Source organism: Delphinapterus leucas, chromosome X, assembly GCF_059928025.1.
Source record: "Delphinapterus leucas isolate spDelLeu-1000000601 "Yukka" chromosome X, BTC_Dleu_Yukka2, whole genome shotgun sequence".
NCBI classification, from domain to species: Eukaryota; Metazoa; Chordata; class Mammalia; order Artiodactyla; family Monodontidae; genus Delphinapterus; species Delphinapterus leucas.
Genome location: NC_143150.1, coordinates 77,579,163 through 77,723,341, shown reverse-complemented (window position 1 = coordinate 77,723,341; position 144,179 = coordinate 77,579,163). Strand labels below are relative to the sequence as shown.

At 43.6% G+C, this 144,179-nt stretch overlaps 1 protein-coding gene across 1 annotated transcript; it reads left to right on the top strand.

Moving 5' to 3' along the window:
• The first annotated feature begins 35,436 nt into the window (after window positions 1-35,436).
• On the top strand, window positions 35,437-103,201 carry MSN (moesin). The gene is made up of 13 exons (XM_022564069.2): window positions 35,437-35,646; window positions 78,017-78,100; window positions 87,115-87,210; window positions 88,342-88,616; window positions 89,961-90,044; window positions 90,724-90,870; window positions 92,169-92,265; window positions 94,007-94,170; window positions 96,597-96,727; window positions 96,988-97,148; window positions 98,382-98,474; window positions 99,982-100,206; window positions 101,027-103,201. Exons 1-13 carry the CDS (start codon window positions 35,635-35,637, stop codon window positions 101,189-101,191), a joined length of 1,734 nt encoding a protein of 577 aa, XP_022419777.1. The 5' UTR covers window positions 35,437-35,634; the 3' UTR covers window positions 101,192-103,201.
• Window positions 103,202-144,179: the final 40,978 nt, after the last annotated feature.

Genomic DNA, 144,179 nt, shown 5'->3' with positions numbered 1-144,179 from the left:
GTTGCTGCATGCAGTCTTTCTCTAGTTGCGGTGAGCAGGGGCTACTCTTCATTGCGTTATGTGGTGGCTTCTCTTGTTGTGGAGCACGGGCTCTAGGCATGCAGGCTTCAGTAGCTGTGGCACACAGGCTCAGTAGTTGTGGCTCTCGGGCTCTAGAGTGCAGGCTCAGTAGTTGCGGTGCACGGGCTTAGTTGCTCCATGGCCTGTGGGATCTTCCCAGACCAGGGCTTGAACCTGTGTTCCCTGCATTGGCAGGTGGATTCTTAACCAGTGTGCCACAAGGGAAGCTCAGGGCCTAATATTTGCATGGCCTGTGCAAACATATGTGTATGTGTGTAAAGTGCCAGGGGAAGAGGACTAGTACCAGTGTCTTTGTAAAGTCTGTCTGTATGGATGTGCATGTCAGTTTCCGTGTGGTATTCAAGAAACACTGGATACAGACAGTATGTCTAAGAGACATGTTACATGAGAGGTATACAAGAGAAACATGGGTGAAGTGAGCAGTGTGTGGTGTGGATTGTAGGGGTACATTGAAAAGTGAGGTCTTGGCAGGGTGCATGGTGCACTGGCTGTGTGGAGTATACATGAGCTGTGGAACGGTCTAGGTGCATCAGGCCCCTCAGTGGTCCTAGCCATGTCTTTTTTTTTTTTTTTTTTTTTGCGGTACGCGGGCCTCTCACTGTTGTGGCCTCTCCCGTTGCGGAGCACAGGCTCTGGACCCGCAGGCTCAGCAGCCATGGCTCACGGGCCCAGCCACTCCATGGCATGTGGGATCTTCCCGGACTAGGGCACAATCCCGTGTCCCCTGCATTGGCAGGTGGACTCTCAACCACTGCACCACCAGGGAAGCCCTAGTCATGTCTTTTTGAACCTCAGCTTCTCTGCTGAAAAATGGGGATAATCCCCACCCCTACACAGGGTTGTATGAAAAGTCAGTGAGTTAATCCATGAGACGTATCCAGCACATAATAGGTGCTCAAGAAATGGTTATTACCATTATTCTGGCTGCAAAGTGAAGTTGCTAACGTCTGGATCAGAGCAGGGACTCTTTAAGTATTTGCCAAATTGAGGAATGAATGACTTTGGTTTGGTTTTGCCTGTTTGACACGAAATAGTCAATAACTAAATTAGGCCTTGAATTGGCCCATTATTTTGTCTATGTTGAGAGCCCTGGAGCTGGAGCCCTGGACTTTCAAAGTCCGTGGTGGGTGAGATGGGGAAGGGAGGAGATGGCTGAAGTCAGTCAGCCAGGCCTGCACAAAAACCAGGAGACGGACAGTGCCAGGAGCTGTCCAGGCACTCAAGGAACTGATTCCAGGAGAGGTGAAGGCAGTGAGGTGCCAGCACCCAAGGGAATATTTTGAAGGGTGAGAAACATCTAAATTCTCCATGCCTGGCCTGGATTCTGTTATTCCAAGGCAGCTCTTGAGTTTGAGGCTCAAGCCTATCCAGGACAAGGGAAAATTGGCCACCTAGAGAGCAGAGGGAAGGGAGGGGCAAAAACTGCTTGCAGAGTAACTACTCATTGCCATGAACTTGACCATATGTAAAGCATAGTTCTACAACCTATGTCTCTAGGGTCTGGCCCAAGGCAGGGGCTCATGAAGTGGTCATGGAGAACAGAAGCTACATAGTGCCAGGGTTACAACAGTGCTGGGCTATAAATTTGGTTTCCTGATTCCTTACTTGTTTGTATATCATCTGTCTTTTCTCACAGTTCTTCATGACTGTTTCCCCAGTACCTAAAATAGTACCTGGCATGGGGGAGGTACTTTACAAAGGGTTAGACTAGATCACAGCAGTAAGAGTAGTACTTGTAGCTGTTATTTTCACTTTTCCCCTCTTTTTTGGATATTTTTTATTGTGATAAAATGTGTATAACACTTGCCAATTTAACCATTTTTAAGTGTACACAGTGGCACCATTACATTCAGTGTTGTGCAACCATTGCCACTTATCTATTTCTGAAATTCTTCCATTAACCCAAACAGAAATTCTGTAACGTTTAAGCAATAACTTACTTCTCCCCCTCCCCCCAGCCCCCAGTAACCCGTAATTTACTTTCTGTCTATGAATTTTCCTATTCTGGATATTTCATGTAAGTGGAAGCATACAATATTTGTCCTTTAGTTTCGGACTTATTTCACTTAGCATAATGTTTTCAAGGTTCATTCATGTATCAGTGGCCTATATCAGATTTCTTTCCTTTTAGTGGCTGAATAAGATTCCATTGTATGTATATACCCACTTTATTTATCAATTCATTTGTTCATGGACACTTGGAGTGTTTCTGCATTTCGCTATTGTGGATAATACTACAACGAACATTAGCATACAAATATATATTTTGAGTCCCTGTTTTCAATTCTTTGGGGTATATACATCAGAGTGGAATTGCTGGATAATATGTAATTCAATGTTTAGCTTTTAGAGGAACTGCCAAATTGTTTTCTGCAGTGACTGCACTATTTAACATTCCCACAGCAATGTAGGAGTGTCCGAACTTCTCCACAACTTTGCCAACCCTTACTTTCCATTCTTTTTTTAAAGCTTTTGATATTTATTTATTTACTTTATTTTTAATTCTGGTAAAATATATGAAACAATGTTTACAGTCTTAGCAATTTTTAAGTGTTCAGTAGTGTTAAATACATTCACGTTGTTGTGCAAACTATCTACACAACTCTTCATCTTGCAGAACTGAAACTCTATACCCATTTAACAATAATTTCTTATTAGCACTTTCCTTCAGTCCCTGGCAAGCACCATTCTACTTTCTGTCTCAATAAATTTGACTACTCCAGATACCTCATATATGTGAAATCATACACTATTTCTCTTTTTGTGACTAACTTATTTCATTTAGCATAATGTCCTCAAGTTTCATCCATGTTGTAGCATATGTCAGAATTTCCTTCTTTTTGTAAAGCTGAATAATATTCCATTGTGTGCATAGTGCACATTAAAAAAATTGTTTGTATGTAGTTCATTTATTTTCTAAATTGAGGTATAGCTGAGTTGTAAGACTATATTAGTTTCAGGTGTACAACATAGTGACTCAAAATTTATATAAATTATACTCCATTTATAGTTATTATAAAATATTGGCTATATTCCCTGTGCTTTACAATATATCCTTGCAGCTTACTTGTTTTATGCATAGTAATTTGTACCTCTGTCTTGCCCCTTCCCCCACCATATCTTGCCCCTTCCCCCTACCATATCCCCTATCTTGCCCCTTCCCCCTACCATATCCCCACTGGTAACCAGTAGTTTATTCTCTATATCTGTAAGTCTGTCTCTTTTTGGTTACATTGACTAGTTTTATTATTTATTTTTACTATAGGTATTTTGTTTTATTTATTTTTAAAATTTTTTTATTGGAGTATAGTTGATTTACAATGCTGTGTTAGTTTCAGGTGTACAGCAAAGTGAATCAGTTATACATATACATATATCCACTCTTTTTTAGATTCTTTTCCCATATAGGTCATTACAGAGTATTGAGTAGAGTTCCCTGTGCTATACAGTAAGTCCTTATTAGTTATCTACTTTATATATAGTAGTGTGTACATGTCAATACCAATCTCCCAATTTATCCCTCTCCCACTCCCCTTTGGTAAGCATGTGTGTTTCCTATGGCTGTGAGTTTATTTCTGTTTTGTATATAAGTTCATTTGTATCATTTTTTTTAGATTCCACATATAAGTGATATCATATGACATCTGTCTTTCTCTGTCTGACATACTTCACTCAGTATGACAATCTCTAGGTCCATCCATGTTGCTGCAAATGGCATTATTTCATTGCTTTTTATGGCTGAGTAATATTCCATTGTATATATATATACCATGTCATCTTTATCCATTCATCTGTCGATGGACACTTAGGTTGCTTCCATGTCCTGGCTATTGTGAATAGAGCTGCAATGAACATTTTGGTACATGACTCTTTTTGAATTATGGTTTTCTCAGGGTATATGCCCAGTAGTGGGATTGCTGGGTCGTATGGTAGTTCTATTTGTAGTTTTTTAAGGAACCTCCATACTATTCTCCATAGTGGCTGTACCAATTTACATTCCCACCAACAGTGTAGGAAGGTTCCCTTTTCTCCAAACCCTCTCCAGCATTTATTGTTTGTAGATTTTTGATGATGACCATTCTGACCCATGTGAGGTGATACCTCACTGTAGTTTTGATTTGCATTTCTCTAATAATTAGCGATGTTGAGCATCTTTTCATGTGCTTTTTAGCCATCTGTATGTCTTCTTTGAAGAATTGTCTATTTAGATCTTCCATCCATTTTTTTGATTTGTTTGTTTGTTTTGATATCAAGCTGCTTAAGCTGTGTGTATATTTTGGAAATTATTTCCTTGTTGATTTCTTTGTTTGCAAATATTTTCTCCCATTCTAAGGGTTGTCTATTCTGTGGGAGAAAGTATTTGCAAACGATGTGACTCACAAAGGATTAATCTGCAAAATATACAAAACAGCTCATACAGCCCAATATCACAAAAAGAAAACAACCCAATCAAAAAATGGGCAGAAGATCTAAATAGGCATTTCTCCAAAGAAGACATACAGATGGCCAAAAGGCACATGAAAAGATGTTCAACATTGCTAATTATTAGAGAAACACAAGTCAAAACTACAATGAGCTGTCACCTCGCAGCAGTCAGAATGGCCAACATCAAAAAGTCTACAAATAATAAATGTTGGAGAAGGTGTGGAGAAAAAGGAACCCTCCTACACTGTTGGTGCGAATGTAAATTGGTACAACCACTATGGAGGACAGTATGGAGGCTCCTTAAAAAACTAAAAATAGAGCTAACATATGATCCTGCAATCCACTCCTGGGCATATATCTGGAGAAAAACATAATTCAAAAGTTACATGCAGCCCAGTGTTCATAGCAGCACAATTTACAATAGCCTAGACATGGAAGCAAACTAAGTGTCCATTGACAGATGAATGGATAAAGAAAATGTGGTATATATATATATATATATATATATATATATATATACACATATATATATAATGCAATATTACTCAGCCATTTAAAAAATGAATAATAAATATAAAATAATATATAAATAAAAAATATAAAATAAATAAAATAAAATATAAAATAAATTAAAAAATAATGCCATTTACAGCAACATGGATGGACCTAGAGATTATCATACTAAGTGAAGTAAACCAGACAGAGAAAAACAAATATCGTATGATTTTGCTTATATGTGGAATCTAAAAAAATGATACAAATGAACTTATATAAAAAACAGAAATAGACTCACAGACATAGAAAACAAACATAGTTACCAAAAGGGAGTGGGGGAGGGATAAATTAGGAGTTTGGGATTAAAATATTCATACTACTGTATCTAAAATACATAACCGACAAGGACCTACTGTATAGCACAAGGAACTATACTCAATATCTTATAATAACCTATAATGGAAAAGAATGTAAAAAAATATATATATTATATATATGTATAACTGAATCACTAACACAACATTGTAGATCAACTATATTTCAATAAAAAATTTTTACAAAGAAAATTGTCTATTCTGGTCTTCTGCCCATTTTTTTTTTTTTTTGTGGTATACAGGCTTCTCACTGTTGTGGCCTCTCCCATTACAGAACACAGGCTCCAGATGTGCAGGCTCAGTGGCCATGGCTCATGGGCCCAGCTACTCCACAGGATGTGGGATCTTCCCAGACCAGGGCACGAACCCATGTCCCCTGCATCGGCAGGCGGACTCTCAACCACTGCGCCACCAGGGAAGCCCTTCTGCTCATTTTTTAATCAGGGTTTTTTTGACATTGAGTATTGTATTAGCTGTATATTTATTTTGGATATCAACCCCTTATTGGTTGTATCATTTGCAGATATTTTCTCCCATTCTGTGGGTTGTCTTTTCGTTTTGTTGATGGTTTCCTTTGCTGTGCAAAAACTTTTAAGTTTAATTAGATTCCATTTGTTTATTTTTGCATTTGCCTCCTTTACCTTAAGAGATAGCTCCCCCCAAATTGCTATAATTTATGTCAAAGAATGTTCTGTCTATGTTTTCTTCTAGAAGTTTTATGGCTTCTTGTCTTACACTTAAGTCTTCAATCCATTTTGAGTTTCATTGATTTTTTTCTATTGTTTTTATAGTCTCTAATTCATTTATTTATACTCTGACCTTTATGATTTCTTTCCTTCTAAAACTTTAGGTTTTGTTTGTTCTTCTAGTTCCTTTAGATATAAGGTTATGTTGTTTATTTGAGATTTTTCTTTTCTCCTGAGGTAAGCTTGTATCACTGTAATCTTCCCTCTTAGAACTGCTTTTCCTCCATCCCATAGATTTTGGATCATTGTGGTTTTTTTTTTTTTTTTTTTTTTGTGGTACGCAGTCCTCTCACTGCTGTGGCCTCTCCTGTTGTGGAGCACAGGCTCCGGATGTGCAGGCTCAGCGGCCATGGCTCATGGGCCCAGCCGCTCCGCGGCATGTGGGATCTTCCCGGACCAGGGCACGAACCCGTGTCCCCTGCATCGGCAGGCGGACTCTCAACCACTGCGCCACCAGGGAAGCCCCATTGTGTTTTTCTTTTTCATTTGTCCCCAGGTATTTTTTAAAAAATTTCTTTAGTGATCCACTGGTTGTTTAAAGCAGTATCTTGTTTAGCATCCATGTGTTTGTTTTTTGTGTTTTATTCTTGTAGTTGATTTCTAGTCTCATAGTGTTGCAGTCAGAAAAGATGCTTCATATGTATTCAATTTTCTTAAATTTACTGAGGCTTGTTTTGTTGCCTAGCATGTGATCTATCCTGGAGAATGTTCCATGTATGCTTGAAAAGAATATGTATTCTGCTGCTTTTGGATGGAATGTTCTATATATACCTATTAAGTGCATCTGGTCTAATGTGTCATTTAAGGCCAGTTTTGCCTTATTGATTTTCTGTCTGGATGATCCATCCATTGATTTAAGTGGGGTGTTAAAGTTCCCTACTATTATTGTGTTAATGTCAATTTCCCCTTCATGTCTCTTAATACATGCTTTATATATTTAGGTGGTCCTATGTTGGGTGTGTGTGTGTATATATATATATATACACATATATATATATATAATTATTATATTTTCTTGGATTGATCCCTTGATCTTTATGTAATGTCATTTGTCTCTATTCAAATCTTTTGCTCATTTTTAAAATTGGACTTTTTGTATTTTTGTTGTTGACTTGTATGAGTTTTTGATATATTCTGGATATTAAGCCCTTAACACATATATGATTTGCAAATGTTTTCTCTCATTATGTAGGTTGTCTTTTCAGTTTATAGATAATGTCTTTTGATACACAAAAGTTTTTAATTTTCATTAAGTCCAAATTATCTATTTTTTTCTTTTTTGTTTTTGGTGTCATATCTAAGAATGCCAGTGGTGGTAATTTTTCTTTAAATATTTGGTAGAATTCATCAATGAAGCTACCTGGTCCTGGATTTTCCTTTGGGAGGTTTTTGACTACTGATTTAATGTCTTTACTTGTTATAAGTCTGTTAAGGTTTTCTATTTCTTCTTGAGTCAGGTAATTTGTATGTTTCTAGGAATTTTTCCAATTCATCTAAGTTATCTAATTTGTTGTTATATAATTTTTCCTAATATTCTCTTATAATCCTTTTTATTTCTGTAAGGTCAGTAGCAATGTCCCCACTGTTATTTCTGCCTTTAGTTCCATGTGCATTCTCTCTCTTTTTCTTTGTCATTCTAGTTAAGGTTTGTCAGTTTTGTTGATCTTTTCAAAGAACCAACTTCTGGTTTCAGTAATTCTCTCTATTGGTTTTCTTTTTTTAAAAAATAAATTTATTTATTTATTTTTGGCTGTGTTGGGTCTTCATTGCTATGCGTGAGCTTTTCTCTAATTGTGGACAGTGGAGGCGTCTCATTGTCATGGCTTCTCTTGTTGTGGAGCACAGGCTCTAGGCATGCAGGCTCAGTAGTTGTGGCACATGGGCTTAGTTGCTCTGCAGCATGTGGAATCTTCCTGGACCAGGGCTTGAACCTGTGTCCCCTGCATTGACAGGCGGATTCTTAACCACCGTGCCACCAGGGAAGCCCTCTATTGGTTTTCTTTTCTCTATTTTCTTGTCTCAATTCTAATCTTTCTTGTTCCTTCCTTCTGCTACCTTTGGATTTTTTTATAGTTCCTCAAGGTGTAAAGTTAGGGTATTGATTATAGATTTCTCTTCTTTTTAATGTAGGTATTGACAGCTATAAATTTCCTTCTGATAATTGTCTTCACTTCATCTCAATAATTTTGGTATGTTGTGCTTTTATTTTAATTTATTTTTAAGTAGGTTCTAATTTTCCCTGTGATTTATTCTTTGATCCATTTGTCATTTAAGATTATGATGTTTAATTTCCATATATTTACATCATTTCCATTTTCCTTTTGTTATTGACTTCTAGCTTCATTCCACTGTGGCTGGATAAAACACTTTGTATGATTTCAATTTTTTTTAATTTATTGGGACTTGTTTTGTGACTTAACATATGATTTATCCTGGAGAATGCATCACCATGAACTTGAAAAGCATGCATTCAACCATTGTTGCATAGTGTTCTATATATGTCTGTTAGGTCTAGTTGGTTTACAGTGCTACTTAAGTCCTCTGTTTTCTTGGTTATCTTCTGTCTAGATGTTCTATTTATTATTGAAAGTGGGTTATTGAGTTTTCCACTAGTTTTGTACAATTATCTATTTCTCCTTCAATTTTGTCATCATTTGCTTTATGTTTTGGGCACTCAAATGTTTGGTGCATATATGTTTCTAATGATTATATATTCTGGTTGCATTGACACTTTACCAATATATAATTTCCTTTTTTGTGTCTTGTAATATTGTGACCTAAATTTTATTTTATCTGATATTTATATAGCCACCCAGCTACTTTTGGTTACTATTTGCATATGGATAATATTTTTCCATCCTTTCACTTTCAACCTATTTGCATTTTTTGGATACAAAGTGAGTCTCTTGTTGACAGTATATAGTTGGGTCATGTTTTTTAACGACTTCATCAATCTCTGCCTCTTGATTAGTTAGTTTAATCCATTTACATTTAAGAAAATTACTGATAAGTAAGGACTTACTTACCCTTTTGCTATTTGTATTTTGTATTCTTTTTTGTCCCTCATTTTCTCCATTACTGCCTACTTTTGTGTTTATTTTTTTTTTCATGAGGAACCATTTTGAGTCCCTTCTCTTTTCCTTATATGTATATACTTTAGATTTTTTGTGTGGTTACCATAGGGATTATGTTTAACATATTTATATGTTAATAACATATTATGTGTTTATAACAATCTAAATTGAATTATTAACAGCTTAACTTCAATAGCATACAAAAACTCTGCTACTATACAGCTCAGTCCTTTTGTGTTACTGTTTCACAAATTACAACTTTATATGTTTTGTGCCCAATAACATATTATAATTATTTTTATATGTCTTTTAAATAATGTAAGAAATAAAAATTGGAGTTAAAAGTATTAGCCTTGATGTTTACCTATCTATGGACCTTTATCAGAGATCTTTATTTCTTCATATGACTTCTAGTTACTGTCTAGTGTCCTTTCATTTCAACCTAAGAGACTTGCTTTAGCATTTATCTTGCAGGGCAGGTCCAGTGTTAACAAATTTCCTCAGCTATTGTTTATCTAGAAATGCCTCAATTTTGCCCTTGTTTTTGAAGAAGAGTTTTGCCAGGTACAGAATTCTTGGTTGAGAGGGGTTTTTTCCTTTCAGCATTCTAAATATATCATCACAATATCTTCTATCCTCAATGGTTTTTGATGACAAATTGGCTGTTAATCTTCTTCAGAATCTCTTGTATTTATTTACATAATGAATCACTTTTCTCTCTTACTGCTTTCAAGATACTGCCTTTTGACAGTTTGATCATGTATCTCTGTGTGAATATCTTTGAATTTACTCTAGTTGGAATTTGTTAAGGTTCTTGATTTGTAAATTCATGTCTTGCATTAGATTTGGGAAGTTTTTGAACATTATTTCTTCCAGGATTCTTTCTTCCCCTTTGTCTCTCATTTCTCCCTCTGAGATTCCCATAATATGTATGTTACTCCACTTGATTTACTTCAGGTCCCTTAGGTTCTATTCACTTTTCATTATTCTTTTTTCTTTCTACTTGATAAATTTCACACTTCATAAATTTCAATTGGCCTCCCTTCAAGTTCACTGCTTTTTATTTCTCCCTGATTAAATATGTTGTTAAATCCCTCTGTTGAATTTTTTCAGTTACTATACATTTTAGCTCCAGAATTTCCATTTGGTTCTTTTTTTTATAATTTCTATCTCTTTATTGATGTTCAAAACTTTTTGATACACCTTCCTTCTGATTTTCTTTAGTTTTTTTCTTCATGTTTTCCTTTAGCACTTTGAACATATTTAATACAGTTGTTTTGAAGTCTTTGTCTAGTTAGTCTTATGTCTGAACTTCATTAGGGATAGTTTCTGTCTATTAATTTTATTCCTTTTGAATGGGCCATACTTTCCAATTTCTTTGCATATCTTGTGATTTTTTTTGTTGAAAACTGGACATTTGAATATTATAATGTTATAACTCTGGAAATCAGATTCTCCTCCTTTCCCAGGGTTTGCTGTTTTGTTGATTGTTGAAAGGCTGGAGTAGTCTGTATGTTTAGTGAGTGCTCCAAACTATTTTTGAAAAGATTGTATTCCTTGTCATGAATGGTCTCTGAAGTCTCTATTCCTTTAGCTCATGTTTGGCTAGTGTTTTGATAGAGATTTCCCTGAATGCCAGGAGCTAAAAACAAAATCAAATAACAACAATAAAAGAAAAGCACCCTCCCTCAGAAAAACCTGAAACACCTCTTCCAGTCTTTACAGACTGGTTCTGTGCTGGGGCAATCTAACACTTAGTCAGGTTTGCACTGAGCTGGGGTGAAAGTTAGTGTGGTCTGAATTCTAAGTTAGGCAAAGTAGAGACAAGTTCCTTGCATTAGTCCTTCAAGTAGACCTCATAAAACTTAGAACAGACATATACAATACTTTGCAAATAAGGTCTTCTCTGCTCCCTCTGGAACCAGGGACCAGGGTCCCACACTGGAAGCATGGGCTTTTACCACGTTAAGACTGCTACCATACCGAGGAAGGGGGGAGCAAGGGTATGCAAATGTACCACAAAGCTCTCCTACCATTTCCAGTTGCCTTTTTCTTGATTTAGCATTCACTTGACTGCTAGAGACATTTGACTGCTTTTCAGAGTTCTAACAAAGTTGGTTCTAACACTTTCTGCTTATTTTTTGATGTCTCTGTGGAGAAATGAGAGCTTGGAATTTTCTACTTTGCTATTTTGATACATGATCTATAATTTTTTAAACAATAGCTTTATTGAGATATAATTCATATATCATAAACTTTACCTTTCAAAGTGTACAATTCAGTGGGCTTTAGTAATCACAGAGTTTTGCAAACATCACCATTATCTTAATTTTGAACATTCTCATCACCATAAAAAGTGACTTTATCAGTCACTTCCCATTTTCCCCCTCCTCCAGCTCTAGGCAACCATTAGTCCAATTTCTGTCTCTAGGGATTTGTCTTTTCTTAATATTTCATATAAATAGAATGATGCATTATGTGGTCTTTTGTTACTGACTTCTTTCACTTAGTATAATTTCTACATTGTTCATCCATGTCATGACATGTATCAGTACTCTATTCCTTTTTAAAAAATTAACTCTTAATTTTGAGATAGTAGTAGATTCACATGCAGTTGTAGGAAATAAGACAGGGGGGTCCTCTGCAGTTTTCTCCCAGTTACCGACAACTATAGTACAATATCACAACCAGGGTGTTGACATTGAAACAGTCAAAATACAGAACATTTCCATTACTACAAGGATCCCTCATGTTTTCCTATTATAGCCATATTCACCACTCTCCTACCTCCACCCTCTTCTTTATCCCTGGCAGTCTCTTATCTGTTTTCCATGTATATAATTTTTGTCATTTCAGGAATGTTAAGTGACTATAATTTTACAATATGTAGCTTTGGGAATTGACTTTTTCCACTCAGCATAATCTTTTGAGGTCCATACATATTGTATGTTTTAATCGTTTATTCCCTTTTTATTGCTGAGTGGTATTCCATGTCATGGATGTACCACAGTTTGTTCAAACATTCACCCACTGAAGGACAGTTAGGTAGTTTCTGATTTGGAGCTATTATGAATAAAACTGTTATGAACTTTCATGTGCAGGTTTTTGTGTGAACAGAAATTCTCACTTATCTGGGATAAATGCCCAAGAGTGCAATTGTTGGGTCATATGGTAGTTACATTTTTAGTTTTATAAGAAACTGCCAGAATTTGGGTCATCTGTAGAGACGTGGATGGACCTAGAGACTGTCATACAGAGTGAAGTAGGTCAGGAAGAGAAAAACAAATATCGTGTATTAACGCATATATGTGGAATCTAGAAAAATGGTACAGATGAACTGGTTTGCAAGGCAGAAATAGAGACACAGATGTAGAGAACAAATATATGGACACCAAGGGGGGAAAGTGGTGGTGGGATGAATTGGGAGATTGGGATTGACATATATACGCTAATATGTAGAAAATAGATAACTAATAAGAACCTGCTGTATTAAAAATAAATAAAGTTAAATCAAAAAATAAAATTCAAAAAAAAAAAAAGAAAAAGAAACTGCCAGGACTCCCCCGGTGGTGCAGTGGTTAAGAATCTGCCTGCCAATGCAGGGGACATGGGTTCGATCCCTGGTCCAGGAAGATCCCACATGCCATGGAGCAACTAAGCCTGTGTGCCACAACTACTGACCCTGAGTTCTAGAGCCCATGAGCCACAACTACTGAGCCCATGTGCCACCACTACTGAAGCCCACATGCCTAGAGCCCATGCTCCACAACAAAGAGAAGCCACCACAATGAGAAACCCGTGCACCACAATGAAGAGTAGACCCCACTCACCATAACTACAGAAAGCCCGCGTGCAGCAATGAAGACCCAATGCAGCCAAAAATAAATAAATAAATTAATTAATTAATTAAAAAAAGAAAAGAAACTGCCAAACTGTATTTCAGAGCTACACCATTTTGCATTCCCAGCAGCAATGTACGAGTGAATCAGTTTCTTCATATCATTATCAGAATTTGGTGTTGTCACTGTTTCTTTATTTTAGACATTTTGATGGGTTTATAGTGATATCTCATTGTATGACCTGAGCTATTTTATAGTGTCCACCTCAATGGGGTTCATGTGAGAGTTCATGTGTGTTAAGTGTCTGGCATGGCTAGGTAAATGCTAGCTATAATAATTATTACAAAAATGTTAATGATATAGTCCCTACCTTCAAAATAATCATTATATTGTGGAAGAAAACGACATGGAAACAAATAATGTCAACCCAGATTGCTAAATGGAGGAGGCATGAACCAGAAATTAAGAGATCCCAGACTGGGGATGGAAGATGGTTGGGCAAGATTTCCTAGGAAAGGTGATATTTAGCTAAGCTTTGAAGAACAAGTTAGTTTAGCTAAGCAAAGGGAGGAGTGACATGGATGCATTTCAGGCAGAGAGTACACATAGGGGATGGTGGCCAGAAGTTTAATATGGCTGTGTGACAGGGAGATTGGGGTGGAGAAAAGTCTCCCCAACCAAAGGTTGTGGAGGAGGCAGCGAGGGATCGAGCAGGGACTTACTACAAAATGGAGTTTAGAATTAACCTCATAGGTACTGGGGAGCCATAGAATCTCCAGGAGTGACATTTAGCCAGGTTGGAGACTTTTATGGTGCCCCTTATCTCCTGAGGCTTCTTTCTCAGACTCCTGATGTCAAGGAGCTGGCTACTTTCTGGGTCTCCGATGGGTTGGCCATGCTCCCTTTTCAATGGTTTGTTATAAAAAGCTCTCTACATATTAGACATATTTATAATTCCTCCCTAACCCATCACCAAACAAAGCCCAAACATGGCCATAGACGTGTAATTAATCACATCTCAGTTCTTATTAAGACAATAAACTCCGATTTCCATTTTTTAACCCCCTGCTCCTGTTTCCCGTATTTTCCCCCAGGCCTCTTTCAGGCTTTCTTGCTTTCTCTTCCTGTGCCTGCCCTAGTGAAATTCAGAGAGCCTGGGTTGCCTCATCTCTACCAGGAAGTGTGTTTGCTTTAATGGTCTGACATTCCTTAAAGCTATTTGTAATAATAGGAACTCTTCTCACACTTGTAGTTTCTAATAGCTTATTCTCTTGTTAACCTCATGAGAACTCTGGCAAGATAGGTATTCTGTTTTATTAAAAAGGAGGCTGAATTTCAGAAGGATGAAGTCACATGCCCAAGTTTACTCAGTGTTTCTGAGGCAGAGTTGGGCCTTAAACCTATGTGGTCCAATGCCTTACTAGATTAGACACCGCTTCTTCACCTTCTTGGTCAAATCTCTTTGCTTTCTCCCCACTGATCCTTACAACCCTCAAAGGACAGGTTTGGGCTTGAAAGTTTCTACTTCTTATCCAAGGACTCTGACAAAATGACTGAGAAGGGGCAGTCAGAGAGGCATCCAAACAGGTCTAGAAGGGAAGCATGTCCTTTCATCACTGTAAACTAACACCCAGAACCATGGTGGCACATCAGGTGAAAACCTTTAAAGGTCCCAGATGATGAACAGATTGTGGTGGCCCTGCCAATACGTAATTCAAAATAAAAACAAAAAGCCATTGAAATCAGTGTAAAGAAGTTCATTAATATTCTGATATCTCATGATAACTAATTTGAAGTGTTTTTAAATATCAAATAGGAAAGTGTTCTCACTTTAGAGGTCATTTTTTTGTGCACTGGCTTTGAGGGTTACTATTTATTGGCCCATCTGCAGTACATGGTGGGTGTGAGTGCCTAATGAGGGCTGCTTGGGCTGACGGCCACACTTGCCTTGGTCTCTCTGTCTGTCATGGTCTCTGGGGGGCCCTCTCAGCTCCCACCCCTGAGGAACTGGGTTTCGTAGGGACTGCCTCAAGGGCTCAGTTCAAGCCTCTAGCTACAAGTTGTTGGCTTGATGAAGGAGTTTAGGACAGGACAAGGAACTGAGGCTCCCTCTTTTCTCTGGCTCCCACTCTCCCGTTTTCTCTGCCTGTCTCTGACTATATATATATATTTGCCTCTTTCTCTTTGCTTTTTTCTTGCCCTCTCTATTCAGTTATATCTCTTAGTCTTTCTCTTTCTTTGCCCTAGTCTCTCAGACTCAGTTTCTCCTTTATTTTATCCTTTCTATTTCTCTCCTTGTCATTCTGTCTTTCCTTCTCTATTTTCCTCATATTTCAGTGTTTCTTCCTTTGCTTCTTGACCTCTGTGGATGTGTGTCTTGGTCTCATCATCTCCCTCTCTTTGTCTTATTTTCTTTCCCATCACAGAGCCCACAGGGACTTTTAAAGAAGTTAAGTTGCTATATCCTGGGTTTTTTCTCCAGAGGAGTTAGGGATGGAGACTTAAGGCTAAATTTGAACTTTTCAGGCTTGGGTGGGGCCCTCCAAAGAGAAAACTAAAGCAGGAGGGAAAACTGGCTTACCCAGTAATAGGATGGAGGCTGGGGTGGGAACTTGGCAAAAACTGTGAGTTCCAATGTTCAGTCAGTGTCCTGGCCCTGTGCTCTCTAACTGAGGCCTTGAGGCTATTTTTGGAAGCTTTCAAAATATCCCAGAAGACTCCTACCCCTCCATTCAGCCTGGGTTGTCAGAGGATTCATTGATGATAGAAGAACTAAGGCCTGCCGTCTATCCTTCCTGAGCTCCCACCAGGCCTGAGAAAACAATAGTAACACTGGCCCAGAGTGGAGTGTCATGGAGAGAGAGGGGAGTAGTCGTAACACATGATGAGACACTCAGGGAGCACAATGGAGGTGAATAAAGCACCTCAAACCCCAAGATGCCAAAGTATCCTATCTGGAAGGCATCCTAGAAGTCAGCTGGCCTTGCTCCCTCAATATGTATACATGGGGAAGACTGGAGAGGGCACTATTGATATTTCTCACAAAGGAAGGGAGAAAAAATCTCTTAGATCCATTTCCATCACCTGTGTCCTAGTTTACTATATCTGTCATGGATTGTTTCAATAGCTTGTTTTTTTGGCTTCTAGACTCTCTCTGGGCAATCTAGCCTCCATACTGGCCAGAGAAACCTATCGTAATTTGGGGTTGGGGTGGGATTGCAGGAGTGTGTCACACCTGCTTAAAGCCTTCACTAGCTCCCCAGTACCTATTGGATAAAATCCAAAATCCATTAGCTTGACATGTAAGCCTAAGCCTGTTTGTTAGTTCCCACTTACCTTTCTAAATTATTCTCTTACTTGCCATGCTTCCCTTTGGAATGTTCAAACTCCCTGCCACTCTCCATATTCTCACAACCTGACATTCTCTCTTTCCCCTCTCCCAACATCTGTCCCCCCCAAAAAAACCCATTAACACATGCCTACTGGTAGAAATTAAAACAGCTTATTGAGCATCTACTATCTGTCAGGTACTGTGCTGGGTGCTGGGAGTGTACAGTGAATGAGACCAGAGGGGGAGGACACAGAGGGCAAACAGGCGATAAACATAAAGAACACAATGTAGTCTTCTCATTTTATGGATGAGGAAACTGGGTCTCAGAGAGAGAATATGATTTGGCCACAACATACAGCTAGTGCTGAGATCCCAAATGCAGATTTGTCTAACTTTAAACTTGGTACTATTTCCGCTATTTCCACTACCTACCTCCCTGAACCTGCTGCCTCCAAATCATTTCCTTCACCTACCTGTCTTAGTTCTCAAAATTACTCCATTAGAATGGTACTCTTGTGGGGTAGCACTTGCTTCCAAGAATTCCCTATCAACATGTTAGGACAGTATACCTGGGAGCCTGAGAACACATAGGTGGCTGTTAGCATTTCTCAGTTTACTAGCTTTAATCTCTAGCAGGAAGCAAAGGAAAGCAGGTGCCAGATGCTGAGCTCTGATGGAAGGCAGAAGAATGATATAGTAGCCAGAATGGGGGCTTAAATGTATTGGAAGTAAATATGGATTAATATTTTTATAACCTTGGCAGGACAAGACAGAAATAACAAAACAAATATTGATAAGGTTGACAACAGAAAAAAAATTTGCATTGTGAAAAATTAAAGTCAAAAGACAAAGGAAAAACTGATGACATATTTGCAAGATATTTGACATATAAGGGGGTGATATCCTTAATTATAAGGAAATTTTCTAAATCAATGATAAAAAGAGAACACCTCAGGAAAAATTGAACAAAGGATATGAGTCAATTCACAAAATAAGCAATATATGACTAACTTAACATGGAAAGATGCTCAACCTCACTAGTAATTATATAAATGAAGATAAAGATGAAGGAAAATTTTTTTTTGTCTAGCATATTGGCAAAGATTAAAATGATTGATACCCAGTGTTGGTGGGCATGTGGGGATAAAAGTACTTGCATGCACTGCTCATGGAAATGAAAGTTAGAACAATCTCTCTGAAGATTATTTGGCAACATGTATCAAAATTTAAAATTTGCTTACCCTTTGACTCACTGAGAAATAATTGTGGAACGGTGTGTAGAGATATATGCATAAGGTTATTCATTACAATGTTGTTTGATAATACAAAATTAAAAATAACCCAAGTGTCCTTAGATAGCAGAATGCTTAAATAAACTATGGTACATCCATGCAATGAAACACTATGCAGCCACTTAAAATGATGAAATAGATTTATATTAGTTGACATAAAAGGATGCCCATGAAATACTTTTGAGTGAAAAAAAGCAAATTATAAATCATCATGTAGAGAGTGTAAATTATGGTTGGTGTGTGTGTGTGTGTGTACACACACACACACACATATATTAGCTTTAAAAGTAGTTTATTTCCTTCTTCAGAAACACATGAGCCTTCTGACCATTGTGCAAGACAACACAAATATATATATATATCCTGGACTATATTAAGAGAAATATCATTTCTAGAAGAAGTTCAGCTACACCTTGGGCAGAGTCCTCCAGGGTCCAGCTTTGGGCATGGTGTGTTAACAGGCACACAGACAAATGACAAATGAAAAATTGAGGTCTATCCAGAGGGAAGTAAGTAGGCTAGAAGGGACCCAACTCAGGGAAATAGGTGAAGGTGCTGGAGCCAGAGAGGATAAAAATTCCAGGGAAACTGGTTCTGGCTTAAATAAAAGAAACTCTTTAAATGCTCTAGTTCTCTTGTGATTGAGTAGGCTGTCTAGCTAGGTATGGGAAGTGAGCTTCTCACCACTGGAGGTAAGTAAGAAGAGGGTCAGGGAGTCAGTTAGATGGCTTCCAAGTCAGTTCCCCTCTAGTTTTTGAGTCTTACACTTGACAAATGTGGACCTGCATTGCCTGCCTGAGACGGATGGGAAAGGCAAGGGCAGGAGCCCCTGGGAATAAAGCCTGGTGGGACCTGCGTTGAGTTAGAGCAAAGACCACAGTCAGCCTGGCTTCCCACCCCCAGTCCCTTGGAGAGATCTCCCCTTACCTCTCCTGGCCTCTCTTCCCCACTAGCCCTTTCCTTCTCCTACAGCATCTGACCTGTTGGGACTGCAGGGCTTCCAGCAAGGAGATTGGAACTCCTACAGCCCTTCCCTCCTTCTGGGTCAGAGAGTTTAAATTGGTTGATTGTTAGGCTGAATAGGTAGGCAGTTACCTAGGTGGTGTGATTCCAAGGGCACTAGGCCGATCCCCTTGTTTTAAGAGACCTCCCCAATGTCTGATTTTTCACCATAGTGCTTTGTCCTTTGAATCTTGAATGCTTTCCAAAGTTTCTTTGCAAAAATGCCAATAATTCCGGGAAGGGGATCACCTTAAGCTGCCAGGAAAAGGGGAGGGGTAGGGAAGGGCTTCTGCATTCTGCAGAAAGCCTCTTCTGAGAGTATCTAGAGAAGTTTTGTATGCTGGGAAGCTAAGTAAGGCAGAAGAGGGGAGGAGGCCTTTGGGGAGGAATTTCTCTATCCAGGGGCCCAATCTACAGTGCAGTTAAAGCTTAGAACAGCTAGACTCAGTAGCTCCTAGGCCTGGCTGCGCCTTAGAATCACCCAGAGAGTTTTTAATAATACTGATGCCCAGATTTCACTCAAGCCAGAAGATTCTGATTTAATTGGTCTAGGGTGGGGTTCAAGCATAGTTGTTTTTGCAAGTCTTCCCAACTGATTCTAATGTGCAGCCAGGGCTGTGAACCAAGTTAAGAGAAGCCCAGTCAGATATAATCTAGTTTGGGGGAGAACAAACAGGGCTAGATCAGCCTTCTGGTTCTCAGTAGTGCAGAATCATGTGGAAGGGACAGTACTACCCCTCTGCCCCCCAGCTACAGTCCCTTGCCTCAAGGGTGATTAAAGGCAGGAGGGCTAGTTACTTGTGTAGATGACCAAACTTTCTGGTTTTCCTGGGATTTTTCTGATTTTAAAACTTTTCTGATTTCCCACATCCCCAGCAAATCAGAAAGGGTGGCCACCACAGTGTGACTGCAAGTATTTAAACCTTCAGTCATTTATTTGAGCACAGATTGGAACAACCACTTCTTTTTCCCCCTCAGTTTTCTCGTCTGTGAAACAGGAATCGCCTTTGAATGTTTATGCTGACTCTCTCACTGGCTACTATAAAATGGAATAACATTAGTGAAAGGGCTCAGTGATCTGTAAAGCACTGCATACAGTACTGGATGGAATGTTATAAATAATAAGCACTACCTGCCAGGCTGTAAAGGTCATAGGATTCTTGCCAATCAAATCTGTAATGTCCATTGTGGTGATTGGCTGGCTCTCATTTATCCTTTTCTTCTCTCCCATGGCTTTCTTTACCTCTTCTTTCAACATTTAAAAAATTCTAGGATATCAGAGGTGGAAAGGACCACTGACACCTTTTAGTCCTATCCCACCATTAAACAGATGGAGAGACAGAGGCCTAGGAGGTAAAGTAACTGTTGATCAAGATCATACAGCTCATTAATGCCAGAGCTGGGATTCAAACTCAGCACATCTTGATGCCCAGCCCCTTCATTCCAGAGTTACATAACATTGTCCAACCACCTCCCTGACTCCCATAAGCCCATATGTCCTTTATGAGGGCACTGTATTTAATTTTTCCCATAAACATTGTCTGAGTACAAAGAGAAAAGGAAGCTCAAGGGACTATAGGAGTTCAAGGCAGGGGAACCAAATTCAGCTTGGGGAAGTGGCTATGGTCAGGAAGGGCCTTTCAGATGAGATGAGCTGAGACTTGAAGAAAAGTAATAGTTCTTCAGGTAAACAGGGGTGTGTGTGTGGCGGGGGGAAGCCAGCAGGGAAAGGGCATTTTAGGCAGTGGGAAAAGCAGACCCAATGGCCCAGAAGAGTCAGAAAACATGGTTCTTCAGTCCAGTCCAGTGGTTGGTGTGACTAGAAAGCAGGGTGATTGGTAGCTGGACAGATGAGGCTGGTCATATAAATTCCTACTAAGAAGTTTGAACTTTAGCTTGTAGATGTCAGAACACCATTGAAGGGTTTTAAGCTTGGGTCAGATATTTAACTCTCTTTAACCACTTTTAACTCCAGGACAAATAGAGAGGGATTAACAAAAACAATGTGAGATTTAGCCTTATCCTCAATCTCAGAACAAGACACTCACTTTCCTGGCCCAAGTTGCTGAGTAATGGAATGACACCTAGCCCTGACTCATCCCTGGGATACTGGACTGGGAGGAGGCCCAGCTCCTGTGTGGAGGTTCAGCCTCACCCTCCCCTGTCTGGGCTGAGTCTAGGCTGAGCCAGATAGACTCTGGGCCCAAGCTGGCTGGCCTTCAGGCTGTCACTCAAAGAGTGTGCTTCCTAGTTTGCTCCGGGACAAGGGGCCCAGGGGCCCCGGGCCTCTCTACCCCTGGCAGTTCTGTTCCCTGGAAATGCATCCCCCAAGATCTCTGCTCTGGTTCTTGTTCCAATCTGCACTGGGGGAGTGTTCCCCATCTGTATTCTGGGCTTCATGTAATGATCCCTTCAATTCAGTTCCCTATAGCACAAGGTTCTCTTCCTTTCTCCCCCATGGAGTTTTCCTGAAGCATGTTCATTCACTGACAGTCTAATGAGGAAGGCAGACAAAAGTAATTATAGGACAGTAGGAGAACTGGGTGTCCAAAGCATAGTGGTAACACAGAGAAGGAAGGCAGTACCTGTGGTGGGGGTGGGCAGCTTCCCAGGGAAAATGACATATGGCTTGAGATGTAAAGGTTGATAGGGGTTGGTCAGGGGGAGAAGGATTATAAAACTGAGGGAACAATAGGCTCGAAGGAACAGAGCTTTGAACTGACCTAGGGATGATTAGGTGCGGTTCCAGCATAGAGGAAATGCATGGTGGGGTTAGGGAGGACAGGGAATGCGGGAGGAAACGTTGAGATAAGACTGCTCAGCTTCCTCCTGGGCCTCTCCACTTGATGGTTCATGGATACCTCAAACTCACCGTGTCCAAAAACTTCATCTTCTTGCCCCACAAATTGGTCCTCTTCTAGAGCTTCTAATCACTGAGTCCTAGTAATTCTACCTCTTTAATTTCTCTGTAATGTATCCTCTTCTCTCTGTTCCTAAAACTACCATCCTAGTCCAGTACTGAAGAATGAATATGACTTTTCCCATTCTACAAAGAAAATTATGTGACTGATCATGTCTCCCTTTTCATATGGAGTACAGGATGCTCAGAGCCAAATTCACAGCTCAACTGTGTCAGCCCTAGTGGCTTCCATATCTGTCCTCTATTCTTACCAATTTATCCTCCTCTCTCACCATCAACAAGGTTCCTCAATTTTGTCTTCTGATTCTAATGTCTGTCATACTGATTTAAAAATTGTATTTATTTATTTTATAATTCTATTGCATTTCTGTGGTGAGTTACCTCAGATCCTTTATGGAACAAATTGAGAACTGGATGAGTTGACAGATGGTTGGCCCACAGGAGATAAAATATTTCAGATCCTCATTATTTTCACCTGAACTATTACAATGGCTTCCAAACTGAGTTCTATATCTCACACCCCTATCTCATCCCCTCCAATCTGTCTTCCTCTGGCCTGTAACATTATTCTTTCTAAAAGCAAATCCTGATCAACTCATCCCCCTGCTTTAAAACCATCAGCAGTTCCTCATTGCCCTGAGGATAACATTAAAGACCCTTAGCATGAGTTGCAAGACCCTTTGGAAACTTACCACCTTTCATTTATTTGTACTTATTGAGTACCAATTATACTATGTGCTAAATACTGTTCTAGGCACTGGCATTCAATAGTGATCAAAAATATGTACTGTTCTTGCCCTCATGGAACTTACAGTCTATTTGGGGAGACAGACATTAATCAGCTCAAGACTCAAATGAATGTATACTTACAAACTGTGGTCAGTTCTCTGGATGAAGGGTGGCTAGTTCTCTGAGGACATATGGCAGGGGGCCTAAGTTTTAGAAAGTTCCACAAGAAGTGGTATTTGGTCTAAAAGAAGGAATAGGTTGGTGTTAACTAGGTAAATTGTGGGTGTGGGGAAGTATGTGCCCCCTGCAGAACAAATAGTATGCAAAGGTCTTTGTAGGGGATAGATTGGAGGAAGCATGATACATTTTAGAAACAGAAAGAGAACGCCAGTGTAACTGGGATGCAAATAGCAACAGAGAGAGTTGGTTGAGAGGCTGTAGAGGCAGGCAGGAGCCAGACCATAAAGGGCTTTTAAAGGCCATGACAAAGATTCTGTTCTTCATCATAAGAGCTAAGAGAAGAAGCCACTGAAGGTTTTCAAACTAGAGAGTGACAGGATCCGATTTGCATATTGAAAAGTTTCCTCTGACTGCTTTGTGGAGAATAGATTGGAGGAGAGCCAGAAAGGATGTGGAGAGATCAGTTAGGAACCTGCTACAGTTGTCCATTTGACTCAGCTGGGACCAGGGTAGTAACAGTAGAGATGGGGAGAAGTGGACAGATTTGAGAGCTATTTATGAGGCCCATTGATAGGACTTGGCAATGGACTGAAATGGTAGGGGTGAAGAAGAAAGAGATGTTAAGAATGACTCTTAGGTTTCTGAAGGAGGACAGGTTTGAGAGGGAAGATAAGAGAAATCCAACTTTTTGAAGTGTTGAGTTAGAGGAATCTGTAATGTGGAGCCTCTTTGCCACATGACCTAGTGCTCCAGCCTTATCAATCTGCTTGCAGGTTTCTAAATTTCTGTGATCTCTCTTGCTTTCTTCACTTTATAGATTCTGTTCCTTCTGTCTGATGCACTACTTTCATTACTCCCCCCACCCCATCCCCACTTTCCAGGAGGAAGGAGTAGCTAGAAGAATGTCTCTAAGGTGTGAATGTACAGGGTGTGTATGTGTGTGTGAATATAAAATAACCAAGTGAGTGCAGTAGTTAAAAGTGTGTGTCCTGCGTCAGAGCATCTGGGCTTATATCCTCTCATCTTCAGGTGCCAATGACCTTGGGCAACTTACTTAAACCTCTCTCAGCTTCAGCTTCCTCATCTATAACACAAAGATAATAATACTAATGATTTGAGGTGGTTGTGAGGATTAAATGAGATAATAATGCATATCTAGTACTTAGCAAGGTGTCTGATACATAATAAACACTCAATTAAGATTGTATTTATTGTTGTTGGGCATTTGTGTGTGTGTGTGTGTGTGTGTGCTTGTGTGTGTGTGTAGTGGGGGTTGGGGTGGGCATGGGCAAAGAAGACACCAGCCTGATAGAGAAATCCAGCTGCATTTAAAGGGACAGATGAGTCTGGAAATGAAAGGTATAGGGCCTGGCTGTGGACAGAGAGAAAGTGCCAAAAATCACACTGTTCATAAGTCACCAAAGGAGCACTCACACCTAGGCCAGGATGCCAAATCCTATGACTTTTCTACTCAACTTACTGTTTTCATTCACTAGAGGGAAAATGAAGAAAAAGTGCTTGCTAAAAGGCAGGGTGTATCACTTCAGCAGGGAGATTATGGAATGTTCAGGAAGAAATGTCTAAGGGAAGAAATAAGGTAGGTCCAGCATATGGGATATTGTGTAAAAAGGAATGGTGGAGGTAGGCAGTAGTTAAAAAAAGTAAAATTATTACTGGGTCTAGTGTCTGGTGAGCTGGACTCTAGTTTCAGCTCTTATACTCTGGCTGTGTGGTTTTGGGCAGGGCTCATACCTTCTCTGAGCCTTTTCATAGTAGGGCTGGGAATCTCTACCTTGTCAAAACAAGGAATAAATAAGATAATAAAATTAACATGTGGGAAAACAGACTATAACCACCACCATCCACAACATATGAGCATCATTGTTAACATTGCACATGGCAGATAGCAGGAGCTCCAGAAAAGATTCTTGGATGAAAATCAGCATCTGTATATAAGAAAGTGTGAAAAAGAACATCTGTACATTCCTGTGTGGATAGACAGGTGGTTGATATAGAGTTCACAGGCTTCCTTTTCTGAGAAATAAAAGATGTGTTTCCAGGCTTCTAGCTTCTTTCTCCTACCAAACACTGGCTGGGAAGTTATTGGCCTCTCTTGGGCTCAGCCCCTTGAAGAGAAGGCCACCCCACACTGAGGGGCATTATGGAGGGAGGGTTTGTAGGGCATAAGGCATGCCCAGGCTCCATTCATTATCAAAACCAACCAGTGTTAATTGAGATCCTACTCTGTGCCAGGCACTATACTGCATGCTGGGGCTACGATGGTAAGCAGAACCTAGTTCCTGCCCTCATCAAAATTATGGTCTAACGGGGAGTGTAATAGTTTTCTATGGCTACTATAACAAATTAGTACAAACTTAAAGACTTAAAGCAACACTAGCTTATTCTCTTACAGTCTGGAGGTCAGAAATCTAAAATGGGTCAGCAGGGCTACGTTCCTTTCTGAAACTCTGGAGGAGAATCCGTTTTCTTGTCTTTTCCAGTTTCTTGAGACTGTCTGCATTCCTTGACTTGTGATCCCTTCCTCCATCTTCAAAGTCAGCAATGGCAGGTTGAATCCTCATCACATCACTCTGACATCTTCTTGTGCCTTCCTCTTCCGCTCTTCCACTTATAAGGACCCTTGTGATGACACTGGGCTCACCTGGATAATCCAGGATAATCTCCCATCTCAATGTCAGCTGATTAGCAGCCTTAATTCTATCTGCAACCTTAATTCCTCTTTGTCATAAAATATAACATATTCACAGGTTCTGGTGATTAGGAGGTGGACATTTTTGGGGGGGACATTATTCTGTTATTCTGCCTGCTGCAGAGAGGTAGACATTAAATAAGCAAATACATAGATAAAATACATTATTGCAAACTATAGTAAGTGCTGGGGAAACAAATCTCTGAGAATAAAGGGTTTTTTGGGGGGAGGTGGGGACAGAAGGCATTCTACTTTAGAAAGGACGGACAAAGAAAGGAATTATATTTAAGCTGAGACCTAAAGGAAAGGAAGGAGCCAGCTATGCAGATAGCTAGAGGAAGAGTGTTCCAGGAAGAGTGTATCAGGCAGAAGGAAAGGCATCTGCAAAGACCCCAAAGTTGAAAAAGTATGACACTGAATGGTAAGTGGGAGTAGCCCAAGTCCAGCCTTTCCTAAAGAGTGGGAGAGCTCAAGTAGGAGCAGAATACCTCACAGAAGTAAATCAAATAAATGTGATAAGGTGAAGGGGTTTCATTGCCTCCACCTCCATTCTCCATGTAGTCTATGAGGTCAGAGGCATAAGGATGAGAAGCAGCCCCCCTAGACCAGCAGGCAACCCCATGAGCCCTGCAGTGTACTGTGCTGATTCAACTCCCTAGAAGATGGGGACAATCAGAATGTGGAGCACCAAAGGACTGGTGTACTTGCAGCTCAAGGACACATCCAGCCAGTGGGTAGATCCAGACAGAGGCTTTTGCCCAGGAAGCCAGGATGATCTCATCTCAATGGCAAGCATCATCAATCAGGAGGCCTGGAGTTGGGCACGTTTCTGGGAGATGAAGAGAGAATGCAAGCCACAATCCTTGATGTCAGGAGCTTTGGCTGGAGATCTGGAATTCATGTCACAGGAGGAATAAGACCTACTCAGTTTCCAGATCAGCTGCTAGACAAGAGAGCCCACATTTTTCCTGGGTGTCAGATACTCCGCTGAGCCATGGTAGGTAATTTGTCCAGGTTTGTTCTCGGCAGAGAGACTCACCAGCATGCTTCTGTACCTTTATTCCCCTCCCCAAGAACCACTCAGCTTCTATTTCCAGGAGATATCCCCAAAGCAACAGGACTGTAGGACCATTACTCTTTTCTCCTAACTTGCTTGATCCTTATTGCTCTTGAGTTCGGAGATCCAGCAGAAAGAACACTGGCCTGGGACTCAGGAGAGCTAAGTTTTTCCCTGAGCAAGTTCATTTGCTTCTCTTGGTCTTTATGTCCTCACATATAAAATGGGGACATGTACCCTAGATGACGTTAAAGGTGTGATATTTCAGGATTCTGATTTCTGTTTTCATCCTTTCACAAGGATGTGAGAGAGGTGGGATTAGGAAGTGATGAAGGACCACACCAGTTCTAAGATTCAGTGTTTCTATGAGTTAAACACAGGGCTCTCTCTCTTCTCCCAAACATTCTGACACTCAGAATAATTGACCAGAGGTCTTGGGACATCTGGCAGTACATTTGAGGCTTTGTTGATCTGAGGAAAGTAGAGCCAGACTTCTCAAGCTCCCAATCCTAAAGCCTTTGAGAAGGGGAGGCTGAAAGGGTTGGGGAGTGGTATTTGCGTGAGGGGAAGTGGAGAACAGCTCCTCTTTTTCCCCTGAGGCATTACATCCACTAGCAGCACATCATCTAGAGCCACTGGGGAGGTTCAGGAGCACATGATGTGTCTGGCTCTGAAAGGCATGTCCAACCCAGGGGAAGGCCCTGCATTTTCCCCATTGAGAAACATCCACATATGGGCTCTCATCTGCATGCATACAAATGGCTGGGTTGAACATACCCAGTGCATTGAGGGGCGGTGGGAAGAAGGGGAAGAGCTCTCGAAATATAGTTAGGGGTGTTTGAGACCTACATTTCTCAGGTAAAAGAATGTTAGAATGTTTTCTGGTCTGAGACTAGGGATTAAGGAAAGAAAAAGTATTTCAGGAGGATGAACCTACATGTCACTGACTTGGAAATACACACACATACATGCAAATGCATAAATAGACAAGTATGGGAGCATATAGACAATACACATATGACCAAATAGAGGCACATCTGGACCCAGGAAAACCCTGGAACATGCATTTCTACCCCAAATAAACACAGCTATGATCATCCTTTTTCCACATGCAAGTACCTTATGGTTTGCAAAATACTTCTCATGTTCAACCTTATATATCTTCTTGACAACAATCCTGGAAGGTATCAATTATTATTACCTCAATTTTTACAGATAAGGAAACTGAGGCTTGGGGTTAATCAATTGATTTGCCTAAATTTATCGAACTAGTAAATGGCAAAACTGAGGCTAAAACCCGGTCTTCTGGCTTCAAATTCAGTGCTCTTTTATACTATCTCATGCTGCATTCTATGTGGTGCTTTCTTTCTCTCTCCCATACACATACAAAAATTCATGCTGCTATCTTGCTGCATATATGCCTATCTCTATATGCTACAAATATGCATTCACATTTTCTGAATGAATAAAATGGATGGATGAATAATAACGTCAAATGGCTTAATATATATATAAATGCATAAAGCCACCAGCAGAAGGTGCTGAGCAGCACTTTTATGGAGGCCTCAGTAATGAGGGGAAGAGTCTGTTCAAACCCATGAGTTATCCTTCCTTCTGTTCCTTTTCCACTCACCTATGGGCTCCTTTTACAGAGCATAGGAGCTTTCCATGACGGGCCAATGATTTCAATTGGCCCTGCTGAGATGAAACCTTTGATCCCTATACCTCAACACTTAGGATGTGGGGAGTAGTGGAAAGAACACATTATTTCTATGTTTCTTCTCTGTCTCTCCCACTGGGCAATGAGCTCTGTGAGAGTGGGGATTTCTTCCGTCTTTTCATGTCTATATCCCTGGGGCTTAGTACAGTGCCTTGTGTATAATAAGCACACACACATACACACACACACACACACACACACTCATTTTCTGAATGAATTTAAAAAATGGATGGATGAATAATAAAGTCAAATGGCTTAATTTCAAGTCCTTACTTGTAGTGTGATCATGGCCAAGTGCCCTAACTTTTTTGAATTTCAGTTACCTTATCTGTCAAATAAGGATTGATACATACTTTGTCTACCTAAGTCTACCTAATTTTTTCTTAGGAGTAAATGAAATAATGATTTGAAAATAGCCCTGTTTTTACTTGAAGGTTTTTAACATGCTGGTTTCATAGACTCTCAGAGTATAGCAATCTCCTCTTCAACCACCCACAGTGTGTAGTCATCCAACCTTTGCTCACACACTTCCAATTATGACTTCAGTATTCATTGAGTGGCCATTTCCAGTTTTAGACAGATATGACCATAAGGACCTTCTTCCTTGCATCCATCATAGCCTTCTCTGAGCTCTGCCCTTTGGGGTCATATGGAGCCCGTCTGTTCCTTCTTTCTTAAGGTGGGCATTTAGCAGTCCAAAGACATAGACAACATCCCCTTGAATCTTCCCAAGGTCAAACAACCTCAGATCCTCCAACTATTCATGTGTCCTGGGCCCAGCTCTCTCCCCAGCTAGCTCACATGGACATATACCCCAGTGTGTGTGTCTCCCCCTTAAAGAGGGGTGCACAGAAGGATACAGTCATCAGATGAGCTCAGACCAGGGAAGCAAAAGGCAGGACTGTCCCCTTCCCCCTAAAAATTAGCCTTCTGAGTTTGAATTAACTCTCCTGGCAGCCACAGCTCACTGCTAACGTTCACATAGTTTATTAACAAGTAAAACCTCAGAGGTCTTTTTAGCCATACTGCTGCTAAGTCACATCTTTCCCATCTTTTCCTCACAAGGTGATTATTTGGACCCAAGCACAACCTTTACATCTGTTATCCTTTTAAGCTTTACCATCACTCGGGCTTGTCATAAACTTTTTGGATCCTGACTCTGTTGCCCAACCTATCCACATTCCCTCCCAGATTTTTTTCTTCCTTCTCTTCTTCCTCCTCCTACTCACCTTTCTTTCTTTCTTTCTTTCTTTCTTTCTTTCTTTCAGGCTCATTGAAAAACTCAAATAGTATAAAAATATATATATTAAGAAGGAAAAATTCTCCCTTTACTCTCCTCTAAAATCCCAGTCCCCATTCCAGAGGTAACAACTAGTATCAATTTCATGTGCATCTTTCCCCTTTTCTGGGGACTTACAAACATATTTATAAAAACATAGATATTTTAATTCATAAATGGTATCATACTATTCAAACTGTTCTGTGATTTCAGAGTAGATTTTTTAAAAAGTCTTTTCATAGTAGTTCCTCCTTTTAAAAGGCTGAATAACATCCTGTTGTATGGCTATACCATGTATATAGTCAGTCCCATAGTGATGAACATTTAGGTTGTTTCTTTTTATTATTATAGTATTGTAGTAAATGTCCTTATAGATGCCTCTTTGTGAACAATAGAGTGTTTCCCTAAGATAGACTGGTAGTAGAGCTGGCGCATGCACACACACACCCCCAGCGCACCCTCACAAATAGAGCTGTGAATGGGGGGAGGAGTAATGAGATAGGAATAGAAGGCTCTATTCATTGGTCTTGTCTCCTAACAGGAGAATTTGAGGCAGTGTAAGGGGGAACTTGGGCCTTCAGAGAATCTGGACATAATACCAGTTGATAGGCCTCTAGGGTTGGACATGAGAATAGTAGATCCCTCTCTTTAGCTGAGCAATCTATCCTGAGCTCTAAAGATATGCCTGGAAGTGTGCTGTGCTCCTTCTGCATGGAACACAAAGTGTGATCCCTTTTGAGGGACAACTACAGCCCAGCCTGGAATGGAGGAAAAGAAAAAAAAAAGCAGCAGCTGACAAGACAAAGCAGAATGTGGGCGGGAGGCCAGATGAGCAATGCAGACCTGGGCACTACAGGAGCTGGGGGGAGGCAGAGAGCACAAGGAGGGCAGGAGAGATCAAGGGAAGGCTTTGTGCAGAGGCAAGAGGGAGCACACTGGGCTGTGTGCATGCGGTGAGAGTAGCCTGGCTCGAGCGGAAGGGCTGTGCTGAGCAGCTGTAGGAGCAAGAGAAGCCTGCAAAGGTTAAGTGTGTGTGTGTTGGGTGGAGGGGGTCATCTGACGTGTTTGAGCACAGGTGAAGGCTGCATTTCTGAAGATCACCATGGTGACCATGTGGAGGATGGCCTGGGTAGGGCAGCCTGGAGTCAGGGAGACCAGGGAGAGTCGGTGAGGGCTGACCTACGGCACTGGCAGCAGCGATGGGAGGGAGAGAAGCTATGAAGGACAGACAGACAGAGAGCAGGGCTTGGCGATCAGATGGTAGGGGGGAAGGCAGAGGGGAGTTAAAGATGACGACATCGCGCATACAAAGGACGGCGCTAACAGCAAAACCACCAACAAACACAGAGCGGTTGGGAAGGAGAGCTCCTGGGGAGGAAGAGGGTGAGTACCCCTTGCAGAGCCTCACATAGAACCGGGCACCCAGCAGGCACCTGGTCACCGCTGGAGGCATGGTAGGATGGACAGATGGATAGTTTCCTTCTAAGTGTATTGAGTTTGAATTGTGGGTTGTTCACAGAAGGAAGGGCCATGTGCTCAGCGGGCTGTTTTCTCTTTGGGCCCCATAGGCAGACCCGACACATAGGTGTGGTTGCTGGTCACTGGCTGCTGGGGGTAGGGCTGGGAGCTAGTGACTCCACTGGGAGACCCTCTCTGCAGGGCTAATTTCACATTCCAAGATGGCACTGGCTCAAACTGAATTGATATTGGCTGGCTGGGGGAAGCTCTCAAAAAGCTTCCAGCCTTACTACTAAGAGGAAAAGCCAGACAGAAACTCTCTTCCCTCTCACTGTGGTCCATTTGTAGGATTAATAATAAATATTCCCAGGCACTTTATATTGGCAAGATGCCATATTACCACTGTTTATTATTATTACACACCCACTCTCTCAAGCTGTCTAGTCTGACCACTGAAGTGCAGGGGTGATATGAATCTTAAAACCCATCTCCTTCCTCGGGTTTGCCTGGTCACAGCTAGGGACTGAGAAGGTCACAGGTCAGGCTGGTGGAAAGAAGGTGGACCTTGGACTCACAGGACCGGGCCCCAAATCCCAGTCCCACCAACAACAAATTGTGTGACTTTTAGATAACTCCTTAGACCCTAAATTTCCTCATTTCTACCCTTAAACGTTCTTGTTAGGTATTGAAACGGCCTCCCCCCTGCTCAGCACATGATAAGTGCCTCATTAATGTTACCTTCTCTTCTTTAAACCAAACCCTAGCTTTTGTTTCCAAGAAGTAGGCAGAAGATTGAGGATGGTTAAAAGCAAGACTTCTTTACTGCTGCAGTTTTTACTCTCAGCCATATTATGACAAGAGGACCTCTTACCTTTGGGGAGACAAGAGTATATCCTTCTGCTTATTTTCTTGTTTGTGTAAAGAGCACAGCTAGCCTAGTGCTTGGGCTGCTGATCCAGGGGAATTAAGAGAGAGAGAGAGAAGGACTCTGAGTGCATAGCCTTAAGCTTATGTTTGTCCTCACCTCTCTGTTAAATTTCTCTTCTATGAATGAAGGAGAAGAGCAACTTAGAGGCTTAGTTAATTCCTTACCCAAGCATCAGCCAAGAGCAATTGTGTGGAGTGAAGCAGAAGAGATCTAATTTAGATGTAAAGAAGGACTTTCTAACAATGATGAAAATAAAAAGCAGCCCTCAGAAAGTTCTGAGTGAAGGGGAACTTTTAACTGTTACCATCCAATGGATTGGGGAGGAATACTTCTTTAGTCAAAGTATTCTTGGGATTCAGGATTGCACCCTACCCAGTTCCTCTCTGATATTGCCTCTCCTGCACTATTGTGTCCTCTGAAAGAGGAATACCATTTAGAATGCAGAAGCTTCTTTACTGCAGTGAGCTTATATCTTGAGTGGGAAGTGATTACAAGTCCAATCTCATTTCTCTCTTGAGCTTGGCATAGGCTTTCACATAAATCAGCCTTACTCAGTTCCTGCTTGCCATTTCCTTGACTCTGACATCCAGATGTGGGGCAGCTCTGGAACAGTCCCAGCCTCCGAGGAATCCCGAGCCTTTCCACTTGAACCCATGTATGGCCCTAAAGCACAGGTCAGATTTCTCCTTTTGTATCTCCCACCCCCTGATTCAGATCCCCCCCTCCACCCCAGCTTCTTTGGACTCCAGCTTCAGAATGTCCTTGCACTGCCCCTCACCTAGCTTTACTGCTTGAAAAATAGTTGCCTGTTCCTCCTTGAACTTTGAATTCAGCTCTTCTAAAAACCCAAGTGTCTGGGCTTCACTGGTGGTGCAGTGGTTGAGAATCTGCCTGGTAATGCAGGGGACACGGGTTCGAGCCCTGGTCTGGGAGGATCCCATGTGCCGCGGAGCAACTAGGCCCGTGAGCCACAACTACTGAGCCTGCGCATCTGGAGCCTTTGCTCCACAACAAGAGAGGCCGTGATAGTGAGAGGCCCGCGCACTGCGATCAAGAGTGGCCCCCGCTTGCCACAACTAGAGGAAGCCCTCGCACAGAAACGAAGACCCAACACAGCAAAAATAAATAAATAAAATTAATAAAAGGCAGAATAGGTGATAGTGTGCCCCGAGCACACTATTAAAAACAAAAAACAAACAAACAAAAAAAACCCCAAGTATCTTCATACCTCTTACTTCCCTCTCCCAGCCAACATATGTGGGGATGTTTAGCCCTTACTCCCATGTCTTCTCTCTACAAACACTGGCATAAACCTCATCATGTCTAAAGCTAAGTATTGGGATTACTCTGGCCCCAAGAAGATTGAGCTAACTCAATTCACATGGGATCATGGTAGGGTGTGGGGTGGGTGAGGGAGATTAGTTCTGGCCATATAGGCATGAAGTATTTTACAAAGAGGTAAAAACAAAGGTGTGTTTCCCTGGCCATCTTGAAGAACAAGAGGGCACCTCAGCTGCCTCTGCTCTGCTTTGGAGACATAGAGATATCAAATATGGGTCCCTCCTAGCCAGGAGGTTTCAAGTCTAACCTTCAAGCAATGTCCAGCTGCTTGACTATAATCACCATAACAAACTTCTGTCTGGTGAAGTGGCGGCAGCACTACTCCTCTGATTCTAGCCTTCAAAAATTCTTGCTTGTATTACAGAAACAGCTTAACTGAGCTCTTTGTCTTCTTTATTACCCCTGAATCCATTCTCCACACTAGTTGCCCGATCTTGAGTAAGTTCTTTCCTCTTTTGGATCCTCAGTTCCCTTGACCTGAATGGGGGCTAGACTAAACAGTCTCCTCCCATTTCCCCACCCTTCTCCCCAGGGGGCTAACCACCTCCTCTCTCAGCCCCTCTTTCCATCAACCGCCTTGCTTCCCTACCTTTTGACTTCCCTTCCCTCACTTGAACTCCTGTGTCTCTTTTCCCTTTTAATACTGTGTTCAGATGCTTGACACTCCCTAATCAGGTCTCTTATGTGTCTGTGTTTGGAGCAGGGGGTGTGTTGGCATGGGATGTGGGGAATGACACACAGGGGGTTTCCACTTTCCAGGATGGACAATGAAAGTTGGAGTTTCCAATCAATTTCTCCTCCCGCTTTAGGCACTTAGCCTAGTTCCAGGCCCCTGTGAGCTCTAGAATATGAATGAGGGAATCAGTGACTTCCTTGAACTCCTGGGAGAAAAAGGCCATGACAATGTCAAGGAATGTGATTGATGCCATTGCTACCCATGCTGCTGAGGCTTTCTGGGGAGTGCTGCTCTTCCTTGGGTCAACTGCTCAGCTCCAGAAAATGGTCTGGGCAGGGAACTCTGTTTTCCCTAGCACATATCAATGGATTTTGACAGCACTGAGAGAAGCTGAGGCACATTGATGCATGGACCCTGTTGAGCTGGGAAAGCAGAGTAGTGAATAGGACTGCTGATTCCTGAGAGCAAATGCAAGGCCAGTCTTTATGCAACCCTGCTAGACTCATCTATTGTCCTAGGAAGTCTACTTCCTTTGTTATCCTTTTATAATGTCAGAGTGGGAAAGGACCTTGGAAGCCCAGGAGTTCAGCCCTTTCTTGTTACAGAAGGGGAACTCAAGCCCAGAGAGGGGAAGGGACTTACCCAAGGCTACACAGTGATCAGAGAGTGAGTTAATGGCAAAGCTATGACTAAAATCCAGGTGTCCCGACCATCCCTCTCAAATATCCTTTTCACTGCCCCAAGCTGGCTCATCATCCCTGAGGTATGTGTTACCCTACCTCACAAAGAATACTCAGACCATGCCTCTGCACAATTACCAGTGGATAGTAGAAAAAAGAACTATGGCCCGTCACTTTCAAACTAAAGCTCAGGCTTAACTAGATGACTGTTACAGTCTAGAACACCTCTATCCTGGGATTCTGTGACCTTGACAAGAAGCAGAAAGGGTGCTGGCAGACATATCTCAAAGGAGTGGACTGGGGGTGCATCTAACCTGGGGGAATTATCAGACAGTGAATCAGGTATCAGTGAATGTGTTGTGGGGGCTATAGGATCAGGATTTGAAGAAAGTGGAGACTGGGATTTGTAGGAAGGAAAGTGAATAGAGACAGATATGGGAAAAAGGAGCCCAATTCTGATAAAAATGAGGATTGAGCAAGGATGGGGTTGAAATATGATGGGAAAAGCGATATAGAATCCTACAGAAGAGAATCGATGAAGTGTTGGAGAAGCTGAGGCAGTTTAGCCAAGAGAAAAGAAGTTTCAGGGGGATATGGGATCTTCAGACTTCTGAGGAGTTAGGGACAGCAGAGGATTTGTGTTGTCTCAGGGAGCAGAGCTGAGATCCATAGGCGGAGCCACAGAGGAGTTCAAATACACACGGGAAGAACTTTCTGAGAGTCAGAGCCGTCTTGAGTAGGAACGGAGAGTTTTGACAGGTAGTGAGCTCCCCATTAGTGGAAAGTTGCAGTCAGAGCTGTAAGCCTCTTTCCAGGGTGCGGCCTAGGGCCCAGCCCTACTTGGGGGTGGGGCCGAATGGCCCGGATGCTGAGGGCCAGGGGCCGTGAAGGGGGTGGGAGAGGGGCAGGGAGGCCCAGGTGAGGGGTGAGAGCCCCCACCGGGGCGCCCAGGCCCAGCCTGTCCCCCGAGTAGCTGGTGTGGCCAGGCAGGGCAGGGCAGGGCTGGGCTGGGCGGGGCGAGGCCCGCGGCCGGCTAGAAGGCGGGCGCGAGGGCGGGGAGCGGTGCGGAAGCCGGGCCACATAAAGGAGCGGGCGGTGCGACGGGGGCGGCTCTTTCCTGGGTGGGGTTTGTGAAGTCGTGGCCCGTTAGCAGGAAGCGGAGCAGTCGCCCCGACGCTGGCGAGAGACCCAGTCCGAACCCCCAGTACCCGGAGTCCGAGCCGTGTGTACTGCGTTCTCAGCGCCGTCCGACAGCTCCCAGCCAAACTTCACCAACTCCGCCGCCTTTTCCGCCACCATGCCCAAGACGGTGAGTGCCGGGGATGGGCGCTTCCGACCCCGGGGGCTCTTGCGGACCCTCATAGCCCCTCGCCGATGGCCGGGGACTTGGGCAGCCGCGCGTCCGCTCGCGATGCCGCGCCTTCCGCCGAGGCCAGGCGTGGGGAGGGGCGGCAGTGGAGTCCGGGTCTGGCGCGCCCTCGCGGGTAAAGGGGTCCAGGGATAGAAGTGTGGGCCGGGCGGGCCGGTTTCTTTCAAAGATTCTAGTTCCTTGTGTTTGGATTGCCACAGTAGGGAAGGCTTCCTTGGGGGCCCAAGGTCTCCTTTTACCCCTGACGGGCCGTGGGCGCAGGGGAGAGGACTCTGGTTCGGAGGAGGACACTTACCCCAGTCCAGGAATTGGCGCTTTTATGGGGCGAGGCAGCCACTGACCAGGAGGGGCCATGCGAACCGAGAAGCAAGGAGGAGGGTGGGAGCTGCTCAGGGCGGATCCCGTAACCCCACTCACCTTTCCCACAGCCTCCCCAGGCGGCTTCAGCTGTTTCCCACTAGGAGGGGAGGAGAGAGTTGTGGACAGACTCATCGAGGCCGCTTGGTCTTAACCGGGAGCGCTAACACTTCACTAGGCACCAGTCTGAAGGGAGGCAAGAAGACTTTGCGGGCGGGGCGGGCTGGACGCGCGCGGTTTGGGGGCGGCTGGACGCGCGCGGTGGGGGGCGGGTCGGGGAGAAGAAGACTGGTTTCTTCCTCTTCTCCACTCGCCAAACCCCTGCCTTTCCCATTACTTACTGGCTCTCTATTTCCTCCTATTCACTCCGTACTATTCTGTGAGGTGTGGACTCTCCAGTGGGGCCACACCTTTCTAGGGTGGTGGTAGCTTCTAAGGATCTAGTCTCCACCCTACTGGCTGTTTTGAGAAGAGAAGAAGCCTCCTGGGAGTGGGGCCTAGGGGGGGCCGGATGCCCAGGAGGGAGGGGGGAGGGGTGTGCCTGAATAATGAGCCCTGCTTGCTTTTGTGCAAGTCATGCCAAATGGCTGCTGAGGCTCTTCCCTTGCTCAGGAAAGCTGGGTGACCACCCTGGCTTGAGTCCCTTAGGCCAGGCAACTTGTTGCACTGGCTTAGGCTATGCAGTTATCCCAGACCCCTCTCCCTAGGACTGCCTGAGCCTTGTAGAGCTGAGATAGTGACTAGTAGCCTTGAGAAGGACTGAGGGTCCCTGAAAGAGAAGAGTGGGGGGCCCAGTTCTTTTGGTGTGTGCTGAGCTTTAGTTGCCACATTGCTGTGTTCCAGCCTTACTGCGAAGTCATTGTTGCCTTTCCAGAACCTGTCCTTCAAAAACACCAAGTTTTCAACAAGTGTGTACTTCTACCATCTCTCTCTTTTCAGTTGCTAATGGTTTTATGACATGGGGCTTTTCCACACACCCCCCTCTACCGCCCCACATACACACAAAGTGAGACAGAATGGTTTTGAAAAGGGGGGAGGGCAGTCTCTGCTATCACAGAGGATTATAAAAATCCTTCCAGGAGCCTCTCTTTGGCTTTATCTCTCTGTGGTTGACTCTTTGACTCCTCTTCAGATGTGGCTTTGCCTAAATAGGTGGGTGGATCTCTGGGAATAGACTGTGCCCCACAACCGCTTTTCTTTAGTGATATGTCTCCTGTTCAATCCTGAGATATCTCTTATTTACGTGCAACTTAATGGGCCTGGAAATTATTTCAAAATTATCTAAACCATCCTATCTCAGTCAAAAGTGGCAAAGAAGACAGCATGGTGATCTTTTTCCTGCTGTGGAGAGATTGGAGTATGAGCTGTTTGAGGTCAGGCCTAGGGTACTGAAAGTACCTGAATACTGAAAGTAGTTTTATACAGATTGACTGAAACTTGAATCATGTTGGAAGGAGAGGGCTGAATTTTGACAGACTGGCAGATTTGGAGAATTTCCTATGCTGTTTGGCTCAAGGAATTGTGGTGCTCCAAGGACAATGGTGCTTCAAGGACAAAGGACGACCCTGCCTGAAAAAGTTTCAGCGTTACACCCCCTACCTGACTCTTAATCTCCCTCCCCACCATGTTGCGATGGTTACGAAATTCCTGAGCCCACCTGGGCGACACCCACCTGGGCAATGGGACCTGTCCCAAGTAAGGAATGGTCAACTTTTAGGAGAAACAACTATATCATGCCCGTTAAGACCATAGAATCTTAACCTGAAAGGGATCTCAGACACTATCTAGTATCTCTCTCTCTCTCAACTAATGAGGATATTTAGGCCTAACAGGAAAGGGCTTACCACCTAAGGGCACATGGTGACAGAACCAAGATCGGGGTCTGTGCTTTTTGATGCTCATTCCATTGACCCTCTATTCTCACTCAGTGAAGGATTTTTGAAGTTGAGCCCCCTCTCTTGCTCAAAGCAAATTGGCCCCTATTCTCAGGACTTCTGGTCCTCAGATAAAAGGAAGTGGATGATTTGGGCAAAGTAACCAAGGTTGGCATTTGTGTGGTCTCCTGGTGAGAGTTTGAGGTGTCACAAAGTGCCTCATGTTACTCTTCTCATTCCTTATCCCAATGCTGAGGCATCCAGGGGCACACTCTAGTTCACTGCATACCAGCTAGTAACTTTAATGAAGAGAAAAAATTCCTTCTAAACTAGTGTGCTTTAGGCTATTTCTGGAGTATGACAGATAGGGAAGGTAGTGGAAAAATCAAATCCATTCATTCATATGAACGATATCTACAGTCTGTCTAGGGTTAGTTTCACTTTTACAGCCAATTTTCTCCCTTAGTCACCCAGCTACCTTTAAATCTGTTAAAACATGCCCCTCTACATGCCCATCCCCCCAACCAGTTCTTGGATTCTGTGCTTCTACTTGCCAGTTTCCTGAGTCTGCTTTAGTAGCCAGAATGAAGAAGTTTATTAACTACTGTCTATACTTTGTGATGATGATAAGACAGTTGTAAAACAAAAAAAAAGTTTCTTTTCCCCTCCCTACCCTCTTTAGCTTTTTTAGATCACAAAGTCTTTGGGACTCTTGGATTCCCTAAAAAGTGATTGTTTTGAATTTTCAAGGTGTTCTTGAGTTTTTGGTTTACTAGAGTCGAAAAGGCTCTTCACAATTGTCAAGTCCAATTGTTCTCATTGTATAGATGGCGAAACTGAGACCCACAGATAGGAGGGACTGACCTAGAATGATGCAGCAAATCAGTAGTGAAGCTAGGATTTGAATCTGGGACTTAGTTAGAGGATCAGTCTTCGTAAAACCTCTTCAGTTTGCTAAGTTTTTAGCTCTAGCTCAACAGGTCAGGGGAAAGGTGATCAAATGGTCATTGATGGGACCATCCATGTGAGCAGATGTAAGGAGTCCAGCTCCTTGAAGTATCTGAAGGCTTCTGGGTCTGCATTCAGCTAAACTTTAACAGGGGCTGTGTGGACTGTTTATTCTCCTGCCATTCCTAGCATTACTTGAGCCACTCGAGTGGCACTAAAGTGGTACTTGCTGAATAGGAGGCAGAATATCAGTCTCTTAACCCTTCCCTGCCTGTAGACTTCAGGGGTGGACAAAGGATCAGGAATGGAGGTTATGTGAGAGAGACTACTCTTTGGATCCTGCATTTGTCCACTTCTTCGGTTCTCCAGTTCACTTGGCCCTCTGAAAGTTTAGATGATAGAGCAGGAACCATCTTGGGGATTTCCTTTAGGCTTCTCCTTGAATAGCTCTCTGGGAAGAGAGGGGCTAGTGTGGCAAGAGAGCCTTTGTGGGACCCTCGAAGGTACCAACTAATCTATACTCTATATAAGGCTTGGAGAAGGGAAGGTTGCTCTATGAGTGGGTGACAGAGATGGTATTGATCACAAGTCTGCTAACTCTTCATTATTATCTAGCTGCCTGTAACAATAGCTTGTCTTAAGGGTGTTCTTTTTTTTAAACTTTAAAAAAAATTTTATTTAGTTTTGGCTGCGTTGGGTCTTCGTTGCTGCATGCAGGCTTTCTCTAGTTATGGCGAGCGGGGGCTATTCTTCATTGCCGTGTGCAGGCTTCTCATTGTGAGGTCTTCTCTTGTTGCAGAGCACAGGCTCTAGGCTCATGGGCTTTAGTAGTTGTGGTGCGTGGGCCCAGTAGTTGTGGCTCACGGGCTCTAGAGTGCAGGCTCAGTAGTTGTGGCCCATGGGCTTAGTTGCTCCGCGGCATGTGGGATCTTCCCGGACCAGGGATGGAAGCCGTGTCCCCTACATTGGCAGGCGGACTACCAACCACTGTGCCACCAGGGAAGCCCTTGAGGGTATTCTTCTTACTTTTCTCTTTCTTCCTTCTCTCAGGAGATTGCTTTACTGAATGGTGGAGCTGGAAGGGACATTTAGAGGTCATCTGGTCTGTTTCTCTGACTCCAATTCCAATTCTGTCTAGAGGGATGAGATGAGTTGACAGCTACATTTATTCTGAAATCTTTTCTAAGTGTTACTTGGCAACAGGATATCTAGGTCCCTTTGTAGTTTCCTGGGAATCCCTGTCACTGGAATTTCAAAACTCAAGGTCCCCAGAAGGGAGAATATCTGTCTACCAACACTACTAGGATTGGGTCTTTCACGGCTAGAGTTGCTGAAAATTGGCATCATTACAGGTTGGGAACAGTCTGTTTCTGATCTTTCAAAGATAGAACTGAGTTTATCATGTATATCTTTCCTAACTCATGATATTTTCTCCCTGCTACCTCACTCTACTCTTCTTCCCCCGAAGAAAAAACAGTACAAAGGTGATCTCTTTTGGGGAAGTCTGTTGGTCAAGTGAAGGAGGTGGTCTTGTCGTGACTGACTGGTTTTGCTGTTCATTCCTCCTCCTATTTTTTTTTTTTAAAGGAAGACTATTTTTTTTTGCTGTACGCGGGCCTCTCACTGCTGCGGCCTCTCCCGCTGCAGAACACAGGCTCTGGACGCGCAGGCTCAGCCGCTCCGCGGCATGTGGGACCTTCCCAGACCAGGGCACGAACCCTTGTCCCCCGCATCGGCAGGCAGACTCCCAACCACTGCGCCACCAGGGAAGCCCCCCTCCTCCTATTTAATGCTTGATAGAGCTGAAAAACTTTTCAATTCCAGGTTCTGGTTTGTGGTGCAGGAGCAGTCACTTGGAGGGTTAGCTCAGGACTCCATTGATTTGGTAGGTGGGTGTTAGGAAACGGCAGGTAACACTGACCTGATAATTTTTCTTCTTCTCTTTCCATGTAAGAAGAACATCTTCCCTGTCCTCAGTAAAGTGATCTAAATGAAGTGGGCCTTTAGGCAAGGTCTTTCTTCAGGCCCTCAGTCTCTCCAGCTTGTCATGAGAGAACTGTACTAGTAATAGATACATTCTAGGGACCCTTCCAGTACTGATGTTCTTGAAAGCCTTGATGGTACAACCTCAAGCCTCCCATTGGTACGTCTATTCCTTCAGACATCCTTTCCTTAACATTTGAGTGCCTTCTTTGTACCAGGCCGTGTGCTAGGCTATGCTGAGAATACAAAGTTCAACAGCACTTGCTGTATCTTCTTGTCTCCCTACACCTCTGGAGTGCTGTTTCTTCCTGGGTACTGGGTTCAGAATAGAGAGTTTCTAGCTTGGGAATTGGTTTTTCTCATTAGTAGCTCTGACACGAACACTGGCATGAGTGTTCTTGGCCGTTTCCTCTTGAGGCTACGGACTACGGCCTATGTCTATGGGCTATGTCTGAGGAACAAGAAAGAAACCAACTGAGACTATATTGTGAAGGCTGTGGGTTGACTGAAGAGCCTCAGACAAACACTCAGAAAACCTCCTGGGTTTCCCCCCATTTCTTCTTGCCTGTCGCTGAGAGGCCAGGAAGCTACTGAGTTATATTTCAAGTTTACTTTTAACCTGTGTGGTAGTTAGATATACTGGTAGACAGTGAGGAGCTGGTGGGCATAAACCGACCTCCTAAGGTATCTATCACCAATGAGCTGAAGGCTGGCTGTTGTGGGGTGCAGCATTTCAAATGCATCTGTATTTACGATGACCAAGAGCTTCCTTAGCCTTAAGCTTCCCTTTTAGCTGATTGTTCTGAGTGGTCTGGGTTTCTCACAGGAGTGTTGAATCACAGAGCAAAGGAGCTGGCCTTAAACTTTGTAGTTTAAGTTTAGTTTATATTTTAGATGGGGATACCAAAGCCCAAGAAACAGAAGTAATTTGAATGAACTGGTAATAAGGCTATGACTAAAATCCAACTTGCCTGGTCCCAGATTAGGGGAGGAATTTTGAATGTCTGCCTTTTAAATGGCACTTGATGCAGTGTGCTCAGTGTTTTCGCCCTTTGTGCTGTGGGTGACTTGACCATAGTGTTAAAATGGTCCTGGGAAGAGCAGTGGTTCTGAGTATGTAGAGCTCATCTCAAAGGTTACTTTGTATGGAGATAATTGAGATGGTTCAGGCTCTGACCTTGCTTTTGGGATTCTTTGTAGCACTTCCCAGGAAGGTAAGTGTTTTGCTTTGGCTGTAAAGTGTGGTGGAAAGTAGATATGTGCACTGAAGGGAGGTAAGGAGAGGAGACTAGCTATGTTTTCCTGCTTGAGGCTAGACTTCACAGTTTTAAGAGTCTTTATTTAAATATATATATGTATATATTTTTATTTATTTATTGGCTGTGTCGGCTCTTAGTTGCGGCATGCGGGATCTTTTGTTGCAGCACATGAGCTCTTCGTTGCAGAGTGTGGGCTTCTCTCTAGTTGTGGCACACGGGCTCCAGAGCGCGTGGGCTCAGTAGTTGCAGTGTGCGGGCTTAGTTGCCCTGCAACATGTTGCATCTTAATTCCCCGACCAGGGATCAAATACACGTTCCCTGCATTGGAAGGCGGATTTGTAACCACTGGACCACCAGGGATGTCCCAGTAAGAGTCTTTATTGAGTAGAGTTATTTCTTTCCCATATTCATACCTGGAAAGGTTAGCCAGCTTGTTCAGGATCACATGAAGTTGGTAACAGGTTTTTTTTTTATGATAGCTATGATTATCCTTACCAATTAATTAATTAATTAATTTATGGCTGTGTTGGGTCTTTGTTGCTGCGCGCGGGCTTTCTCTAGTTGCGGCGAGCAGGGACTACTCTTCATTGCGGTGCGCGGGCTTCTCATTGCGGTGGCTTCTCTTGTTGTGGAGCACGGGCTCTAGGCACATGGGCTTCGTTAGTTGTGGCATGCATGCTCAGTAGTTGTGGCTCATGGGCTCTAGAGTGCAGGCTCAGTAGTTGTGGTGCACGGGCTTAGTTGCTCCACGGCATGTGCGATCTTCCCGGACCAGGGCTCGAACCCGTGTGCCCTGCATTGGCAGGTGGATTCTTAACCACTGCACCACCAGGGAAGTCCCTCGGTAATAGTTTTGAAAGGAGAACTTGGCTTTCCTGATTCCCAAGTTAGTGATCTCTCACTGGACTTGCCTGACTTGGAAGGATGATTCTTTTCATCCATGGGACACAGACGTCCAGAGAATTGGCTCTGTGTTGATTACATTAACAATATGGCCACAGTGGAGTTCCCCTAAATAGCTTCTGCTGTAGCAAGTTTCAGTCAGCGGGTGACTCACTTCTTCTGGGGCCTCAAAATGACTTTTTTCTCTTCCTGCCTGCCCCTCACCCAAGTTCCCCACTTTCTCTTTGCCATTTAAAATTTTGAGCTCTGACCTCTTTGTATTCTGACTCAGTGCTCCAGCTTGTCTTGTTCCTTGAGTTAGGTGAATATTATGGTACTTTCTTCCACTTTGGCGACACTATTTTCTGCTTTGCAACCATTTGAATACAGACTGGAGTGTCGTGGCCTCAACCCTCACTACTCACCTTTAGGTTTTGTAGGCCAAGGCTGATGAAGGTAACTAGCCAAAAAAAGGACTTTTTAGGCCTTTATAGAAAGGGAACATAGAGTACTGGTGAAAAGCACAAACTCTAGAACCAGACTGCTTGGATTCAAATCCCAGCTCTGTGACCAACTAGTTTTGTAGCCTTGGGCAAGTTACTTAACTTATGTGCTTCATTTTCCTCAACTGTAAAGTGAAGATAATGGTAGTACCTATCTCGTAGGGTTGTTGTAAGGATTAAACAGGGCAATTCCTATAAAGTGCTTAGAACTGTGCCTAGCATCTATCTAATCAGTGCTATGCAAATGTTAGTTATTATTATTTATGGAACTACTATGTGCCCAACCCTGTGCTAGGTAGGATGGTAAGAATGAAGGCAGGCAGCTGCATTCTCACTGTTATTTGAGTGGTTACTAGGTACTATTTACTATAAGGGATACAAATAAATGAATGGAGGATACAATTGCTGCCTTCATAGATCTCCTATTTAACTGGAGATTTAGGGCTAACTCACTTAAAAACAGTTTGACAAAAGTGTGTACATGACATTTTCTATAGATTTTGAGAAGAAGGGAGTTTATTGGGGCATGATCAGGGCCTTAGAGGATGTGTACACTTGGGGGCAGTGGCTTTTCTGGGTGGGACAGTGATGTAGTTTTGGTATGTGGGTGTAAACCAAGTGGCCCTATGCCAGTGTTCTCTTGAAAATGAGTTTGTCTGAAATGAAGGAAGGCTTGATGTGCTGATTGTTCGAAGGGATTGTGGATTGTACAAGCCACAGAGTACATGTCAGCATAGACCAAGTTGCTTTTTATAGGGTCAGTTGGAGCCAACAGTCCTGTCTCAACTGGCAAACCCCTTCTGAAGGAGCCTGTTGGGGGAGACTCTACCTTGGGTTTTCCAGAATCCGGTGAATTAACTAAAACAAATTTTGTTGTCTTTGTTGCCCAAGTGGGTATGTGAGCAGCTCCTTCCTTCATGTTTCCATGTGAGCTAAACCAAGGAATAGAGCTTAGTGATTACTCTCTTTAGGTCAGCAGCCTAAAACCAGCTTTTAGTTCTCTCAGTGGCTTTGCTATGACATAGGTATTTGAGAAAGGATGTAAATGAGGGGAGGATTTCTTCGTGTGTGATTGTGATAGGTTGAAGAGTGTGGAATTTTCTGGCCAGGACCCAGCTGGAGCATCTGGGCCTTAAACTTGAAGAAAGAACTTTTGGGTAACTTTCAAAGCACAGCTCTTCAGCTGTGCCTGATGACAGAACCAGATTTGATGCTCCTTTCAGTGGGCTTGTTGTGGCATAAGGTAAGTGTTGAGTTAGCTCCTAGGCCACTGGTATGGTGACCTACCACTGTGTTTGCTTAGTAGTAATGCTTTGCCAGGTAACTCCTGTGATAGGTGACTTCAAAGGTTGAAGTTTCTTCCTGTCCCTGGGGACCGTTCTATGTGGGAATTTGGTAGATATTTTGTGTGGGCAGGGTATCAATCCGGGTCTAATGAGAGAAAAGTTGAGATGTGGGCATTTGGTCATACGTAACAAAGTATAATCCTGAGAAATCCTTTCCTGGATATTTATTTGGCAGATAGAAGGGGGAATAAGGCATACCTATCGGGCTTGGTCAGCATTTCCTTCCCTATCTTTAGTCCTGGCCTCCCTTAAATACCTGGGAAAGGTCAAGGCTCGTTTTTCTCCACTGAAGTATATTTAGATAAGGTTCCTGATCTTACTGTTTTGGTCTAATCTGCCCCTCACCCCTCCCACACCCCTGTCCTTTTTCAGAAATCTCAGCCTGAAGGTTAGATGAAGTATACCAAGAGTATTCCTATATACCTGTTGTATACCTGTTGTAATCTTTAACTGGGGTTGACTAAACTGTGGTATGCAGTTGGAGGGTGGGGGTCAAGGTAATAGCCAATTTGGTTGTCTTTAGTTAAGGTGTACAAATCTTTGCTATCTTCAAGGGTTTTAAGTGAGCCAAACGTCTCTCCAATTATCCTTGCAGATATTCCTGGGAGATTGACTAACCCATAGAAGTTCCCTTGTTGAGAGCAAAAGTAACTTAACATTTTATGTTTGAATTTTTCTTTTCTCTGACTTGAAAATACCAACAATATCAGAAATATATAACTGGAGTAGAGCCCTTTTCCTCAGGTTCCTTACTCTTCTTGGCACCTGGGCCTTGGCCAATCCAGCATATGCTTGGTGAGGACATCTGCCACTTTGCTTCAGGGTTATACTACACCCCTCTGCTGGTACTTGGAGAGGTGCTCCAGCAGGACCTGAAGAGGGCCTGGGGAAAATTTAGCCTTAGTTGCCTTTCTTTCTGCCATAGCCTGGGCATTTTCCTAAGGTTGGGAGTTTGCCGCCTGGCCTTAGGCCAGTTGCCAGAGGAAACCAATGACTAAAGGCTTCCTCCCTGCGACGTCAGCTTCTGGAACCTTTCCTGATGATTCCTTACCAGTCAAGTATGCCTTATTTGGCTATATTTTCCCCCCTCAAATGCCTTTGCCACCTCAACTAGTGCCTTGTTCTTCTTTGGTACAGGGAACACCTTCCTCATGTTTACATAGTGCCATCTGCAAACTTTTATTTTCTCCTTCTTTGGGTTTTGTTTGGAGCAGGAGGTGAGGCTCTTTGTTGGGGCCAGGGTGGGGGCCAGTGAGAAAGGAGAGAGGAAGATGAGAGAGCTTTGGAATGACTGTGATTTCTCCACCCTGCTTTCTTATCTCTCATTGCCCTCCTTACTCTGCCTGGTCACCTCCCTCTAGCTTCTTACTTAGATCTCTGATAGCCTAAGAGTAGTCTTGCTCAGCCTGGAAAGGCTCAGAGTGTGGGGGTGGGGTGGGGCGCGGTTGGGCTCTCAGCATCTGAAATTACTCCTTAGGAGTAAGTAAAGCCTTCCAGTTGCTGAGTTCTTTACGTGTGCCTTTCGTTTGCCTAGGCTTCTCAATTGACTTTCCTGAGCCGGCTGCATCCAGCGTCCCTCTGCCTCTTATCTCCAGTCCTGAGCTGTCTAGCCCTAGCTTAGAAGAGCTTAGCTTTTGACACAGCTTGGAGCACTTGTCTGGAATTTTTTTTTAAATGCTTTTGAGTAAAAATGGTACAACAAAAAGAATAACAGACTGAATCAGGATATTTGGTTTTTAGTCTCTGCCTGTGTGACCTTGGGCAGGTCACTTTTATGGGCCTTAGTTTTCATATCTGTAAAATGAGAACATTGGCTTTTTCTGACATTCTGATTATTTGTGCCTAGTCTTTAAGAAGATAGTAAGAGGTTCTTGGAAAGAGTGTAACAGAACAGAGAACAGTGACTATTTGGAGAAGTTGCTCTTTCCTCTTTAGAATGGTATTGGGAGTGTCATTTCCCCCCCAGCTATCAAAGTGTAAGTAGCCCTCTCTATTTCAGTGAGTTCTCCTTAGGCATATTAGATCCACCTACCACAGAGCTTGCCATGGGTATCCTGGCTTGGAGAGACAACTGTTAACTGAGTGCCTTGGGGGTGGGGCCTTTGAGTTCAGCCTGCAGAGTACAGTTGCTGGCTATTTTGGGTCATTGGTGACTCCAGGAAGAATAGAAGACCCTTGAATTGGTCATTGTTCCAGTAGGGAAGGAGAAGACCAAGAAACAAACCAAAACTGAAATGCAGATGAGATTTGACTTCCTCTACTCCCTTCCCCCACAACATCCCTCTCCTTAGGGTTATGAAATTGCTTTTGGCTGAGTCTTAAATTGCTAAGCTCCCCTTCCCCTTCTTCTGTCAGTCACCGGTGCCTTTGTTGCCCTTGGATCGGGAGAGCTAGGTGATGTGGTCTTGGGTGGAGTGAAGGGGAGAAATTTCTAGTGAGGGAGATTGCCATAGGCCTAGTGTTCAGCCTTCAACTTATCCTGCATTTTGTGAATATGGCTTCCTGTGGTGTTAGACCTGTAGATGAAAGGGGAGGGATTTCTGAATTTCCCATGAGGGAGTGATAGGCTGATGAGGCATAAGCTAGTTCCTGGAGATGGTGTGCCCTTGGCTGGATCTGTTTTCACCCTTCTTCTTCCTCCTCACTGACATTTTGTACAAGGATCCTGGGCTGTATATCAACCACCTAGGAGTTGGCCATGAACGTGATCTTCACCTGCCCTGAGCCTCCTGGAGTGAGGGCAAGATAGAAGTCTTCTTGGCGTCTGTCTTCTTTCCTTTGGGAATAAGTTCTTAGGGCAGTTTAATCAGAGAAGACTTAGTTGGGTAAAGCTGGACAATGCTTTTGGGTGGAAGATTCTTCTCCAGCATTGAGCTGGAACGGCCTCTGGACCATGCAGGAACTTGCTGCTTGGAGTAGCCACCTTGCTGGCAGCCTTTCCTTCCTAGGGGCCTCACATGTGTTGTTAAGGATTCCAGTCACAGTTGGTAGATTAGAAATGCTGTTGGTGAGGGAGAGTAGGGAAACCGGTAGAGGAGAGAGAAGGGGAGAGGGAAAGAGGAGTCAAATAGAAGAAGAGGGGTTATTTTTATACTTCTCCTTTTTATAAAACCCAACATGGCATATGACAGAGTTTAGCAAATAGAGGGAGACATCTTCCATAAGTCCACCATTTTAACATAGCAGTTATTGTTTATGTGTATTTCTCATCACATCTCATATATGTACCTTAGTTTTCCATGGTATAATCGTATTGTACATAAAAAATCTTACTTCTTTATCCCTATTTAACATATCACTAAAAACTTAGGTAAATGCTATTTAGTTTTTAAAAATGAACATTTTAATGCCTTTACAAAATTCCATCCAATGACTATGTCATAATTTACTAACCATTCCCCCTTTGCCGGTCATTTAGATTACTCCCAGCATTTGCCAGTATTTATAACACTGCAGTGAATGTGAACAAGAGAAAATCTAAACCCCTTAGCATGTTATATATGGAGAGCCCTTTGATACCAGGCTCCATCCTAGCTCTCTCTCCAGACTCAGGTCCCACTTGGCCCCACATGTATGCTATGCTGTAGCTTTGTGGGATTAAGTTTCCCCAAGTAAGCCGTACCTCTTATATCTTTCAGCTTTAGCATATGTTTCTTCTTTCAACTTGAAATGTCAAGTGTCTCTTCCTCCCCTCCCCTCACTCCATGACACCTCCACTGGATACTTTCTTTAATACTCCCAGGTAGTATTAGTTGTACTATCTTCTGTGTGCCCACTGTACCTTGTAAGAATTTCTGTTATGATACTTACCATGTGGTATTGAAGCCACCTGGGCTCCCATGCTTTCTCCTTTAGTAAACTTGTGGATTTGAAAGTTTCTAACTCCTCCTGCTTCAAGAAGGGGCTGTTGTGGAGATGGTTAGGGATGGGCAGGCCTTTGAAGAGTGCATAGTCAGTGACAGACATGGAGAAGGGGAAGCAGCAGTAATGTATGCAAGGGATCCAACAGTGTTGGATGAGCACCTGGTAGGACATACTAGGTACTGATAATAGAGAAAATACACGTTGGAGAAGGGAAGATGCATTAGCACCTATAGGGTGGAGAGCCCTGAGAGAGAGTCTTGCTGGCCTTGACACACCAGAGTAGACTTCTCAAACCATTCCAGATCTCGATTTCCCATCTGTAAAATGGAAAGGGTAATAGCACCCTACTTCTTAGGGTTATGGTGAAGATCCGGGCACTAATGCACCTGGAAGTGCTCTGTGAGGTGTGGGGCACAGGGGAGGGAGGGTAGGTCCATGACACCCTATAATTTTTGTTCCAGTTGGCCTTTTAAAGTTCTGCTCTATGTGTGTTGCTCATCAAGCTTCTGAGCCCATAACGTCAGATGCTAGAGTTTCCCCGAGCAAGCATTCCCATAGGTGCGCCACAACCTGATGCTTTTAGTGGGAGGTATGCAGGGAAGTCCCTATCTCCCCACTTACCTGGGCAGCATGGCTCCAACTGGCCCCAGTACAGCCCTACTAAAAAATGGCCACAAGTGGCCAGGGAGGGAGGTACCACCTTCTCTTCAGCTCTTTAGCAACAAATGAGTGGTACTAGAGTAGAGGGTTTCCTAATGTCTCTTCAGCTGGAGGTGGAAGTACTTATAGAAGCTTCAGTGAAACTGGGCACCTTTCAGGCCTTCTGGCCTCTAACCAGCCATGTACTGTTAGAAGGACAGGACTCTGTGTCTGTCACTGACTATATGCTCTTCAAAGGCCTGCCCATCCCACCTGTCTTGGGCAAATAGCTCATGGGGAACATTCAAGGTCTTTGGATAGAGATTCTCCTCCATCTAGTGTGACTTTTATTTTCTCCACATACTACCCATGGCTTCTTGTTGCTGTCCTGGCCATTTGAAAACCCCAAATCCACCCCAGAATTTTATGTTTTATAAAGGAAGCAAATTACCTGAATCTATGGAAGATCTTTGTCAACTGTAAAACACAACAAGGTGAAGAGACTTGCTTAAGGTCATGTAGAGAGTCAGGGGCAGAAGCAAGTCTTTAAGCCAAGACTCTCAGGAGTGTGTTGTTTTCATTCTATCAGCTTAGCCCACTGAGGATGTAAGCTTCTTGAGAACAGGGACAGTTTCCCATTTTATCCCCAGTACCTAGCACAGTGCTTGACATAGAGGAGGTGCTCGACAAATATTTGTTGAATAAATATATTAATAGCTACTATTGTCAAGTTGGAATTGTCTTGCACAGACTCCTTTGGCTAGGTCTACTAGAAAGCCAAACAACAATTTCAGGGACCCACTGGAAATTACCTAATGTGGACCCAGCTGGGCCCTGGCAGAGTGGAGCTAAGTAGTGCCAAGAAATGGGGAGGAGTTTTCCCTCTTGTGCGCCTTGAAGAACCTGTTTACCTGTGTGTGAGTGACCAGCTTGTTCATAGCTAATTTCCATTCCCTTTTCCCATGTCTTCACACAATGCAGTAGTGTTCACACCAAGGGAGAATATTCAAATCAAAGTTTTTAGTGGATTTTAACAGGTAGCCGTGCAAGCATTTCTATCTGCGTTTGTGAAGCAACCCAGAGTTTGGCCCTAGAGTACAAAGTTGAAGCATTACCCAGCTTTTAAAATTTTTTACTTTTTTTGTATGTGTGCTGCTCATTGTGGCATGGCCAGCATTGCAGGACTGCATTGTGTAATCTAATCCTGAGAGGTTTGTACTCCCAAGGTTTAAGGATTGAGTTGGCTCCTCTGCTTAGAGATGGGTAGGGCCAGAGAAGGACAGCAGGGAAATGCTGTAGATCATCATGTTGGGGCACCCCGCAGCCGTGTTCTGCTGTTGCTGCTGTTGTCACCACCACTGCCACCACCATCACCCAGGCTGCCTTAGGTCCCAGACTGCATATCTTTGCAGAATTCGGCCTGTTTTAGTCAAGGTAGGCTAATTTGGGGAGCAATAGGAGGTATTCTTCCTCTCACACATTCCCTTGAGAGAGGGGTGTGGCCAGCATTTAGGAGGTATAGGTTTAGGCTTACTAGATAGGGTTGGGTGGCCTAAAATAGCAAGAGCCTCTGAAGGTTATCTGGTCTTTAAAGGACTTTTTCCATCTGTTCTTATAGTGCTGAGCTAGACACCGTACGAAGAATAGAAACAGACATAGTCTGTGCTTTTTGGTAGGGCAGACTTAAACAAAACCAGACTTTATTTATTTTACAATTTTTGATTTGTGTTTTTTCATTGTGAAACTAATACGTATTTGCTGTGAGAAATAAAACAACACTGAAAAATACAAAATCCCCTTTTTTCTGCCCTGACTCTATTCTCCAGAGAGAACCAACATTTATGTGACCTAGTTAGTTATATGAACTTAGACTCCTTTTTAAATGCATTTATACACATATAACTTTAAATACACACATAATATAAATCCATACTGTTCTGCAACTTGTTTTTTTAAACTTACTATGTGGTGGCCATCTTTTCATATCAAATCAGGTTTTAACATCTATATGGGCTCATTAATAATCAAATTATCAAGTGGGTGGAACACTTAAAAGCACTTAAAAGTGTTTCACAAATGAAAAGGGCTCATATTCTTCATTGAATGGAAAATAAAGAGAACATTGTAAGGGCTTGCCTGCCTGAGAGAGAAGGCTTTCTGGAGAAGGAGGGAGTTGTGGACCCTTCTGTTGGGATGAAGGATAGGATGATGAAAGCTGTTCCCCTTTTCAAGCTCAGTAGGCCCAACATTTAGAGATTGCTGTGATTTCACCCATGCCTAAGTGATCTGAGTGGAGTGATTTGTGGTAGGGTAAACCACTTTTCTGTGCTTAACGTGGCCCTCTCCCTCTTCTGTGGTTTTGCCAGTTTGGGGTAGTTTGATTCCAAACAGTACCTGACTGAGAACCCTGTTCCTCAGAAGACCTCTGGCTGCTATAGCTATCTGAGGTTGAGGAAAGAAGCTGTGTTTTTTGTTGGTGTGCACATGCCTTTCCAGTCTTCCCCAGAGAAGAGCAGTGAAGCTGGATTAGAATCCCCTCACCCCGTACTTACCAGGGATCTTGTCCAAGTGGCAGAAAAGTGGAATTTTGCAGAGTGCTCAGCTATAGCTGAGGCATCCTGTTGAAGAGCTGAGAAAGATAGTGTTTTTTGAAATACAAATAAATACAGTTGACCCTTGAACAATAGGGAGGTCATAGGCTCCCCACCACCACCGTGTTCTGCCAGTCGAAATTGCATATAACTTTACAGTTGGCCTTCCATATCCCTGGTTCGACATCCGCATGTTCAACCAACCAACCACAGATTCAGCCAACTGCAGATTGTGTGGTACTGTAGTACGTTTTTATTGAAAAATACTCGCTTATAAGTGGACCAGCACAGTTGAAAGCCATGTTGTTCAAGGGTCAGCTGTACACAGTATATTAAAAAAATCTAGCCCAGTGGCCACTCCTACTCTTAGAAGCTTGTCAGATTGAGGGTACTGATCGAAGCCAGGCCAGGCAAGGAGAAGCAGGATTACCAGAAATGCAGGCTCTCTTCTACTCACTCATGGCATGCCCCACCCTTCTCTTGTCTTCTTAGTTCCCAGACTTTCACAGTGGGTGGAGCAGAGCTTATGCTTGCCCAGCCTTTAATCCTAGAGCCTCTGCCGCCAGAGGTTGACCTTGATTAGGCCAGGCCTACTACAGGCCACTGCAGGCATTATTCCTTCCCCTTTAGACAAACAGGAAGCTGCCTGCAAATTGAGTGATTGGAGCTTTCTGAATCCTTGTGGGGCAGGGAGAGCAAGGTTCTGAGGTCAGACTCTAAGAAGGGCAAGGGAATGACATTTTAAAGAATTCCTTGCACTACTTGAGAAGGCTTGGATCCAAAGTATCTTCAGGAATTTATTGTAGGTCAGGCTTGTAGGAAGATATGTGTTTCAACACATATTAGCTGTGTGACCTTTTGGAAGTTCCTTAACCTCCCATTCTTCATCGGTAAAGTGGGGATGATAATCCTCAGTGCTGGTGGGAAACTTGGATAAGAATACATTAAAAAGCCCTCAAATGTTAGTTCTATAGAAAATCAAGCATATAGGATTCAGGTGCTCAGAGAAGCGTAAATCATATTTTCTCACCCTCTGTTGACAAAAGCAGTAAAATGTGTTCAGTGGATGAAAGGCTTTCACCTCACCATTAAGAATGGTTATGATCCTTAAAAGGGTAAGCCTCAGTTATCAGGAAAAGTTCACTTCTGTGGAACAGATCATTTATAGACCATTTGGGACGAATGATGCATTGAAATATAATTGGCTCTCAACTATCCATAACAAAACATTCTTCTCCTAGCTATGTGTGGACTGCCTGTCCTAAGCCATATGAGCCCAGGGAATGCAAACTCCCTTGGCTCTTCTGATAGTCCAAACAAGACATAGTTAGTTACATAAATATTTCCAAAAAAAAAACTCGAAGTGAAGTGGTTAGATTGCTACTGCTGAGTTATCCACAGGGTATTATTCTTACATTGATGTGGATAACTGACCTTAACCAAAAGAATAATGGTGAACTTTGGCTTCTGGAGCAAGGAAAATGATGGGCTTCTACTTCGCAGATCATTTATGCCCTCTGTGACCATCCCTCCAGCCTATGAACTCAGGCAGGTGTGACAAATTTATAAGACTGGGATTGGGAGAGAGGCAACCATTCAAAGGATGGAGCTAGGAAAGACCATGTGTGAGATTGCCCTATATGGACTGTTATTCCAGGGAGGATTGGAACAGTTCTCAATCCCGCCCTCCCCTGCTGGGATCTAGCCTTTGTCAGAAAGAGACAAGACTGAAGAAATCTTGAAAGAACTACTAGAGACCTCTCTGGGCAAGTTCCGCTGGAACCTCTAGCTGTTGAGCAGCCCAGAAAAGGGAATTTTTTGGTTAGGAATCTGGGAGGGAGTTATAAGTTTAGAGGGTAGCTGCCTGTTGTCCAAGTAGTTCCCTGTTTAAAATGGCCCTGTCAGATGTGAATTGAAGGAATCCCTTTATAGGTTGGCTGGCATTGCCCTGCAATTATTTTTCAGTGTTCCTAGCTGTACTCACCCATGTCTGGACCAAAAAAAAAGTCCCCAACACAAATACTGATAATCTTTACATTTGCGATATGCATTGTAGTTGTCAAAACCCTTTTTACCACTATTATTATTATGTCATTTGATATTCATTAACTCTCTCCAGTTGGCAGGTTAGGAATTATTTTTTTTTAACGTCTTTATTGGAGTATAATTGCTTTACAATGGTGTGTTAGTTTCTGCTTTACAACAAAATGAATCAGTTATATATATACATATGTTCCCATATCTCTTCCCTCTTGCATCTCCCTCCCTCCCACCCTCCCTATCCCACCCCTCCAGGCAGTCACAAAGCACTGAGCTGATCTCCCTGTGCTATGCGGCTGCTACCCACTAGCTATCTACCTTACGTTTGGTAGTGTATATATGTCCATGCCTCTCTCGCTTTGTCACAGCTTACCCTTCCCCCTCCCCATATCCTCAAGTCCATGCTCTAGTAGGTCTGTGTCTTTATTCCTGTCTTACCCCTAGGTTCTTCATGACATTTTTTTCCCTTAAATTCCATATATATGTGTTAGCATACCTCCAAAATTTATAAGCAGCTCATGCAGCTCAATAACAAAAAAACAAACAACCCAATCCAAAAATGCGCAGAAGACCTAAATAGACATTTCTGCAAAGAAGATATACAGACTGCCAACAAACAGATGAAAGAATGCTCAACTTCATTAATCATTAGAGAAATGCAAATGAAAACTACAATGAGATATCACCTCACACCAGTCAGAATGGCTATCATCCAAAAATCTACAAACAATAAATGCTGGAGAGGGTGTGGAGAAAAGGGAACCCTCTTGCACTGTTGGTGGTAATGTAAATTGATACAGCCACTGTAGAGAACAGTATGGAGGTTCCTTAAAAAACTACAAATAGAAATACCATACGACCCAGCAATCCCACTACTGGGCATATACCCTGAGAAAACCATAGTTCAAAAAGAGTCATGTACCAAAATGTTCATTGCAGCTCTATTTACAATAGCCCGGAGATGGAAACAACCTAAGTGCCCATCATCAGATGAATGGATAAAGAAGATGTGGCACATATATACAATGGAATATTTACTCAGCCATAAAAAGAAACGAAATTGAGCTATTTATAATGAGGTGGATAGACCTAGAGTCTGTCATACAGAGTGAAGTAAGTCAGAAAGAGAGAGATAAATACCATATGCTAACACATATATATGGAATTTAAGGTTAGGAATTATTACCCCCACTTTTTCATATGGGGAAACTGAGGCTCAGAGAGGTTAAGTGACTGCAGAAATCACTCAGCTAATGAATAAGGAGCACAAGAGTTCAGTGGGAAACATTAGACTTTGGTTTTAGACTTTGCATGGGGTAGGGGGTGTAGAAAGGGGAGATGAGTGTTGTTTCATAAAGGCCTGGACTTAAGCTCTAGTCATGATTAGGCCAGAGTTTTGAGACTAGAAAAGAAGTTTCAGCTTTAAACATCAGGTCCTTCCCCTGTTCTAATAGTTGCTCAACATCCCTTTAGTCTCTCCTAAAAGATCATGAGTGAAGAATAAAGTTTAGAGAGAATTGTAGTAGTTGGGATCTGTGTGTGGATGTCCACCTGTCATGTTTGTGTTCTGCCTGCTTGGGGCCTGGCCTGACACTTGTTTTGTATCTGGCTTCGTATGTTACCCTTCTTGCTAATGTCAGACCACTGCCTTCAAGGCTAGTTGAGCTTTCCACCTGGTTGGGCCAATAACTTACTTGGCTTTACCTTGCTCTTAGACACATAGATGTTGCTTCTTAGGAAGTGAGAATTGTTTGGGGATTGCTTCAGCCTAGCTAATGTAGAGTCTTGTTTGGACCTTGGTTGGAGCGTTAGTGGAAGAGGTACTGGGGAATTGTGGAAAGAGCACTCTTCTGGAGTTGGAGAGCTGGAGTTTAGTCTGAGCTCTGCTGCTAGCTTCCCAGGGCAATCTTGACCAGGCCCTTGCCCCTTTTGGGACCACAGTCTGTTCTACGAGGAGTTGGTTTGGCTAATCTCTGAGCGCCATTCCTGCTCCTCAAGTCTGTGATTTATTCAGAGATGTTACATTCCCTCAACAATGGAGGCTGGTCTGCCCCACCTTGGGTAGGGGGATTGTGGCACACATCTCAGAAATGTTCTCATTCTGTGGGATACTGGGCCAAATGGCAACTCTGCCAGCTCTGAGAGGTTGGGAGTGATCAGCTACACCTGGCCTTAGAGGAGAACCCTTCATAGAAAGGCCTTGGAAATGTTATGCAGCATAATTGGGTAGACGGTTGGGCAGGCAAGGGTGGCAAGAGTCAGACCTGGCCTGATCTGGGTAAGGAAGGAAGAGGTGCTCTGGAAAGGTAGTACTTGGGCAGCCCCCCAGAAACAGGCAATAGAATGGCATCATGAGGTGTAGACAGTTTAGTGTAGTCTCTGGCCAGATAGTTCCTGGTCACAAGTAGTTGGTAAGCCCTCAGGAATGTGACACTGTCACTAAGCAATGTGTCACTAGAGCAGTCAAAGGCTGTGGAAGCAGGAGGAACAGCTCTCCCTTGTCACCATTCCCATTGTGTAGAGTGTGAGGTCCTTAAAGTTGGGCCATGGAGACCAGATGTGGCAATGGAGAAACCCAGTTTGTAATGGCAGATAAGCCTGGTCTTTTAGAAGAAGGAAAAATCATAATGCTTGCTTAATGTCAAAGCATGTGAGGTTGAATTTACTAGTGCTGATGCATTTGAATTCTTTTATTGTGGATTTGAAGCAAGGTTGGGAAAAGGGGGAAATTTGAACTCATGACCCTAGTGGCCCTAAGGGCTAGAATGAAGGTGGAGTTTAACTGTTAGGGCTGCCCTTCTTATAGTAGGGTGTTGAGTTCTGCATGGGAACAGCCTTCTGATCCATTGGGGAAGTCCAGCTTGCCTATACAGTTAGTTGGTCTTGGCCAGCTTGTGGAAGCATGTTGTAGACTCTGATTCATGTTTTGGCTTAGGGCTTTGGGCATCAGTATTTTTTAAGAGCTCCCGTAGGATATTCTAATTTTGGGCCAGGGTTGATAACTGCATCCCTAACTGAAGCCTCTCCATGTTACATCTGAGAAAACTGAGCCTAAGAAACGGAGGCCTATGCCCATGCCAACACAGCATGAATATAGCTAAGCTGAGCTGAGATTTTGTCTAGGGCTATTTCCACTCCATTCGTAGCTGGAAGTAAAGGTGACCCAAACAGCTCAACTGAGCATCCTCTAAACTTGGTTATTGGGCCTGGATGAGATGGGAGTTATGCACCACTCCCCACCTCAAGTACTAGAGGAAGGGGTGAGGTTCACAGAAACTAACTGGACCCCAGGGAGGTAAGCAGCTCTCTTTAGAGCTCAAGTTCACTGGCTAGGCATCTGCATACCAGTGGTGGTGGGAGAGAAAGGATAGGACAGGATGGAAAGTGAGTAATGCTGTGGACACCAAGGCATTTAGTTAGTGGAAACATTACAGGGAGTTGGTGAGTAAGAGCCCAAGGACCTGGTGACTTCATTCCTCAGTTCCATATAGAAATGCTGGGCTGGGACCCTGCCTTGTGTCCAAGGCAAGGTGCTTTGGAACTGAAGACTGCTGATTCTCCACTTCCTGCTTCAGCTGGATGGCCTTTACATCTGACTAGGTCCCAGCCCTTGCTGCTCCTGTACTTTCAGAGTACCCCAAGCTCTCTCGTAAGCCCTGGCACCATATCACAGTGTGGTCTTCTATTATTTCCCACTGTTTTGTATGTGGCACCCCAGTTAGAGAATAAATTCCTTTTATGATTGGAAAGAGGGCTTTGCTCCCAGTCTTCCCAGGAGCACAAGAAGGTGCTTAGTGTGGAGAACCAGGCAGTGCTAAGAGGGTATCTTGGTTTCTTTTCTCCTCCCAGCCTCCAAAGGAACTTTTTATTTGAAGAGAAAGGTGACTGGGAGCTTCAGGGTGGATATAGCACACACTGCATTCTTTGGGATCCAATAATTACATCTTTTCACTACTAGATGGGGAACGCTTTGAAGTAGGGGCTTGTCATAATCTCTGTATTCTCAGTGCCCAGCACCCTGCCCCACACTTTGCAGGTGCTCAATAGCTGCTGAATTGATTTGAAGGCATCTCTTCTCCTGTTCCCTCCCTTGAGTCAGGCTGGATTCCCTAGAAGCCTTCTGTCTCCTGCGGGAAGAATCTGGAAGCTAGGGAGGAGGAAAGGTCTGCATCTGAGCATTAGCTGTTGGTGTATCCCTTGTATCCAGAAGCCCACAGTTCTTAGTAGTAGTTGACTTTTAGAGTACACATACTTTCGCACATATGTTTTTTTTTTCTTTTTCTACAGGAGGGGCAAGTATGAGGAGCCAGGGCGTGAAGTGGGAGGTTAGAAGGTGGGCACTCTTGAATGGTTGTTTCTTTTCACCACTTCCTTGTGAGAGAAGTGCTAACTGGATCCTGAAGATCCTAGACCTCGTCCAGAGGAGAAAGGCTTGTGTGCAGTTTTGGCCACTAATGGAGGTCTTTAGCCTTGGAACTTTGTGGTTGGCATTAGTTTCATTCTTAGCTGTCCCTCCCGCTGAGTTTGGCAGCTCCAACTTGATTTTCTTTTATTTTCCAAATGTTTTCTAAGGGGATAGGGAGGGAAACAAGCCACTTATGTCCCTTTGTTTCTTTAGCCCTTAATAGGCCGGCTAGGAAGGTGCCCTTTTTCTTTCTTCTTCATGCATGCCTCTTGCTCTTCAAGGCCAGGGGTTTGAGCCAGAGGCCTAGGGGCCCCACAATCCTTGATTCAGCCTTTGGTCTGGGGCCTGCTACTGCAGGGGAGTCAGCTTGGCCCAGGGCCTTTCTGGTATCTGAATTAGCCTTTGGGGAATAGATGGTTAGTGGTCTAAGCTTATTACCTTTTTTTTCCCCCACTGCCTTTACTTAGGAAGGGAATAGGCTACTGTGTATGATGATCTGGTCCAGTTTTCTTTGGTTAACTTTCAGATAAGACTCTTGCTGCCCATCTTCTATGGAAAGTAGAATGTGAAGAGTGCTATTGGTCCAGGTTTGAGACCTTGCAGATAGTGAATGGAGTTACTAGCCTAGTCTAGCAATTAGCAGACTTGCCCGTGAGGCCTGATTTTGTACGTATTGTAAGAATAGGTTTCATATTTTAAAAGCATTGTTAAAAAGAAAAAAGAGGAATATGCAACAGAGACCGTATGTAGCCCATAGAAACAGTTTGCCAACCCCTGGTAATCTATGCTTTACACTACAAAGTTATCATATACCAATTTCTTTTTCTTTTTAAGATTCCGAAATCCTTTTTTAAAAAAATATTTATTTATTTGGCTGTGTTGGGTCTTAGTTGATGTATGCGAGATCTTTCATTGTGGCACGCGGGTTCTTCGTTGCTGCGAGATCTTTCATTGTGGCACGCGGGTTCTTCGTTGCGGCACGTGGGCTTCTCTAGTTGTGCCACATGGGCTCTTGAGCGCGCAGGCTTAGTTGCCCTGCGGCATGTGGGATCTTAGTTCCCTGACCAGGGATCGAACCTGCGTCCCCTACATTGGAAGGTGGATTCTTAACCACTGGACCACCAGGAAAGTCCCTATTATGTACCAATTTCTTATAAACTCATGGTTCCTCTTTCCTGAGCCAGGCACATGGTAGGCCTTTGACTCCTGATTTATGATTGGGATGTTTGTAGCTAGTCCCTTCTGTGTTGGTTACTAACTAACCAAACCACATTGTCTCCTTCTGATGTGTACTTGGTGTCATAGTCACTGGGGGTTAGAATTAGAATTGTATCCTTCTTGGAGGGGAAAGAACCTGATAGATGATGCTCTCCTCCAGCTCACTGTTCCTGTGTAAGACTTAGCTTTTCATCTCAGGTGGCCCCAAATCTGATAAGTAAGCAGCTCCTGTTGATGGTAATTAGGGAGATTTGAAAACAAAATCACAAAAGTCCAAAGCTGTGTTCAACAGGGGATTCTGGAGCAGGGGCTGACTCTTCCTGCTCCTCCCCGAACACTTCATCCCTGGCTTTGCTGAGCCTCCTAAAATCAATTCTGGCTTTTTGAGAAGGTGCCTCCTTTGTGTTCTTTCCAGACTGTGGTTGAACAGAAGGAATCCTGGGTACTTTTGGAATAAGATACAGAGACCGTTTGTTGTAGGGGTGATATTAGAGCGTAGCTTTTACCCAGACAGGGAGGCATTCTCAGCTCTATCTGGAGCCCTTACATCCAGTGTTCTGGAGGTTTGCATTTTGTTAACTGTTGTGTGTTTATGTGGGTATATGCCTATTTGGTCACCCATGCCCATTCTTGCCGAGTTCCTGGGAATCCTGTAATGGAGAGAGTATCATGCCAAGGCTGAGTCATTCTCCTGGAAAAGCCAGGATTATAAGAGGTGTTGTACTAGATCTGCTTTGGAATGCTTTCTCTTTTCTCCTCTGCTGTCCCCACCCTTCCCCAAACACACCTAGGACTGTAGATACCCACCCAACTCTAGGCTACTAGGCCTGGGAGACTCAACCACTGAGCTTCCTGAGGGGTGACCAGGGCTGTTCCTCCTCTCCCCTTCCTTTCTGTCCCCAAAGCCCTATACCTCTACGCCCAAAAGTATAGAAGACTTGTGGAATGTGTAAAGATGTTTCTACCCTTAGGGACTGAAGCATGTTTGTGAATAGTCAGTGAGTGAGGCTAGCTTAAATGGTTTTAAGGCGACAATTAATGGTGAGCATTGCAAGTAGAGTTGCCTCAGGTTTTTCTCCTGACTTCTTTGGGCCAGTGTCTGGTCGGCATTGTTCAAGGTGACTTGAGAGAAAGGAAGATGGTAGCCATAAGATAAATTAAGTGGGCCAATTATGTAGAATTATTTTCTTTTTAAAAAAATTTATTTATTTTTGGCTGTGTTGGGTCTTCGTTGCTGCACGTGGGCTTTCTCTAGTTGTGCCGAGCGGGGGCTGCTCTTTGTTGTGGTGCATGGGCTTCTCATTGTGGTGGCTTCTCTTGTTGTGGAGCACAGGCTCTGGGCATGTGGGCTTCAGTAGTTGTGGCACGTGGGCTCAGTAGTTGTGGCATGCAGGTTCAGTAGTTGTGGCTTGTGGGCTCTAGAGTGCAGGCTCAGTAGTTGTGGTGCACGGGCTTAGTTGCTCCGTCATGTGGGATCTTCCTGGACTAGGGCTTGAAACTGTGTCTGCTGTATTGGCAGGCGGATTCTTAACCATTGTGCCACGAGGGAAGCCCCTGTAGAATTATTTTCAACCATTATTTATAGCTGCATGACCTTGGGTAAGGTATTTAACCTTCTGAATCTTAGTTTTCCATCTTTAAAATGGAGATAGAAAATGACACCCACTTCCTTGGAATTTATGAGAGAGAAAAGAGCGCATAAGCATGAAAGTATACCTAGAAGGGTGCCTGGCATATTGAAGGTGCTTGATAAAAGCCCCTTTTCTCTTAATTTCTTTCATTGTATTTTGCCGTCTTTAAGTATTTGAGATCAAAGAATTTTAGTACCCTAGTTAGGCTTTTCCTCTAATTTGTAAATGGGCTCCCTGCACTGCACTACCTTCCACTGCAGCCCGTTAAGGGGAAACAGTCCAAGAATTTGTGTGGGTGAATCTGTTGCTCTGTGAAGAAGAACCCCAGCTCTGGGGAGTCTTGAAAGTCCCAAGATGAGGGAGTTGGGTATTATGAGACCCAGGTTAGACAGGATGGTTTTGGAATGGGAAGAAGAGAGAATGTGCAGAGGAGACAATGGTTAGAGGAACCCTCACTCAAGAAAGCAAAACAGTTTGTGAAATCATTGGGTCCCCACCCCTTTGCAGAAGCTAGGCAGCCATAGCTGAGGCCCACCCCAAGCTCTTGCTGTGCTGGTAGCTTTCACTTCCTGTGTGTGTGTGTGTGTGTGTGTGTGTGTGTGTGTGTGTGTGTGTGTGTGTGGTAGGGTAGGGTGCAGGGGGATCTTAGTCTGGTCACCCTTCCAGGTCTATCTGTGGGTAGACAGGTTTTCCATATGTACTGAAAGTGGGTTGTAGTAGGATCCCTCAAGATCTGGAGAGTGGTTCCCCCAAGGTTTGTGGAAGCTAGGGTAGGGAGTGCTCATTAAGCTAAGCTGGTACCTCAGTGTGGCTGTGTGGAATAGAACCAGCTTCCTACCTATATCTTGTATACTAGGCCACCTTGTCTGGCTTTGTCTTCAGGGATTTCTGTCTCTGCCTGTGGCATGCCTCTCCCCCACATCTGATGAGCTGGTGTTTAATACTGTGGTGGTGGAAAGCTCTCTAATGTATTTTCTTCTGATAGTTTCTGGCAAGAGGGTCAGAGAGCTGGGAAAGGAGGACTTGATACTTAACTTTGTACTTTTGGGAGGGATTTCACATATTGTATATTTTCCTATGGCATTTGAAGGGCCTACACTCTGTGTCCTTGTACAGGCTATTTGTCTACCTGGAATACCATGAGCTTCCCTTTCCCTTTAACATCTTTTTCCTGTGAAAATATTATTTGTCATTCAGGACAGGTCTGCTCTTTCTCTAGAAACCTGCCCTCCTGCCTTCTCCATTATGGCCTGGGTGCCCCTTTATGTTTCCACAGTTTCCTCTGATTACCTCTATCACTGCTCTTGCTGTACAGCACGGTAATTCCCCATGAACTTGCAACCCCTCCCCAACAAAAACACTCTCACACGCTTGCTCACTCACTTTCACAATGCACATTTGCAAGCATTAGAATCATCTCAAGGCCTGGTCCATAGTGGTGTGTGAAGCAAGCATGTGTATATATGTGACTGTGTCAGGGGTAGAGGTCCTTTCTGAAAAACCTGAGGTAGGTAAGAGGTGGCCCTGTTTGCTTTTCTAGGTCTTATTAGAATTGTAGGTACAATTTTAGGACTCAATTTGGATTGTGGAACAATATCTATTGCCTGGGCCATAAGAGAGGCTGCCGGGTAATTTCTATAGAGATTCTGGTGGGCCTCTTTCCTGCTGCTATGGAAAGAAACTAAACCAAAGTTAGGGTGTGGGCGCTTCTTACCCTACCCGAAGAACTCTGATGTGTGTATGTGTTGGGAGTGAGTGGTTTCATGCATGCTCAACCTTACCATTAGGGGATACAAAGATTGTAAGTTTCTGGTGGTAGGGGTGCTAAAAACCCTGGTATTGTTGGTTGGATAGGTTAAACAGTTTTTACCGGTCTCAGTAAATTAGTAGCTGAGCTTGTGGTTTGGAGGGCAAGATGTGGCTTTACCAGCTCAAAAAATACAGAACCAGCATTTAAAGAAGTTATGTTAATCTACATAGGGACCAAAATTAATAAGCTGGATGTCATTTCCCTGTTCTCTTACTGACTGCCCCCCTCACCCTGCCCTAGGACTTTTCCAAAGCAATCATAGATCCACAGAGCTCAAGGACATTATTTGGGCTCTCTATACCTCTGCTTCCAGGAAGGTTACCGTGACAAAAATGAAGACTGTGGCTACAAACAGAGATACCTAGGGCAGGTGTGATGCCATATGCCACTCTTCAGCCTTCAGCACATCCACTGGAGGCAGGTGCTAAGAGTTGGTATTTTCTTAAGGCCTATATGACAAACCTCGTTCCTTGATGGGGGCAAGAGTTAGATTGGGCTGCAAGATTAGGTGTCAGAGAGCAGCAGGCTGGTTGGGACTGGGGACGACTTGTTTAGGGGTAGTCAGTCAAGGTCTCCCATATAAATCTAGCCTGGGATTATGCTGCACTGAAGGTCTGCACTTAGTGAGGCAGTGCTGTGGAATGGCATCTGCCTTCTGATTTCTCACCCTGGATGAATGAGGAGGCCCTCCCTGAATATTCAGATGGAATGTTCAACTGCATTCTTTGCTACTTATAGTCTGGGAAGGGAAGACAAGGGGGGATCCAGGGCGTCAGCTGGTCAGAGAGGAGTGAAGGGAAATTGAACAATGAGTGGGCTCAGACTGTGGTACCCCCTCACCATCCCTTCCTCTGATCTTGTTGGGGGAGCTGTTCCTATTGGTCTGAAGTCATTTTCTTTTATCCAGTGGCCAAAGCCACTCTAGGCCCATTAAGACCCTATGCAAATCATGTTGCTTTAGCAGAAATGCTGATACTGGCATCTAAAACCCATGTGTAGTGAGACTTCAGTGATGTTTGGGAGCCTTTAAAAAAATACGTTTACTGTATTTTTGCATCTCCTGGTTCATTAATCAAGGAAGAGCATTGGCGTGTTTTCTTTCAGTTTCCAAATATAGTTGCCAATTTGTGTTTTCTCAGAAAATTCATTTTTCCAGAAGTACTTTGGACCATCACCATCTTTCTCTAGGCATGGGTCCTCCAGTGTGGAAGGTGCTCCAGTGGTTAGCTGGCCACCCTTCCTGTCCCTGTCTGTGAAACTGGGAGATTACTGCAGATTTTTCAGCTTGATCAAGCAGGTTACTCTAGCTCCCTCCCCAGTCAAGGAACGCCTCCTCCAGGGAGGGGAAGTGTGGTAATGACATTATCTTTCCCCAGGCAGCCACGTGTTCTCTGAGAACAGGATGTGGGGAGGGCTGGGGCCCAGTCACAGGGTATGGGGGCGGGCACGGGAAAGTGGGCTGGTAGTGTGGCCATGTGGGTTGGTGCCTGCCTCCTTGGCTTTGAGAGGCGTGAAGAGCCCCTCTGTTCTCGAGTGTTAACTCGTGTACACCCACCCACCCATGGCATGTCTGTGTTCTTACTCTAAGAAAGAACTGTAAACACCTGTGAATGAGGCCCAGCTCTTCAGGTTGGAGAAACTCAGTGGCAAGAAGTGGGTGGGCCCAGGCTGCCCGCTGTATTAGCCCATGCCTTGTGACTCCTGCAGCCATAGGCCATTTTGGCAAGGTTTTGTCCGGGGAGCTGTACCCCAGTAGAGAATGGGGTTGTTTTGTTGCTTATCCCCAGGCCCCAGTCACTCCCCTCTGAACAGATGGCTGCCTAGAACACTAAGGTGATTTGCATGTTCAGTTTCCTTTCAGGCCCCATCCTCTTCTTTTCCCCGCCCCCACTACTTCTTCTGGGGACCTTTGGAGATGTGCTGCCTGGGGTGGGGAAAAGAGGATGTAGCTAGCTTCCTGTGCAAGGGAGGGTGGGGCGCCCGCCTTCCTGCCTGTCTGCCCACCCGACCAGCTGCCAGCGCTTGAGGAACTGACTGTAGAGTTAAGTTCAGAGTCATCAGAGGCAAAGGGGCTTTCTGGGCATAGGGATGAAGCTTTACTCTTGTTGGTCTCTCATCACAGTTCTCCACCCAGGGATTGCTGGGCTCCCTTTTCCTAGAATCACAAGGCAAAAAAGGGCTTTTAGAGACTAACTGGTCCAATCACCTCATACCATAGATGTGTAAACTGAGCCCCAGGGAGGCTTTAAGTCCTCTAAGGAATCAGCAGAGTTAAGATGAGTAGATTTTTACAAGGTTAGAACTGGAGCTCCCTCCCTTCCCCCAAGCTGCTAGTCCAGTGGTTTGCAAACTGTATTTGGCCAAGCTGCCTGGGGAGCTGTAGCCATCCTTCGACCAGAACAATTCTACTTTTATGTACTTTATATCCTGAAATTTCATGAGATTTTCTGTTTGGGAGAATGAAGAGGCAGGAAGCTGCTTAAAAAAGTAATAAAACTGAAAACCACTGATCAAGACCTACCCAGTACAGTTAGGGACACTCCAACCTAGAGGGGGAAGGGACTATCTCAAGGTTACTGGTCCACTGTTTTTGGCTGGTTGCTTCCAACTAATGGTGTGGCTCTCTCCACTAGAAGAAAGACTGTTCCCACCCTGTGCTGCCTTGATCTTTTCCCATCCCGAGGAGAGCCCCTCTTGTAGCACCCTGAGACAGAGCTAGAGGCCAGAGGCCACTAGGTTTCTTGGATGAAATAAATGATAGCAAGTAAGCCTTTGGAAGGACTCTCTTGCAACCTTAAATAAGAGAAACTTGGAAGGGCAAAGAACAGTGTACTTGCTAGTAGTCGAGGAGACCTGGGTTCTAGTCCTGTCTCCTTCACACTTGAGCAAATTGCCATTTACCTCACTGAGCTTCCATTTTTCCTGTCTATAAAATGGTGCTCATCTCTGCTCTGCCTTTCATACAGAGTTGAGTTCAGTGAGAGAATGCATGTGGACAGTGTCTTTTAAAGTGTAAAGCACTGTGCACATGGGGTTAGGATTTTTATTGTATAAGGGTGAGCCAGAGGTCCTGGATTGGATAATGAGGTTGCAGGAGAAAGAAACTAAAATGTATCAAACATCTAATACATGCTAGGTGCCAAGCCAGGTCCTTTCTTATGAGTAAAGGAGATAATGCTGTCCTCACAACAATCTGTGAGGTAGGCATTGTTACTCCCATTTTACTTTCAGGAAAACTGATGCTTCAAGAGATCTAGGGACTTGCAGTGCCCCCAGGGCTTCCTTCCAGGACCCACACTCTCCATCATGTATTTGTAAAGAGACCTTAAGAAAGTGCTGTGGTTTCCTTTGGGGCTTTCCAACCCATTCCCTGCTCCACTCCAGCCTCTCTCCTCTGGTGGGGATGAAACTGTCTCTTGTTGCCTTCATGTCTTAGTCCTGGGCTCTTTACCTCTTGCTTTCCTTGGTGGTACACGAGGTGCACTTAGGTGCCCTTTGGATGTTAGTTGATGGAGGAGCCCTTTGGGTCAGCTCCCTTTTTGTTGATGAGGGCTTCCTACTGCCCTGGGGTGCTGGTAGCAAGAGCCTGGGATTTGTTGCTAGCTGGACAGACCTGGTTCTTGGCCAAGATCATGCAACTAAAGGATGGCAGTTGCTTCCCTTCATTGAGATCAGTTTCCTCATTTGTAAAATGGGCCTAAAGGTGGCTTACTTCACGTGTGTTTCATGTGCTGGTAAACGTTTCACAACAAACTCTCTGGTGAAGCCATGATTTGAACTGTTTACTAATCCCTGTGGTGTAAATACTCTTACCATGGCCAATTTCAAACTACCAATACAAGGTCTTTGAAGGAGGAGTTGTACAGAGTGGCACATGATCAGCTCTAGTACGAGCTGGTTCCAGTGCACTGTTATTAATCACACCTATTTTAGAGTCCCAGGCTCACTCCCACCCTCAATCTGTTCACATCTATATGCAAATGCAAGACGCTCTCACCATGTCTTTTCTGTTCCCCAAGTTCCCAGAGCATCCAGGAAAGAGAGAGTATCATTTAAGGTCTGCTTCTTGCCTGAAAGTTCTCCCAAGAGAAAGTGTTTAAGGGGCAGAGAACTTGACAAGATTTTGATTGGGGCCCTAATTAGAGTATTATTTATTTATTTTTTTGCGCGGTACGCGGGCCTCTCACTGTTGTGGTCTCTCCCGTTGCGGAGCACAGGCTCCAGACACGCAGGCTCAGCGGCCATGGCTCACAGGCCCAGTCGCTCCGCGGCATCGGCAGGCAGACTCTCAACCACTGTGCCACCAGGGAAGCCCCTAATTAGAGTATTTTGATCAATGTGTTTTGGCTGCTGAGGTATTTGCACCAGTTGTTTCCTCCCACTGTCTAATTCTTAACTAGATGGGAAGATAATGGAAGGCTCTGGACAGTGGCCTGAGGGTATGGTCATATCAGAAAGCACTTAGCTGTCTTCCTTTTTTTTGGCTGAGCTGGCTCTTCCGAAGCGGGTTTTTCTGTAGTTGCAGCCTGCAGGTTTAGTTGCCTGGGGGCATGTGGGATCTTAGTTCCCCGACCAGGAATGGAACCCCATGTCCCCTGCATTGGAAGGTGGATTCTTAACCACTGGACCACCAGGGAAGTCCTGCACTTAGCTTTCTGATTGGAATTCCAAAGCTTTCTCCTCCCTCTTCTGCCTGCAGAGCATCCTCTGCTGGGTTCTAACCTAAAGGTTCCTGCCATGAGGATCTCTGGGCCAGGAAGCATTTTGGAGGACCGGAGCTCTGGTCTGACCTCTCATTTCATCTCAACAGCATCTGTGCCAGGTGATGTTTCTTTAAACTTCCCAGAGGGTAAGAATCACTTGGGAAAAAGCTACTGCTTCCCAAGCTCCTCCTCTGGAGAGTCTGTTTCAGTAAGCTTGGAGTGGAGTCCAGGTATCTGGGTTTTTAAACTAGTGCCCCAAATGATTCCCAACAGTTAAGTTTGGGAAACACCACATTACCACTGCACAACTGTCTGCCAGGTGGATGTCATTATGCCCATTTTACAGATAGGATGATTGAGAGATCATGACTTGTTATTGGCAGAGATGGATGCTGCCCTCAGGTTTTTAGACTACAAATCTATGTTCCTGCTACAAGAGAGAAATTGCTTTAGTACGTAATAGTGTCTGTGGTGGTGGGAAGTGATGATACTAGGTAGGGAGGGGCAAGGATAATTCCTGCCCTACTTTACAAATAAAGAGACCAGGTTGCAGAGGGCTTTGGGGGCAGTAGCAGGACTGACTGCATTCCTGATCTTTTGTGGAGGTGAGCTGCATTCAACTCTGGAGAGCCATTCACTAGGCCAACCGGCCTAGATGTCCCTGTAGTTACTGCTCTCTACTTGGCTTTGTTTCCCTTCCATCAAGCACCCCTCTGGCCGTATTAACACCAGCACATGAGAGGCTGTATTCCATGCCAGAGGTTCCCAAACCTGGCTGGGCCTTGGAATCATCTGAAGCTCTTAACTTCTGGTGCCCAGGCCCTGCTTCTTACATAATAATAAATCATGATCTCTGTGGATGAAGCCAGGGAATCTGTATTTTTAAAAGTTTGTGATTTTTCTGGATAACAGCTGAAGGACTTTGGACGTCTTAGTGTGTTGTGTTGAAGGGTTGGGAACTTGTATATATTGATGGGACATGTTTGGAGAAAATGGCAAGGCAGAGCCTAGAACGAGGAAAGATCAGGCAGCCTTTAAAAGGACAAGGTAGCATATGCGCTCTGTTGTATTCTGCCTCCGCTCAGGGCTCTGCTTCTTGGGGGAAATCCCCATCCCTCCCAAGAGAGAAAACATTTAAAATAATGCAAGGATGTGTGTGTGTCTACCTGATGTGCATGGCTTCAAACTGTGTAACCAAGTAGAAATCTAATCACATTTTTAGAGTTTGCCCCCACAGTCAAAGAGTCCTTTATGCTAGAAGGGTTCTCTGGAGGTCTTCTTGGGCAATCCATAGCCCTTAGGTGCAGTTGAACAGGTTTTTGTTTTAAATCATTTCAGAGAGGTAGAATATTTGTAATAATACGGCTTAAAAAGGAGGGGTTAGTAATCATCACATTCTACTTATGATATACCAAGTACTTTCATGTCTGTTATTTTAACTTAAATCTCCCAGTAACCTTGTTGTGAGGTTGATGTTATTAGACCCATTTTATAGATTAGAAAACAGTTTCAGAAAGAGGAAGGTCAGAGAGACTCCAGAACCTTATTCTGCTATACCATGATTTGTTCCTCAAAGAACTGAGACCATTATTTCTGGGACGAGGGCTGCAATTTTGTGAGTTCCCCAGATACCAGGTTTGGCTGTTGGCTTACCAGCAACGTTGGCAGGAAGCTGACCTTAGCTTAGCTCTGGGGTTGAAAACAGAGCTGCTTTTTTTTTTTTTTCAATTTTTATTGGAGTATAGTTGATTTACAATGTTATGTTAGTTTCAGGTGTACAGCAAAGTGAATCAGTCATACATATACATATATCCACTCTTTTTTAGATTCTTTTCCCATATAGGTCACTACAGAGTATTGAGTAGAGTTCCCTGTGCTATACAGTAGGTCCTTATTCGTTATCTATTTTATATGTAGTAGTGTATATATGCCAATCCCAATCTCCCAATTTATCCCTTCCTCCCTTTCCCCGCTGGTAACCATAAGTTTAGAAAACAGCTTTTTGATTTACCCTGGAAGCCTCCCCTTGCTCCTGCATAGTTGCCTGATCCTGGCTTCAGCAATTTTAATACCGAGGAGCACAGGACAGGGCAGAAATCCCAAGAGTAATGGATGGAACCCAAGCTGAGGCTTAGATCATCATCTCCAGTGCCTTTCAGAGCTGGGATGCTGGAGGTCGCTGTGATGTGTTCTTGAGCACAGAAAGTAGAGCCCTCTTCTGGTGCTCTGGGCAGAACTGGTGTCTCCAGGCAGCTGCAAATGGTCTATGTTTCCAGTCTATAAATACTTCCTGTGAAACTTGTAGGCAGGAAGCTGGGTCAAGCAGGAAACTGATGCTAGAGACTGAAGCCCAGCTGGGTGGGGCCCCAGAGAGGGGCTTAACCCATTGGAGAGACTTATTTTATTAATGATGGGCCCTCTTTCCTTTTATTTCGGCAGCTTCAAAGTTTTATGAGAATTGAAGAATCTGTTGTTCTTGGCTATCTAGATATAAATCCGTTCCTCAAATTCCCTGCCTCTTTCCTTGCTGTGTCGTCTCCACCCTCTCTGTACCTCCCCTCCCTGTCCCAACCTCCAGCTTGGCTGTGACTGCTGCCAGGGACCTTCCCAATCAGTTGCTATCCAAGTTTTTGCAAAAGAAAATATCCTAGAAACAAGGGATCTTTGAGTTTCCTTCCATGCTGTTATAAAAGGTTTAGTCTCCCTAGAATGGGTGATGGTGTATGTATCAGAGCCTGAAAGTTAGGCTTGCCCTCTGTCATAAACTAGACTTCCATTCGGTGTCAGCTTGGAGTTTTTCATGGAAGCAAGCTGGTCCTGCCTCCTCCACATAGTCTTTCCAGCTCAACAGCCTGACGTGTCTCCTGTTTTCCAAGTGCTAGGATGTTTCTATTGCTTATTATGGCCAGTGGTTCAAGAGCCAGATTTTTAATCCTTGCTCTCACACTGTCCAGCAGCTGTGTGACCCTGGGCCAGTGCTTCCCCTTCCTTGGACCTCAGTTTCCCGAGCTGTATATTGCAGAGTTTGAATCAAGTGATCTCTAAGGTTCCTTTCAGGTCTGATAGTTGGGGATTCTGGATTATTTATTCTTTTGGAGAATAGGGATGAGAAGTTCAGAAGGGTTTATTCTGGGGGTGCCAGATGAGATTCTAGGATGAGTGGATTGAAATCTTGAGGAAATTTAAAGAGGAATGGCTATGCTAAGGAGCTTGTGGGGCAGTCCCCTGTGCCTTGGAAGGAGAGATGTGCTGGGGTGGGGGATAGGGGAGTGGGTGGTGTTTGCTCCTGGGATATGGTTTGTATGAGCTGATTTTGAAAATAAGTCCTGGAGTTAGGTATAAATGGTGAGGAGCTAGTTTCCTTCCTGACCTTCATGTGTTGAGAAGAAGAGGGGGAATCTGCCTCAGTCTGAGTTTGAGCAAAAGGCTGTGCAATTAAGGCTGGATTAATGGGGAAGCTGTAGCTTACTAAGGTAACCTCACTGTTTCTGACCTTTGACCTTTTCAGCTTTGTTCTCTGTCCTGAGCTCTCCTCCTATAGTGACAATGTAGTTATATTCTCATTGCTAAGAGGGGTTAGTTTTGTTTGGGGTTACTCCTCTAAGTATATGATAACTGGAGGAGTAACACCCAGTATCCAATATGCCCTTGTCTCCCAGTTGAAATGCTTCTCAGGGAGCTTTTGGAAGGCAGGACTGGGACAAAGCAAGTGAAAGGGGACCCTTGTCTCCCATGCCCTTTGCAGCAGTTGGAGTGATTAAAGAATTACTGCTGACCCATTAAAGGTATGGGTGTGCATGGGGTTGGGTGTGGTCTCCTTTCTAGAACCTACTGGGAAAAAGCACAGGCATAGGAAGGGTTAACCCTAGGCAGGTCTTGCCAGCTGTATTAAGGGTCTGAAAATGGGCAGGAAGAGGTCAGAACAGATAACTGTACCAGGTACCACTTCCAAGTCCACAGGGAAGAGACTGAGTTGCCGGGAAGTGAGTCAGTGGAGGAGGAGGAGGGGAAGGGGGAGGGGGAGAATGCCTCCTAGGCTAGAGATTCAAAGCAACCCTTGTTTTACCCCTTATGGAAAACAGCTGCTTGAGGCAGTGCTGTCATCCCAAGAGGCAAGACAGACCAGGCCCTGCCCTGCCCTGCCCTGCCCTGGCCCCAGTTCTGGAAGCAGGAAGTGGTGGGTGCTAGAGCCTAAATAATGGGGATAGGCAGTTTGAGTGACACTGTGGTGACTGCTCTCTGCCCAGGGAAGAGACTGAAGTTCTGGGGTTACCCTGGTAGGGCTTGTCCTGCCTCTGGCCACCCTCCTACACTTACCTTTGCCTTCTCCATAGCAGCATAGTGCAACTGAAAGCCCAGAGGAGTTGGGCCTTTGAAGAGAATGGTGGGGTGGCAGGTGAGGGATGATGTCATTGAGCTCAGCTCCAACTGGGCTGACTCATAAGCTCTGCCCTGGCAAGGGGGCCTTCCCAAGCAGTGCTTCCCAGATGTGCCCAGGCTTCCTATGCTAAAGTGTTTGGGCCTTAGCCAAAATAGCTGCCAAGGCGGTGTCTGAAGTCAGCAGTGAAATCAGCGTTACTGGAGAGGTAGGTGGAGTCAAGGATGGTGCTCTGGGAATGTCCAGAAGACTTGTCTTCACCACTTGCTGGCTGAGTAAATGTGGTTTCAGTGATGTTGAGTGAGACTGTGAGTGAAGGGGCTTGGCACATAGTTGCTATACAGTAAGTGTTCATTTCCATCCTTCTGTTACCTGCCTTTATGCTCGTCAGTTTCCTTATCCATGGTGTGAGGCTGGTAATGCCATTTGCCTTCTGTGTACAGGTCCATGCTTCAGACAAGCCACTTGTGATTATTCGACTCTCTCTGCTTTGTCCTCTATCTCCCCCAAATTCCTTTCCAGGAAAGAGCCATCTTGTAGTTCAGTGACAGGGGTGAGTAAGAGGAAACTTTGCCCTGATCTCCTCACTGTGGCCCAGCTACTGCTCATCTGGGTGCTCCTGGCCCTAGGGAAAGAGAGGTTCCCTTATTTGAAGCTGGCCAGGTCCAGAGAGCAAAGTACCCCAGCTGTTGCAGCCAAGGCAGAGGTAGCATGTGGCCTGGTTATTTTGTTTCTTAGGCCAGCCAACTGGGGACACAGGAGAGATCCCAGTTTGTTGAGGGCTTTGGATGACAGACCACTGACATGGGCTTGTTAGTGTCCAATGAAAGGCTTGGTGTGGGAAGTGTCTGTGTTCAATTGTTCAATAAATAACAGTGGATTTATTGTTCTTGCGCTAGGGGTGGGAGGGCTAGGGTGTATGAGAGGGTGTCACCCCCCCCACCACACCCAGACTTTTTTTGTTCCTTAAACTCTAAATGTTCTCCAGAGACACAGTTTTCAAGGACAGGCTTAGACAGGGCGTTAGTTCTCTGTTGGGGACCACATCTTGAAATGCTACTCCACCCAGGCCAGCTCCTCCATTCCTGCTGAGCTGAGGTCCTGCCTGGGAACTTTCTGCTGACTTTGGAGGCTTTATTTTCAAGTTCTTGCCTCTCAAACTAGACTGCCCTCTTCTCCTCATTGAGATTGAAGAGGCCAGGCCCAAAAGGAAGGCAGTGGGTGCCCACTAGGGTGAGCATCCAGTGGGCCCTGTGTGGCAGTGGGTCTGGGCCTGCAGCTCCTTGTACACATTTGGGTCTCAGATTACTCTTATGGAAAACAAGGGATATTCTTTGATCAACACTCCTGCCCTATACCTATCACCTTCAGCCCCAGTCATGCTATTACCCTTACTACCCCCTACCTCTGACACACAGAAAAAAAGAACACAGACCCATGACCCTGTCTTCATGACTCACATTTTCTTCTGAGTTAAGTGATGGCAAGAAGAGAAGTCCCTTTGTGTTTGCTTTTCTTTCCAATTTTTTTAAACCTAAGATTATTTGTCTCCACAGTGAAGTTCAGGAAACCACAGGCTGCTTTCCCTTGAGAAGCAGCCACAGTGGAATGACAGAAACTCTGAGCAGAGATTCTAGAGAAGTAGGTTCCAGTTTGGTTTCAGCTGGACAGCTTCAGATTTGAGGAGAGCCCTTGTTCTGGGGCGATGCTCTATTAGAAGGGAGGAAGCTGTACAGTACTAGCCTCTCTGACATGCTTATTCCTAACCCAGGCTGAGTTCTTTTCTACCAGTTGATTTATTTAAGAAACATTTATTTACCAAATATTTAAGTTAAATATTTGGACTTGTGGGCCAGCCCCTGAAGATGATAGATTGGTATGACCTGTGATTGACATGATCTGCAAGAGACACTGAATTTCCTTTGAAAATTCTTCCCAGTAGTGTGAATTAAAGGGAACTCCTGGGACTTCCTTGGTGGTCCAGTGGTAAAGAATCCGCCTTCCAATGCAGGGGACGCGGGTTTGATCCCTGGTCAGGGAACTAAGATCCCACATGCCGCGGGGCAACTGAGCCCATGTGCCACAACTACTGAGCTCCCTCACCTCAACTAGAGAGCCTGTGTGCCGCAAACTACAGAGCTCATGCACTCTGGAACCCACACGCCACAACTACAGAGCCCATGCACCCTGGAGCCTGCGCGCCACAACTAGAGATAGAAAATTCACATGCCACAACTAGACAAAAGCCCGTGCACCGCAATGAAAGATCCCGCATGCCCCAACGAAGATCCCGTGTTCTGCAACTAAGACCCAACACAGCCAAAAATAAATAAAATAAATAAATAAATAAATAATAAATCTTAAAAAAAAATAAAGGGAACTCCTAGCTGTGGAATGTTCCCTAGAGCCCCACCCCTTTCCTCGGTGTCCTGCCTGGGTGCTTTCTTCTAAAAAGCCCTGTTCTGATTCTGCCCCACCCTGCTTAGAACCTTCAGGGTGGCTGGCCACTCTCAACAGGATTAAGGCCCAGCTTTCTAGCATATTCTTCAAGGCCTTCCACCTACCTTCCTGGCCTCTCTGCCCACTCTTCACCTTGCAGGCCTCATTTACCCTGGAGGAGACCTGCATGCTTTTTTTTTTTTAATTACAAATGTGTTTTTTTTATTCAAACAGAAAGTCACAAAAATTATAATCATCCTCATCAGTTCACTCAGTCCCATGTAATTAATTTTTTTTTCATCTTGATCTTTTGTTAGCACTTTTATGAATTAATCAGTTTTCCATTAGAGTTCTGAAAATGCTTATTCATTCAGTTCAGCAGTATAGACCTGCATGCTTTTATCTCTGTCTCCTTTTGGGCCGTTGCACGTATTTCTTTCTCTACCTAGGGCATTTGTGTGCTCTTCCCCCCAATTCCCACACTCTCCCTTTTCCAAAATCCAGGTTATCCTTAGAGACCAGTGCAAATACCACTTTGAACTATGGTTCCGTATTTCCACAAAAGGTTTCTTCTGTTCTGGTATGGCACTTCTCAGGGTTTCCCTTGTATATTATAATTTTGCTGTTAATTCAGTAAGTACCTTGGGGTCAGGGACTGGTCCTGTAGCTCTACTGCAACCATAGTTCTTTAAACATACTATTCCATTAATATTGGGTAAACTGAAATAAATTTATAGGAAGCTCCTTAACCTGGAGTCCTTGAGCCTCCGTGAAGTCCATGGGTATAATTTGAAGTGGGAAGGATCTATGAAGTTGGATGGAGGAAAATTACATATTTGTTTTCACTAACCTCTCACTGAAATTTAGCCCCTCTTTCAATTATGAATGTAGGCCAAAAAAAAAAGTTAGTACCTGTGACTTTGTCACCAGTGGAAATCTAAGATACTTTTGTATCACGATTTACTTATTATAGATTTCTCAAAATATCATTTATGCCGAAGACAAAGTTGAAATTACAGTAGTAATAAGACCCAGTGTTAGGTAAATATATAATATAATAAAGAAGTACATATTAAACTTTGATAACTATTTCAGTATAATTGGTCTCTTTGTATCTACTTTATTTCATGCATTTACAAATATTCTGAGAAGGAAGTCCATAGACCGCACTAAACTGCTTGGAAAGGTCCATGGCACAAAAATGTCAAGATGTAAAATGTTCCCACCTCTGATTCTGTATACTATGTTATATCTATCTCTTATATCCCCTTGCTTAGTACTGTTCATTTAGCCAGTATCTTGTGAGTACCCACTGAGTCTTGGATATAGAGAGGTAACTCTAATTAAGACAGAAACCTTGAGGTGAGAATGAAATTTCTCAATGCACTAAAAGGGCCACTGTCCCTTTTCTACTCTTCCCTATCCCTATCAAGTCATCGGTGTTTTGAGGGCTCCCCTGACTCAGCTCAAGGGTGATTTAAGGCTAGATGTTGAGGCCAAATTTCAGCCCTTTGGGCCTCATTCTCCCTACCTTATGAGGGCCTATTCTATGGAGGTCACTGTATTGGCAGGAAGCCTAGGTAACACTGAGTCAAAGTGGCTAACCCTGCCCGTTGTCTCCCACTGGGGTACTTGCCTTACTTGTTCCTGCCTTCATGGCCTTTCCTGTCCCATTGTCAATCCTGAAATAGATTTCCTCCTTGGCTCCCTGGTGAGATTTATTTACAAAATTGTTCCCCAGGCCTAGTCCTCATCAGAATTGTTTAGCTGGCAAAATTGCTGTCTGGCCCTCTCTTCCCTGCTAGCTGACCCCTGTGCTCAGGAAGGGCCCATAGGTGTCAAAGACTGATAAGGCCTTATGTCTTACCCACTCCGTGGGGATTTACATCTTTGACAATTCTATTTTTAGTTCCCTCCCAACAGTATAAGTAATATGTGAGCATCTTAGAAAATGTAGATTAGTTTTTTTTTTTAATTTAAAGAAGGGAGAATGCACTCATAAGATCACTACCCAAAAACCAAGACTGACTAACACTTGGGTATGGTTCCAATAACCTCTGTCTGCATACTTTTTACAAAGTTGAGCTCATGAAATCTTGTTGCTTAGTCTTCCTTACTTAATATTACTGAAGTATTTGCCTTGGGCATGAAATAGTCTTTATGAATATTTTATATGACCATGTAACAAGCCATCTTGTGGCTATACCATGTAGGTTACTTAAGCAAAGTGTCCAACAACAACAAAGAACACTTAATCTTTGATTTCTTTTAATGGAGACATTTTACACTTTGGTGTAAGAGGAGTTTGGCGTATTGGTTTAAATTGTGAGGCTTGGACTTAGATCTGAATTCAAACCCTGTCTTCCCCACTTACTAGTGATGTGACTTTAGGCAAATATCTAAGTCTTCATCCCCACTGTGGAGATAATACTCTCTACTTCACAGGGTGATTGTTGATATTAAATGGGGTAGTGCATATAAAGTGCCTAGTGAGTAATAAATCTGCATACATGAAAGCTGCTGCTTATTATTGCTATTAATACTATTACCACCACCACCAAGCTTTCAGCCAAAGAAACATATCTCTATTGATGAAATTTCAGCTATCATTGACTTTGGCTAGGGGATCTCTTCTTAAAGATAGAGGGTACTTTTTCTAGTGCCTGTGAAATACTGTGTGTTTCCATCTGGGCCTGTCCCTATTCCTTTTCTCTCTGCTGACTTGGCTTTGGGAAGTCAAGCACCTCTGTGCTGCCCACACCTATCTCTGTTGAGGCCCCTTTCCTCTCTTGAGCCTAGGGAGACCAGTGAGACATAAATACAGGAAGTGTTAACAATGTAAGTCAGTATATAGAACCATAAACGTCAGCACTGAAATGGTTGTTGGAGATTGCCTAGTGTAATTGACAACCTCCACCCCCTGCACTCCTGCCCTTGCACAGATGAGGGGAACTAAGGCCCAGGAAGGGGATAAGACTTATCCAAGGTTGTAGAGTGAACCAGTTATGATGCTAGGCTTAGAATGCAGTGTTCTTTATCCTGCCCTTAACTTGCCTCTGCAAAGATCAGTGCTATAGATAATCCAGGCTATAGACCAGAGGTGGGGAGAGAACGCTGTGGGCTTGCAGCTGGCTGGTGTAGGTGGAAGAAGTACAGTCAACACTTGTTTCCTCTTGATAGTAGGTTGATTTGCATTCATTTGTTTGCCCCTTGGTAAGCATTGCCCTGTAGCTCTGGGGGTTTTTGTCTTCAGTAAACTGGTTGGGAGCAGAGGCTAGGTTATTGTTTGTTTCAATAGTCTCCCTTCCTTCACACCAGTATCTAAATGTCTTAGGTTCTTGCATCTTAGTTCCCTCTTCTGTGGTTGAACAGAGACTTGTCCCAGGCTCTGCTGAGCATAGAGCCAGACAACTAACTTGCCTCCTTTGATCTCATCCTAGATCAATGTGCGTGTGACCACCATGGACGCAGAGCTGGAATTTGCCATTCAGCCCAACACCACTGGCAAGCAGCTGTTTGACCAGGTAAGGGAGGGACTTGTTGCTCCTTAGCCCCCCACTTCTCCCAATAGCTTCCACCATAATACCCACTTTTGGGGAATCTCTTCTACTCACTCCTCCAGGATAGGTCAAAACAAAGGCTGGCCTCACCCTTAATAACAAAGGAGGCAAAGTTTAACTTTGGCAGCCTACACCTTGATGGCCCCGATTAATCCTATCCTTGGTGCTGAACATGGGAGAAAAGAGGAGTAGGATATGACTGTGCTAGATGCTTTTAAAATGTCAGCATGTAGAGCCTTTCTCTCAACTCTGAAAGATGTAAGTGATCTCTATTTTGATGATGACGCTCAGAAATTAAATAACTTAATTGCACTCAGCTGGTATCTGGCTGGTATTTGAACCCCATGTTCTTGTCACTACAACATGGCCTCTGTCACACTGTTTTTTCTTCCTAGTAGAAGGAAACCAACATATTCTCCCTGAAGTAGTGTGCTCTATGTACATTTCCCTCAAGGAATATTGGGACTTAGGATACCACTGTGGGTGATGAATGCAATAAGAGGATACCTCAGCTCCTGTAATCATGCCATGGAGATAATGCTGAAGTGGTCATTCCCATCTCCAATCCAAGGGGTGTTCCTTTGCTGTGAATCATCATTGTCAAAAGGGATGTGCTATATAATAGGCAGGTGGGGGCCACAGAATCTGTTAGCATTCAAAGACCCTCCAGGGGCCAAAGGAGTGTGCCATCTGTGACCAGACTTCTAGGAGTAAAAATGGGGTTCCCATTTCCAGAGATTGGAATCCCTCCAGGTGGGCCATTATCCTACTTCCACACCCGCCTCTGGTGAGGTGGAAGTCTAACATTGTCCTGGATGTTGGGACCGCATGTCCCCTTAATGGATTTTCCAGGCCCTCTTGCTTCCCTTTCTCCTTTGCTCTCTGAGTACCTCTGCTGTCTGAGAGCTTACCCAGAGTTGGAAAAGGAAAGGAAGAAGGCGATTATATTCAAATGAGATCATTCTGTTACTATGAATACTCCTGACTGGTGAGGGGAGAGGATGGAGATGGGGATGGTGCAAGGCTGTTTTCCATTCAGATCTCTATGTAAAAGGAAGGAAAATATGCCTAGAAATGTGAGGACAGCTTGGGCATGTCTCCTGAGTCCCTGATGTCATGTGGTAGAGTGGGAAAATTGTTGTCTATGGCTATTACAGATGAAAGTTAACATTTGTCCAGGGCTTACAGTATGTCAGGTACTGTGACAAGACATTTTGTGTACCATATCATTTGACTATCACAAGGCCCAATGAATGCAGGAATTAGTACTGGCCCCATTTTACAGATGGGGAAACAAAATCTTCATATTCGTAGCTAGGCCTTGGGAAAATTATTGAACCTTTCTGGGTTGGTAGTCTCATTCCTTTCCTGGCCCTGCCCCCCAAAAGTGGGTCTAATACCTACCTCAAAGGCTTTTTGTGAGGTTATGAAAGAGTATGTTATTTGTATCTCACTTGCTACTCAGAAAACTTGTTATGGTGGTTTATAATTATACAAAAGGATAAATTAGAAATAGGAGAGAAAGGCAATAAGAAAATATAAATAGAGAAGTGAGTGTTATGTGAAGCATCTGGCATGTAGTAGAGATGTAATAAATGATAGCTTCCAAATGCTGTGGCACTTCTTGTCTCATTAATCAGCTAGAGTTGGGAGATGGGCTTGAAGATCCTCAGCATATCTAACTTTGGATCTAGCTAGAACTTGCTTCTTCTCTGGAGTTTGTTTTGTATCGAATGGTGAAAGGTAGTCATTGATATTTAATTTACAAAAGACAAATTAGTCAGAGGAACATTTAAACACACATTTACTACAATTAATGTGCTGACATTCACATAGTTCACAAATGATTACAATGCTAGTCTGGAATGACTGAATGCATTTTGATTACATTAAGGTTTTGCATTCTCCCTTTGCATGCAGGTTTTATACTGGAAAGCTTTTCAAGGGACAGCCTGGTGAAGTCGAAAGGGCACTGGATAGAAAGTTGGAAATTTGGAGCCTTAGGCCTGGCTCTACCACTAACTCTCCTGATACCTTACACAAAACTTTCCCCTCTTTGGGCCTCAGTTTCCCCATCTGTACACTGTCTAACTGATATCTCAAATCTGGTTATCGCTCAGAAATTTATCTGTGGCATTTATTTCTGTATTCCATATCTTTTCTTTCCCATTTCTAACCCTACTATTTGGATTTCAGATGACCCCTTTCTGTAAAAAGGGGGGAAATGCTTCACTTGAGTATGATCTGTAATTGGCATATGCCAGGGGGTGGGGAGGGGAAGGATACCTGGTGAGGGGACAGCTCTTCCTAGATAGGCTTCTACTGTGTCTGGGACAAAAGGGAGAAGGTGTCCATACCATAGGTAGGCTGTTGGGCCCTTTGCTTCAGACAGCAGTATCATTCTGGGCAGCATCTGTAGAGAGGAGAGTATCAGCCAATGTGGATTTTATAGTCCAGCTGGGTACCAGAGACTCCCTTGGCCTCTACCCAGACGCCTTCCCAGAGCCCTGGTTCTATACCCCACCTCTCTCAAACAAATGACACTGTTCCCTGCCTTCAACACTGGGGGCTTTGTCCATTTGCATTGGAGGGCGTTGCTGTGGAGGGTGAAGAAGGCATAATTTAGAGCCTAGAGCAGAAAAATACTTGAACAAAGGGGTTTATTAACTTTGAAAAGCCACAGGGCCGGATAGTTCTTTGTTAGTGTTGGTTTGGTTTGCGTACTGTGGGTGTGGTTCTGAGGGAAGCCCAGTTGGTAGGGAGCCCTGGCCAGATTGGTGTGCTAGTTCTGAAAGCTACTGCTTCCCCAAAAAAGCCCTTGAGAGACTTGAATCTTTCATACTGGTTGGGGAGAGGAAAGGGAGGAAACCAGGAAATTCATGATTTCCCACCAGGAAGATAAGTGTTGTTTGGAGAAATATGATTTAGTGAGCACCTACTATGGACTAACCTTGTTTGAATTCTTGTAGTGACCCTGCCTATGAGAGGTGAAAAAACACACTCTAGGTTATGTAGTTAGTAAATTGTGATACAGAGTTTCAAATATAGCTCTGACTGTAAAACTATACTTTTCCCTACTGTGCTACTCTGTTTGGGGTGAACGAGCCTGTTTGGCTTGGAGAAGACTCAAGAGAAGATGTATTCTCTGTCTTGAGATCACTGAGGGGCTGTTGTAGGAAGGAGGGGGCAGTCATGTTCTGTGAGGTCAGAAGGAGCAGAGCTGGGATCCCATAGGTGAAAGCTACAGGAAAAAAAATTTCAACTCTGACACAGAATTGAGCATCTGGCACTCTCGGGACCAAGGCCGGTCTGGATGGAAATCCTCAGAGATGCGTGTTCACAGGCCACTGGGGGATTTGATCTCTTCCCTTCTTCCCTCTCTCTAAGTTGATGAGGCATAAGGAAGGAAGTCCATTCTGTCTGACCTTTGAGATCCATCATTCAGGGAGATCAGGGGCCTAGGAGGAAGGAGCTGGACTCCTTGGGAGGAATTGACAGAAGCTCTGGGGCCGTCCTGGAATCCAGCAGTTGTCTGGCTGATGACCAGAGAGGAAGCTGACTGGAGAGGAAGCACCCTCCTTGGCACCAGCGATAAATAACAGGCAACAATGGGAAGCCATAGCTTGAGGAGTTACAAGGCCTGGTGGGAAAGGGAAGTGGGGCCCATAGTTCTTCCCGTTTGCTTTTGTTCCTTCTTGTGAGTGTGTTCACAGCTAGGGAGGAGAGAGAACACATTTTGTTACAGCGATTTTGTTACTTAGCCCCATTTCTAAAGCGTGAGGTTCTTCCGAGGGCTCTTGATTACCTAGGTGCCACTAAGGGGCAGTGCTGCCATAATAAGTTCCACTTTAAGAACCCTCTGCCTGGCTCCTCCTCAGCCATGGTCTCTAGCTCTAGCTCTATTCTAGCTCTACCTGCCCCCTCCACTTAAGGTTTTGAGCTCTAGAAGAGAGGTGAAATCTCAGAGCATCCATCCATTCATTCATCTGTTCATTGACTGATTCAGTATTGACTGAAGGTCTACTGTGTCTCTAGGAGAATCTCTAGACCTATCAAACACCATCTCTGTCCTTAAGGAACTTGGAGTTACTCACCTATGGAAACAGAGAAAAGTACATGCAACTCTCCTCTCACATTGAATGAAGCAAACACCCTTGGGGCTCAGGTTGTGTATAGAGGTGGTATATAGAGCATGGGATTTGGTGTCAGCCTTGGGTTCAAATTCTGTCGTGCTATTCAGCCGTGTGACCTTGGACGGCTTGTTTAGCCTCTTAGGACTTTACTTTCCTCAGTAAAATAGTAATCACACTAATCTTAGAGATTTTGTAGTCTTATTTAATCCTCGAGTAAGTAAAGTGCCTGGTGCATAGCAGGCATTCTAATGTTGCTTATTCTTGTTAAGGGCTAAATAAGTGGGTGGAATTTCCCCTGGGAGTTCAGATAAGGGAGCCATGAAATCAGGATGCTTTTCTGGCTCAGTGAAGGCCTTAGGATTTGTCGACTCTGCATTGAAGGCAGCAATCCCTTCTTCTCTTTTTTACCATTTTTGTTTTATAAAATAACTAATATCTATTATTATAATAATAGTATCCCCATCTTATAGATGATGAGCTGAGGCTTGGAGAGGGGAAAATACCTGTTTAAGGTCAGATAGCTAGGAAGTAGTATAGTGACTTGAACCAAAGCTTATAGCATTTGCAATTTTCCCAGTGCCTTTTGTCAGCTGTGTCCTCTGTGACCTCCTCTTTATTTGCCTGTTTCCATTCTAAGAACAAAGTTTGGTCCCTAAACTTAGAACCCTAGCTGAACGGGTTCTGTGTTACAGAGCAGGTGGCCACTTGGGCACAGGCAGTGTGGGGTAGCAGAAACAGCGATGGTGGCAGCCCTCCTGGAATTTTCCAGTTGTGCACTGATTTGCTTTCAGGTGGGTGGCTGATGCAGCTGCTGCCAAGCCTGTAATGGGATCTCAGTGGGCCTCAGGTGTTTGGGCATTGGTGCAGTTTTGCACATAATTTCTCATGCAGTTTTCCTCTTGAGGCCCAAGCCTTGCTTCCCAATCCTGCTCTGGGCTTCTGAAGTGACTGCTTATGTCACTAGTTTATTTACTCAGATAGATGCATAAGGGATATGAGGAGGGGGGCTTTGGTTTCCAGAATTGACCTAATCTCCTCTCCCCTCCCCAGACCTCAGACGTAAGTAGCCTTCACATGCAAAAGAGAGGCAAAAGGGAATTCTTGCTTACATCCAGATGCTCCTGGTAATTAGTGAGGATTTTCTCAGAGGCAAATCTCTTTCCCTCACTGGACCCCAGTTTTCTAGTCTATGCTGCTTGGATCCTGCAATGCTCCAGTCTGTTTGGGGGGTTTCTATTGTGTGGCTGAATAGAATCCACAGCCAGTCTCTTACAAACTGAAGTCCTAGCCCCTCTAGGTGAATGTGACAGGTTCCAGGAGGTACACAGAGCCGTGGGATGGATGTGATTTAGTATCTTGGCGCATCAGTTTTACTTGTAGATAATATCTATTTCATTATTAAAACATGGATATTTAAGGAGTAGAAAGTAAAATTTGCACAAATGATTAAGGTTAAACCTTCAGGCTTCAAAAAAAATTGTAGCTTGCAGCCATATTCTTGTATCTCACGCTGCCACCCCCACCCCACCCCACCCCTGTCCCCGGGGTATATGCATTCATTATCTTCTGCTGCTTAAGGATTTCTTCCACGGCAGCTTTACTAGCTCAGGCCAGATGAGCTGGCTCTCTGGAATCAAAGGGAGCAAAGAAAGACATTTTTTCTCAGGGATGCAGCCATTTCTCAGAGTGGAATGGTAAGGACCCGTCACTGGAGCCACAGATGTTGTTCCTGGAACTGGGACCTAGATACTCTTTCCCACTAGAAAACGAGGTTTCTGTTTCCTCTGGAGTAAGGTCTCAGCTGGAGGCAAAGCTGGAAGCAAGCTAAGCTTGGCCTCATTTCCATATTTCAGGACTTTGAAATGGGGCCAAGAGTTGCCTGATCAAATGATTCCCAGCGCCCTGTGGACCTTAATTGGAGTTTTCCTTATAGCCTGGGGTCCGGGGGTCATCTGTTTTATTCTTTGTTCTTTTTCAGTCTTGATTCTGACTTCAGACCATATTTCCTTCCCCCAACACCCTCACTTCCTCACTTTAGGACTTCAGTGGAGGCTAAGAGACATTGCTCATCTCTCCAAGCCCTACAGCCTAAGGAAGTGGAAAATTTATATGCATCTGATTTCTCTGTATTCATAAGGGAAGAGGCAGTGCTCAGAGAGATTAAAATGCCTTGCTGATCCTGAAATCTTTCTTTAGATATCGCTTTAGCTATTACTTTAACCTCAGAGATACTCTAGATCCTGGAACTGTTTTGGCTCCCATGATCCTCTTCTCATCACACCCCTACCCATCCCACTAGTGAAACAGACAACATGGTGCAAGAAGAGGCTAAGGAACTTACTCCTGGGACCTGTGGGACTGGCTGTGTAGTCTGTGCCTTCCTCATTTCCTTTTAGTTCTGGGGTCTCTGAGCCTCTACAGCTGTGCCATGGGTACAGACAAAAACCAGTTGCTGCCCTACTAGTTCTGTTCCCAGTCTGCCCTGCCGTGACCTAGCATCCTGGCCCTAGTGGTCCATCTTCAACATCTTCAGTGGGTCCCTTTCTCTCTTGGGGCTGAATCGTTTCTTGGAACTTATTTCTTTCCACCAACTGTACCTTGGTACATTATTATTTTGCAGCCTTGTGAAAAACCATTAGAATTGTTAATTAGGCCCTATCTTAGATATAGGATAAGAGGTGCTTTAAAAAAATCTTTCCTGTCCACATCCTCTCCCTCTATCCTCTGCAAAAAAGCCAAAATCACATTTCAACATGACTACTTTGTTGTCATCTAAAACCTGGTAATTCCTACTGCCTATTGACTTAGACTCAAGGACTCACCTTACCATTGAATCCTGGAAGTCTTTTGATCTTTCCTCATACCCTGCACCTTCCTTCATTTATTTTTTCTAAGCATGTTCCTAGTTACCCAAGTTGGCAAGAGGTAGGTGGGAAATGGGGTTGTATTTCTTGGTCATTTACAAATAACCTAATTAGTAGAATGGTAGAACTTGAGAGCAGAAAGAGGTCATTTAAGCCACACCATTTGTAGTAGATGGGGAAGCTGGATAGATGAGGAAGCTGAGGCCCACAGAGGGAAATATGCTACCTTAAGATCATACAGCAAATTGGAGACAGAATTGAGACTTCCACTGAGGTTTTCTGATACCTGATTCAAGCTAGAAAGGGAGGGGTGATCACCATGCATACCCTGGTGAGCTCACGAAGGTTAATGACCTCGGGATATGGCTTCTCTCCAAAGCTGTTGTTGACTGAGTCTAGTGGGAAAGCCAGGAACTATATCTAGATGCAGAGGTAGTCAAAGTTCATTGTCTGGCTGGGATATCTGGGCCAAAAGAGGGACAAGGGAGTTAGTCACTTGGGAACCCCAGGGCTTCTAAGATCCTTTGAGCCCTTGGCATTAGGAGATAGCATGTAAGAGAAAAAGGTATAGGTTTTAGAGTCATACAGTTAGGATTCTAGTCTAGGCTCTACAGTTTTAGACAGGTTGCCTCTCTAAGCCTTATTTTCCTCATTTATAAAATGGAGATAATAACTATCTCATGGTTGTTCAGTGTTTGATACCTGGCACATAACAGGTACTTTAATAAACATGATCTACTTTTTCCTTGGGACCTCTGAAGCTCTAGATTGTAAGCTCTGGGAGTGACTATGGGGCCTGGCCTTGGATGTGTAGTGCAGACTTTGGATACAGTGCAGTGTGTGTGTGTGTGTATGTGTGTGTGTGAGCCTGCGTGTGTGCGTTTTGAGGGGAGATACTGATTTATTTACAGGGAGGACATAAGCAACACTGGGTCCTTGTTACCTGTTTCTAAGTCCAGGTAAATTTCTTCGCCTCAACCCCCCCCCAGCACCCCCCCACAATAGAAGAAAATATAAAGAAGACTGTGATGCCAGTGTGACCTCATTAGGATGTGGCTCAGCTTTATTGCCTCTATCCCCAGTGGTGGGCATGCTGGGTTTGAGCCACCAGCCAGAACTATTTACATGCTAATGTCGGGGACTGGAAAACAGACCCCATCTGTCTTCTCCTGGCTGGCCTCCCTTTCCTGCCCACTGCTCAGCCAAGATGCCCAGAACACCATGGGGCCCCTCAGCTACCACATTGAGGTACTCACCCTGTTTCCACCCTCATTCCCACTCTCAACCTGTGTGAGTGGTAAAGGGGAATCATGACTGAACTCTAATCAGGATTGGAAAGAAGCATCTCAGCCCCTAGGCACAGCACAGCTTTGGGGTGTATAGATACCACAGTCCCTGCTCTGTCTCCTCAAACATTCTTTATTTGGACATTGTAAATAGGACTCAGTCTGAAGGGTGTGGGCATTATTCCTAGTTGCTAAACATAGAGAAGTAATCCAGGAGAACAAGATTCAGGATTTAAACCAACAGTTTTTACCTTCAGCTTTTAATCCATCTTGGGTGTGTGAAGCTGCATGGCATAATTGAGGCGGGTGGTGGTAGTGGCAGAAAGCACTGGATTTGAATGGGTTTGGAGTCAAACAGACCTGACTCTGCTACTTACTAACTGAACCTTCACTTCTGAACCTTACTTTTATTATCTATAAAATTGGCCCAATTGTAATTATAGGGCTATTGTGAAAATTCAAGGAAATAATGGATATCAAGTTATTGGCGTGTGGTCGTGCTCATAAGTAATCGATCCAGTCCCTACCTCAGCGAAAGTACTTTGTTCAGAGAGATGTTGACATCGTTTCTTAGCTCCTGCTCAAGTATATTTTCTTGCCAGACCCTGGGACCATGTGAGCTCCACATTTCTGTCCTCTGTGCCTGGCACAAGGTAGGCATTCAACTAGTGGTTGTTTTGTGTTTTTTCTTTCAGGTGGTGAAAACTATCGGCCTGAGGGAAGTTTGGTTTTTTGGTCTGCAGTACCAGGACACTAAGGGTTTCTCTACTTGGCTAAAACTCAATAAGAAGGTAATTGCTTATCCCATCATCAGGTTTGGAATTCACTCCTCTACCAGATCTTTCTCAGGGGTGTAAAATGTGTTCGCTGGCAAATGCAGGGCATCTAGGGCTCAGTTTTTCATGAGTGAAAAATTCTGATCGACCACTAGATGAGAATAAGGGCAGACCTCTTGCTGTCTCCACTTGGACTCCTAACAGCAAGAATGGCCAGTGTCCAAGGAGGATGGGACCCACTTATGGACCATAGCCATTAGTAGTTCTTCAGGATGGGATTGGTATCCTTTTTTCCTTTCCAAACTGAAGGGCTTTAGGAAATTTGTTAAACAGAGAGTCATAGGCTATTAAACTGGAAAGAATCTTGAAAGTCTCATAATCTTTATCTTGTCCCTTTTCTTGCTTGTCAACTGATGCCTGAGCCCCATACAGATGTGTCCTTTCTTGATTTTCTTTCTCAGTTGAACTCCAAGTGGGATGGTTTAAGTATATGTCCATTCAAACTCTCCACCTCCAAGCAGCATCTCTGCAGGAACATGGCAGTTATCCTCAAACTGGCTGACTTTGTCCTTGGAGGTCTCCATACTGCCCTATGGCTTATTTTCCTGACAGTGTCTAGGGGATGGGTGCCCCACCTTCTGCTGGCAGAGTCTTCTTTTCACAAAGAGTGGAGACTTCTGCTGGAAAAATGTGGAGCCGCTAATAGCCAATTTCAGGCTTTAAAAGACAGTCTGATTTGTGCTTTTGCCTATAGCCAGTTCCCAGACCTCAGTCATACATCCTAGTCTTTATTTTGCTGATTTATGGAGTTGGGGGGGCCTTAAAAGAGAAGTTTCTTAAGCCTACTTTCAGAACGTGGGGGCAGCTGGATATATTGTCAGATGATGATGGCTTAAGGGCTTATGACTATCAGTGGGTGTTAGGTTTTTTCAGGAAGAAATTCCCTACAGGAAGCAATTATGGATATGGGATTGGGTCCCCAATGAAAGTAATGTGTCTCTTTTCTGAATTACCAGGAGAATTGCCACCCAACTCTTTGGGATTATCCAAATTGATGACTTTTCAGTGTCTTCTCCCCACCCTACAGCCACTCCCCCATCCCTAAAGTCTATTTTTTGAGAGCCCATAACCCCTTGCTGCTCCCAGGTGACTGCCCAGGATGTGCGGAAGGAAAGCCCCCTGCTTTTCAAGTTCCGGGCTAAGTTCTACCCTGAGGATGTATCCGAGGAATTGATCCAGGACATCACACAGCGACTATTCTTCCTGCAAGTGAAGGAGGGCATTCTCAATGATGATATTTACTGCCCACCTGAGACTGCTGTGTTGCTGGCCTCCTATGCTGTCCAGTCCAAGTATGGTGACTTCAATAAGGAAGTCCACAAGTCTGGCTACTTGGCCGGGGACAAGTTGCTGCCACAGAGGTGAGGTGATGTACTGGCCATCTGCCCTGTTCAGAGTGGGCTGCAGCCCAAAGCTGACTGATCCATATTATACAGAGGTTGCCAGATCTGTCCCTCTCCACTAGGGTCTGTCTGAAGACCGTGTTATGCTGCTCAGACAGACATATTTGCATATGGCACCATACCCTGTTGTTATTTCTCTGGTTCTCAAAATAAAAAGCTTTTTTTCCTCCTCTGTTTGCCTAATTACAGGACTTCATTACCCTGGAAACAGGTGCTTATATAGAGAACCAGAGATAGATTAATTCTCCTTGCCCCAGTTCCATTTTCTCAATCCTTTTCACTGATTTAGACCTCTTATATCAGAGGTTCATAGGAGTGAGAAATACTTAAGCCAGAGATGTGGGGAGCTCAAACAGTCTTTTAATATTGATAACCAGTGTACAGAGATTTCTGCTTTTTTAAACTTCAAAATTGAACATTCTCAAACACTCATTCTTGTTTTAGCATCACAACAACATAGAAAATGAATAAGGCAGCACAATCCTTATTAGCTCAGGAAATAGATATGCAGAGGTGCTCACTCTGACCTGCTTAATCTCCCACAGCTTATTTAAGGTGATCTAGAACCCTAGTCTCTTGATTTTTTTAACCCCACTGCATCCATTTGCTATTTTCATAGACTTTTGGATTGGAAGGAAAAGTTCTGTTTCATTCTGGTAGCCTCAGTCCCAGTGGAGCTGTGGCAAATGTACAACTCACCTGAAGGTATTAGGGATAGTGGTTGTGCCCTGGGACTCTACCTAAGTCACTGCCATAATGTCTGAGATAGCATATTTAAAGCAAGCCTTGTTTATGATCTAGTAGATCTGGGAGGTTGAGCCCATTATCAATAGTTTCTCCCAGAGCCATTTGGGCTCAGTTCTTTGTTCTGTAGCCACAGGCTGTAATCTTATCCCTGAGCAATAGTCTCACAAATGCAAACTGTTGGTACCACAAAGACCTAGGAGAGCGCGTGCATGCCTCCATGAGGCCCGTTCCTACTCTTAGCCCCACAAGCCAGCACAGACTGTTGATATGTTATTGCTCTGCTTAGAGACCACAGCACATTATTGGATTTTCTGGTTAAAGGTACAAAGGAAGGTGTTCCTATTGTCTTTTTTGGTCACCCATTCTGTATCTCTCATACTCCTCAGGCAGTTCCCTATGTCTAATTAATACTTCCTGCTGTAATTTCAGTCTGCTTCTGGTGTAATGACCCCATATACTTTTTGCATCAACCCCTTGGGGAGCTAAGTAGACTTCCCTTTACCCCTGCTTTTGGACTTTGTGCTTTAAACTACTCACCATGCATTGTCTTTCCAGGGTCCTGGAACAGCACAAACTTAACAAGGACCAGTGGGAGGAACGTATCCAGGTGTGGCATGAGGAGCACCGGGGCATGCTCAGGTAAGCCGGCCCTAGCAACTGTGGGCTCTGTTGCCCCTGCAGGGGGAATGAGAGTTGGTTCTGGAGAGAGAAGAGGCAGAGGGCAAGGAACACTGGAGGACATTGGAGAGAGAGAAACAGGACATTAGAAATGGAAGGCAAATCAGGGCCATTATAAAGCTGTACTTTTTGTGAATGATGGCAACTGATAGCCCAGACAATTTTGACCATAAAGAAATGGAGGGGATCTCAGGATCCCTAGGGAGCTTCTGCGCCACCAGGGTCTCCTCCCCAAGAATGAAATGAAGAAGGAGCTCTATAAACGTGGCATACCATTTGGGAATTGTCTAGTTGAAGAACAAATTTTACCATTTTGCCATCACCACCTCATCTGGGCTCTGCTAATAATGTGCCTGCATACGAGGCTTCTGTGATAGCTAACATGCCAGAGGCCAGCAAGGGTCATCCCGCCTTTATTCCCCTTGGGAACCTCAGACCTGAGGCTCCTGTGAGCATGTTTTGGCAAAAGTCATGTTGTGCTCTGTTCGCCATCATCTGTTCACCTTCCATCCTCTTTCCCACCCCTTATAGCAAGATTCTTGTCAGAATTGCAGAGCAAGTAGGCTTTCTGTCTCCCCGGGTCTGATTCACAGGGTCCCCTATATTCCCCGCCCCCGCCCCACCCTGCTCTCTTGTTTAGGGAGGATGCTGTCCTGGAGTATCTGAAGATTGCCCAGGATCTGGAGATGTATGGTGTGAACTACTTCAGCATCAAGAACAAGAAAGGCTCAGAGCTGTGGCTGGGAGTGGATGCCCTGGGTCTCAACATCTATGAGCAGAATGACAGGTATAGTTCAGAGCTTACTTAGTTTTTTGGGTCACTTTGACACCTAGGATTTGACAGAGTAGGATTATACTTCCTGGGTCCCACCTATATCATTCTTCTTCTACCTAGTTTAGACCAGTCCAGATGATTGTACAACCTCCCTCAGGCCTCTAAATCTTGCATTGACTAGACTTGCACTGTCCGCTGTGGTAGCTTTTGGCCACATATAGCTGTTAAGCACTTGAAATGTGGCTGCTCTGAATTGAGATGTGCTATAAGTGTAAACTCCATACTGGACTTTGAAGACTTAGTGTGAATAACAGAATACAAAATATCTCACTAATATTTTTAAAAATATTGATTTACATGTTCAAATGATAGTATTTTACATATACTGGGTTAAATGAACTGCTGTTACAGTTAATTCCACCTATTTCTTTTTACTTATTTTCGTGTGACTGCTAGAAAATTTAAAATTACATGTGTGGTTCTCATTATATTTCTGTTGGACAACACTGGTCTAAAACCTACCTTGTCACGATTTGTAATTAATCTCCTTTGCATATGATGATTAAGTGCCTTTTGGCCTATAATCCCTCTTGCTACAGCCTTATCGCACTAGCTTATTTTTTTTCCTTGGATTGCTCTTTTTTATAAAAAATATTTATTTATTTATTGCCATGTTGGGACTTAGTTGCAGCACATGGGCTCTTCGTTGCGGTGCACGGGCTTCTCTCTAGTTGTGGCACGTGGGCTTCAGAGCACGTGGGCTCAGTAGTTGCGGCATGTGGGCTCAGTTGCCCCGCAGCATGTGGGACCTTAGTTCCCCGACCAGGGATCAAACCTATGTCCCCTGCATTGGAAGGTGGGTTCTCAACTGGACCACCAGGGAAGTCCCTTCTTGGCTTGCTCTTGATGAGGATGGAGATCAGTATATTATTGTTTTGTGTAACTTCTGAGTCTTGGAACTCATTATTTACCTTCTCCCCAACTTTTACAACCTTGGGTAGAAGAGTTCCAGTTAAGTAGGGCTGGGGATTCTTGTGAGAGATTGTTAAAAGGTCCATGCCTCAACAAAAAATAAAATAAAACAAACCTCAGATATTGGGACAAGGGATATGTTGATTGTGGTATCAGGAGGTCCTTTGTGCACCCTCAATGCTGGCAACTGACCTGGTGGCATGTGATGACACTGGCTGAGCTGGCAATGAATCTACCTCCTTAAGGGAGAAGTTGGTGGTGGGGAGGGCAAGGCACCAACCCTCTAAGTCCTTCTTGTCTTGCCTTTATCCTAATGTTCTTGGCATCCATTTTTACAGACTGACTCCTAAGATAGGCTTCCCCTGGAGTGAAATCAGGAACATCTCTTTTAATGACAAGAAATTTGTCATCAAGCCCATTGACAAAAAAGCCCCGGTAAGTGACTCCTCCCACTGGCCAACACAGGTACTTGCCAAGGCCTGGATAATGCTAAAAGCAATTGTGTCATTCTATATTTCTCTCCCTTTTTTGGCTTTTTTGTGTATGTGGGTGGGAATAGGAGGCACAAAAGGCAATTGGCAATGAAAGGGGATGCTGATGCCAAGAAATGGTCAGGAGGCATCCTATAACTGGTGCCACACTGCTACCTGTGTCTCAGGAGAAGCATGGATTATGGAGAGCCACAGGCAGTCTAATTACTGCCTCTTAGCCACTGTCTTTTACTTCCCTGAGGCTCTGGGGTGGAAACAGAGAGTACATCTTATCTTTTAAAGCCTCTAGGCCCTAGAAAGTGGAAACTGTTCATGTACTCGATTTATCTTTAATTCTGGAGAAAGGACAGAGCCAGGAGAAGTCCAGATACAGAGATGATTCTCCAGGTGTTCTTTCTGTTATAACTTTGCTGCTATCCTCTCAAGACTTCTTTCCAGAGCAATCCAAAACCAAGAAAGTGCTTTCAGTCCAGTCATTCCTCTAACATGCTTGCCATACCTGTCACCTACTCAGTTGCCTGTGGCTGACAAGACTGGAAAGCTGGTGCTTGGGAATAGGATAGAAAACTGAGATGAGAGTCTCCTCTTTTGATGTACCTCATGTCCAACAAGGGCCAATGGCCATGCTGAACCAGACCTTTGTCATGAGGCCTCAACCATTCCTCTCCAGCTCTGAGGTCTCTGAACTTGCCCTGCTAGGAACTTTATATATGTTGTCTCTTTAAACCCTCAACGACATTGTCAGGTAGGTAGTAGCATACCTATTTTATAAGTGATGAAACTGAGTTTCAGAGAGATGGAGTGATTTGCCCAAGATCACATAGCTAAAAATGATAGAGCTGGGATTTACACCTAGGTTGTTTGACCTCTGGTTCTTGTGCTTCTTCTACTGTACCCCAAGCAATGCGAGATGGTAGCAGTTTGGGTTCAGTGGCAGAGGAGCTGGTGGTTAGCCCATCAGCTGGTGACCTTGGTCCAGTGGTATTTGTAGTAACAAACTCAAACTCACTGGATTTTCTTGTGTGTGTGTGTGTTTTTTGTTTTTTTGTTTTTCTTTGTTTTGTTTTGTTTTTTTAATACTGCTGCTGTGCTCAACTTTCACCAGAAAAAGGTAAGTAACAAAGCCAGCTGAGATCAAGAGCATATTTAAAAAACAACAACCAGGATAATCGATGTTCAGGAGATTTATATATTCATGTATGTATTTACAAACTGCCTTATTCCAAACAGGATTGAAGGGCCTGGGTCTAGGATATGCTTTTAGGAGATTATAGAACCAGTCCAGCCCACCCATACTACACTCACCACGGTATTATGCAGGGATTATTGGGCCTCTAAGAGAGGCCCCTGAGACCCAGCAGGATATCTAATTAGCAGATAAAGTCAGTTTCTATCTTTCAACTGCATTGAGGGTATTTTAGGATGCTTTTCATAAGCAAAGGTTGAAAGAAATTGTGGCTCGGTGGAAAGAGCACTGGTTTCGGAGTCAAGAAGCCTGGGTTCCAGTCCTGGGTCTGCCACTAACCTGCCATCTGACCCTGGGCAAGTCACTTCACCACTCTGATAATTGGTCTTCCCATCTGTAACATGATCTTTCCAGTGCTTTTGGACTGAGCTTTTCAGAAGGCAGAAGCCCACCTTCATCTGTCCCTCTAAACTCTTTCTGACTGCTGGTTTTCCACCAGGACTTCGTCTTCTATGCTCCTCGGCTGCGGATTAACAAGCGGATCTTGGCTCTGTGTATGGGGAACCATGAGCTATACATGCGCCGCCGCAAGCCCGACACAATCGAGGTGCAGCAGATGAAGGCACAGGCCCGGGAGGAGAAGCACCAGAAACAGATGGAGCGGTAGGTGATGTGGAACTGAAGTGGGGGCCAGGGCTGTGGCAAGGAAGCTTCTCAGAGGTGCCAAGCCTGCTAAAGGCAAGGCATGAAGCCATCCTGGTACTGGGGGAGAGAGAGCTGTACAGGGATACACCCCTTCCATTAAGTCTCAGGCATCCCCATCCCCAGGAGGCAGGCATTTAGAACCCTAGGATTTCAGAGGCTGATAGGAGGGAGGGACATTTCATAGTTCCCCATTATCTATGACCCTCATGCCATTGCTTTTCTAGGTGGACTCTGGGTTGCTCTGGGCTATCTGACCAGTATAGCAGCAGTAGCAGAAGGCTTCATGCACATTTAAACCTGGACTCTAGGGTTTTTTGAGTGGAATTGGGCAGAGCCACCAGAATTTTCCCTACCAAGCCCTTTTGCACTGAGGCCCCTTGCTACTCAAAGTGCATCAAAGCTCAGCAGCATCAGCATCAACTTTGGAACTTTTTAGAAAGGCAGTATTCTGAGACCTACCTCAAAGCTGCTGATTCAAAATCTGCAACTTAAGATCCTAGTTGAACATTTCTTCCAAGAAGATATGCAAATGGCCAGCAGGCACATGAAAACACCCTTAGTCATTAGGGAAATGGAAGTCAAAACCACAGTGAGGTACCACCTCATACTCACTAATATGGATATAATAAATGAAAACAGAAAATAACAGTTGTTGGCAAGGGTATAGAGAAATTGGAACTCATGCTCATTGCTAGTGGGAATGTAAAATGGTTCAGCTGCTGTAGAAAACAATTTGATGGTTCCTCAAAAAATTAAATGTAGAATTACCATACAATTCCACAATTCCACTCCTAGGTATATACTGAAAAAAATTGAAAACAGGTGTTCAAACAGGTACATGCACATACCTGTTCATAGCTGTGCAATTCACAATAGCCAAAAATTGGAAACAGCCCAAATGTCCATCAGTGAATGAATGGATAAACAAATTGTACAGCCATCCAATGAAATATTATTCAGCCATTAAAAATTTTAGAACAAAGTATTGATGCATACTACAATGTAGATGAATCTCTAAAGCATTATGCTAAGTGAAAGAAACCAGACACAAAAGGTCACATATTGTATTACTCCATTTATATGAAATATCCAGAATAGATAAACAGAAGGCAGATTGGTGGTTGTCAGGGGCTGGAGAGAGGGGAGATGTGGAGAAACTGCTTAATACCAGGTATGAGGTTTTCCTTTGGAGTGATGAAATGTCTTGGAACTAATAGAGGTAGTGGTCATACAACATTGTGAATGTATTAAATGCCACTGAATTATTCGTTTTAAAATGGTTAATTTTATATTATGTGAATTCTACCTCAGTAAGTTATTTGAAAAATAAGATCCCTGGTGATTCCTGTGCATGTTAATGTTTGAGAGCACTGTTTTAGTAGATACTCTGTCATAAAGAGTTTGGAACCTCAGGAGGCTTCTAATCTAGTAGGCTGGAAAATGACTCCGTGTATGAGAGGTTAGACACCAAAGTTCACATTTATTCCGGAAAAATGAAATTAGGGGCAGTTTACAGAACTGGATCTGGCAGGAACCTGACCTCAAGGACCTCACAGTATAGTAGAAGAAAGGGAAAAAATAGTATATATATAACAGTTCAAGGTACAAATGCTGTGTCATTCATTCACTCAATATATATTTATTGAGCAGTGAAAAATAAAAGAGACAAAAATCTCTGCTCTGCTCCCATGAAGCTGTCACTCTAGTGGGAAGAGACAGACAGATCAAGTAAGCATATTATATGGTATGTGACATGATAAGAAGTACTATGGAGAAAAATAACAGGGAGGAGGGATGTGGAGAAGGATAGGCCAAGTATTCTGAGGGGTCAGGAAGAGAAAAGACATCTAGCCAAGGGAGAAAAGAAGGCCTCCTGGAAGAGGCACTGGGGCAAGAAAAAGCAAATACTTATTTTAGATTTACAACAAATTCTGGAGAAAAGGAGCCTAGAGCTGAGCTTCAGAGGGCAGGCAGAGGACTGATGCCCCAGCCATAGGGATCACCAGACTTGAACCACAGTATATCAGCACAGATCCAAAACTTTTCTCCCTGTAACTTTATAAGGTAGATAGGGCAAGACTTATTTGGCCAATGACGTAGCTAAGGTCACCCACTGATTACCCACTGGGTAGTGGACAAGCTGAGAGTCCAGGTTGGATCTCCTGATTCTGGGACAAACTGACAGGGCCCTGAGCATACCGGCCCACGTAGGGCTGTGATGTAAGGACAAGAATGTAGAGAGAAGCGAGAGTGGTCTTGCCTCACAAGCCCTGAGTGTGTTGGTTGGGTGGGGACTGAGGGGCCAGGGCCAGGGAGCCTTGGGAATTCCAAGGCTTCCATGTGGCCTTGCTATCCTGTTCCCTCCCTTCTTTCTCCTTTCCTAGTGCTCTGCTGGAAAATGAGAAGAAGAAACGTGAGATGGCAGAAAAGGAGAAGGAGAAGATTGAACGGGAAAAGGAGGAACTGATGGAGAGGCTGAAGCAGATCGAGGAACAGACTAAGAAGGCTCAACAAGGTGAGGCTTGGAGTCACCTTGGAGACTGGGCTTTCCCACAGTCTGACTCTATGAACTGGAAACCCTTCTGTCTGAGCTGCAGACTCAGGCCATATATTCCAGATATGACTATAGAATAGAGGAGTGATGGAGCAAGAGGAAGAGTGCCTAGAACTTTCTGCCAGCTGTGTCCTGGGGTGAAGCATTTCCAGGAAGGAAGTTAGGTGTCCCTTCTTGATCTCTGCACTTTTCACCACCTTTCCCCTACCTTCTCTTCCCAGAACTGGAAGAACAGACCCGCAGGGCTCTGGAACTTGAACAGGAGCGGAAGCGTGCCCAGAGCGAGGCTGAGAAACTGGCCAAAGAGCGTCAAGAAGCTGAAGAGGCCAAGGAGGCCCTGTTGCAGGCCTCCCGAGACCAGAAGAAGACCCAGGAACAACTGGTAAAGCTACAAAATGGGCTGGGATTATGGGACCTGAGTTTTCTCTTCTGTCTGCCTACCTATTCACAGCTACCTCTGCTTGCAGGACTGGTTCTTTCCAGCAGGGTAACTCTCAGCAGGCTTCCAGCAGATAGCTCCTTCAGAAGCAAGCTGAGAAGTCATTTTGCAAATACTCTTCCCTAACCCTTACTTTTATTCTCTTTCTTAGCAACTGGGGATTTGAGCTGATGACCTGACAAAGGAGAGAGGGAGGAAAGTAGTAAAGGGATTCACACTTGATTGACCAGCTACGTGTGTTACAAGCTATACTAGCAACTTTTCCCTTTTCCTTACTTCCTTATTTCCTCTTCCTAATAACGCTATGAGATTAATCCTTGTGGGATAATATGCCCAGAAAAGGAAATTAGGACTCAGAGAGGTTGAAGAGACTCGTCAGAGGTCACACTGTTGTGACTGAGTAAGAATGAGAAGTCATTTCTGCCTCTCTTTTACAGGTTTGCTCCCTAAAAGCACATGTAAAACTGTGTGTCTATACATTTTTTAGGGGAGAAGGGTGAGCATCTATTCTTTCATCACAATTTCCAAGGGTTCTGTGACTCAGAAATTAAGAACCTGTGTCCCAAATTCCTTGACGTATGCTCTTCCCCTGTACTGTTTGGAGTGAGAGTGCAAGAACCTAAAACCTGATTCTCAGGGGGAAACGTCCTCTGGGAGATTTGCCCAAAGTGTGAGGGCGTGCATAAGCTTATTCCCTTCTTCAGATCACTTTGTGACACTTGAGTGTCATTCCTATACTTGTCCTGGGAAGAGTCTTAGTGGAGCCCTGAGCATTGTAGGATAACAGGAAAGGGTCTGCCACTTCAGGCAGTGACACAGTGATCTCCAAAGCTTTACTGAGGCCCTAACTGTGCAATTGGCAATACCAAGAGGGAGAGAGGGAGAGAGAGATGAGGAAGAGCCAGAGATGACACGTTGTTTGTCCTCAGGTCTATAGTCTAGGCAGGGAGCTCTGACTTATAAGGAAATAGTTTGGAGTTAATAGGGTGCTATAGTAGATCTGAGAATGAGTGTTCCTCTGGGCTTCCTGGAGGAAGTGTGGTAAAAAGAGCCTCCAGAGCAGCAAGCAAGTGGAGCAGCAAGTTCCCTGTTAGTCTCAGGGGATCTGGGGTTGAAGACACCTGGGGCCTGAGGACCAGAAGGCCCACCTCTCATAAGCTTCCAATTGATCCACAGGCCTTGGAAATGGCAGAGCTGACATCTCGGATCTCCCAGCTGGAGATGGCCCGACAGAAAAAGGAGAGTGAGGCTGTGGAATGGCAGCAGAAGGTAAGATACCGTGCCCAGGACAAAGCAGTGTGGGATGGGGTATCATATGCATAGGCTCCAGTTCCTTAGATTCTTTTATTTATTTATTTATTTTTAAAGATAATACCTGGAAGTATCTTTTATTTTTATTTATTTATTTATTTTTTCCGGTACGTGGGCCTCTCACTGTTGTGGCCTCTCCCGTTGCGGAACACAGGCTCCGGATGTGCAGGCTCAGCGGCCATGGCTCACGGGCCCAGCCGCTCCGTGGCATGTGGGATCTTCCCAGACCGGGGCACAAACCCATGTCCCCTGCATCGGCAGGCAGACTCTCAACCACTGCGCCACCAGGGAAGCCGCATTATTTTATATTTTATTTTAAAAATTATTTTATTTTTTTAACATCTTCATTGGCGTATAATTGCTTTACAATGGTGTGTTAGTTTCTGCTGTACAACAAAGTGAATCAGCTATACATATACATATATCCCCATATCTCCTCCCTGTTGCGTCTCCCTCCCACCCTCCCTATCCCACCCCTCTAGGTGGTCACAAAGCACCGAGCTGATCTCCCTGTGCTATGCGGCTGCTTCCCACTAGCTATCTATTTTACATTTGGTAGTGTACATGTGTCCACGCCACTCTCTCACTTCTTCTCAGCTTCCCCTTCCCTCTCCCCGTGTCCTTAAGTCCATTCTCTACGTCTGTGTCTTTATTCCTATTCTGCCCCTAGGTTCTTCAGAACCATTTCTTTTTATTCCATATATATGTGTTAGCATACAGTATTTGTTTTTCTCTTTCTGACGTACTTCACTCTGTATGACAGACTCTAGGTCCATCCACCTCACTGCAAATAACTCAATTTCATTTCTTTTTATGGCTGAGTAATATTCCATTGTATATATGTGTCGCATCTTCTTTATCCATTCATTGGTCGATGGACACTTAGGTTGCTTCCATGTCCAGGCTATTGTACATAGTGCTGCAGTGAACATTATGGTACATGACTCTCTTTGAATTATGGTTTTCTCAGGGTATGTGGTTTGCCCAGTAGTGGGATTGCTGGGTCATACGGTAGTTCTATTTAGTTTTTTAAGGAACTTCCATACTGTTCTCCATAGTGGCTGTATCAACTTACATTTCCACCAATAGTGCAAGAGGGTTCCCTTTTCTCCACACCCTCTTCACCATTTATTGTTTGCAGATTTTTTGATGATGGCCATTCTGACCGATGTGAGGATCTGGGTTTCTTCACGCTTCCATCCTTCCTTGACAGTGGGTATCATGGGAGAAGGAGCTCAAGGCTTTCTCAAATACTTCCCAGAATTCTCCAGTACCCCCAGGGAATTTGGTACTAGTAATAGGAATTACTCCTATGATACAGCTGAAGGAACTCAGGATCAGTCAGACAAAGTGACTTGGCCTACCTGGTGCCTGCTTTCTGCTGGGCCATTCTAGGCACACATAGGGATGCCACAAGTTAGCCTGGTCTGACTGCCAGTCCTTCTCTTCCTCTGTTACTGGGCAGGCTCAGATGGTACAAGAAGACTTGGAGAAGACCCGTGCAGAGCTGAAGACTGCCATGAGCACGCCTCATGTGGCAGAGCCTGCCGAGAATGAGCAGGATGAGCAGGATGAGAATGGTGCAGAGGCCAGCGCTGAACTGCGGGCTGATGCCATGGCCAAGGATCGCAGCGAGGAGGAACGTACCACTGAGGCAGAGAAGAATGAGCGTGTGCAGAAGCACCTGAAGGTATCAAGGCTGACCCAAAGGGTCATGGAGACCATGTGTATTGACTTAGTAGCCCATGGCCTTCCCTAGATCATCGGGGCACGGGAGCAGTAGAGGAGCCTGTCTCAGTGCTGTGTGGGAGCTTGAGCATTTCTCAATGAGAGCTTTAAGGGAGAGCACCTCTCACTTATTTTTTTTAATTTTTATTTTTATAAAGTTATTTATTTTATCTTTGGCTGTGTTGGGTCTTCATTGCTGCACGTGGGCTTTCTCTAGCTGTGGCACGCGGGCTTAGTTGCTCTGCGGCATGTGGGATCTTCCCGGACCACGGCTCGAACCCATGTCCCCTGCATTGTCAGGTGGATTCTTAACCACTGCGCCACCAGGGAAGTCCCAGCTCTCACTTATTAATCAGAGCCTGGACCGCCTCTTCCTTTTTTTTTTGTTTTTTTTGCTCCATCCTCCACCCATATTCCATTTACCTCATATTCAGAACATACTTAGTTGTCACAATTCCTACTTGAATCTCTTTGGTGTATTGTTCTACTCTCAGGATTCTGTCATCAGTTGATCTGCTAAGTTGGTGTTCTGGTTTTGTTTTTTTTTTTATTATTCTTGCCCCACTGCAGTTCTAACAGAGCTGGAAATGGCTCTCAAAAAATGTGTGTGTCTGTGTTTGTGTGTATAAAGAGGGGGGCAGGGGTGGGGGAGTGAGAGAGAAAGGTGGTGGAGAGGGTGGGAGGAAGGTAAGAAGGAAATAAATCAGGAAGTACATCTGGTTAACGAGGGGAGGTAAAATGAGAGGAAGCCATTAACCCCTTATCCCCTTGCACCCTCACAGGCCCTCACTTCAGAGCTGGCCAATGCCCGTGATGAGTCCAAGAAGACTGCTAATGACATGATCCATGCTGAGAACATGCGACTGGGTCGAGACAAGTACAAGACCCTGCGCCAAATCCGGCAGGGCAATACTAAGCAGCGCATTGATGAGTTTGAGTCCATGTAATGGGCACCCAGCCTCTAGGGACCCCTCCTCCCTTCTTCCTTGCCCTCACACTCCTACACTCTTGCCTAACTCACAGTGTGCTGGAGCCACTAACTAGAGCAGCCCAGGAGTCATGCCAAGCATTCAGTACAGCCATGGGACCAAACCTAGCCCCTCAGCCCTCACTCACTTCCCTAGGCAGAGAGATGGCCCAGTATGGTGATGATGGGACCCTCTTTTTCTTCTATCCCAGGTGATCTAGCTTTCTAGAAGAGATCACTTTCTCAGCTCAGAGGCACTTCCCACTTGATTTGGGAAATACCCCCACATTTACTGTTGCTTTGCAGGAGTCAAGTGTAGTAGGTTGAAAACTGGCCCCCACCACTGCCTTCCTCTTCATGGTCCTGTGATTTGCAGAATTGGAACATCATAGGGTTTAGAGAAGGAGGCGGAGCCCTGGCTATATGCTCTAGGATGTCAACTGCCCTAGGATTAGGCCTCCCAGTGTCCATCCCTTCTAGAGTTATTTAGGCTTTGTAATGATTGGAGGCTAAAAAGATGTTCACTCATTCTTCTCTCTACCTCCCAGATTGGACCTGTTACAAACTTGGTCCCAGTAAACCTTGTCCCTGAGTTCAGGGACTTAGTTTCTCTTCAGGGTGATATGGGGGAGACAGTGCCTGCAAGAGGCTTCACCAACATCCTGGAAGGCCGTTGGCCATTCTGTTCAGACAAGATTGGGTAGAGGATCTGCCCCTATGCCTTATGGGAGCCTAGACTTGTTTCAAGTGAGTTCTATGGGCAGAGATATCCCTTACTTATTATTCTGTGTTCCTCTTCCCCTCTTGGGATCTGCCCCTCCCCACTCCAATCCCCAAACCCCCTCCAAGTAGAACAGTAGGGATGGTTACCCCCAAACCCAGCCAGCCCCACCCAGGACTTTTGCTAAAGGGAGGAAATATTCACACGTGGCTTCAGTATTTTACCTGCCAGGGGTCCCAGACTACTTCTCCCTTCAGAGTTACTTGGACCACAGCTCCTGCTTCAGGGCCATTAAGGCCTTGGTTTGGTGAGCCCTGGATCTTGATGTCAGTTGGCTCAATTGGTGAGTGGGTGGAAGAAGCTGAGTATGGTGAGAGAAGCTTGTGGCCCAGATCCTACAGTTTACACCTCTCCAAGGTGGTGATTGGGTCCTGCCTCTGTTTAATAAACCTCTAACCCAGGTCTTGCCACCAACTGTGCTATCCCTTGGAGCTGTAAACCAGAGAGCTGTTAGGGGCTCTGGCCTGGTCCTTTTCACACTCCCACCTCTTTCTTTCAACCCAGGAGCAGCCTCCTCCTCCTCTCTGTCTCATGTGTGTTCTTTTTCTTTCCACCAGTATTATATATTTTAGTGGCATCTAACTAAATATTGATTTCTGTGTTTCTTGCTAATGCACCCTTAGAAGATATTAGTGTTGGGACAAGATCGTTTTGGCCTCATTCCCTTACCACCCCTACACCTAGGAAGCATATACTATATTGTAAAAGAATATTTTGCCAGAAAAATTAATGTAGGAAGCTTTCAGTATTAGTGATATCACCTGTCACTATAGGTCATACAATCCTTTTTTAAGGTTCTTGGTATTTGGTTTTATTGTTCCTTTTTTTGCCTTCTCCTCAGAGTTCATTCCCCAAGGGGCCCTACTGTCCTTCCATGCAGTGCCCCTAGCCCAGAGCCCATGGCTTTGATCCCTCCCTCCCCTTGCCTCCTGCTTGACCTTGCGGAGTCTTATGTGCATTGCTGTGAATTATATTGACACTCTCTTGGTGATACGCCCTATATTGGCTAAATTCAATCCTGGAATTGTGGGGCAATCTAGCTGCCTTAAAGGTAGTACCCCCCACCCCAGGGAAGCTGGGGAAAAAGGTTAGATTTTATATTCAGTTTTTTTGTGTGTGTATTTTTGGGGTTTTTAAAATTTGTTTTTGGAGGGGTTTATGCTTAACCAATGTTCTATTTCAGTGCCAATAAAATCTAGGAAGACTTCACTGTGACTTGATCTTTCTTTGTGGCATGAGTGGGTGGCTGTAAGATACTTCACTGTAATTTGCACTCTGTGGACCACTTTCCTATCCGTGGTCTCATTTCATTCTCACTTCAGTCCTATGGAGAGTGGATATGACTATCCTCGTTTTATAGAGGAGGGAATGGATTTGAAAAAGTAGAATAACTGCCCAAGGGCACAGGACTGTATGACTTAATAGCCTGTGCCCTTTCCGTAGCCCTAGGCCAATATTTTCTGGTGTAGATGGGCCCTGCATTGACCATATGATGCTCCTGGGCTTGTTTGGCATTGGAGCTTTGGGGCTGCTTGTGGGGGGTGGTTTATATCTCTGGACTCCCCTTGGGGTGGTCAGGCCCTATCCTGCCTCTTTTCAGGAAGGCCTCCAGGCTTGCTCACCTACTATCCTCACTTATTGCAGTGCCAGTGAAGGTCAGAGAAATTACCTTGAGCACTGTTGCAAAAGATAATAGGGAGTGGAGTATGAAGTAAGAATGGAGAGTAGTATATGTATGTACAAAAGATGTTGTACTTTATGGTGTATAAAACATGGCAATTTTGTAGCCTAGATATGGTTATCCCAGTTTTACAGGCGAGGAAACTGAGACCCAGATCAGCCTTCCGGGCCGTTTTGGACCTGGAATACTCTCTCACTTACCACCTCCCTTCTTGGTGAGCCAATACTTGCAAGGAAAAGTAAGTATGTATTCTGTGAGCTTTAAATCCTTACGACAACCCTTTGAGGCAGTGGCTCTCAAACTTGTCTGCATATTAGAATCTTAAAGATTCCAAAGCCTAGACCACATCCTTAGATCAAATTATAATCTCTAGTAGTGGGACACAGGTATCAGTGTATTTAATGATTCCAGAGTGTAGGTTTCCAGCAGTTAAGGAAGTGGGGGGAAGCCATCTGAGAAGTAGATCTGGATATATAAGAGAGCAACATGAGAGATCCTTGCAGTGATACTCTGTCTTGACTGTGTCAATATTAATATCTTGGTTGTGATATTATACCATAGTTTACAAGGTATTACCATTGGTGGAAAGTGAATAAAGTATACATGAGATCTCTTTGTATTATTTGTCTTATGACTGCATGTGAATCTACAGTGATCTCAAAAGAAAAAGATTTAATTTTTAAAAGGGGTGGTGGTACTCCTGGGTACATATCCAAGAGTAATGAGTGCTTCTGTCCACCAAAAGACGTAGCAGTACTATTTGCAATAGCTCCAAATCTGAAAACAACACAAATATTCATCAACTAGAGAATGTACAAAACAATAGTATATTCATATAATGGTATTGCTCAGCAGTAGAAATTAAAGAAAAAACAACTACTGACACTACAGTATGAATGAATCTCACAGGTAATATCTTGTACAGAAAAAAAAGTAGACACAAAAGAGAACATATAATTCCATTTATGTCAAGTTCTAGAGCAGGCATGGTTGTCTGGAGCTGGGATGGGAGGGATTGACTGGAAAGTGGCACAAGGAAACCTGAGGTCATGGAAATACAATTGGTTTGGGTGGTGGTTACAGGGTACAAACATGTAAAAATTCATCAAGATGTATATAAATTACAAATCCATAAAAAAGAAAAGATAAAGGGGGGGCTCCCTCACTGCAAAAGTTTGAAAATATCTAGAATAATGGTTCTCAAATATTACTGTCTATTGGAATCTCTGTGGGCTGCTTAAAACAGATTACTAGACTCCACCTCCAGAGTCTCTGATTCAGTGGGTCTAAAGTGGAACCTGAGAATTTGCATTGATGCTGCTGTTCCAGGGGCCACACTCTGAGAGCCACTGGAGTCCAGGCTAGACAAATACTTTCCTGAGAGATAAGAGACTTGTCTAAGGTCACACAAGCAGTCAGGCAGATAGGGGCCTAGAACTTGCTTCCTGACTCTTCGGTAGGCCTTCAAGGCCTAGGTCAGGCCTTCTCTGCCATCCAGGAGTAGTGCTCCATTGCTTGCTTTACTCTATTCCTTAATTATAATATCTGATCAGGAAGGGACCAGAGAGATTTCTGGATCTAATCCTTTCTCCACATTCTGTAGAGTGGGAAACTGAAGCTCAAGGATCCAAGGTACTTGTCCACAGTCACAATGGTAGGACTTAGCCTTGAACTATCTGCCCCAGACCTGTACACAGTCTACCATGGGGCACCCTTACTGTCTTAGCTGCTTTGTTTCCAATCTTCTTCCTAAAGATATCTCCCCATCCCACATTTACATATCTGTGCATAGGTGATGTTTCTTGAAGCATTTAGTCAAGATCTTAAGGAAATAGGCCACACTACTTCTAGATCATTTTCTAGAGCTGAAATGGAGGGCTCCAAGCCTGTTGCTCTTTGAGAACATCCATTACCTTGCTTAGCTTAGGGAGCATTCATGACTCTTCAGAATTTGACTTGTCTTTTCTTCCACTATTCATCATCGTCTGTCTCCCCCCAGCACTTTACATTCTAGACATAGATCCTTCCCAGCCCCTCAACATCTCAGATTTGCTCATGGCTTTGTAATAATAATTGTAATTATAATTAATGTTTACTAAGTGCTTACTGTATGTTGGACACTCTTCAATGTGCTTTATAGTTCTTCATGTTATTTTCACATCTCTGAGTCAAGGCCAGTTATTACAGATGAGGAAACTAAGGCACAGAGAGGATAAATTGTCAAAGGTCACACAGCATGGAGTGACAGAGACAAGATTTAAATATTTCTTGGAGCCTCAAATTCAGAATGTCTAATAAGCAAATATATTCTCTATATTGTCACCCTACTCTGCTTATCCTCATCTGTTCCCCTCTCACTTGGTGGCACCACTATCTACTCATTTTTCCAAAATAAGAACCTGGATATTTTCCTTGACAATTCCCTCTCATCTTACCATGTCCCTGTTCCCAGTCCTCCTGCCTTTAATACTGTTCCCTAAATAACTTTTTAATGCCACATCTTACTCCTTCTCTGGTGCTGGGACGATTGCCATGGCTTCCTCACTAGATCTCCTGTATACCTTTCTACCCTCTGCTGCCAGCCACCTGCTAGAAACCCCTATACCCTTCTCATCTTCTTTGCTCAGATTCTCCTACCAGGTTGGTCCTGGTCCTTATTTCTGTTCCTTTAATATTCTAAGCTCATTCCAGTATCAAGGCCTTTAACTGTCCCACTATCTGCAATGCTCTTCCAATGGCTGGCTCCTAATTGTTCAGGTCCCAATTCATGGAGTCCTTCCTTTCCTACCCTATCTAAATTAGTCCCCAACTCCCAACACATACACACCTACAATAAATAAAACATATGACTTCTTATATGACAGATACTGTTCTAAGCTCTTTATATATATTAAATCATACTCATTATGCTTCCATGATGTAAATACTTTTATTACCTCATTATAGATGAGGAAGGAAACTAAGGCACAGAGAAATTAAACAGCTATAGAAGGTGTGGCCAAGATGGTGGAGTAGAAAGACCCTGAGCTCACCTCCTCCAATGGACACACCAAAATCAAAACTATTTACAGAGCAACTATCTAAGAGAATTATCTGAAGACTAGCAGAAAATATTTTCTACAACTAAAGATTTTTAAAAGGAACCAAAACAAGATGATTGGGAGGGGCAGGGACATGGTATAGTCAAGGCCCACACCTCCAGGTGTGCAACCCACAAATGGGAAGATAATGACAATTGCATAGGTTCTCCCCAAGGAGCAAGGGGTCTGAACCCCAAATCAGGCTTCCCAGCCCAGGAGTCTTGCCCCAGGAAAGCAAACCTTCAGAACATCTGGCTTTGACGCCAGCAGGGCTTGCATATCGGAGAGCCAAAGGAAACAGAGACTCTGCTATTAACAATTTTACATGCTCCAAGTCCCAGTGCAGAGGCAGTAATTTGAAAGGAGCCTGGGTCAGACACACTGATGATCTTAGAGAGCCTCCCAGAGAGAGAGAGAGAGAGAGCAATTGAGAATCTCCCTGGGGATGGAGATGCTGGTGGTAGCCATTTTGGGGAACTCATTTTACTGTGAGGACACTCATGCTGGCAAGCACTATTTTGGAGTTCTCCCTCTAATTTAACAAATGCCGGAGGCTTACTCACCACCAGTGGGCCAGCACTAACCCTGAGTCCCCTGGGCCCTGCAGCCAGCTGCACCAGGACCAGCCCTGCCTGCCAGTGAGCCAGTGGGCCAGTGACCATCACATAAGGCAGGGCCTGGCAGTTAACTGGGCTGGTGGCCATCTTCACCTACCAGCACAACCACAGTAGTAGGCCTTGCCACAGAGAAGGGCCCATGCAACCAACATGGAAGTTACCACTAGAGAATATAGCTCTGGTGACCAGAGAAGAGTATGCTTCTGAGCCTCATAGGATGTCTCCTACATAAGGCCACTTCTCCAAGATCAGAAAATGTAACAGACCTACATAATACATAGAAATAAACAGAGAAAATTAGGCAAAATGAAGAGACAGAGTACTATCTTCCAAATGAAAGAACAAGAGGGCTTCCCTGGTGGCGCAGTGGTTGAGAGTCCGCCTGCCAATGCAGGGGACATGGGTTTGTGCCCCGGTCCGGGAGGATCCCACACGCCGCGGAGCGGCTGGGCCCGTGAGCTGTGGCCGCTGAAACTGTGCGTCCAGAGCCTGTGCTCCACAACGGGAGAGGCCACAACAGTGAGAGGCCCACGTACCGCAAAAAAAAAACAAAAAACAAAAAACAAAAAAAACAAGATATAACCTCAGAAAAAGAAAATAAATGGAGATAAGTAAACTACCCAAAAAGGAGTTCAAGGTAACAATCATAAATGCTTAATGAACTTGGGAGAAGAATGAATGAACAGACAGAAAATTTTAACAAATAGAAAATATAGATAGAGAAAGAACCAAACATAGCTGAAGAATACAATAATTGAAATAAAAAATACACTAGAATGAATGAACAGTAGATTATAGGATACAGAAGAATGAATCAGCAAGCTGGAAGGCAAAGTAGTTGAAATTACCGAAGTTGAACAGAAAAAAGAAAAATGAATTTTAAAAAATTAGGATAGTTTAAGACACCTCAGGGACAAAATAAAGCATACTAATTTTTGCATTATAGGGGTCACAGAAGGAGGGGAGAGAGAGAGAGAGAGAGAGAGAGAGACGAATGTACAGGGAACATATTGGAGACATCATAGCTGAAAACTTACCTAACTTGGGAAAGGAAACAGGCACCCAGGTCTAGAAAGCACAGAGTCCCAAACAGGCTCAACCCAAAGAGGTCATCACCAAGACACATTGTAATTAAAATGGCAAAGAGGGAGGTCAAGATGGTGGAGGAGTAGGATATGGAGTTCATCTCTCCCCACAAATGCAGCAAGAATATATCTACATATGGAACTATTCTCACAGAGCACATGCTGAACACTAGCAGAGGACCTCAGACACCTAAAAGGACAAGAAATATCCCCACATAACCAGGTAGGCCAAAAGAAAGAAGGGAAAAGGAAGAGGAAAGGAAGTGGGACGGGACCTGCACCCCTGGTTGGGGGAGAGCTAAAGAAGAGGAGAAGTTTCCGCATCTGGGAAAGGCCCCTCACTGGTGAGGAGATCAGCTGGGACAGAAGGGGAGCTTCGGGGGCTTGGAGGAGAGCACAGCAACCGGTATGTGGCAGGCAAGACAGAGTGAGACCTACACAGATGGTCTGTGCCACAGCTCTGCACACCCTAGGCTGAAATGGGTGTCTACCAGTGCACAAGGGGGATGGCTGCTGGAACGTGGGGTTTGGAGAGCAGACATGGGGAGGGGACTGCTGTTTGCTGTGAAGAGACAGCCTGAGGGGACGGGAGTAAGGAAATCTGCAAACAGGAGCGCTCATGGAGGAAGCCCGGACCACCAGAGAAGCAAAGCACCATTGTTGTGTGAGGTGCAAAGGGTGCGGCCACCATTGCAGCTTCTGCCCTCAGGTGCTGACCCCTGCCTCCATGGACACTAGGGAGGGTCCCCACAGGAGTAGGCTTACACGATCGCAGCCATCGCCTCCTCTGCCCCTCCCCACCTGGGCAACATGCTAGCTCTGATTTCTGCCTCTGCTCCCTCCTTCCTGGGCAGCCCGCTTGCCCCATCGCCTTCGCAGCTCCCTCCCACTTGACAAGCTTGTGTGCTCTGGCAGACTTTGGAGCAGATGCCAGTGGGTGGCCCACATGCAGAGGTGAGACTGAAACCACAGCTGAGTCCCAGAGGTGGTGTGACTAAGGAAGGAGAGCTGAAATCTCTCCTCCCACCAGTGTGAATGGTAGAGTTATAACTGCTAAAGGCTTCCTAAATTCAGCGCCTGCACAACATCCGAACAGACAAGTGCTCCTGCAGCTGAGATGGGTCTGGCTTTAGCAGATGTGGGATTTGTGGGCACGTACACATGGGGGTTGGGTCAGGCCAGAATTTGAGCTACTTCAATAGCTCCCATAGCAGGTCCAGGTACATGATTACTGCAGTCCTGGGACCTGACCACAGTGATTCTGCACTGGTGGCCTGGTGAAAGAGTGCCTGAGAGACACCAGAGCCAATTGCCAGCATACCCATGGTGAAAGGACTGAGACCAGTCCCAACAACAGTGTACTTTGTGAGCCAGCACAATGGGTGAAAGGAGACACAACAGAGCACACACACAGTTGAACAGCTCCAGAGGAAGAATTCTCAGTGCCTTCTCTCCCAGTGGGAGTGCTCCAATCCCACCTACCTTGCAACGCAGATCAGAAACACAGTAAAGAAACAGAACTGGGGGCCACTACTCCAAAAACTAAGGAGAAGACACTGTCCCTGACAGGGCAGTGACAACCACACAGCAAAGGGGAGGCCCCGCTCAATATCCAGGGTAGGCTCTGGTCACCAAGACACCAATCAAACACCCTATCAAGGGAAAAATGACCAGCACACACTGAGGAAAGAGGTGGCAGTCATCCATACTAAAAAGAGCCCTTGACCAAAAAAAATAAAATTAACCCCATGCAGATGCAGGCTACACAGGGACATTTCCTCTTGGAGAGCACACACAAGGCCTCATGTACAGTGGAACCCAGCAAAAAGCAGTACTTCCATAGGAACACAGGTCTAGACCTACCTAGGGGTCTTGGAGCATCTCCTGGAGAGGCGGGGTTAGCTGTATGTAGCTCACTGTGGTGGCAAGGGGATAGGTAGTGGAGGCCCCAGGGAATATTAATCACTGTGAGCTCTCCCAGAGGTACCCACCTCTACACCAAGAGCTGGCCCCACCCAACAGACAGCAGGCTCCAGTGCTGGAACATCTCAGGCCAAACAACCAGCAAGACAGGAACACAGCCCCACCCATCAGCAGACAGGCTGCCTAAAGTTGTATTAAGCTCACAGACACCCCAAAACACAACCCTTGACATTGCCCTGCCAACCACAGGGACAAGACCCAGCTCCACTCACAGGAGGGGAGGCACCAGACCCTCCCACCAGGAAGCCTGCACAAGCCTCTAGACAAATCTCACCCACCATGGGGTAGACAACAGAGGAAAGAGGATCTACGATTCTGCAGCCTGTGGAAAGGAGACCACAAACACAGCAAGCTAGACAAAATGAGAAGACAGAGAAATATGTTGCAGATGAACAAGCAAGATAAAAACCTATAAGAACAACTAAATGAAGAGGAGATAGGCAAACTACCTGAAAAATAATTCAGAGTAATGATAGTAAAGATGATCCAAGATCTCAGAAAAAGAATGGAGGCACAGATTGAGAAGATAATACAAGAAATGTTTAACAAAGACCTAGAAGAACAAACAAACAGAGATGAACAATAAAATAACTAAAATGAAAAATAAACTAGAAGGAATCAATAGCAGAATAACTGAGGCAGAACGGATACGTGAGCTGGAAGATGGAATGATGGAAATCACTGCCACAGAAGAGAATAAAAAAAAAAGAATGAAAAGAAATGAGCACAGTCTCAGAGACTTCTGAGACAACTTTTAATGCACCAACATTCGAATTATAGAGATCCCAGAAGAAGAGAAAGAGAAAGTGTCTCAGAAAATATTTGAGCAGACTGTAGTCTAAAACTTCCCTAATATGGAAATAGTCACCGAGATCCAGGAAACCCAGAGAGTCCCATACAGGATAAACCCAAGGAGGAACATGCTGAGACACATATTAATCAAATGAACAAAAATTAAATACAAAGAAAAAATATTAAAAGCAATAAGGGAAAAGCAACAGACACAATATAAGGGAATCTCCATAAGGGTATCAGCTGATTTTTCAGCAGAAACCCTGAAGACCAGAAGGGAGTGGCATGATATGTTTAAAGTGACGAAAGAGTCTCCTCACACAAGGGTTTCCTTGCGGAGGGGTTGGAGCTGCGGCAGACGCAGGCCTGGGAAGCCCCTTCTCTGCCACCTCCTTCTCTTCCTGAGGGCTCCCCGGTCCTCTTGCCCTCTGACACTACCCAGATACATCAGAAATACATCTACACGTGGAACAACTCCTACAGAACACCTACTGAACGCTGACAGAAGTCCTCAGAACTCCCAAAAGGCAAGAAACCCCCCACATACCTGGGTAGGACAAAAGAACAAAGAAAAAACACAGACAAAAGAATAGGGATGGGACCTGCACCAGTGGGAGGGAGCTGTGAAGGAGGAAAGGTTTCCACACACTAGGAAGCCCCTTCATGGGCGGAGACTGCGGGTGGCAGAGGGGGGAAGCTACGGAGCCGCGGAGGAGAACGCAGCAACAGGGGTGCAGAGGACAAAGGGGAGAGATTCCCGCACAGAGGATCGGTGCCGACCAGCACACACCAGCCCAAGAGGCTTGTCTGCTCACCCACCAGAACGGGCTGGGGCTGGGAGCTGAGGCTCGGGCTTCGGTCAGAGCGCAGGGAGAGGACTTGGGTTGGCAGCGTGAACAGAGCCTGAAGGGGTTAGTGCACCACGGCTAGCCGGGAGGGAGTTCGGGAAAAGTCTGGACCTGCCGAAGAGGCAAGAGACTTTTTCTTCCCTCTTTGTTTCCTGGTGGGCGAGGACAGGGGATTAAGAGCGCTGCTTAAAGGAGCTCCAGAGACGGGCGCGAGTCGTGGCTAACAGCGCGGACCACAGAGACGACCATGAGATGCTAAGGCTGCTGCTGCCGCCACCAAGAAGCCTGTGTGCGAGCACAGGTCACTCTCCACACCTCCCTCCCGGGCAGCCTATGCAGCCCGCCACTGTCAGGGTCCCGGGATCCAGGGACAACTTCCTTGGGAGAACGCACGGCGCACCTCAGGCTGGTGCAACATCCCGCCGGCCTCTGCCGCCGCAGGCTCAACCCACACTTGCACCCCTCCCTCCCCACAGACTGAGTGAGCCAGAGCCCCCGAATCAGCTGCTCCTTTAACCCCTTCCTGTCTGAGCGAAGAACAGACGCCCTCTGATGACCTACACGCAGAAACGGGACCAAATCCAAAGGTGAGCTCTGGGAGCTGTCTGAACAAAGAAGAGAAAGAGAAATCCCTCCCAGCAGCCTCAGGAGCAGCAGATTAAATCTCCACAATCAACTTGATGCACCCTGCATCTGCGGAATACCTGAATAGACAACGAATCATCCCAAATTGAGTAGGTGGACTTTGAGAGCAAGATTTATGATGTTTTCCACTTTTCCTCTTTCTGTGAGAGTGTATGTGTATGCTTCTGTGTGAGATTTTGTCTGTATAGCTTTGCTTTCACCATTTGTCCTAGGGTCCTATCCGTCCATTTTTGTGGGTTTTTTTTTCTTTAAAAATTTTTTTTTCTTAATAATTATTTTTTATTTTAATAACTTTATCCTCTTTCTTTCGTTCTTTCTTTCTTTCTTTCTTTCTAATTTTTCTCCCTTTTATTCTGAGCCATGTGGGTGAAAGGCTCTTGGTGCTCCAGCCAGGAGTCAGTGCTGTGCCTCTGAGGTTGAGAGCCAACTTCAGGACACTTGTCCACAAGAGACCTCCCAGCTCTACATAATATCAAACAGTGAAAATCTCCCAGAGATCTACATCACAAAACCAGCACACAGCTTCACTCAACGACCAGCAAGCTACAGTGCTGGACACCGTATGCCAAACAACTAGAAAGACAGGAACACAACCCCACCCATTAGCAGAGAGGCTGCCTAAAATCATAATAAGTCCACAGACACCCCAAAACACACCACCTGACGTGGACCTGCACACCAGAAAGACAAGATCCAGCCTCATCCACCAGAACACAGGCACTAGTCCCCTCCACCAGGAAGCCTACAAAACCCACTGAACCAACCTTAGCCACTGGGGACAGACACCAAAAACAACGGGAACCACGAACCTGCAGCCTGCAAAAAGGAGACCTCAAACACAGTAAGATAAGCAACATGAGAAGACAGAAAAACACACAGCAGATAAAGGAGCAAGATAAAAACCCACAAGACCTAACAAATGAAGAGGAAATAGACAGTCTACCTGAAAAAGAATTCAGAATAATGATAGTAAAGATGATCCAAAATCTTGGAAATAGAATAGACAAAATGCAAGAAACATTTTACAAGCACCTAGAAGAACTAAAGATGAAACAAGCAACGATGAACAGCACAATAAATGAAATGAAAAATACTCTAGATGGGATCAATAGTAGAATAACTGAGGCAGAAGAACGGATAAGTGACCTGGAAGATAAAATAGTGGAAATAACTACTGCAGAGCAGAATAAAGAAAAAAGAATGAAAAGAACTGAGGACAGTCTCAGAGACATCTGGGACAACAATAAATGCACCAACATTCAAATTATAGGGGTTCCAGAAGAAGAAGAGAAAAAGAAAGAGACTGAGAAAATATTTGAAGAGATTATAGTTGAAAACTTCCCTAATATGGGAAAGGAAATAGTTAACTAAGTCCAGGAAGCACAGAGAGTTCCATACAGGATAAATCCAAGGAGAAACATGCCAAGACATATACTAATCAAACTGTCAAAAATTAAATACAAAGAAAACATATTAAAAGCAGCAAGGGAAAAACAACAAATAACACACAAAGGAATCCCCATAAGGTTAACAACTGATCTTTCAGCAGAAACTCTGCAAACCAGAAGGGACTGGCAGAACATATTTAAAGTGATGAAGGAGAGAAAACTACAGCCAAGATTACTCTACTCAGCAAGAATCTCATTCAGATTTGATGGAGAAATTAAAACCTTTACAGACAAGCAAAAGCTGAGAGAGTTCAGCACCACCAAACCAGCTTTACAACAAATGCTAAAGGAACTTCTCTAGGCAAGAAACACAAGAGAAGGAAAAGACCTTCAATAACAAATCCAAAACAATTAGGAAAATGGAAATAGGAACATACATATCGATAATTCACTTAAATGTAAATGGCTTAAATGCTCCCACCAAAAGACACAGACTGGCTGAATGGATACAAAAAGAAGATTAATATATATGCTGTCTACAAGAGACCAACTTAAGACCTAGAGACACATACAGACTGAAAGTAAGGGGATGGAAAAAGATATTCCATGCAAATGGAAACCACAAGAAAGCTGGAGTAGCAATTATCATATCAGACAAAATAGACTTTAAAATAAAGACTATTAGAAGAGACAAAGAAGGACACTACATAATGATAAAGGGATCGATCCAGGAAGAAGACATAAAAGTTGTAAATATTTATGCACCCAACATAGGAGCACCACAATACATCAGGCAAATACTAAGAGCCATAAAAGGGGAAATCAACAGTAACACATTCATAGTAGGGTACTTTAACAGCCCACTTTCACCAATTGACAGATCATCCAAAATGAAAATAAATAAGGAAACACAAGCTTTAAATGTACATTAAATGAGATGGACTTAATTGATATTTATAGGACATTCCATCAAGAAACAACAGAATACACATTTTTCTCAAGTGCTCATGGAACATTCTCCAGGATAGATCATATCTTGGGTCATAAATCAAGCCTTGGTAAATATAAGAAAATTGAAATTGTATCAAGTATCTTTTCTGAACACAACGCTCTGAGACTAGATATCAATTAGAGGAAAGGATCTGTAAAAAATACAAACACATGGAGGCTAAACCATACACTACTTAATAACGAAGTGATCACTGAAGAAATCAAAAAGGAAATAAAGAAATACCTAGAAACAAATGACAATGGAGACATGACGACCCAAAACATATGGGATGCAGGAAAAGCAGTTCTAAGAGGGGAGTTTATAGCAATACAATGCTACCTTAAGAAACAGGAAACATCTCGAATAAACAACATAACCTTGCACCTAAAGCAATTAGAGAAAGAAGAAAAAAAACACCCCAAACTTAGCAAAAGGAAAGAAATCATAAAGATCAGATCAGAAATAAATGAAAAAGAAATGAAGGAAACGATAGCAAAGATCAATAAAACTAAAAGCTGGTTCTTTGGGAAAATAAACAAAATTGATAAACCATTAGCCAGAATCACCAAGAAAAAAAGGGAGAAGACTCAAATCAATAGAATTAGAAATGAAAAAGGAGAAGTAAGAACTGACACTGCAGAAATACAAAAGATCATGAGAGATTACTACAAGAAACTCTATGCCAATAAAATGGACAACCTGGAAGAAATGAACAAATTTTTAGAAATGCACAAACTGCCAGGACTGAATCATGAAGAAATAGAAAATATGAACAGACCAATCACAAGCACTGAACTTGAGAATGTGATTAGAAATCTTCCAACAAACAAAAGCCCAGGATCATACAGATTCACAGGAGAAATCTATCAAACATTTAGAGAAGAGCTAACACCTATCCTTCTCAAACTCTTCCAAAATATAGCAGAGAGAGGAACACCCCCAAACTCATTCTATGAGGCCACCATCACCCTGATACCAAAACAAAGCAAGGGTGTCACAAAGAGAGAAAACTACAGGAGAATATCACTGATGAACATAGATGTAAAAATCCTCAAACAAATACTAGGAAACAGAATCCAACAGCACATTAAAAGTATCATACACCATGATCAAGTGGGGTTTATTCCAGGAATGCAAGGATTCTTCAATATATGCAAATCAATCAACGTGATACACCATATTAACAAATTGAAGGAGAAAAACCATATGATCATATCAAGAGATGCAGAGAAAGCTTTCAACAAAATTCAACACCGATTTATGATAAAAGCCCTGCAGAAGTAGGCATAGAGGGAACTTTCCTCAACATACTAAAGGCCATATATGACAAACCCACAGCCAACATTGTCCTCAACGACGAACAACTGAAAACATTTCCACTAAGATCAGGACCAAGACAAGGTTGCCCACTCTCACCACTTGTATTCAACATAGTTTTGGAAGTTTTAGCCACAGCAATCAGAGAAGAAAAGGAAATAAAAGAATCCATATTGGAAAAGAAGATGTAAGGCTGTCATTGTTTGCAGATGACATGATACTATACATAGAGAATCCTAAAGATGCTACCAGAAATCTACTAGAGCTAATTAGTGCATTTGGTAAAATAGCAGGCTACAACATTAATGCACAGAAATCTCTGGCATTCCTATACAGTAATGATGAAAAAATTGGAAAGTGAAATCAAGAACACACCCCCATTTACCAATGCAACAAAAAGAATAAAATATCTAGGAATAAACCTACCTAAGGAGACAAAAGACCTGTATGCAGAAAATTATAAGACACTGATGAAAGAAATTAAAGATGATACAAATAGATGGAGAGATATACCATGTTCTTGGATTGGAAGAATCAACATTGTGAAAATGACTCTACTACCCAAAGCAATCTACAGATTCAATGCAATCCCTATCAGACTACCACTGGCATTTTTCACAGAAGTAGAACAAAAAATTTCACAGTTTCTATGGAAACACAAATGACCCTGAATAGCCAAGGCAACCTTGAGAACCAAAAACAGTGCTGGAGGAATCAGGCTCCCTGACTTCAGACTATACTACAAATTCACAGTAATCAAGACAGTATGGTCCTGGCACAAAAACAGAAAGATAGATCAATGGAAAAGGATAGAAAGCCCAGAGATAAAGCCCCGCACATATGGTCACCTTATCTTTGATAAAGGAGGCAGGAATGTACAGTGGAGAAAGGACAGCCTCTTCAATAAGTGGTGCTGGGAAAACTCGACAGGTACATGTAAAAGTATGAGATTAGAACGCTCCCTAACACCATACACAAAAATAAGCTGAAAATGGATTAAAGACCTAAATGTTAGGCCAGAAACTATCAAACTCTTAGAGGAAAACATAGGCAGCACACTCTATGACATAAGTCACAGCAAGATCATTTTTGACCCACCTCCTAGAGAAATGGAAATAAAACCAAAAATAAACAAATGGGACCTAATGAAACTTCAAAAATTTTGCACAGCAAAGGAAACCATAAACAAGATCAAAAGACAACCCTCAGAATAGGAGAAAATATTTGCAAATGAAGCAACTGACAAAGGATTAATCTCCAAAATTTATAAGCAGCTCATGCAGCTCAATAATAAAAAAACAAACAACCCAGTCCAAAAATGGGCAGAAGACCTAAATAGACATTTCTCCAAAGAAGATATACAGACTGCCAACAAACACACGAAAGAATGCTCAACATCATTAATCATTAGACAAATGCAAATAAAAACTACAGTGAGATATCATCTTACACCAGTCAGAATGGCCATGATCAAAAAATCTAGAAACAATAAATGCTAGAGAGGGTGTGGAGAAAAGGGAACACTCTTGCACTGCTGGTGGGAATGTGAATTGGTACAGCCACTATGGAGAACAGTATGGAGGTTCCTTAAAAAACTACAAATAGAACTACCATATGACCCAGCAATCCCACTACTGGGTATACACCCTGAGAAAACCATAATCCAAAAAGAGTCATGTACCAAAATATTCATTGCAGCTCTATTTACAATAACCAGGAGATGGAAACAACCTAAGTGTCCATCATCGGATGAATGGATAAAGAAGATGTGGCACATATATACAATGGAATATTACTCAGCCATAAAAAGAAACAAAATTGTGTTATTTGTAGTGAGGTGGATGGACCTAGAGTCTGTCATACAGAGTGAAGTAAGTCAGAAAGAGAAAGACAAATACCGTATGCTAACACATATATATGGAATTTAAGAAAAAAATGTCATGAAGAACCTAGGGGTAAGACAGGAATAAAGACACAGACCTACTAGAGAATGGACTTGAGGATATGGGGAGGGGGAATTGTAAGCTGTGACAAAGTGAGAGAGTGGCATGGGCATATATACACTACGAAACGTAAAATAGATAGCTAATGGGAAGCAGCTGCTTAGCACAGGGAGATCAGCTCGGTGCTTTTTGACCACTTGGATAGGTGTGATAGGGAGGGTGGGAGGGAGGGAGATACAAGAGGGAGGAGATATGGGAACATATGCATATGTATAACTGATTCACTTTGTTATAAAGCAGAAACTAACACACCATTGTAAAGCAATTATACTCCGATAAAGATGTAAAAAAAGAAAAAGTGATGAAAGAGAAAAATGTACAGCCAAGAGTACTCTACCCAGCAAGGCTCTCATTCAGATTCGATGGAGAAGTCAAAAGCTTTACAGACAAAAAAAAAGCTAAGAGAATTCTGCACATCCAGTCCAGCTTTACAACAAATGCTAAAGGAACCTCTGTAGCAAGGGGAAAAAAAGAGGCCACAACTGTAAACGAGAAAATCACAAGTGGGAAAGATCACTGGTAAAAGCAAACATACAGGAAAAGCAGGAAACCATCCATACACAAATATGATATCAAAACGAGCAAGCATGAGAAGTGGAGAGTACAAAGGCAGAAAATGGGAATTGCATTTGAAATTAAGAGACCAGCAACTTAAAACAACCTTGTACATGTATAGACTGCTATATCAAAACTTCATAGGAAAAGCAACCCAAAAACTACAATAGATACACACACACAAATAAAAGCAACCCAAATACAAAAAGATGATCCTCAAACCACAAGAGAAGAGAACAAAAGAGGAAGGGAAGAAAAAAGACCTACAAAACTAAAGCCAAAACAATTAGAAAATGGAAATAGGAACTTACATATTGATAGTTACCTTAAATGTAAATGGATTAAATGCTCCAAACAAAAGACACAGACTAGTTGAATGGATACAAAAACAAGACCCATATATATGCTGTCTACAAGAGACCTGCATCAGACCTAGGGACACATCCAGACTGAAAGTGAGTAGATGGAAAAAGATATTCCATGCAAATAGAAGTCAAAAGAAAGCTGGAGTAGCAATATTCACATTAGACAAAATAAACTTTAAAATAAAGACTGTTACAAGAGACAAGGAAGGACACTACATAATGATCAAGGGGTCAATCCAAGAAGAAGATATAACAATTGTAAATATATATGTACACAACATGGGAACACCTCAATATATAAGGCAAATGCTAACAGCCATAAAAGGGGAAATCAAAAGTAACACAATAATAGTGGGGGAATTTAACACCCCACTGACACAAATGGACAGATCATCCAGACTGAAAATTAAAGAGGAAACACAAGCCTTAAATGACATATTAGACCAGATAGACTTAATTGATATTTATAGCACATTCCATCAAAAGCACAGAATATACTTTCATCTCAAGTGCACACAGAACATTCTTCAGGATAGATCACATATTGGGTAACAAATCAAGCCTCGGTAAATTAAAAAATATTGAAATCATATCAAGCATCTTTTCTGACCACAATATTATGAGATTAGAAATCAATTACAGGGAAAAACATTGTAAAGAACACAAACACATGGAGGCTAAATAATATGTTACTGAACAACTAATGGGTCACTGAAGAAATCAAAGAGGAAATAAAAACAATACCCAGAGACAAGTGACAACCAAAACACAACGAACGAAAATGTATGGGAAACTGCAAAAGCAGTTCTAAGAGGGAAGTTTATAGCAGTACAGTCTTACCTGAGGAAATAAGTAAAATCTCAAATAAACAAGTTAACCTTACACCTAGAGCAACTGGAGAAAGAAGAACAAGCAAAACCTAAAGTTAGTAGAAGAAAAACATCATCAAGATCAGAGCAGAAATAAACAAAACAGAGATGAAGAAAACAGTAGCAAAGATAAATGACTAAAAGGTGTTTTTTTTGTGATGATAAACAAAATTGATAAGCCTTAGCTAGACTCATGAAGAAAAAAAGGGAGAGGACTCAAATGAATAAAATTGGAAATGAAAAAGAAGTTACAACTGTCACCACAGAAATACAAAGGATCATGAGAGACTACTACAAGCAACTGTATGACAATAAAATGGACAACATAGAAGAAAGGACAAATTCTTAGAAAGGTTCTACCTTCCAAGGCTGAACTAGGAAGAAATTGAATATATGAACACACCAATCACGTATACTGAAATTGAAACTGTGATTAAAAATCTTCCAACAAACAAAAGTCCAGGACCAGATGGCTTCACAGTTGAATTCTACCAAACATTTAGAGTAGGGTTAACCCGTATCCTTCTGAAAGTCTTCTAAAAAATTTCAGAGTAAGGAACACTCCCAAGCTCATTATACAAGACCACCATCACCCTGATACCAAAACCAGACAAAGATATCACAAAAAAAGAAAATTACATGCCAATATCACTGATGAACATTGATGCAAAAATCCTAGCAAACCAAATCCAACAACATATTAAAAGGATTATACACCATGATCAGCTGGGAACTATCTGAGGGATGCAAGGATTCTTTAATATGTGCAAATCAATCAATGTATACTATACTTAAGAAACTTGGCTGTTCTTTTCCTATTCATGATTTCTGTACTTATTTCCTTTCTATTCTTTAGGATTTGTTACTATCACTTTTGATGGATGTTAGTCTCAGCTGAGGACCCTTTGGAAAAAGGTCTGTGCCACGTGTGAGGGACCATCCAACTTTGGAGGAATCAATCCCACCCCAAATATGTTGGTTCAGAATATTCAAGGGAGATGCCTGGCAATTTGTAATTGAAAGAACTCCCACTCCAAGTGATTGCAAATATTAGATAAGTTTTGGAATTTATGCCTAAAAGAAGATATTTTGAGAGGGAAAATGTACACAAGTTGTCTGCCCCATGATCTATGTCCCTAATTGTGCAGTTCCCCAGTCAGCACCTAGCCCAGAGCCCCGTATCCACTCTCTGGTCTGACTGATGCCCTGCTCTCAGCCTGTATGTCTGGAGGGAAAGAAATCATCTGTCTTCCTGGCAAATGACCTTTTTTATTACCCATTCAATACCAAGCATTCAATACCAAGCATCCCAAAGGAGCATGACCATGAGGAATATATTCATAACACCCGAGAAGTAGAAAATGTCAGTGGTCACAAGATCTTTAATATCATGTGGCCCAACACCTTTGCTTCCACTTTCCCCAACCCAACCCAACTCAACCCCCATTATACAGATGAGGAAGAGGAAGCTGAGAGGAGAAGTGACTTGACCAAAGTCACATCCTAAATTACTTGCTTCTACTCAACATTGCTAATTATTAGAGAAACGAAAATCAAAACTACAATGAGGTATCACCTCACACCAGTCAGAATGGCCACCATTAAAATGTCTACAAATAATAAATGCTGGAGAGGGTGTGGAGAAAAGGGAGCCCTCCTACACTGTTGGTGGGAATGTAAATTGGTGCATCCACTATGGAAAACAGTATGGAGGTTCCTTAAAAAACTGAAAAGTTGCCTTGATCCAGCAATCCCACTCCTGGGCATATATTCAGAGAAAACTCTAATTCAAAAAGATACATGTACCCCAATGTTCATAGCAGCACAATATGCAAAAGCCAAGACATGGAAGCAACATAAATGTCCATCAACAGATGAATGGATAAAGAAGATGCAATATATATATATATATATATATATATATATATATATATATATATATATAAAATACACACACACACACACACACAATGGAATACTACTCAGCCATAAACAAAAATTAAATAATGCCATTTGCTGCAACATGCAAGGACCTAGAGATCATCATGCTGGTGAAGTAAGTCAGACAGAGAAAGACAAATACCATGTGATATCACTTATATGTGGAATCTAAAGTATGATACAAATGAACTTATTTGCAAAATAGAAACAGACTCACAGACACAGAAAACAAATTTATGGTTACCAAGGGGGAAAGAGTGTGGGGGAGGGATAAATTGGGAGTTTGAGATTAGTAGATAAAAACTACTATATATAAAATAGATAAACAACAAGGTCCTACTATATAGCACAGGGAACTATATTAAATATCTTGTAATAAACTATAATGGAAATGAATATGAAAAAGAATATTATATATACACATATGTATACAGATATATATGTATACATATATATGTAACTAAATCGCTTTAATTACACCAGAAACTAACACAGCATTGTAAATCATCTATACTTCAAAAAAAATACTTGCATCTAGTGGTCAGAGTGTCCACTTTTTATGCCAGTTTCTAATTGACCATTGCCTGTTTGGGCTGGAAAAATCAGGCAGTTCTGGGTGTCAGTTCCAGCACTTGTACGTACTAACTGTGTACTCTTGGAGAGGTTGTTTCATCTCTCAGATCCTCCATTTCCTCCTCTGTAAGATGGAGGACCAATAATAATCCTAACCACACGAACTACCCAGTATATAGTAGGTGCTCTAAAAGCATTATTATTACTCTTTTTGGTCCCCTTTCCCTTCCCTAAAACACACAGGATGGTGAATGTCCATTAAAGACCATTAATGGTGATGGCCATTAAAGGCTCACACCTTCCTAGTTCCTCTCACACTCAAATTCCCAACTTTCCTCCCTTTGCCCTTTGAAATTTGAGAATTTCAGCCTTACTGAAGTCCAAGCAAGCTGTTCGGAGCTAGAGGGCTGAGAGTGATGTTCGCCTATCCCCTGAGTAGATTCAGTAAAACTTCAAATCTGATATTACCACCACAGTTTAATTCATCTTCCCAAGACAGGGATCTAGATAATGGGATGAAGGGATGTGGAAGGAGTGTTGGGACAGGGCAGGAAGGAGGGGCTAAGGAAGAGAACAGGTGATTGGCAATTACAGTTCCCCACACGGGACTGCAGTAGTTGATGTATGTCAGGGAATAATTTTTACAAAGAAAGGAAGGGAGAGAGGGAAGGAGAAAGGAAGGAAGATGGAAGGAAGGAAAGAAAGAAGGAAGATGGAAGATAGGAAGGAAGGAAAGGGGGAAACTGAATGCAAACAGAAGCTGGCTATGATACTCACAGTGTTAGGCTGTCCAGCAACCAAAGAAAGCTGGGATCTTCAGTGAGGAAGGGATCATCAGAAATTAGACCTTTCTCCTGTTGGGAGAAAAGATTATACTAGCGCCAAGCCAGGCAGAGCACATGGCTTCTGATTATCAAGGATGTCACTGTCTCTTTCTTCTTCCCTCTCCCTAACCCATTGCAATAATAGAAAACTCTGAGTCACCAGGAAGTTCTTTCTTAAGTACAGTTTAAATTCTTCTTGTGGCAGGAGCAGTTCGTTTCTGTCCCCATTAAGACCTTATGTTTGGAGCATGTATTATAGTTGAAAACTGTTTTCACCTCTATTATATCCATGATAGTCTCCACAACCCAATAAAGTTAGTATATGGTATATATATATATATATATAGCTGAGGAAACTGAAGCCCAAAGAGATTAGGGTCCCACCTTATCTGGTGTGGCATCAGGGTCAAGTCTGGCATTTTTTGTTTGTTTTGTTTTGTGTTTTGTTTTGATATTTTCGTTTTGCTCTCCTTCCCTCTCTAGGCAGGTATGGGTCATTTGCTCCTGAGGAAAGGTGGTAGATGCTCCAAAAAAAGGCTATTGAATTTTTTCTTGTGGGATGATATTTTGTCACTCCTAAGGCTTGGAAAAATTTCTCTTTCTCCTGGGTTGAGGGGTATACCTTCCTTAAAGTAACATTCCATCCTCAGATACGCCTTGAGTCTCAAAACTTACCTTGGACTCATTAAATACCACTTGTTATAATATTGATGATGGTAATAATGCACTAGTAAATGCACTAGGCACTTACTTAGATTAACTCACATCACCCTCTCCTCAGCCCTGTGAAGTCGTATCATTATTATTTCCATTTTACAGCTAAGGACACTGAGTCACAGAAAGGTCAAGTAGCTGGAGTGGAGTGTAGGGCAGTAGGACTGGCCTTGGTCTTAGATTCTTATAGAAAGGGCTAAGAAAGGGCAAGATGTGGGAAAAAGGAAGCAAACCTTGGCTGAATGTTGATATGATTAGTTCCTTGCTCTCAGCAAGCCACTTAGGCTTAGGGCATTGTGTTCATTGATAGCAGGGAGAACCTTACATTGGGCTACATCTATAGTTCTTTATCTGACCCCACCCCTCCCTATCACCCACCATCCCTATAACAGTGAATCTGAGATTATCATAGGGTTTTAAGGCTACTGAGCTCTGCTCTAGGTTTGGGGATACCAGTCTAGGAATGCTCCCCGTAGACTTAGAGTTCTCTCTAAGTGGCCACCTTCAGTCTTTGCACCCTGGAATATTTCCAGGAAACCTATCCTTAAATGAGATACCGCCCCTCATCAGCACTTCCCATTCTGAAGTAAGGAAACAGTGACAGAATTACCACTAGGACCAAGGCCTTTCTTTGAGAGGCTCCTTAAGAACAGAGAGACATACTTTGTTATTAGCCTGTTTCTCTGAAACTTGGAGATCTCTAGAGAATGCAGAGCTGCCCATCTAAAACTCTATCTCTTTGCAAAGATTTTACCAGGCAGTCCAGCACCATGCCTGGCACAGGTGTTCACCTAAGTCTGCTGAATAGTACCAAGCTGAGTTTGGAACAGGGCACCAAGGGCAATGGGGCATTTGCCCATGGTAGATGAAGGTAGATCTCGGACCCTCTTTCCCATGGCCTGATCCCTTGGGAGTTGTGGAAATGAAGGTATATTAGTTGGTTGGTTTAGAAAGTGACCTTAGAGGGAAGAAAGAATCATTGAAGATGTGGCCCAAAGTCACTGAACAAACAGGTGGTATCATTGAAGGGGTGAGCAGCTGAGGAAGTGTTAATAGGAATGTTTAGGTGTCTTCAGACAGGCATAGGAACCAACACGTAAGTTCCTCAATAGGGCCTATGGAGAATAAAGCGTGCCAACAGGCCTTATGTAATCTGAGGAAGTAGGGGATACTTTTGAAGATTTCACATGATGAAAATAAGAAGACTTTTATTTTAAAGCTTAGAATAAACAGAGCAGGAATTTTTCTCTGTTTTGTTTGCTGCTATATCCCCAGCACCTAGAACTTGGCTCATAGTAGGTGCTCAGTAAGCATTTTTAAAATCAATTAATGAATTTACAGATACAGCAACTGAAACAGATTTATCCAAAGTCACACAGTGGCAGAATTGGCGGGTTGGTGGTTAGGAGACCCCAGGCCTCCACTATACTAACCTATAGGTCCTTTCAAGTCCACCTGGATAACCTGACACAATTCATCTTCCCTCAAGAAAAAATAAAATATACCTTTTTTGTTTCTTTGGTGTAAAAATGATGCATGCTTATTTTGAAAAATACAAAAAAGAAGAAAATTACTTAGTATACCAGTTCTCAAACACAATCACGGTAAATACATTGCTGGATTCTCTTTCCAGTAATTTTTTTTCTACATATAGGTCTTTGTTTCACAGGTCAATCTTATATTTCCCTATTCAAAAAATCCCATGCTCCAATCAAACTGCAACACTCATTTCTTCACTGTGTCTTCTATTTTCCCATTTCTACCCTTTCACCCGTGGGATTCCTTCAATCTGGTACATTTCTGTGTGTCTTTATTCTACCTATCTTTCAAAATCCTTATTAAATGCTAAATTTTCCATGGCACAACTTGATTTTTTCTTTCTTATGGTATTGATTAAATACATTTTATTTCATACTCTGTAATGAGCCTTCCTCACTTCATGTCCTACCCCACCAAGTGTGAGCAACTTAAAGATTAGTCCCATATCTGACTCCACTCTTTCTCCCCCAACACCATAGCCTATCACTATGTCTGCCATAGAGTATATGCTCTGTAAAGACTGAATTGATTCAACCATGGTTTAATAAATTTATTGGACGCAGATTATGTGCCAGGCACTGTGTTAAGCACTTTACATGCACTAACTCATTGCGAAAACACAATATTCCTATGGGAAAGTACTATTATTAGTTCTGTTTTAGAGATGTGAAAACAGAATGACAGAGGATAAGTAATTTTTCCAAGGACATACCACAGTATAATATGATTCAAATCCAGGCTATTTGACATCAGGATGCATACTCTTAACTGTTATGCTCTGTTGCCTCTGAAAATCAGGGACAGAAAATGATGGGATGGAAGCAAGGAAATAGTTCAGGCACAGAAGGATACATGAAGTGGCAGGGTAAACACAAAACACCTTCATGCAACATCAGTTTTACTTACAGATTTGGCCTGGGGGGAGTAAACAATTTAAATAGTGTTGCTTTTATCTTAAAACAAACATGGCTATATCAAAGAAAACAAAGCTTGCATAAATATTTGATACATAACATAACATTTCAAAGAAAATTTGGCTTGTAGTTAGCTGTTTTGGGTTGCATCCCTAGCACACCCCAGAAAGACAGAATATTCCCCCCAACTTCCTGGAGTATATGAGAAACACTGGCTCAGAGGGCCATGACAAGAGTGATGGTAGATGTCAGTGGTGAAAAGCATGGGTGAAGTAATAGTTGGAATGCTAGTGGGCTGGAATGGTAGCAATTATGTTGACACTTCGGGTAGCAGCGATGACAGTCCTGACAATGGTGATGATGCCAGTGGTGACACATGAGATGAGAGCGGTGAAGATGAACAGTGCTGATCATAGTAGCTATGGTGATTACTTAATCACGGCCCAGCTTCTTGCCAAACTCTGGGTCACCTCCAGAATCAAATTGAATTAGAAGTGGTTATTTGCTCTCTCACCACGCCCCCCATCCAAATTTCAGGACCCCATTTAGGAAGCCTTAGCCATTTTGCAAACTCCTGCTATTTCCCATGAATGCATGATCAGGACTCCATGAAGTTCCCTCTATCTGAGCTACCTGCCCCCTCCTCCCAACTCATTTATACATGCAGCTTCTTTATCTTTCAGGACTCAGCTCTAGAATGTCCTCACACAGCCCATCCTAGCCAGGTAGACTCAAGTACTCCTGCACCTGTGCTCCCATAGCACCCTCTATTTGAGCATTTGTCACACATTGGATTTGAGAGTCATTTTCCACTTAAGATGTTGCCTTCCATCAGCCTTGGGATGTGGAAGAGGATGAGGGTAAATCAATAAGAGATTAGTTTTCTCACTGTAAGACTGCAGTTTGGCCCAAAGTCACTGAACAGCCAGGTGTTTATTTTGAAGACTCAGAATCTTATGGGATGGCTTAGAGTTCTTTGAGAGGTAGGTTGGTAGATTTGGATGACTTTAATGGACCATTTCAACTCAAGAGATTGTAGCAGTCATGCCTACCCTGGGATGTTCATTCATTCATTTATTCAACACATATTTATTGAACCTTCAGTAAAATATAAGGCTGTGATGACTGGCTCCTGAAGACACAAAAGGAGATAGTCTACTCCTCCCTAGCACCTGCCCATGTGTCAGTCAACAGACACTTATTGAATGCTCACATGATGTCAAGGCATTAGCTTTTTCCTATATGGCACCAAGGGATAGAATTTAAAGCTGCAGGAAACAGCTTAATACAAGGAAATACTTTCTAACCATTAGAACTGGTTATAATTAGAACAAGCTGCCTCAGGGAGAAAACAGTTACCCATCATTGGAGGTGTTTCAAACAGGAGCTGGAATCTTGAAGTAAATATCTAAGATCCATTTGACCTCTGTTCTTCTGTCCCTAGAAAGAGCTCTAAGTCCCTCCTGTCTGTATCTTCATTGCCACTCTCAAATACAAGTTGGTCACTGGAGAATCATCTACCTTAGACTCTTCTTTTATTTGTTGTTCTCTTATTCCTTTATTTCCTATTTCAAACTTCTCTTCTCCTCTCCGTTTCCTTCCCATGCCCCAGTCTTAAGTGAGGGGTGAGAATGAGTGGCAAAAATCACTTCCTTTATGTGACTGCAAAACAGTGTCCTGACTCTCTCTACCATTTGGTATGGAGCTTTATAGTTTGCAAAGCACCATCACATGTATGGATCTGTTCAAGAGACATTTATTGAGCTCTTTACTGTCATGATCTCATGACATCCTCACAACAACCCTGTGAGGTAGTTTGAAGGGGCCCAGGACCCAGCTGTGGACTCTGGGCTCTGGTCACTTGGCTTGTGAGCAGCATCTCAGAGAGGATTGGACTTGCATCTCATGGATCCTTTCAGTCTCATTGGCTGGCTCTCAGATCTATCCCTAAGGAGGAGACAGTGCTTCTCCTAAAGGGAATGGGGAAAAGTTTAGACAGGCTTAGAGGCAAACTGGTTCACAACCAGCCACAGCTGTTCTATGTCCCTAGAAAGAATGCTGGATCTCTCCAACCTGTACCCTTACCTCACCACCCTCAAATGCCTCATGGCCCCTGAGGAGTCATCTGGATCTAGTTCTTTCTTGCTGGAGGTAGGATGGCTTTTGCCAAAACAGACAGCAGCCAAGCAGCCTGTGTGGCCAGCTTCCAACTTTGTGGCCTGGACAAAGAGGGTGATTTTTGAGTCTCTTGTCCATGGGCACAGAGTCAGAGGCCAGAATGATTCCGGGCTAGCAACGTTGCAGGCCCTCAAACCACTTGTACCACAAGAGAAGTCTCCTCCAGAAATGTAAGGGGGCCAGCCCTTACACTGGGGCTGAAAAAAAGGAACTGCCCACTATCTGTTAGGGCCTTGCCCTAGCTAACCTTACCTCTTACCCTACTGTCTTAGTCCCCATATCTCCCATGCAGAAGTTACCTGAAAAGAAAAGAAAACCAAAAATGAAAATTCAAAATATGCAGAACAGGTCAGGTGGCTGAATTTCAGGTGGTGATCAAACTAAGGGGAGAAAGTTAGACATCTTCTACTGCTATCCATACTTCCATCCCTCTGTTCCATCTCTCCTCTTGCTATTCTTAGTGGCAACAGAAACGGTACTTGGGCTAAATTTATATTTGAATTATGCCCTTGTCCGTAACCCTGCCTCTCATTTGTATTGATTTATTTTTATTTCTTAGACTTGAGAATAAATATTTGATGGATATTTGGCCTGGTGTTTTTTTGTTTGTTTGTTTGGTATTTTTTGGTATCTACATTATTTGGCCTGTGTTTTTTGGTTCACAAAGACCATGCTTTGTCTTGTTGGATCCTTGTAAGACCTTGTAAGACAATCAAGGTGGGACTGATCAGCCCCAGATGAATAAAGTAAGGGAGAGGAGAAGCAATCTGCCTAAGGGCATAACCATGCTCTTTTCTCCCATAGCAAGGTCATTTCCACTGAAGTGTCTAGGGCTAGGACTCATAAGATTAAGATAGCAACAGTATCCAGGAGGATAATTTTTGAGATAACAGTACCTTACTTGGCAACCCTGAAATTGAAAAGAGGCAGTGACCACTTCACTCCCATGGAGGGTTTACTATTGGCCCTTTTGTAGATCCAGTGAAGTGACTTTAAAAAATCTATGAGGGACTTCCCTGGTGGTCCAGTGGTTAAGACTCTGCACTTCCAATGCAGGGGGCGTGGGTTTGATCCCTGGTCGGGGAACTAAGATCTCACATGATGTTGCAACGCCTCCAAAAAAAAAGAAAAAATCTGTGAGCAGGTGAATGGGTAGGGTTGGAAGAAGGTGGAGGGAATAGAAGTTCTGGAGGGATAGTCCTGAAGAAGGGCCCTCACCACCATAAGGAAGCAAGCAGAAAGGAATAACACCACTCCATTGCGCTTGGGCAGAGGTCCAAGCGCAAATGGGCTGATGCCAGTACTTCCTGCTCTAAACTTGGTGGAGATAGGGCTTTCTGGGCTCAAAATGATTTTACTAAGCAGTCTACTTACCTACCATTCACCCTGATCACTTTGAGAAGTGCTTCCCTGAAGCCAAGGAGTTGACCCCCATCCAGGGAAGAAGCTGGACAGGGGATGGCCAAGACTGATGTGCACACAGGCCTCTTCTGTAGTATTTAGGGAAATTAGAATATATGGATTTTGTTCCATATAATTTTAGTGCTTGGAAGTTTGTTTTCATTCATGCCAAAGTTAACCAGCAATATTAACTGTATTAATTTTAGCTGAAATATGAACACACAAACTTGTAAAACTGACCTGTGCAACCGACCATACTCACAAATATAATCATGAACACACACAACACCACTCACTCACATAATTTACATAGAAGTCACACTATATTAAGAAAAGTAAGTATTCACCCCCTTATTCCTGTTCCCAGGGTAGATGATTGCCAAGATGATGTGTAAAATGGACCAGAATTCTGGGCCTAGAGGAGTCTTTGAAAAACCAATATCTATAAATAGATCCCCTCCACACATACCACCTCTCTTCCCTTAAAAAAAAACCCAGAAATTTCAAAGCTTCATTGCTCATTTCTTTGTCTAGCTACTAAGCCTTATCTGGTGAAGAAGTCTATGTGGGCAGCCCATGGTATCATAATACCAGAGGCAAAGGAATTGGTTTTCAGGGATAAAAAATGCAGTCCAGAGCCCAAGGTAAGTAATAATATGGGGGCTTCTTGAAAACTCCACTTTCCATAACAAAACTTCAGATAACCAAGGTTGGTCTAGGGCCACTGAGTGGTAGGTAAGGAATAAAACAGTATGAGTGTTTACCTTGGCCTTTTATCTTTTCACTCCTGTTTGAGATACCTGTCTTAGGGCTGGCTTCAGGAGGACAGTTTAGCAAGGGAGTGGGGTACGGGGTACAGAGTTAACTGCCTGTGATGGAGAAGGGTCATGCATGAGCTGAGTGGGCTTTATAAATCTAAGTCAAAATGAAGACATTGTCTACATTCCTTCTCCTTGGGTCCCTTCATAGCCTGTTCCACTCCAATCTCTCCCAGTCTATTATTGATACCAGATACCAGATACTTTAGAAGGTATCTGGTAGGACATTCATTTGGTTAAGGGTAAATCTGCCCTGAGGTCCTCTTTTCAGGGGTAATCCACCTGGGAAGGGAAATACAATAGATGGCTAGCATTTCATTGTAAATGAATAGGTCCAGTCCTGAAGAAGCCTCAGAGTTGTGTGTGAGAGTGGGTGGGAGGGGTGGTGCTGAGAGGGAAATGGTAATGCAGGTTTTATATTCTATTCTGACACTAACAGTGTTACTGAGAAAATCTTTTCTTTCTGGGTCTCAGTTTACCACCTGTAAAGTGAAGAGGACAGTCTGGTTCCCTTCCAGTTTTGACAGACATGAAAGTGTTGTATTTGGACTCACTTTAGCTAAATGTAGGGTGGGTAGGGGGATTAGGTAAGGGGAGATTTAAGACTAAATATTAATTATTCGTTCCTGTCAGGAAGGCTGGGTATGCTCTATCCTAGGAGTGTTTTCCTTGGGAGGGAAAGGTGGGCAGAGGAATGGTTTACTTTTTCCCCTCCCATGGATCTTTGGGTAGAGCAGGCACCCTTCATTTCAGCTGAGGGGATGGGAAGGAGAAAGATACCTGGGACCCAGGGCGTTTGTGTTTGACCCTGGTTAGAGCTGAGAAGACATAGAGGATATGTTCATGGGACAGGGTGTGCGTACTTGGTTTTTAGTGGCTAAAGAGTATGCCCAGGGACCAGTCAAGCTCGGTATATTCATAATTGACACAGGGTACTTATCATAAGCTAAATAGTAGTGCTAGTTTTAAAATATTACCCACATAATTCCTAGACTTTTAGGTCCCCAATAAAATACATCAACAAACCTTGGTCTTTCTGGGTCTTTCTCCTTGGGTTTGTGGCAGCAGCAGCAATGCAGTACCCCACAGAGGTTCTTACTCTTTGGCAGCTACCAACAAATGCAGAGGTTCTGGGTAGGGCAGAGAGAGAACAAGGAGAAAAGGAACTTAACCAGCATTCTCTGGAAACAATTCAGACTGAGCCGACCGATTTAATAAATTAGGATTCCTGTGGGATCGGAGCAACTGAGAGGGCATTGCACTCTGTGGGAGCAGTATAATCCCTCAGATATCTTTTATTGGTATGTTGATTGAAGACATTTGGGATTCTCCTGGTGCCCCACCTAAAAGGCACTTGGGTATGAGCTCAGGATTGGAGGTAACAGGGTGCCCAAGCCCCCTTAGAGTCTAATAATCTTTCTTCTGAGTGGTGATCAGCAGGCATAAGCAATCAGTCTCTTGTCTCACTCACTGACAGGGTAGAAGCATCAGTGATTGTCAGACCACCAAGCCGGATATGGAAGTAGAATCTTCCTGCACCTGCACCTGCACCAAAAATTGGATTCCCAGGATCCCCTGGTAGCCCAGCCAGGACCACTAGAATAATTTGGAAGTGAGACTACCTGGAGAGCTCTTGAGACTCTACTAGGGGGAATAGGCTGCCTTGAGTGCCAGCCATTACCTCAACTCCCTTAACTGATTACCCTGAGGTTGATGAGTAAATGTGTCATCCAGAAATTGGTTTATAGAATCACAGAATCACATAGAGAATTTCAGATGAAGAAACTGAGGCTCAGCTGGGGAAATTGGCTCAGCACTCCCAAGTTCAATACAGAACTAGGTAATACAGTGTTTTTGACTTTGTCTTATTACATGATGTCACTTCTCCTTAGTAGGCTTATATTTTAGCTTTATTCTGACAACAGTGATTGTAATGATAACAATAATGATATATTAATGAAATAACTAAAACAGAAATAAAATTAGCATTAAATGAGAAGGGAGGGTGAAACCTCAGGCAAATAGGTAAGCAGCTGAAATCTGAAAAAAACAAGAAGGCCCCTCTGTTCAAATATCACTAAAAATATAATGGTCAATAAGCCCTTTAAGATTAAGGCCAGGGTGGGTGCCAGAGGTAAGGAAAGAAAGGAGGGAAGAAGAAAGAAAGAAGAAAGAAAGGGGTAGGGAATGTTTTAATTAAGACCCTGAAGTTGGGGGTTGTGGCCTAGCCCAATCCCCTCCTTGAGGATCTTCTTAACCTATGATACACAGTTTTAAACTAGTCATCTCAGCCCAGCTGGCTGGGGGGACAAAAAAGTAAAAGATAGTGGCCGGGCTGGGATTTCAGCCCTCTCCTGGGATAAAACTCTTTCCCCAAAGCCCCTTCTTCATTGATCACACTGTTCTCCTGGGGTCTTCATCCTTAAATTCTGGGTGTTTACCTGGCTTGCTGAATTGCTCTTCTCTCCCAGGGATTCTCCTTTTTTCTGGGTATCTATCTCTTTCTTGAAATTTTTCTTCCCCAACTCCCTGAAATCCCTGATAGTCTAAAATGTTATGAGGTACTCCTTCTTGTCCTGAGTCTCTTTTATTTGTCTTACCACCCCCACCTTTTTAACAATACATTTAACCAATCTCTAATGCTGTGGCCATTTTCTGAAGTTCTATAACTATCTCAGAATCATGGTCTTCAAGCCTCTGGGGTTCAGCCTCTCCCCTGGAGTTCCATTCCCAAATCACTGGGGTTTCAACTTGGATTGCCAATTCTCTCTCTCTTAGGGTCCCCTCTTTGCAGCCCTGGGACTCCCCCACCTTAGGCAGTTTTATTTCTTGCCTAGAAGCCCCTCCTTACATCTTTGTGACTTTACCCCTTTCCTGAAGTCTCTTCTTCAACTTACTTGCCCCAAATTACTGGAGTTACCTCTTTTTTGCATGCTACCAATTTTGCAGGGCACTTTTCTTCTGGGGTCCTCTATTGCTCCTGGTGTCTCCTCACTCTATATCTAGGGCAATCCATTTGGGAGTCCAAATTCTCTTTGGGGCTCTCCTTCCTATATCGGCAAGTCAGCTTTCCTTTCTCCTTCCCTCCCCGTACTTTCTTTCCTTTCCTCCTTCCTTCCTTCTCTCTCTCTCTCCCTCTATCTATCTATCTATCTATCTATCCAGATATATTTAGATAGATATTCATGTACCATATAATTCAACCATTTAAAGTGTACACTTCAATACTTTTTATTAAGTCACAGAATTGTGTAACCATCACCATAATAATTAGTTGGAGAACATTCTCATCATCCCCAAAATAAACCCCATATTTGTTAGCAGTCATCTTTCTTTTTAATAGAGTCCTAACTTTCTCCTTTGGTTTACTCTCTATGTCTCTGGGCCTTGCCTTTTTTGAGGGGGTGTCTTATGTCTCTCCTGGGGACTCATCCTTACATCTCTGAAGCTGTACACCCTTTAGGGGCCTTTTATTTCTCAGGGTCTCCCCACATCTTAGGGCTATACCACTTTTCTGGTGTGCCCTTCCTGTATCTCTGCAATTCTACCCTTTTTCTTCATTCTTTCTTCTGGTATCACTACCCCAAATCCCTGGACCTATTTCCCTTTTCTGATGTCCCTCCAATATACAGGCCAGTCTTTTGAAGGGTTCTATTTCATTTCTAAAATACCCTCCCTTTAGATATAGAGTCCTACCCCTCTTTGGGTCCAAATTTTATTTAGGCCCCCATTCCATCTTTCCCTGGGGCTTCACCTTTTTTTCTGGAATCTTACCTTTCCTGGGGAACCCCTATGGTTGCATATCTTATCTTTTTTTATGTTTTCTTCTCCCTAAATCCCTGGCACTACAGGGAAGTTTTTTTTTTAATTTATTTTTATTTTTGGCTGCCTTGGGTCCCCACTGCCTTGCCCGGGCCTTCTCTAGTTGTGGTGAGTGGGGGCCACTCTTTGCTGCAGTGTGCAGACTTCTCACCACGGCAGCCTCTCCCATTGGAGAGCACCGGCTCTAGGAGCGTGGGCTTCAGTAGTTGTGGCACGTGGGCTCAGTAGTTGTGGCACTCAGGCTCAGCAGTTGTGGCCCGCAGGCTCAGCGGCCGTAGCACATGGGCCTAGTTGCTCCGCGGCACGTGGGACCCTCCCCAACCGGGGCTCGAACCCATGTCCCCTGCATTGGCAGGTGGACTCCCAACCACTGTGCCACCAGGGAAGCCCAGCAGGGCAGTTTTTATCTCTCTCAGGAAACCTTCTCTCCCTCCTCCTGATTCCATCCCTTTTCTGGAGTACTGTTTTTTAGAGACTCTTCCTTGTACCACTGGGACCCCACTCATTTTCTGCAGTCTCATCTCTATCCGGTTATTTCCTTTGGGCATCCTTGGGACTCCACCACTTTTCTGCAATCTTCTTCTTCTCCTGGGTTTCTAGGTCTCATGGGATTCATTGTCCCCCATGTCTCTGTGGCACCACCTTTTCTTCTTCAGTATCCTTTCTAAACCTGAGGCTTCAATCTTTTTTATTTTGGGGGTTTAATTTTTCTCCTGGGGCTACCCTGTTCAAATCCCTCGGACTCTACCTCTTTCTCAGATTCTACTTCCCTGCTGGCATCTCCTCCTACTTTGCAGGGCTCTTCCTCTCCTTGGGATTCTTTAGTCACCAAAGTTTCTCCTTTCATTAGCAAGTTCCTCGTTTCTTCTGGACTTTTCCTGCCCACTCCTACTTGTCTCTTGAGCCTCTGTCCCTGAGGTAGCTAATTCAGCATGATTTGTGCCTGCGAGGTCAAGAATATCACCCCATAGGAAATGTGCCAGGTTTCTATCATTCAAAGGTTGTAGGGGCAAGAGCAAAGAAAAGTAAAAGTGAGTGACCTGGGCTTCCCTGGTGGCGCAGTGGTTGAGAGTCTGCCTGCCGATGAGAGGGACGCGGGTTCGTGCCCCGGTCCGGGAGGACCCCACATGCCGCGGAGCGGCTGGGCCCGTGAGCCATGGCCACTGAGCCTGCACGTCTGGAGCCTGTGTTCTGCAGTGGGAGAGGCCACAGCAGTGAGGGGCCCGCGTAAGAAAAAAAAAAAAACCTGAGTGATCCCTGTGTGTCAAGAGCTATGCACATACATTACCTTCAGTAATCTTCACAGCAGCCCTCTGAGTGGACTTTGGTAGCCTCATTTAACAGATGAATAAACTGTGGCTTAGTGGAGAAAAGCTTCTGGGGCTGTATGGAGCAAAGTGGAACCCCCACCCCCTCTGAATGCTGAGTGGGAGTGGGGAATCATCATGCCCAGTCTGGGGAGGGGGCTTGCCTCTGCCTATGCTACATTTCTCTGACTGGGAAGAACCCAGCCCTGCAGAGCGCCTGGCACTCTAGGATTTGACTCTCCAGCTCACACTCCAGGCATGTCAGGGAAGAAGGAAGTGATTTTCGCACCTCGGAAGTGAGGTCATATATATACTTTCAAGTTTGGGGTGGGAGATCAGGGTGTTGACAGGGCTTTGAAGCTATGGGAGGTGGAGTCAGTGTTGGAGGACCCTCCCTCAGCCCTGATTCCCCTCGCCGCTATTCCCACGTGCACCTTCTCGTGCGGAGCCTGGCCACGTTGTAGAGCTCAACTGCCTCCTGTTCCATCTCCGCTGCCCCAACTACATACCTTGCTCTGATCTTCTTTACGGGGGCCCAGGCACTAAAGTTGGCCAGATCTGGCTAGTGGAGAGCGATCGGTGGGGCTTGTCCAGTGTTTCGCCCAAAGGATAGGGGAGACATGGTCCGCGAGGTCGCAGTGGTAGCCTGTCAGAAGCCCTCAGCGCTGTCATGGGCCAGCAGCAGTAGCCGGGATGGTGGCGGATTGCCGCAGGAATAAAGCTCTCTTCAACAATCGGCTGTATTCTCCCCGTCCCCGCCTTGGGCCCGTGGCGGCGCCCAGCGGGCTAGCGAGTGAGGCTGCCCTAAGTGCCTGGAGACCGATAGAGAAGAAGGTGAACAGGGATGCAGCGAGGACTGACCCTGAAGGCGCGGAACAGTCTTTGACCAGAAATTCCTGGTTCCCACTGGAGGGTTTCAGAACCTCCCTGTAGCCTGCCAGCCGCCAATCACCCCCCTCGCTTGTTAAATACGTACGTGAGTCGTCTGGCGGGGGCTGGGGGCGGTTTGGATTGGACTGGGACGGATTGGACGGAATTGAGCTGGAAAGAGCCTCTGACCTTAAGACCGCCCTGGGGAGGGGCTACTGGAGAGCTGCGAAGGGGAGGGGAGGGAATCTGGTGCAGATCTGACAGCGCAGTGTTTGGGGCGGGGGCTGCAGAAGACTCCATAAGAATAGGGCTTCAGAGTAAGGGGCTGGGGGTATAGCGGACCATGTCTCCCTTATGCTTCGGGAGGCCAGGAAAGAGAGGGCAGGATTGGGGCCACTGTAGAGAGATGCAGGGGCTAGGCTGCCCCAGGGAAGACAGGGGTTGGGGATCCTGAGCAGAGAGGAAAGTACAAGGCAAGAAAAGACCTCTAGCTGAGTGATTCTGAAGGGAGTGGGGAATGAAAGGAGGGGGGCACTGAGAGATGAAGGCATAGGAGAATGTTTGGGAGAATGTCTGGCTAATTTGTAGTGACAGGAATTATACCCCAAGGACATAGGAAAGGGCAAGAAGAAATGATTTGGGTTTAGAGCTCAATCCTGCTCTCATTGGATCTTTCCAATCTTCAAGACCTTGTGGTGAGTGCTTCCCTCCCTTGTTATGAGGGAGCTAGTGGAAGTAGCACACCACACACACACACACACACACACACACACACACACACACACACAGTATGAACCAGCAAGGCTGAGGGGCTTCATGCAAGAGAAAGTATTTGGGGATGAGAGAGTAAAAGCAAAGAATTTGGGGGTGCTCTGGATATGTACAGTGCCAAATGTTGATGTGGCCTGGAAAAGAATGTGTAGACCAGATGTTTCCTTGGGAAAAGCACAAGCAATTTGAGGGAAGCACAGGGTGGAGATGAGGAGGTTCTGGAGATGCTGATGGGGAGGTAGGCAGAGCTAGCTGATGGTAGAGCTCGGTGGGACGAGGACTGGAGACAACCCTGACTGTAGCCCTCGGGAAAAGTGCAAGGCGCATGAGCTAGGCTGACTGCTCAAGTGGGGCCAGAAGGAGGTGGCTCCTGAATGACAGTCTTGCTCTGACAGTCCCCTGGATACAGTTATTGGGCTATCATACTGTTGCCAAGAAACAAGCCCGCATTTGGACAGCTCCACTGACCAGTCTGAATCCTGTCTGAGATAGCTGTACATTCCTCTCCCCACCCCCACTTCCTACAAAAGGGGCATGGGTTTCTGCCTGGTTTGGCTGAGCCCTATCCCCTGCCTTACTGGTTTTCTTCTGTGTATTAACCATTCAGACTGTTCAACAGTCCTGGTGTAACCACCTTATATCATCATGCATGTTCTTCCTCTGCTTACAGTGCTTTTCTCCTGCTTTTCCACCAGGTTGACTATTTAACCTTTAAGATCATACTCAAGTGTCACCCCCTCTGTGAAGCTGTCCTTTCAAATAATTTCCCCCAATCAGCACAAAGTTTCTATAGCATTTTCATTCACGCTTCCAATGTAATACTTGCAAAAATATTTCTGTATTGATTTTTTACCTGTATTCCTTAACCAGATGGTGAGGTTCTTAAGGGCAATGTTGTTATTATCTGTATCTCCACAACTAGTTCAGTGTAGAGGCCATCATAAGGCCTCAGTAAATAGGTGGGTGTTTGGTGCAGTATATATCACAGGAGTAAGAAAGAGGAGGCAGGAATAACACATATTACAATAATCTGTATCAGTGGTAATGAGAGCTTTAATTTGGGCAGTGCAGAAGAAAAGGCCCACACTGATGTCAGCTCTGCTGCAGTGGGTGAATTGATAGGGCTCTGTGATTGATTTGATGTGGGAGGTCAGAGAGAGGAAGAAGTCTGGGATATTCCAGGACTTAACTCGCAAGGATGGGAGAATGGAGAGACTGTCTATAGAACCTAGAAAATCAAGGAGGTTGAATCAAGGGCAGGTTTTAAACATGCTAAATTTGAGATGTGGGTATAAGTGTGTATTTAGAAGATAGGATGGAGCTGGACATGCTAGGGAGCATCCTCACTTAGATTATGCAGAACCAAAATTCTGCAGGAGATCCTGCCAATTCCTCTTTTGCCCAGATGTACCCATTGCAGAAATGAAAGCTAATGGAATTTTGAGGGGCTGTGGAGCAGGATTTATGGCAAGCACATGGATGCATTTGGAGCTACACTACCAATGAATACCCACATTTGAGAGAAGTTCCATATTGAGGGAGGAGTAGACAGGAATATGGGATATATATATAGGCTGGGATTCTTCTAGAAACTAGCTAGCTTCACAGATGCTGGATAGCAATCTGGAGAGCACCTTTCTTTAGAGCACACATTTGTTTATCTTTTCCTACATCAAAACTCATGTGTCCAGTGTCCTAGGGATCCTGCTGTTTCCAGCTAATCCAATGGAAGTATCGCCCACTTCTCCTTTCCTTTCCATTCCCACCACCAGTTTCCTAGTATGAATTTTATTCCAAATAATCTATTTCAATAGCCTTCCATCTGATGCCCTCCACCCTCAATCTTTCTTCAATTCATTCTGTGTATACCACCAACCATCTTCTCAATTCAACTAATAAACATAAATTGCTTGGCTCAGAGATTGGTAAAGAATAACTGCTCCATAAATTTCAGCCATTATTCATCTTCTGCAGGATCTGAAAGAGAATAGTATGGTAGGAAGAGCACTGAAATAGAAATTATGGCAGCTCTGACACTGGCACTGTGTGACAAATGACCCAATTTCGTTCCTTTATATGGCTGAGTAATATTCCACTGTATATATGTACCACACCTTCTTTATCCATTCGTCTGTCAATGGGCATTTAGGTTGCTTCCATGACCTGCCTATCGTAAATAGTGCTGCAATGAACATTGAGGTGCATGTGTCTTTTTGAATTATAGTTTTCTCTGGGTATATGCCCAGCAGTGGGATGGCTGGGTCATATGGTAATTCTATTTTTAGTTTTTTAAGGAACCTCCATAATGTTCTCCATAGTGGCTGTATCAATTTACATTCCCACCAACAGTAAAACAGGGTTCCCTTTTCTCCACACCCTCTCCAGCATTTGTTGTTTGTAGATTTTCTGATGATGCCCATTCTAACTGGTGTGAGGAGATACCTCACTGTAGTTTTGATTTGCATTTCTCTAATAATTAGTGATGTTGAGCAGCTTTTCTTGTGCTTCTGAGCCATCTGTATGCCTTCTTTGGAGAAATGTCTATTTAGGTCTTCTGCCCATTTTTGGATTGGGTTATTTCTTTAATATTGAGCTGTATGAACTGTTTATATATATTGGAGATTAATCCTTTGCCCGTTGATTCGTTTGAAAATATTTTCTCCCATTTTGAGGGCTGTCTTTTCGTCTTGTTTATGGCTTCCTTTGCTGTGCAAAAGCTTTGAAGTTTCATTATGTCCCATTTGTTTATTTTTGTTTTTATTTCCATTACTGTAGGAGGTGGATCAAAAAAGATCTTGCTGTGATTTATGTCGAAGAGGGTTCTTCCTATGTTTTCCTCTAAGAGTTATATAGTGTCTGGTTTTACATTTAGGCCTCTAATCCATTTTGAGTTTATTTTTGTGTATGGTGGTAGGGAGTGTTCTAATTTCATTCTTTTACATGTAGATGTCCAGTTTTACCAGCACCACTTATTGAAGAGACTCTCTTTTCTCCATTGTATATCCTTGCCACCATTGTCATAGATTAGTTGACCATAGGTGCATGGGTTTATCTCTGGGCTTTCTATCTTGTTCCATTGATCTATGTTTCTGTTTTTGTGCCAATACTATATTGTCTTGATTACTGTAGATTTGTTGTGTAGTCTGAAGTCAGGGCACCTGATACATCTGGCTCCATTTTTCGTTCTCAAGATTGCTTTAGCTATTCGGGTTCTTTTCTGTTTCCATACAAATTGTGAATTTTTTTGTTCTAGTTCTCTGAAAAATGCCAGTGGTAGTTTGATAGGGATTGCATTGAATCTGTAGATTGCTTTCGGTAGTAGAGTCAATTTCACAATGTTTATTCTTCCAATCCAAGAACATGGTATATCTCTCTATCTATTTGTATCATCTTTAATTTCTTTCATCAGTGTCTTATAATTTTCTGCATGCAGGTCTTTTGTCTCCTTAGGTAGGTTTATTCCTAGATGTTTTTCTTCTTTTCTTTTCAGTGGTAAATGGGGGTGTTTTCTTGATTTCATTTTCTGATTTTTTCATCATTAGTGTATAGGAATGCCAGAGATTTCTGTGCATTAATTTTGTATCCTGCTACTTTACCAAATTCATTGATTAGCTCTAGTAGATTTCTGGTAGCATCTTTAGGATTCTCTATGTATAGTATCATGTCAGCTGCAAACAGTGACAGCTTTACTTCTTCTTTTCCTATTTGGATTCCTTTTATTTCCTTTTCTTCTCTGATTGCTGTGGCTAAAACTTCCAAAGCTATGTTGAATAATATTGGTGAGAGTGGGCAACATTGTCTTGTTCCTGATCTTTGTGGAAACGCTTTCATTTTTTCACCATTGAAGACGATGTTGGCTGTGGGTTTGTCATATATGGACTTTAGTATGTTGAGGAAAGTTCCCTCTATGCCTACTTTCTGGAGGGTTTTTTATCATAAGTGGTGTTGAATTTTGTCAAAAGCTTTCTCTGCATCTAATGAGATGATCATATGGTTTTTCTCCTTCTATTTTTTAATATGGTGTATCACGTTGATTGATTTGCATATATTGAACAATCCTTGCGTTCCTGGAATAAACCCCACTTGATCATGGTGTATGATCCTTTTAATGTGCTGTTGGATTCTGTTTGCTGGTACTTTGTTAAGGATTTTTGCCTCTTTGCTCATCAGTGATATTGGCCTGTAGTTTTCTTTCTTTGTGACATCTTTTTCTGGTTTTCGTATCAGGTTGATGGTGGCCTCATAGAACGAGTTTGGGAATTATCCTCCCTCTGCTATATTTTGGAAGAGTTTGAGAAGGATAGGTGTTAGATCTCCTTTAAATGTTTGATAGAATTTGCCTGTAAATCCATCTGGTCCTGGGCTTTTGTTTGTTGGAAGATTTTAAATCACGGTTTCAATTTCAGTGCTTGTGATTGGTCTGTTCATATTTTCTATTTCTTCCTGATTCAGTCTTGGCAGGTTGTGCATTTCTAAGAATTTGTCTATTTCATCCAGGTTGTCCATTTTATTGGCATAGAGTTGCTTGTAGTAATCTCTCATGATCCTTGGTATTTCTGCAGTGTCAGTTGTTACTTTTTTCATTTCTATTTCTATTGATTTGAGTCTTCTCCCTTTTTTTCTTGATGAGTCTGGCCAATGGTTTGTCAATTTTGTTTATCTTCTCAAAGAACCAGCTTTTAGTTTTATTGATCTTTGCTATCATTTCCTTCATTTCTTTTTCATTTATTTCTGATCTGATCTTTATGATTTCTTTCCTTCTGCTAAATTTGTGGTTTTTCTGTTCTTCTTTCTCTAATTGCTTCAGGTGCAAGGTTAAGTTGTTTATTTGAGGTGATTCCTGTTTCTTAAGGTAGAATTGTACTGCTATAAACTTCCCTCTTAGAACTGCTTTTGCTGCATCCCATAGGTGTTGGATCATCGTGTCTCCATTTTCATTTGTTTCTAGGTATTTTTTGATTTCCTCTTTGATTTCTTCAGTGATCACTTCGTTATTAAGTAGTGTATTGTTCAGCCTCCAAGGGTTTGTATTTTTTACACATTTTCCTGTAATATTTTCCTGTAATTGATATCTAGTCTCATAGCGTTGCTGTCAGAAAAGATACTTGATACGATTTCAATTTTCTGTAATTTATAAAGGCTTGATTTGTGACCCAAGATATGATCTATCCTGGAGAATGTTCCATGAGCACTTCAGAAAAATGTGCATTCTGTTGTTTCTGGATGGAATGTCCTATAAATATCAATTAAGTCCATCTTGTTTAATGTATCATTTAAAGCTTGTGTTTCCTTATTTATTTTCATTTTGGATGGTCTGTCCATTGGTGAAAGTGGGGTGTTAAAGTCCCCAGTATGATAGTGTTACTGTCGATTTCCCCTTATATGGCTGTTAGCATTTGCCTTATGTACTGAGATGCTCCTACGTTGGGTGCATAAATATTTACAATTGTTTTATCTTATTTTTGGATCGATCCCTTGATCATTATGTACTGTCCTTCTTTGTCTCTTGTAATAGTTTTTCTTTTAAAGTCTATTTTGTCTGATATGATAATTGCTACTCCAGCTTGCTTTTGATTTCCATTTGCATGGAATATCTTTTTCCATCCCCTCACTTTCATTCTGTATGTTTCCCTAGGTCTGAAGTGGGTCTCTTGTGGACAGCATATATATGGGTCTGGTTTTTGTATGCATTCAACCAGTCTGTGTCTTTTGGTGGGAGCATTTAATCCATTTTCATTTGAGGTAATTATAGATATGTATGTTCTTATTCCCATTTTTTAATTGCTTTCGGTTTGTTATTGTATGTCTTTCCCCTCTCTTGTGTGTCTTGCCTCGAGAAGTTCCTTTAGCATTTGTTGTAAAGCTGGTTTGGTGGTGCTGAACTCTCTCAGCTTTTGCTTGTCTGTAAAGGTTTTAATTTCTCCATCAAACCTGAATGAGATCCTTGCTGGGTAGTGTAATCTTGGTTGTAATTTTTTCTCCTTCATCACTTTAAATATGTCCTGCCAGTCCCTTCTGGCTTGCAGTTTCTGCTGAAAGGTCAGCTGTTAACCTTATGGGGATTCCCTTTTGTGTTATTTGTTGTTTTTCCCTTGCTGCTTTTAATGTGTTTTCTTTGTATTTAATTTTTGATAGTTTGAGTAATATGTGTCTTGGCGTGTTTCTCCTTGGATTTATCCTGTATGGGACTCTCTGTGCTTCCTGGACTTGATTAATAATTTCCTTTCACAAATTATGGAAGTTTTCAACTATAATCTCTTCAAATATTTTCTCAGTCCCTTTCTCTTTTTCTTCTT

Coding starts and splice junctions, on each gene's coding strand:
- MSN (XM_022564069.2), top strand. Junction 88,617..89,960: donor GACAAGTTGCTGCCACAGAG/GTGAGGTGATGT, acceptor TTGTCTTTCCAG/GGTCCTGGAACAGCACAAAC. Junction 92,266..94,006: donor CCATTGACAAAAAAGCCCCG/GTAAGTGACTCC, acceptor GTTTTCCACCAG/GACTTCGTCTTCTATGCTCC.